The 144,179-nt window shown below is 42.7% G+C and overlaps 1 protein-coding gene across 1 annotated transcript; it reads right to left on the reverse strand.

The window, feature by feature from the left end:
• Positions 1–1,149: 1,149 nt before the first annotated feature.
• On the reverse strand, positions 1,150–105,664 carry UBASH3B (ubiquitin associated and SH3 domain containing B). Its single transcript, XM_050921955.1, has 14 exons — positions 105,178–105,664; positions 44,003–44,056; positions 43,046–43,232; positions 40,069–40,267; positions 35,319–35,488; positions 34,208–34,416; positions 24,874–25,009; positions 21,809–21,929; positions 19,779–19,901; positions 17,720–17,812; positions 15,452–15,596; positions 11,130–11,236; positions 7,979–8,088; positions 1,150–6,799 (listed from the first exon to the last, which is right to left on the reverse strand). The coding sequence occupies exons 1-14, from the start codon at positions 105,339–105,341 to the stop codon at positions 6,662–6,664; spliced, it is 1,956 nt and encodes a 651-aa protein (XP_050777912.1). The 5' UTR covers positions 105,342–105,664; the 3' UTR covers positions 1,150–6,661.
• Positions 105,665–144,179: the final 38,515 nt, after the last annotated feature.

A 144,179-nucleotide genomic window follows, 5' to 3' on the forward strand; every position in this document is an offset into this window, starting at 1 on the left:
GCATTGTTAATGAGGCAGCCAGTTGGATTAGAATAGAGTGCACACATTCGTAGGGAACACATTTGGATGCGCAGGATGAACCAATTAATCGTAAATACATTATGCATTTTTATCGCTCAAACTTCTGGACCAGCTAATTAATGTTACGGCTAAGCATTCCATTTTCTGGTAAAGCAGCTTCTTTTATTAATGCAATTTATCAACCAAGGGTGTGACTGGATGTGGGTGATAAAATTAACATTGTTGGGGGGGAAAAATCATAGAAAGAAAGGAGATGCAGCCTGTGAAGTAAGGGATCTCCTGAGTTTAGAATTGGTAATTCCAATCCTGCACACTCAGATCTCCTCCTGAAGTAACTGTGGGTGCAAAGGGGATCCAAATCCCACTGAAATCAATGGAAGCTGGACTGCGCTCCAAATGATGGAGCCCTCCATACTGATGCAAAGCTCCCACAAAGGTGAGATTAATTTATGTGCAGTGGGCCATCAGAACTGAACTTAAGTAAACCTTGTGCCCGTTCTCTGCACAGGGGTGAATTTCACCCCTACAGAACCCTAGCAATCAATTCCCCGTCCTCCCTGAAGTAAGCACGTAACTGTCATACTCACTGTTTCATCAATGAATGGCAAGGCAACCAAAGAAAGTAAGGTCAAGATGAGATCACAAAAGGCATTCAGATGAGGCATGAGGGGTTGAAAAATTTATTACAATCTAAAGCAAATCAAGCCCTTTCCGTTCAAAGTTCTCTCAGTCCTTTGAAAACAAACTGGGAGTATGTGTCATTGATTTAGGCGTATCACTGTTATCATTGATACATTTTTTACTCTCTCTTTTATAGTAAATGTAAAGGGCTTGGGAATGCTTTTGTCTTAGAAAAAGAGATTGCCAACCTGAAAAGTCAGAGAAATGCTGATCTAAATTATTCATGCAGGGTGAAGTTGGCCTATGGCAGAGGAACAGCAAATCCTACCAAAGCCCTCTGCTCTCCCCACAGGGGTATACTTCACCCATATGCTTTACCTGAATACTGGCTTTCAGACTCACTCCTTGCTGGGTGGACTACGTATGTATTTGAGAGGAAAACTGTAAATAGGAAGGAATTGCTCTGGATGCATTTCATCCTTATTAAATCATCTGTGAGCCGCTTGGTTTAACTTTTGAGAAATCCATTTAATGTAACAAGCAAATTAAAATGGCATGGTTGTTTCAACAGTTGTTAACACTTGAAATAGAAGATTAAAAAAATAAAATAAAACAAATACAGATGTCACAGGTAATTACAGCGATTTTTTTTGGCAATACAATTTTTTTAAAACGTCAAACGTTTTTCTCAAATAAATACAATCTGATCACACTGAAAACATAGTAAATGTAACAATACCACAGCTTAAAAATGAAAAAAAAAAATGCACCCATTGATAACATCAAGTTTTTAAAACTGTCCACAGAGAGAAACTTCAGAAAGTACTTTCTTAGTGGCAACAAAACAAGTTAATAAAAGGATCTGGTCATATATTTTTTATTCTCTTACGTGTATATTTCATAAATATTCAATCAATAAACGTGTTCAGGTATTTGAGGCAGCAGTGACAACTAAGTGGGATATTAGAGTCTATGCAGTCAATTGCATTTACAGTTTGATTATTCACTTTAAATGTGCCTGCTTTTCGCATAATTTCCTATGTATTTAAGAATGAAATGATTTCCTCTACATTTAGGCTCAATTTTTGTTACCACTAGACTTTCCATTATAATCAGTAATTTTCCTACTGACTTATATGTTTTAAATATTGAAGTACTGCAAATCAATTTTCAGTCCTGTGTTTAAATGTGAAAATTATTTGGCAACTGCCTGACTCAAATATCCTACATCTCTCTTGTTAAAATGAATGTTAACTTAAGCAGATGTTAAGTTTTCCCCATACCCCACACATGAGCTACTGAGATTTTCCTCCTATCCTCTTCATCCACAGGACTGCAATTTAAATGCAAATTCTGGGTGCTATCAAAGTTCACAGTAGTGTGTATAGAGTTTGCCACTGCTCTACAGGATGCTGAAATGAACTGCAGTTCATCTATGTTTATGTTCATTATTTAGTGTAAATTCAAAGGAGCAATTCATCACTGTTTTTAAATGATATACGCATGTAGTAATGCAGGTAGGTCTCACAGCAAATGCCTCAATTCACTGCACAAGAGATTTTTTTTTTTCACAATAAAACAGACCTGAACTACTCTGAATTCATCTTCATTTGGTCCCCAATTCAGGGGTGCATCCCTGTTCAGGACTGTTCTTAAGGACCTGCTTAATGTCCATTGAAGTCAATAGGATTTAAACACATGCTTAAATGTTTTCCTGAATCAGGGCCAGAGGGCCAATCCAGATGTGTAAAGTGTCCTCAGCTTCCACTGAACTCAATGGCAGTTGAGAGCACACAGCACTTAGCAGGGGCATGTCTTGTGTCACCTGATCCCAAGCCCTGAAGTCATTAGAAGTCTTTCCAGTGGCTTCAGTGAGTTTTGCATCAGGCCCTTAGCTCCTAACAGTTCTATGCAATTGAAATGAAAAATATCATTATAGTATGCTAACAGCTAGTTTAGTGGAAAGGCTGTTAATAATAATGCTATGCCCAACTAGATCCCCAAAGCTTCTTTAAAAATAGATGCACGCAGTACACAGATTTCAACATCTAAGTCCTTCTGTTATTAAAACCTGTAGGAGTTAGGTCCGTTGATAAAAATGATATACTAGGATACTACCACTGTGGAATCATTTCTCCTTTTTTTGTTTGTTTGTTTTGGTTTTGTTTTGCAAAGTGGTGTTTTTTTTTCTTCTCAGAGCTATTTTAAAATAACTCACTCTTTGGTTATAATAGATTATCACTTTACTATTATTATTATTATTATTATATATATTATAATATAATAATAATAATAAAGAAAGAAAGTAACTCTACAGGAAAAAAGAAAGAAATGCTTTCTAGCCATCAGTTGGCCATTTATTCTAGATTGGCTCAGATTCCATGTAATGGAAAACATCATATTCCAGAAATAATGGGCCACATCTTTCACTGATGTAAATGGACATAGCTCCATTGATTTCAGTGGAGTTAAATCCATTTACACTGGATGAGGACCCAGCCCAATAACTACTTGCAGAACTTAAGCAATCGACTGTAGCTACCAGTGCATTGATAGTGAGGGAAACTCATGAAAATGTGGCACCTGATGTCTGCATCAACACATCCGATGCACAATGGACAAAGTGCTGAAATCACTGGGAACTGTGCACATCCTGTCTGGCAGAGACTAAAGTGTTCTATGCAAGGTTTAATATACTTCAGTGGGCTCTGTATAGGGCAAGGGGCATGCCTGCATATGTGAGCTTGCAGTAGGGTGATCAGCTAGCAAGTGTGACGTTTTTTTCTGAGGGTGGGGAGGTGGTATAGTTGCATATATAAGACAAAGCTAATATCGGGACATCTGGTCACCTTAGCTTGCAAGATCAGGGCCTACGACTGTTGCAACCCAAACAGTTCCACTTAAGGGAGGAAGTATAGGCAAAACATTTAGGTAAAGGCAAAGATATACTGGAGTCAGGGTCCAAGAAATCAGGGAGGCATCCATTGAGCCCTACTGAAACACTTGATCAAATCAAATAGAAAATGAAAAATGATGTAAAAATAGACTACCATTAAATACACATTAATGAGCAGAAACGTAGCAAAATATAGGCAGTGAAGCTTTTTTTTTAACATTCTAATTAAAAACATTAAAAAATATCTAGGGTTTTCCCAGTGTGATGCATTTAAATAAAATACCTAGGGTTTTCCCAGTGCAATGCATTTAAATAATGTAAGATGCATTTTTAACAAAGAACCTTATCAGCACCAGTTTCCTTAATGCAAAACCCTTATTAGACAATGAAATACTGGAAGAAAACAAGATTTTTTTTCTGCGATTCCTGACACCTGAAACTCAAATGTGAGATCAGATAACAATTGCCAAAATACTTTCCCAAACATCCAAAAATATACTTTTTTAAGAAGAGAATGTTTTAACCATTTTTTCCCTTCTCAAACAGAACACTTTTTGTTAAAATACTAACTCTATGCAAAGATCAATTACTACAAAATTCAACAGTCTATGCATACAGGTTTTGTTCCATACCTATTACCAGCTACTGTCTAAACAAATTCCTGAAACGCTGCTTAACAATGGTCAAATCTGGATAGCTTCTCATCATATTGCATATGTTACCCAACCTCTTGAAAGCATGCAGCACAAAACAGTAAGTTATCAATGGAATTTAAATATACAGTGAAACCCAAATTATTTTTGGTTTGATTGTCTGTTTATTCATTCAATTAAATAAATTTCTTTGCAGGTTTGTGGTAAGTAAGCATGGAGGAAAACAAGCAATAAACACTCTTCAGAATGTCTGTACACGCTAAAAATAGTTTAAATTATAATTAAAATAAAAAAGTGACAGCAATATAACTGCACAGATACTGATGCAGTTTAGATACTGAGGCAGTTTCTTTCTGTTATCGCATAAGTTATCTCCCTGACTTTTCAGTATACATCCCTGGTATAATAATGCATTTATTGATGTCCTACTATGTATTACATATATTGTAAATGTACAAATAATAGACTATGGTTATGGTCATATTGCACAAGTTGAGCTGTTTGTTGATTTAAATTCTGTACAGAATCTGCTGTATATTCATTGGCAAGGTCCACATCATAAACTAGTTAAAATTGTTCTAGACCATGCTGAACTTAAAACCCTTAAATTTTACTCTTGCCGTTGCCATATGGGTGAAATTCCCATTGAATTTGGTGGGCCTTTTACCTGCATCACATATGAAAGATTAGGTTCTTATTTTAGGTCACTGTGATATACTGATTGTGTGGTCAAATCCCAATCCCACGGAAGTCAATGGGAATTCTGCTATTGACAGGCCTAACATTTAACAGGATTATTCCTCCCATCCCCCGCCCAAATCTGCACATTTATATGGATCACAAGAATATTTTGTATTATGGCCAGAAAAACAACTCTATTCAGGACAGTGCTTAACTCCCATTTTCTTCAAGATGAGCATGTGCTTTAGTGTTTTCCTGAATTGGGGCCTAAAATAGTAAATATTTTTACAAAATAGTTTTGGAACCTTCATGCTTCAGGGCGTATGCCAACATCCTACTGTTGTGGATCAGGAAGGCACTTTCCTGGAGGCAGGTTATCCTATAACTGCTCATTGCAGGCTTTCTTGCATCTTTCTCTGAAGCAGCTGATACTGGCCACTGTCAAAGAGAGTATGCTGGACTAAAAGGACCATTGGGTCTGATCTACTACAGCAATTCCTCATGACTTTAATGGGATTGAGATTTTAGCTCAATATGAAACAAATCACCTCATAAGTAACAGCTCCTTGGGTTCACTGTGTTGCTTTTTTCATCACAGTGTATTCTTTCTCAGCTCTGGTTTCTGTATGTGATAGATGGCACTTAAAATGTAAAAATAAAAAAAACAAAGGGGAAAAACAAACAAAAACCAAAATCCCCCACAAAAACAACACCTCCACCTTAAATCTAAATGATTAGCATATCCTTTCGACCTCGTCATCATCCTCGATGAAGGCTGATTACTGTAGAACATCACTAGGGCTGTGAGAAATATTCACAAAGGGTGAAATTCACCTCTGTGTAGAGAAATCAGCAAAAGGCCTATGTATCATATAAAACTATGTTGTAAGGTCTTAAATAGTATTTGAGTGATACACAGGGTTTTAAGCTGGTCCTCTGCATAGCTGTGAATTTCAGCCAAGAAAACCAGAAAACCTTCAAATTTGGAGTGCTCTTTTCATTTCCATTTAGCAAAACTGCTCCAGTTCTTCACTGAAAAATAATCCTACTTTTCATGTGAGAACTTCACCTCTGACAGCTTTGAAGTTCAAAATCATGTTCTGATGCAGATCAACGTCATGTGCTTCAGTCTACCTTAGGCATCTGCAACGTACCCACCTGTGTAATATGTAGGTATCTAATATAGTAATGAAAAGGAATAGTTCGATGCTAGTCTATAATTGGAATAGAGAACTCCCTTCCTCCTGGAGATGAGACAGGATATCATATGGAACACATTAACTGTTTCTATTTCGGGGGACCACGAAAGTGATATTTAGCAGAATTTGGGAGTAATGGGGAAGATATCGACATAGTCCAGAACAAAATAGCAAATATTTGTTCTGCAAAAGTTTGCAAATGAAAAAGACCAAAAATTCACAATTTTCACACAATCCTAGTTGTCACTAACATGGTGCAGAAGGCGATATTGTCTGAGTTCAGTTGAAGATGAAAAATATATCCAGGCTATGTAACCTTAGATAACATAGACATTTCCTGCAGTGCAGAAGCCTGGATGTATAGTTATATTCTTCCATCAATTAAGCCCTTTCTTATATTCGCCTAGTTTTACATATAAGAACTTTTTGCACAAATGTGACTCTATTGGTGATATGCTAGAATGTTTTTGTGAATGATTCACCTAAAATGTTATGAATATTTTTTCCACTGTCATTAAACACAAGAAATGAGACACATTCTCCAATGCTTAGAAAGGCCATTTTTTGTTTGTTTGTAAGTTTAGCTTTGCCTATTCTTGTAGTAAGGTCTCTCGCCAGTTAAAGCCTCCAGTTGGTCCATGTGTGAGCGGGAGGATGGGGGGGTCTGTTAGTTGCCAAATACCTGTCTCTCCCAATTCTTCACAGGAACAGAACCCCAAGTATGGAATCTGTCAGGAAATATTAAAATACGGAAAGGCAATGAGAAGGAATAGATCTGGAGCAAAGGTGAAGTTTTCAAAAGAGCCAAGTCAATGGGACTTGTGTTCCTAAATTATTTGAGCTCTTTTGAACTTTTCACCTCAAATTCAGAAGATACTTTTAATCTGAGACACAGCAGGATTCAGGAGTAACACTCAGACTAGAGCTGGGTAAATGTTTTCAGAGGTAATAATTTATTCTCTCAAAAATTCAGCAGTGGATCACCCTAAAAATGCATGGATTTGGGTAAAATGCAGCAAATAGTCAACAAAAAAGGGTAAAAAAAATTTCTCAAAACAAAAACGAAAAGGTATTTTGTTTCAGGCTGAACTAAATATTTTGCTTAATGTGAAAAGAAATAAAAATAAAAATTTTTGGTTTTTCATTTTAGCAACAAAAACTGATAAATTTCCATGTCAAATTGATCTGACTCACCAGACTGAAAAATCAGTTATTTGTTCATCTCTAATTCAGACATGCTTTTTAAAGCATTTCACTGTGAATATAAAATATTTGAGGGCCAGACTCCAACTTTACAATCTCTGCTAAATAACGTACAGCACATAGCTCTGTATGTGTTTATGTCCAGGTCTTGTTGGCTGGCTTAACACTATAAAGAGTCAGTACCACTATGGGAGAATGACCTGAATTCTATTCTGGCTCACTTATCAACACAAGGGTCAGCTTGTGTAATAAAAGGTGATGATACGAGAAAAAGAAAGAGAGCAGATGGATTTCCAGCTGCCTGGTTGTGTTTGCAGGCTTGGCACATAGACAACACTATCTTCTGACATGAAGTCAAGGAAAGGGAATAAATCTGGATGCCCACAGTGACATTTTTCAAATCACTTTCCTGACTATAACAAGGTGCATAAGAAGGGGGACCATAAGGTGCCACCACCCCAAAAGCATAAAAGTGCAGTTGAAAAATGCAGCTCTTTTGTATGCTCACTCCCCTGTTATCTGTTGCGAAACGGACTTGTAAGATAAGCCTCTTAAACCAATCTTCTCTACTCACATGATTTCTGAAGCCTGCAAAGCTCAAACAATGGACTGAATTATCAGACACTAGGAACAAAGTCTCCTCTGGCTTGTAAGAAGATTTTAATTTTTTTTTTATCTGAAGAGCTTTACCCAGAGGTAATTACCTTTCTGACCATCTGTACAAAGTCCTTGGAATTCTGAGGCGAGAGGCCCTGGAGCTGACAAGTACAGGCCTCCAGAGAGGATGCATGAGCCACTATCAAAATGTTATTTCCTGCAATAAAATGAATAAATACTGATTGTTTAGGATTTAGGGAAAAAAGCTCTATACAGTGACAACTGTCCAAGGCAAAACCTATCAGTTTGAGCCTTTTAAAGATGAGGTTAATTTTATACAAAACAACACAGTTGATATATGTGAGAAAATATTGCTTATGAGTAATACTTCTAGCACTTTTTAATCTTCAAAGTGCTTATGGCTAGAACTGGTTGAAAATTCCTTGTGCCATTTGTTGGTTTTTGGGCAACCAATAGGCAACCTGAGTTTGAAAATGTTGGCCAGAAGTAGGGCCAACATTTGAAAAATTTCAAATGAAATGAAACATTTTATTTTAATTGAAAAAAACTTTTGCTGAGATTTTTTCCCCCCCCACAAAGCAAATTGAAACAAATATATTTGTATCATTTGAAAAATCAAAAATTTCAAAGCAGGCAAAATCTTTTCACCAAAATTCTTGTGTTCTTCACAAAGCTTAAAGTTTATTCAATGACCTAAATAAAATCTCCCTGATTAACAGAGGTGCCAACACCCTCATTGATTTCAGTGTGAGCACTTCTGAAAACCATGCCACTTTTATTTACATGGATAGGTATGGATTTGGGAGCTAATGTTAGGCACCCAGGTTTGAATATAATGCCTGTATTCCTAATTCCAACTGGAAATAAGGCACAGGGGTTTTTTGTAAATGAGGATAATTAATCATTGGAACAGTTTACTAAGGGATATGGTTGATTCTCTGTGACTTGAAGTTTTGAAGGTCTGGTCTATATTAGGTCGGCATAACTAAGTTGTGTGAAAAATCCATACCCTTGAGAAGTGTAATTGAATCAACCTAAGTCCCCAGATAGACAAGTGCAAGGTAGATGGAAGAATTCTTCTGTTGACCTAGCTACTGCCTCTTGGGGAGGTGGAGAATCCCTCCCATTGGCATAGGTAGTGTGTACACTGAACTGCTACAGTGGCACAGCTGTGCCAATGTAGCATTTTAAGTGTAGACAAGCCCTCAGATGCAACTGGCTGGCTTTCTAAAAGATATGTGCCAGTTTAATCACAAGTAGTTAGACTTGATGCAGGAATCAGTGAGTGAAATTCTCTCGTTTGTGTTATGTAGGAGGTCAGACAGGATGATCACAATAATGGTCCCTTACGGCTTTAAAATCTACAAATCTGAATATAATCTGGGGCTCAAATCTGCAAATCCTTATCCTGAGCATAGTGCTTGCTACACTAAGTAATAAGATTATTTTAACAGTACTGTGTTTGACTGAAAGCACCTCTAGGATCAGGCCTTTAGCATTAAGTGGGGTTTTATTGTTTCTCCTCCCTAAATTTAAATTTGGCCATGTCAGTGCTGACCATTAGTTTTTCAGTTCTTAAGTGTTAGACAGAGTGTATTTTATTTTAGAGTGATTTTTTTTAACTCAACATATGGCTAGTTGTAAAATTCTCAAAGAAATTCATGAGAATGACTGAAAAAGAACAGAAATTGTTTTGTGTTCACGCATCTTTTCAGGAATTCTATTCAGTAGTAGAGCTGGTAGAAACATTTTCATGCTGCTGTTTTTCCTCACAAAATTCCAGATTTTCAAAAAATGCTCAACCAGCTCTATTTGATAGAATAACTTTGCTGAATCAAACAAGGTGAAAGTAAACAATGCTATAGTAATCCAAGAATCACACCCAATTCTTTCCATCTTCTAAAAGTACTTTATAAACCTTAACTGATTATGCTTCAAATATCCATGTGAGATGTGTATTACCCTCATAATGCAAGAACTAAGGGTCACCAAATGAAATTAATAGGCAGCAGGTTTAAAATAAAAGGAAGCATTTTTTCACACAATGCACAGTCAACCTGTGAAACTGCTTGCCAGAGGATGTTGTGAAGGCCAAGACTATAACAGGGTTCAGAAAAGAACTAGATAAGTTCATAGACTAGAGGATAGGTCCATCAATGTCTATTAGCTGGGATGGGCAGGGATGGTGTCCCTAGCCTCTGTTTGCCAGAAGCTGGGAATGGGTGATGGGATGGATCACTTGATGATTACCTGTTGTATTCATTCCCTCTGAAGTGCTTGGCATTGACCATTGTTGGAAGACAGGATACTGGGCTAGATGGACCTTTGGTCTGACCCAGTATGGCCGTTCTTATATTCTTATTTAACAGATGGAGAAACAGGCAGATAGGTTAAGGCCAAGATTTTCAAACGTGATTAGTGATTCTGAGTGTCTCAGTTTGTGAGTGTCCAACCTGAGGTATCTTAAAGGATCTTGATTTTCAGAAAGATCTTCAATACCTACCCTTTGAAAATCAGGTCCCTTTTAAGGAGACTCAAGTTGGGCATGCACAAATTGTCAGCTTTTTTGGAGGCCAGTGTTTTCACCCTGGATTCTTCTACCTGCTTTTTGGGGGAAATTATTTCTAAAAAAAACTTGCGGAAGTATCAGTAAAAACAAACAAGTAAAACAGCTGGGGTTCTAGAAATATCCCATCTCAACGCTTTTAATGTTCAGTTTCTATTCACCATAATTGATTTGAACATTTTATCTGAAAATATTTTTTTTGGTTTTGTTCAGGTGCAAAACAAGCCTGTGCAGTAGCGATGACCAGCCTAAGGCATCCATACTAGGCCAAACAAAGACTCTCCTTCTGGTCCTGGTAGTGGAGATGGGAGGGAGGAAATGGCCTGGAGTGGAGTTGTTCTGTGGCCAGAGAAGACAGGGGAAATGTGCACAGCTTGCATAGGTTGTAGGGCCCCTAAAAGAATAGGGTCTCATTACCACTGGTTCTGGTTATGGACAAACCTGGTAATAACAGATGACAGAACATTTTACCTAGAAACGAGCCTGAACTACAGTTTCACCCAGGTCTTGAATCCCCAATGTCTGTGGGCTGAGAGGATTCAGACATGGGGTTTTGACAGAGACAGTGACAGCGACTAGCCATTGTTAATCAGTTCTAGAGTGCCTATCTGTGGTTTTGGATCACTATTGAGGCATTAGATCCCTTTGTATCATGGTGCAGAACCACTTACCTTTGCCTTTGCATTCACTTATGATTTCTTTCGTTACTTGATAGCTTCTACTTATGTATGTGTCGTAAGACTCTGAAACCACTAACTTGCTGACTGGTATATGAGGTCTACGGACAGAAAAACGAACACAGTAAGTTTTCAAGAGGAGAGATTTTAAATGCAAGTTACTTAGACCCTGTACACACTGGTTGAAAACATGCACGCCAGTGCCCGTATGTTAAACAAGAAATCTCTGTTGTTTCTCTAATCCTTCTAAATAACTCAACCCCCTAGATCTTGTTGTTTGTGTAAGAAGCACTTCCATAGGTTATCAGTGGGCTTTGAACCTCGGACTTTAGGGACCCAAATACAGATCTCCATCTCTTGAGCTAAAGGAGTAATTCCATTAGCTGGCACCAGTAGTAAACGGTTTCCTTCTATGTACACCAGTCACTAGAGACGGAAAGCAGCATACTTATACAAGCATGTTACACTTTCAGTCACGTGTAATAGTAATAATAACAACACTTCGCACTTCAATAGGTCCTTTGATCAGAGAATCTCAAAGCAATTAATTAAACTCCCCAGCACCCACGTGAAGTTTGTGAGTGATATTGCCCCTGTTTTAGAGGTGGGTAAAATGAAACAGACTATGTCTTCACTGAGTTATTTCTTCAAATTTCCCACTAGTACAGCTCTGCTAGTGGTAGCAATGGTGGGAACTCTAGTATAGATGAGGCACTGGTGTTATTAATCACAGCGTTGTCTAGACCTGCTCAGAGCAGGATCAGATGACGTGGTGGTAAAAACACCAGGGGCTGCTGCTGCCTTAGAAAAGTATGGTACTGCACTGGTGGGAAATGTTTAAGACCAGCTCAGTGCAACAAGGCCAAAGTAGTTAAGTGACTTGCCCAGTGTGATTTTGGCCAATGAATTCAGTGGGAGTGGTATTGGAGGCAAGCCACTGGGGGAGCTTGGGGTGGGGGTAGGGGAACAGATGGCCCTATTCCTGTCCCTGGGACACAAGGAAAAGCCCTGTCTCCTAATTCCATCCCAGGATATGAGGAAACTCCCACTGGTGTCAGAGAGAATTAGTCATCTCCGACAGCAAGAGGCTAGGGCTTCAGGCGTTCACCCAGTCCTCTAGTTTAACCATCAGACCACACAAGAGCAGGTTTCCTTTTTGGCTAGGAGAACATACTTTATAGTCTTCCCAGAAGCTTTGTGGTTCCTGAACTGGCTATTTTCCTGTGGTCCCGCTGCTTTGCTTAGTGCTAACAATGTGATGATACCCTTTCTGGAATAAGTGCAGTGTAAGTATCTCTGTTTAGATGCAATATGCACAATGACTATATATTTCCACAGACCTGAAAAGGTAATTTGTAGGCAGGGAGGACAAAATATAAGCAGCTATATGGTATAATTAGGCATGAAAGGATTGAAAGGCTGTTTTGTTTGTTTGTTTGTTTTTCTTTGGTTGCTTATTTCTATTAGGTCATCCTAAAATAGAGTAACTCTGGTGTAATAAATGGATTCAGAGTTTCTGATGATATCACAAACTACAAAAAGCAGCTGCAAAATAAGTTGTCACGAAACCCCCATATGTTGGAATTTCCTGTGTTACATTATTTATAAGGTGGGAATGATTTTATCTGAGACCTTTTAGTTTGTGTTTAAGATCCTTCCTTTCTCTCTAAAACAGATGGTTTACTATTGATGAGAATTCACAATAATTCTGACATTTCACCAATGTGACTGAGTGCTGACCAGGACCACATGACTTTTCCCTAGAATCTATTGCTGTATGGAATTTTTCAGAAGTTGTTTAGGCTTCACTGGGGTTGGGGGGGGGGGTCGATCTAAGTTACATAACTTCAGCTACATGAAAAACGTAGCTGAAGTAGACGTACTTAGATCGACTTACCGTGGTGTCTTCACTGTGGTGAATTGACTGCTGCCACTCACCCATCAACTCTGCCTGCGCCTCTCATGGTGGTGGAGTACAGGAGTTCACGGGAGAGCGCTCGAGGGTCGATTTATCGCTTCTACACTAGACGCGATAAATTGATCCCTGCTGGATTGATCGCTACCCGCCGATCTGCGGGTAGTGTAGACATACCCATAGCATAAATGAATCATAGATTTGGAAGCAGGGAAAACCCAGGAAGTCATCTTGTCTATTCCTTAAATCCTTGTGCGATATGTGGGATTATTCCTACCAAGCTGTTTTATTTAGCCTCTCTGTATGCCTTCCAGCTGTTTACAACAGAGACAGGCACTGTGTATCAGTCAGAATCCTTACATTTCAAGCAGCAACTCCCTTGGCGTGAGATGGAGCTGTGGTTGGCAATTGCTGAGAACTTGATGCTAAATGCAATAGTATTTGACAGCAGAAGCTGTTGGCACCAAAGAGGTTTTAAAAGACCTGGTTGAGGAGCTCACTGGACCGTCAATTTTTGATTTTTCAATAAGTCTTGGAGCACTGGGGAAGTTCCAGAAGACTGAAAGAAAAACTCATGTTGTGCCAATTTTTAAAAAGGGTGTGTCAGTTTCCTCTGATTAGAAATGATCAGAAACTTTCCATCAAAATGTTTATTTGAGGGGGAAATGGTTTTTCAATTAAATGAAAATTTTAATGAAAACATTTCTGGTTTCATCAAGTAATTTCTGAGTTTTTGCTGAAAACTCCAATACTAAAATATTTTCAGTCTGGCAACTGAAAAATTTGAAACTGAAAATGTTCAGCTTTTGGTTGCTGAAAAGTAGAAATGATGTTTGTTTTCAGGATTTTAGATGAAAACCTCAAAAATTCTGATGAAAACAATTATTTTTTAAAAAACTTGCTGAAATGTTTTCACTAGGTGGGGAGACAAAACCCCTCATTCCACCTCTCATGGAGAATACTTCACTCAGAGGAGCATTTGCGAGGGTTCAGCAGTCAATGTCTGAGATCCTCTGATGGAAGGCGCAACGATCAGTGCTTACTATTAAGCAGTATTAACCACTCAGCGATATTGTGTACACATACAGTTAAAAAAGGGAAACTGGAGTTGGCTTTAAAGCTTTGTCTCCTGCTACTTACAGGAGAGGGTCATGAGAGAAAGGAGCCTTCTCCAATAAGAGTTTCATTTGCAATAATATTGAAAGTTTAAAAAAAAAGTGTGTTCTGCATTTGTTCTAGTGACATTTAATGCTCACTTTAGGGAACATGAGCTTTTCGGAAGGGAAACTGAAGACTTATATGGGCACTTTTTACCTGGCAATGTCAAATGTGAGAATGAATAAAAAGGAGGAGGGCCACAGCAGGAGCTTCTCGTGTTGATTAACCATTAACTTACAATTCTTGTGGACTTTGGCTGCCTTCCCAGCCACAATGAAATAGTAATCCAGGAAGGAAGGACAAACACCAGAGGAAAATTGAACATTAAGGGCCAGACCTTTGGCTAGTGTAAATTGGTTTAGCTCCTGGAGGAGCCTGGCCCTAAAATGGAGGCATCATAGGGGTGGACAAAGGCAGGAGTCTTGAGACCAGAGTCCCGTGGAGAGATGGCTAGGACGAAAGAGTGAGTGATTGATGCTAGCTGGCTGGATAGGGCTGGGCTATCTGAGTCGGGAAGATGATGACAGCACTAGGAGTGGAAAGAGGACAAGGATGCCTTGAAATTACTGGTGGATGCTAACATGTTCCTCAGCATGTTGCCAAGTGTATAATTAAGGGCCCCAACCATGCAATCAGAAACCCAAATCCATATCCAAAATATGCATCAGTAGGGTAGCTGGGTGTGACTGAGGTCACTAGTTAGCCCAGGCTATAAATGTCCACCACAGAGAACTGACTCAGCTCAACTAGCTCTTTTATTACCTTTTGAAGCAGAGATAAGCCTGAACTGCAGAGTTCAGATCCAGAGTCCAGATCCCAAAACTTTGAAACATGGTTAAAAAAAAATGCAAGGTTACACCCTGGCCCATGAAATGCCCCACTTTGCATGGCTCAGCTGCACTAATGGGGCATATAAGGATTCCATGGGAATGGGGGAACCTTAGCTCAGGGGGCACAGTTTATCAAGAACATACCTAGAGTGCAGAAATTCTCTGGTGAGCCATGGCTTCTAGGGCACCATTACTAGCTAATGCAAATTAGAGCAGACCTGAGCCTGCTCTAATTTAGGCTGGGAACTCAATAAGCTCCCAGCAGCCCCAGGGACAGTACAAAGGAAGCCAACAGCTCAGCCAGAGCTTAGGTTTGGGTTCCTGGTGTTTTGTTCCTTTCTCTCATATGCATTAAATTCAAATTATTCATTGCTACGGAAACTCTATGAGAGTGACATGCTAAGTTCTGCTACCTGTAGGTTGTATCAACACACAGATTGGCTGCAGCTAAATCCACTGCAGGTATCCAGGCAGGTAATGTGGTACCAGAGACCCATTTTGTCCACTCAAATAAGCCCGGCTCTACTCGAATCTTTAGGTTATTTTCTTGTTGCAAACCTGAAAGAGAAAAAAAAAAGGTGTGTGTGTGTGGAGGGGATCCCTGGAAGCAAGGGATGGGACTGGGGACAAGGGGATTTAGGATTGGGGTTTTTCTTTTTTTATTGGTGGTATTTTGATTAGAAATCAACAAGTTCTTCTACGGGTTGAAGCTCAGGGCCAGATGTGCACAACTCCAGTATTTGCTTGTTTGCATGTAGCTAGTTTACCATATATATGAATGGCAGGTATGTGCATGTGTCACGTAAGTGAACAGAAGTAAAGAAGTGCCCCTCTTCTAGACATAACTCTGTATTTTGTATGGAGCCCTCTTCAGATTGTACATTCCAAATGGTCGAAGGGTGCAGAGCTGATAAGCATGCTGATGATTCTGAAGAGAAGATGATGGCAGCTCCATGCACACCTTACGCTACCATTGGCCAAGGGAGCTAACATGTTAGCCTTTGCTTCCCAGCCCAGTCTGTGCAGCAGCATCTTTCTTGATGGCATCAGCATGTTGACCCGTGAAAGACATTAGCATTAGTTAATAGCTGCAGAACCAACAGGGGGAGCTCACATTTCCCTGCATCACAGAGTGTTTGCATTGGGATGGTGAAGTTAAAAAGGATGTACTGAACACCACACTTATACATATAGCACACCATACAAAAGATTTAAAAATCATACGTTTGGGCACCTGGAAATGGGTATTAGCCCCTCCACCCCCAGCTCACATATAAACTACAAAGGCAGTGTCAATAGTATGTAGTACCTAGAGACCAGGGCCCTGGCGTGGTAGGCATCTGTTCAAACATATAACAAAGAGACAGAACCTGCCCTGAGGAGTTCACACTCCAAGCAATATGCCCCCAGTCTCAGACTTACCCAGAGCACTCATGCACAATCTATGCCTACTAGGAGTATAATCAAGGGAAGGCAATTATTTGCTCAGGACTTTGCTTAGTTGAAAAGCATATACCCATGAATGTTGCCCATGACCCCTGTCCCTCAGGAATATGCCCTGTAATACTCTATACACTGCTATGTACTCAGTAGCTCACACATGATCTAGGGCAGTGGCTCTCAACCTTTCTCGACTACTGTACCCCCTTTCAAGCATCTGATTTGTCCTGCATACGCCCAAATTTCACCTCACTTAAAAACTACTTGCTTACAAAATCAGAGCTAAAATACAAAAGCGTCACATTGCAGTGTTACTGAAAATTTGCTGACTTTCTCATTTTTACTATATCATTATAAAATGAATCAATTTTAATATAAATATTGTACTTACATTTCAGCGTTCAGTATATAGAACTGTAAAACCAAGTACTGACTTTGCTAGTGCTTTTTATGTAGCCTGTTGTAAAACTAGGCAAATATCTAGATGAGTTGATGTATCCCCGGGAAGGTCTCTGTGTACCCCCGGGGTACATGTACCTCTGGTTGAGAACCACTGCTCTAGGGCATTGGACTCTGTTAGACTGAGAATGTAATGTAAATCAGGGCCAGGGGTGGCTCCAGGCCCCAGCACGCCAAACGCATGCTTGGGGCGGCAAGCCGCAGGGGATGCTCTGCCAGCACTGCAGGGGCGGCAGGCAGGCTGCCTTCGGCGGCTTGCCTGTGGAGGGTCTGCTGGTCCCACGGTTTCGGCGGACCTCCTGCAGGTGTGCCTTTGGAGAGTCTGCTGGTCCCGTGGCTTCGGCGGACCTCCCGCAGGTGTGCCTGAGGAGAGTCCGCTGGTCCTGTGGCTTCCCGAAGGCAGCCTACCTGCCGTGCTTGGGGCGGCAAAATGCCTAGAGCTGCCCCTGATCAGGGTGCACGGAGAGAGGAACTGCTATATGAAAACAGGCCATTGATCCATCTAGCTGGTATCCTGACTTCAGCAGAAACCTCATATTGTGTCTGACTATTGTGCAATGCTATACAATGGAGGAGAGGAAAGAAAACCCATTTCCTGCCTCAGCTGGCAGTGGCTTCATACCCCAAAGCATGACGATCCGTGTTCCTTGTAACTTAACTTGGATAGTGCAGGGAAGAGGATTGCTATTTTTGAGGCCTTCCATTAAACAAATGGGTTTTTCATTGCTGGCTTCCCCGGAAAACAGGAAAAATCCAGACTCTCTCCCTTGTCTGCTTCTTACCTTTGAGAATATTGTGTGCTGTCTGTACGCAGCGCAGCGACGGGGAACAGTAGACATGTTCAATAACAGTGTTACTTTCCAGCAAGGCTTCACCTGCAAGCAAAAGTTCAGCATCACTGATGCAAACATTGTAGTAGACATCACAGTAATTGCAGCATGCATGCTTCAAGGTAGTTGTAACATAGCAGGAAGCTAATGGGGTTCTCCGATTGGATTGGTTATTTTTTTGTAGACCTAGTTATCCATCAGATTTTATTTCAGTAGTATACTATGCTTTGTGGCACAGACAACTGTGAAACTGTGGTACCATTTTCTGTGCACTGTCTTTTTCAGTTTCTAAGAACTCAGTCAGTGTACAGAGAGACGGCAGCCATTTTGTGCTCAGAATGGCTGTAGCCTGTTTCAGGACAGACACACCAATACTGTGCTCTCTCCTGGAGACTTGATTCTTATTTGTTCTAGTAGATTTCTCTATTTTAGATTGCCATCTTACACTGAAAACATAGATTTGCTCTTTGTGCATGGGAAAAATATAACAGGCTTGAGTCTCATTTCATTTATACTCAACTAAATCAGGAATAACTCCACTTAAGTCAGTAGTTGAGAGCCTCATCTGGTGTAAATTACCATGACTCCATGGTCTACTTTAGTTACGCTGGTGTAAAACCAGTGGAAGTAAGAGAATCAGGCCCAACATTATGATTACCTCAGGGACCCAAATGAGATTGGGAATGCATTGTGCAAGGTGCTGTATATGTACATTCACATAGTAAGAGGCGGTCCCTGCCCTATAAAAAGCTTATAATTTAAATAGGGCAGACAAAGGGAGGGAGAATACAAGGGTTATTAATCTTGTTAAATGTTTAATTATAACTGTACATATGTTTAATTGGTTTTTGAACCTGTGAGGAAAGTGGAGTGCACAGCTGAAGGTGATGCACGTATGAAAATCTTTCGCCACTTGATTCAGAGCTGCTGTTTTACTAACCAGGTCAGAGGACTGTTTGAAATGATAGCTCTGGGATTCTTTAAGGTCATGTTAGCATTTGTGCAGAACAGAGCTTTCGCCTGTAGATGGCAGGCATGCTGTAACAGTGCTAACGAGCTCTTTTATGTAGGTTAGTGTTGGTCATGTATACATTTCACACATACTGACCCCAGTGAATGATGCCAGTGAAGTGTTCTCATTGCTTCCGAATTAGCCCTTCTGTTGTGTGTATTATGAGCCCAGGTTTTACTGACCTTCCTGGACAACTGCCCCTGCAGTCTTACCATGCTGCTATTACATCCTGATCCGGTTTTATTTAAAAGGCCTACTTTTTTCAAAGTGTGCAGTAATCTTGGGTTCCCAACATGAGACACTTTAAAGAGGCCTGATGTTCAGAAAATGCTCTGAAAATCAGATCCCTAAAGGTGTCTCAAGTTGGACAAACCAAAATCTGTAACGTTTTCAGGGGTTGTTTCTGAACTCAGCAAATAACTTACTCTCACTCTATAAAGTAGAGTGGTAGAAGGCTACATATTCCCCTTATGAAACAGGCCAAGAACAGAATGAGGGAGATGCCTGATTTGACTTGAACTATACTTGATAGTGTAAATATGAAACTCCACTGGGGAGATAAAACCATGTTTGTGCTGCAAACTACAGATAAAAAATTAAGCTTGTCAAAATCAAGTCAGGAACATATTTTGCATACAGCAACTGTCATGTTAACTGTAATACTTTTACTACCATCATTATCGACAATCTTCCACAGTGTGGCAAATTTACAGGGCACTTTTATGTGCAACACAGCTGCACGCCTAATTGCTTTGATTTTGTGCATTGTTCTTCCTGCCGCAGTGGCAGCTGAATGGGGCCAGGCTGACTTTAAAGGAAGTTCTTTTCTAATTAAATTGAAGAAACTTTCTGAAGGCTCTCGACGTGTCTAAATTCTTTTAGCTTCTGGCACCTGATTGAATTTTTCCATACTGCACTTGCTCTTTCTTTTCTGGTGTGTGTGGGAGGAGATATAAATGCTTCTTGCGTAAACTATTGTCTCAGCCAACGAGAGCTTACCAACAAGTCTTGCTTGTGTGCAACCAAACACGGTGATTGGTGCATCTTTTTCATAATCCCTGAAACCACCACTTCTTTGAGGTAAGCTGTGAGGCATATTCAGGTTTGTTCGCATATACCTTCCTGTTAGGGGAAAGTTTAGAAGCAGGTACTGGCATTAGTGGATGACTGAGAAAAGCATTCAGTATCATGCCCATTACAACCCTTCATCAGGGGCGACTCTATGTATTTTGCTGCCCCAAGCACGGCAGTCAGGCAGCTTTTGGCAGCATGCCTGTGGGAGGTCTGCTGGTAACAGGGAATCGGCGGCATGTCTGCGGGAGGTCTGCTGGTCCCGCGCCTTCAGCGTGCCTGCCGCCGAATTGCCGCCGAAACCACGGGACCGGCGGATCTCCTGCAGGCGTGCCATCAAAGGCAGCCTGACTCACGGCGACCGGCAGGCCGCCCCAGGCACGCGCTTGGTGTGCTGGTGCCTGGAGCCATCCCCGTTCTTCATTCACAACAGCTTGCACACAACAGATGTTAACCAGAACTGAGCAGGAAAGGATTTTCACATTGTGGGAGCACTTTTCAGAATTCAAAATTTTTCTTGTTCCGAATCAGGAGAACTATTTCATGAACATTTTCAGGATTTCCGTGGCAATCTGAGAACAATTTCAGTTTGGGCCAAAATGTTGGATTTTATTTTGGACCTTTTTAAATTTTAATATTTTAAACTATATTTTGTTAAATTTTCTACATGAAAAGTAATTTGAAACCAAAAAATGGAGATGATTTTTTTTTTGTTTCAAAAATGTCAGGAACGGGAGGTTTTGACATGTTCAAGTTTTTTTCCAAACTTTTTTCAAAAGGTAGAGCTGACCCTTTCCCGCAAACAGGATTGGTTTCAATGAATCGACATGTTCTGATGGAAAGAAAAAATTAATTGGAAAAAATCCCAACCACCTCAAGTACTAACTATTCCTGGAATTACTGTGGATAACTAATTACCATCAGGAATACTAAGGCTTTGTCTATATTGAGGAGTTGCCTCAATTTTAGCCATCACTCACCAGCTAATGGCATTGCTGCAAATCCTAGCGTAGACAAGGCAAACCGTTCTAAGCCGTGATGTGCTCTCATGCCATTTACCCTGGTTTCAGTTAGGATTAAGAGCTACCAGTGCAAAGAGTGGCTTTGTCTGTCTGCACTTAGGCCTGGTCTACACTGGTTGTGGCTGGGTGGAGCTAAATCAGTCTAAGTTACACAACTTCAGCTATGAAAATAGCATAACTGAAGTCAACATACTTAGAGCTACTTACCGCGGTGTCTTCACTGTGGTAGATCGACTGCTGACGCTCCCCTGTCGACTTGCCTATGCTTCTTGCTCCGGTGGAGTACCAGAGTTGATGGGAGAGCGCTCAGCGGTCGATTTATCACGCATTCACTAGATGCGATAAATTGACCCCTGCTAGATTGATCGCTCCAGAGGTAAGTGTAGACATGCCCTAAGAGTTTGCACTGGGCCCCCACGGGTGGATTGCCAATGGCTAGAATCAGGGCAAATCCCTGGTGTAGGAATGGCTTTAGCTTACAAATAAGAATGATTATGGAGAGGTTTTATTGTTTCAATGAGGTCTTTTATTCAGATGATTTCCCACCCCACCTGCAGGGCAGACCAATGTGGTCAAGCATGGTATTCATCCACCACATCTCCACCCCAGCTTGGTAGTTTGCAGTGGCTGCAGCCACAGATTAATATGGATGTGGATGGGTTAGCTCCACTGTGTGCCTAACCCCACTATGATACAATGCTACTTAATCAAAGGCCTAATTCAAGACTGCAGAAAAGAAACAGATCTGTTAGTATTTCACACAGTCCCTAACCACTTCAGAGTGCTGTTAAAATAGTATCTCAGTCAGCCTTCCACTATGAGTTATGTTCCAGCGGAGTTTGCCCAGGAGACAATCCACTTAAACTTTTCTTGTGTGGTTACCCCCACTCTACCCCAAAAGCTAGGGATTAATCGATCCTGCAGCAACTGACTCACCTTTGGCATCAAAACACTGGGACAACCAGTACTTTCCAAACACAACATCCATTCTCTCCCCATGCCGGCAGACAAAAAGACATCGTTTTTGAAGCCCTGGCTGGCTGGTTACTCTCAGGGGCTGAAAGCAAAGTGACAGGAAGTTTGGCCATGGTCAGAATCCAAGTGCCTTTTTCTTAGTTCCAATTTATTTAAGAGTAAGGACCTGACTCTTGAATTAATCCTAGTATGAACAAGGGGCATTGGTCACTTCACTGAAGTAAATCATTTATATCAGTTTTCAGAGTAGCAGCCACGTTAGTCTTCGTAGCCGCAAAAAGAACAGAAGTACTTGTGGCACCTTTAGAGACTAACACATTTATTTCCGCATAAGCTTTCGTGGGCTACAGCCCACTTCATCAGATGCATGTAGTGGAAAATACAGTAAGAAGATATATATATATGTTCTCTGTGTGTGTGTATATACATACACAGAGAACATGAAACAATGGGTGTTACCATACACACTTTAACGAGAGTGATCAGTTGAGGTGAGTTATATTAGTGTAAATGTGGTGTACATGAAAGAAGAAGGCCTTATGTATCCTTGTTCCATAGGTATTCTGAGGACAGATGTTATCTTCAGAGCTTGGGATCTGTAATGTCCCCTTAAAGCCAGCAGAGAATTGTAACCTGAGCTCCCCAGCACAGCACAGTCAAATCAGATGTAGAGAATGAGCTGTTGGTGTGAAACTAGCTGCTGGAGATTTGTCATTAAAACCATGCAGAACCTGTTCACCTGGGTTTACTTTAACAGTGCCTGATGTACCCTAAGTGAGACTAGATTCCAGTGCCAAGTATGGGGAGCGAGTTTCACTAGCACAGTGAAAGCTTCTTAAGTTTCATTACTCTGGCAAAAAGAGAGCAGACAGGCAGAATGGGAAGATGGCACAATGTTGTGTGCGGATACTACAAACCAATTGCAAAGCTGGTCAATCTAACGTTTAGGCCCCTCTGGTCTTGACAGGGTGACCCTTTAGCTACTGGGAGGGGTGAGGGATGCTTCTGAATATTTTAAAATAAACATGCTGCTTCATTGACATCTTTGGAGAGAGAGAGACATTTCATCCACAGAACACGTATAGCACAGGCAGTGGTAGTGCAAGATTCCCCCCACATTACCCCAAGTGTCTCCTTCCTGACCATCTCCACAGTTCAGTTTCTGCCTCCCTCTCCCCTGCATTCAGTTCTTTGCATTTCTGTCAACACTGGTGGCAGCTTTGTGCCATGGAAAGCTGTCCACTGGGAGCAGGGCCGAAAGCAACTCATTCAATATATACCAGCAAACAGCCATCTGATTCTAAGGGCTTGTCTTGGAAGCCAGCAAGCTGGGACATATATTTATAGTGCTGCAGCATGCTGCACACTGTCTGTGGGGACCCTTCTGCTGAGCACTAAGGGTATGTCTACACTGCTGTTAGACACTGGCAGCTGGTCTGGGCCAGCTGTCTCGGGCTCAGGTAAGGGGTTGTGTAATTGTGGTGTAGACATTCAGGATTGGGCTCCAGCCTGAACTCTGGGACCCTTCCATCTCAGAGGGTCTGAGAGCCCGGGCTCCAGCCCAGGCCTGAATGTCTATACCAAAGTTAAACAGTCCCTCAGCCTGAGCCCAATATCAGCTGGCACAGGCCAGCCTTGGTTTTTAAATGCAGTGTAGACATACCCATGTGCTAACGGCTTTCCAGCGCTAGGCTGGATTCCAACAGACAGCTTAGTAGCAAATGACTTCCTAGTCTGTTACCAGTCCTTAGGTCACTGAGTCCTTGTGGGCAAGCCCACCTATATTTTGAAATAGGCTGTGACTCCTGCCTTGCCATGTTTTCTATACAATTCACCTCCAGGACCACCCTGCTTTAATTTGATTTCCCAATCTCGGGGTGGCAAAGAAGTCTGAGGGACGTGACCAGCATTCCTGGTGTGTGGCTAGATCAGGGGGAGGGCACCCAGATCTGGCCTGTCAGGGCTTTCAATCTGGCCTGCGGGATTGCTAGCCCCATGGCACAGCGGGCTAAGGCAGGCCCTGCACTGCTCCCAGAAATGGTCAGCACCATGTCCTTGCAGAAGACTCCGTGCGCTGCCTTCGCCAGCTGGCACCACCCCCTGCAGCTCGCATTGGTTGGGAATGGGGAACCGCGGCCAATGGAAGCTTCGAGGGTGGTACCTGCAGGCGAGGGCAGTGTGCGGCGGAGCCACCTGCCCCACTCCACCTCCAGGAGCTGCTGCCGGACATGCTGGCCACTTCTGGGAGTGGTGCAGGGCCAGGGCAGGCAAGGAGCCTGCCTTAGCCCTGCTGCACACTGCTGCCACCCTGGAGCCACTTGAAGTAAGCGGCGCCGGGCCAGAGCCCAAACCTCTCCTGCACCCCAACCCCTGCCCTGAGCCTGCTAGCCCCCTGCCTTGATCCCCATGATGCACCCCTTCTGAACCCCAACCCCCTGCCCTGAGACCCCTGCAGCACTCTGTACCCCAGCCTCCTGCTCTGTGCCCCATCCTGAACCCTACACTCTTCCTGCACCCCAACCCCTTGCCCTGAGACCCTTTCTGCACATTGCACCCCCTCCTACGCACCCCAACCCCCTGCCCCAGCCCTACATTCATGGCCCTGCATACAATTTACCCACCCAGATGTGGCCATTGGGCCAAAAAGTTTGCCCACCCCTGGGCTACATGGAAAGTGGAAAGTCCTGAAACTATTTGCTGCTGTTAAATGGGGTCACAGTATAAAACAGGTTGAGAGAACCACTGCCTTAGTCCTTAATATGCATTGAACCAGAAATTGCTCAGTTGCAAGGGATGTAAAGCTGGTATGATGGGGACATTCCCTATTTATGAATGTTAATTTAAATTTAAATAATATAAAGAGGTCTACCCAAGGCTCTAGGTGCCCTAATTAAAAATCACTAATTAATGTAACTAATTACTAATTAACTAGTAATATTAACTAGTATACTGATTGTATTACTAGTTAATATTACAACAATTTGGTTGTATTTAGCTGTGTTATTCACAGTGTCATGAATCCTTACGTGCATTGTCTGGCAGATGATCGTGAGTGGCCCTGTGTCCCCAGGGCCTTGATCTTCTTGCTGTCTTCTTTCCAGAGCTCCGTCATTGAAGGTTAGAGGGGATGGGGAAGAACTGGTACTCAGAATCGAGTAAGATCTGCCACAAATAAAGAGACGCGTGCTTAGAAAATATTCCTATGACTTCTTGTCCTCAGAGTTGTGCCAGGATGTTCCCAGAGCCTGAGACAGGGCAATAAGTGGTTTTATTATTATTTGTATTCCAGTATGTGCTTGGTGCTGTACATGTGCAGAGTAAGGACAGCCCCAAAGAAATCTACAGTTCATTAGAGACGTGGTTTCTTAACCCATAGGTCGCCGCCCCAAACTGGGTCAACAGAATGTTCCCAAGGGCTGCAAGGGAGGTCCAGTGAGGAAATTGGTTTCTGTCAAAGGGTGGCTGGAGGCCCTGTGGGGGAGCTGTTGCAGAGCCCGTGTCACACTCCCCTAACAGCAGCATCTCCTGTGGCTCCAGTCCCGTGGATCTGGCTGGGCTCAGCTCCCTGCTCTGGGCGTTGAGACCTGGTGCATGGGATTGGGGCTCCACTCAGGTTTGACCCAGCCGACCCTCTCTCATAAAAGGGGGCTGGCCAGGCCAAACTTGAGCGAGTGGCACTGCAACCCTAGAGACCACAATGTCCAGAGTGGGGAGCTATATCCAGCCACCCCATGGGACAGGAGCTGTAGCCACCACCACAGGATCGGCATGCTGTACTTATTTAATGCTTGTGGCATTAATGTGGGTAACATATATCGTGGGTAAGAAATATTTAGTAACTCGCATTTTTTTGTACTAAAGCTGTTTACCAGGTCGCAACAGGTCTTTCAAATGGGTCCTAAGCCCCAAACTTTGGGGCATGAGCTGTCGTTTACTATATGATTACAGAATCCCTAGCACAATGGGGCCCAACCTGGTCATGACCCTTAGGTGCTACTGCAGTGTATCATGTTAACCCATGTGGTCACGTGGGTGTGGCAGTTGGGCCAAGTAATCTACCATGTGTGCAGTCTTCCTTTTACAACCAATGAAATTGTTGCATGCAAATTAGCTGTAGATTAAGATTGGTAATTGGTTGAGTTACTTCTGATATCACAATGATCTAGGCCGTGACATGGCATGGATATGTGTCTTACTGTAGCTGCACGGGTATAATTCGTAAAGTCAAAGTGGCTGAGAACTTTAACTTTGGATGGTAACAGATCACGACTCCTGGTCATGATTAAACATGGTGATATTCTAAGCAGAAAGATCTCCCAGCCACGTTTGTAGCTGTTTCCATCGCTTTACACTGACTCAATGTTCTAGGCTTCAGTGTGGCACGCAGGCAGAGTGACAATTCTGAAATCATATTATATAGACACTAACTTGCCAGTGCATCAGGTTGCTTTTAAGGGGCCATTACAGATGGATATAATGAATATCACTGGAATATCCAATTTTGATACTTGCAAGCAAAAGGATAACATGTAAACAATAACAGTAGCCAAGATCTTAGACATGATTCTCATCTGAATTATACCAGCGTAAATTGTCAGTGACTGCATTTAAGTCAATAGAGTTTACATCAGTTTTACAACTGGCATGAGAGAAAAGGGATGAATTCTGCCCTCTCCTTAAGAGAGTCTATCTCCCTACTTACAAGATATGGTGCAAACTTAGAGACTAGATCACTTCCTTTTTCTTTTTCATTAAATATGCTAATCAAATGAGGCACACTCAGAATAAAGCCATTGCAGAGAGATGTTCAAGGGCTTACGCCAACATCCTCGGGAGTAAATTAAAACAGGCAATTACAAAAATTCAACCAACCCTCTATTGATTGCAGTGAATCTTGCTGCGTTGTGCATTTTCTTAGTCGTTAAGAATAACTCGTAGGCTAATGTGTGCCGTCATTTGCTTTGACACGGAAATATCCACCTTCTCTTTGCACTTGGATTAATTGCTTTAAATATGTCAGGAGAAGACTCTTGACTTGCTCCGAGGGGCTTTTTGCTAGTCTCTATCAATGAAAGAAAACAGGCTGCCTGTGTTTGCCAGTAGGCGATCTGCCAGCAGATCATATCATTGCGGCCAGCAAGCAATAAAAAGTATCATGTCCTTGGTGCTAATGTGCCCTTACCTTATGAGAAAAATAAATATTTGGATGTACCAATGGGGCAAGGTATAGGGTTACAGGCAGGACACTACACTTGGGTGCCCCCGAGAAACCCCTTAACAAGAGGAGCGTGGGCTGCAATGTGGGACTGGAAGGTGCCCAGATATTAAGATGGTGAGCATGGTGAAAGAATCTATAGACAATAGAATCATTCTCTGTCCAGAATCACAGCATCCTCATAGCCCACCGAAAGGCCCCTCTGCACAACCTGAGCAACAGAAGCCAGGGAGCTGTTCTGGGGTGGAGTCTTGAGACTGTCATGAGACTGCCTTCTCCTTCACACACTCTTCATACTTGAAGTAAGAATAGGACTACTTGTGGCACCTTGGAGACAAGTACTCCTATTCTTTTTGCGGATACAGACTAACACAGCTACTTCTCTGATACTTGAAGTAGAAATCCCAGCTCAGAACACTCTGGAACTTGCCAGGAGGAAGGCAAGGATTATTATTATTATTACTATAATTTACAGTAGCTCCCACCAAGTGTTGGGTACTTTCAAAATACACAAGGAATTGTCCCTGCTCTCAGGAGCTCACAGTTGAAGAGAGGAGAGATAATGAGACAGAGATTAGGGAAGATGGAAGAATAATATTCAATTTCTAAGCAGCATAGCAGAAGGCCTTTTCTTATTTTTTTTTTTTTGAGACTTACAGAGATGCAAGGCAGCGGCATACAGATAAGCTCAGGAAGGTCACACCATGCATGAGGTTGAAAGCCAGATCCAATTTTGCAACTGACCCCTATCTTAATGATGATAATCTGAACCAAAAGTTTGGCTCTGAATTGTGACAGATAAGGCAATAATCTTGCAATATCCGTGAGAGACCTTATGAATTAAGTTTAAGTATCTTCAGGGTCAATTGTATTAAATGCAAAGTTTCTGTATTATGGTGGGCTGGGATTGTATGTAAACTCTCTGGACAGGAGAGGGGGATGTGATGTGAGTCTTGGGAAAGTTCAAAGGACTATATTGAAAATGTGCCAGACAAGAATGGACCTTGGGGACAATAAGTATGAATTGGATTTCCTCAGAAATACCTAGGGAAAGGTTAACAAAAATTCCTTATCTCCAGTTGTGCAAAAACGCAGCCTTTTGAAGCTATGCCCTGAGGAGCTGAGTCATTGTCCGCTAATGAGCTGTTTCTGGAGGTTGGAGATCAAAGGCCCCCATCACATAAAGAAATGGCTGAACTGCCCAGTCGAGGTTCTCAGAATCTGAGACTGTTATCAACTAGTAAACAGGGGAAAAATCTAGTTGTGGGTTTTGAAAGACTGACACCTACCAGAGCCCAAGGCTGGGGAAGGCATGACCCCTGGAAAACTTTTTAGCATGTGTGTAGATTCTTATATTGGTTTTTTAAAAGTTTTCCTTGTGATGCTTTCATCTTAAAAATTAATCTGCTTGCCTAGAAAGAATTGTATTGTGACTTATAATTGCTGGCAATTATACTGTTCATAACTTTGAGAGAGAAAGCAAAGCACAGACACTGGCCTGTTTAAGCAGTCTGGCTTGCTGGGAATATCACAATATAGGTAAGGAACTGTGCAGCCTTAACATCCTAGTCAGGAGGGAGAGAGACGCAAGTCTCTGCCTAAGAGAGGTGAAGCCTCGGTGGCATGTGTTGAGTGGACCACAGAGGGGGAATACAAGTGCAGTTGCCCTGAAACTGACATGAATATCCCCTAAACTGTAGGGTACGGGAAATCTCCATACTGGAGCCTACTCTGATCCCCTTCAAAGTGACTGTCAAGCCATAGCTTCTTGCCCTTTGTGCTGAACACCACAGTGGCCGTGCTGACAAAAGGCACAGCCAAGACCCCATGGGAATGGGCAGCAGTGTGCAGCTGGCATATTCCTGGTCCTTTCTCAACCCTTGACAATTGCCAGCAGCAGCATTTATATCCCACTGCCTCAGTCATTTGATAGTGTGGAAAGATGCTGACCCAGGTGGATGGAAAGTGACTTGTCTAGTCTCCTGTTTTCCCTTTATCTCCGAGCAATTGCTCCATCGCTTCTTAGACGCTGTGTCTCCACCTATCCCTCCTTAAAGTTCATGCAACATAGTTGCATCCATTCATGGATGCTAGGAAAGGGGCAGAATTGCGATGAGGCAGAAGCGAACCTCTCTGCAACCTCCAATATCTTGTGGCTGGAGAAGTGCCATAAATCTGACTTTGCCACTGTCTCCCTTGCTCTGCTGGTGACTCGAAAATAGAAACCACTCGAGGCCATTCACGTTAGTCATCTTCCACATATAGCTCATTATTTGGAAGACCCTAGATAAAAATATCCAATGTGTTCTGGGTGAGGCAATTATTCTCCTTGCCTTCCCCACAACGTTGCTGCCAGCAGTGTTGAGTCTTCCATGGAGGCAAAGTGTGCCCTTTCCTATATAGCCATGGAAGGACGGCGCAGGATCTGAGGAAAGGCTGGCCAAAGGGGTGTCTACCAGTTTTGCTGAAAGTAAATCCCCTACAGGCTTTTGGAGGAGGTGGGAGGGGAAAGGGAATGTTCCCTGAATGTCCCCACTCACTGGAGTTTAGAGGAGATGGGAGCAACAGCCAGTTTATCCACCAGCCGCTGCAAGCTGTAGAATGGGACTGCAGGAGTGCAAGGGGCTACTGAAGCCCAAGTGGTGACTGAGTGTGGCTTGGGAATTGAGGATTTCTTCTCTATCCTCCTGGACCTTGTGCCAAATCTGGCTTGTTGAAGGAAGTCAGGAGTGGCTTTGGCCCTATAAGCGAGAGCAGAAATAGGCAGCCGTGTATTATCTAATGCAGCAATTTGCAAGAGCAACTGGTATGAGGCTGGGTGAGGAGAGTACTTCTGCCTCTGCAAACAAGATAAACCTCTCCAGCCAAGCAGCTCAAGCACCTACCAAAGCCTCCAGCTTCAGCAGCCTCCCCTTGAGCTGGTCTGAGTCCACAGATCGACAATGGGCGGGTTTCTACAGTCCTGTCCCTTTAAGTTCACATATGAGAGAGACCCACAGTGCTGAGTGTCTGGTTTTGTGGCTCCTGTGGGAAGCTGCCTATAACTAGCTCTGCTGGGTTTCCCACTTCCCTTCCAGTCTCCAGACGCTGCTGCGGGCAGGGAGTTTCTGCCTCTGAGTTGGCAGTGCAGTAATTCACAGAGACGAACGGGTGCTTAGGGAATAGCCTGCAGACAGCTCTCCTCCAGAAAGGACTTGGGACCAGTTATTCTTTTGGGGTGTGGCTTAAATTGGTTCCAAGTTGTTACAGCACAATAGCACTGTTACAAGGAAAGGACCTAAGTCTTTAAATAAGTCAGGATGGGAAGCACTTTGTTATGGCAGTACTTATGGCCAGACCCTGAGCTGGTGTAAATCAGGGTAGCTTCACTGAGGTCTGTTGAGCTAGACCAATTCACAGCACATGAGGAATGTGGTCCTTATTTCCTATGTTGTCCTCCTCTGTGTGATTCAGACATGCTGTGGTGTGGGTAACAGAACAGCCATTAAGTTACATTTATTGCTAACTCCAAGCTTTCTTCTACATTCCTTACTCTGGGGGGCACACCAGCAAAACATGTTAAAGCAAAACCAAAGGAGCCCGATTCCGTTATTTCTTTGGTTCTTATATGGCTCCTGTTGTATCTGAGCATTGCCACCGCCTAAGTTTGAATGCATTCGCCTCCTGTGAGGTGCGGAAGTGCTATTATCTTCATTGTACAGATAAGGGAAGTGAGACACATAAAGACTAAGTGGTTTGCCCAGGGTCACATGGGATGTCGGCGGAACAAGGCATTGAGCCTGGGTTTTTTGAATCCTGGGTGAGCATCCCCACTACTTCACCATCTCCTTTATGCTAGTGTAAAATTGGCCGTCACTCCCAAAGTCGCTGGTGTGACCTTGGTGTAAAACTCGTGTGGGAGCATCGGCCCTGCCCCAAGTTCCAGGCCACCAGCTGGAGCTCAGCCCCTGTCGGCTTCAGGAGAGAGGGGGAGTGAGGGCGGGGCTCCAGGGAAGAACGTGGGTCGGGCCGCAGCCTGGGTTTAAGGAGGCTTAGCCTCCCCTGACCTTCGATACCCACTGCCCGTGGACATGCCACAATTTTACAGGGCTGTGGGAGGGGGGAAGGGGTCCCCAACCATGGGGCAGAGAGGTCCTCAGGAATTGCTGCCCTGGCAGCTAAGAAGTGATCCCACTGTCATTCTGCAGCCTTTGGGCATGGAGAAGCTTCCATCCACGGAGCCTCCCATTACACAGCCCAGCTGGCCTGCTGTAAGCACATCCTATTGCACTTTATTAGGCAAACTAGCCAGGCCTGCTGTCCTTAGGCAGAAGGGGTGGCCTAGTGTTCTACGGAACTCTGCAGTGGACTCTATAGAAAATTGTGAGCTCTTTGGGGCAGGGGACCATCTTTTTGTTCTGTGCTTGTACAGCACCTAGGACAATGGGGTCCTGGTCTGTGACAAGGGCTCCGATGCACTACCATGATATAAATACATTAATTAATAATAATTAATAAAATGCAAGTCCTGCAGAGCTGAATCAGTCTCTTCCAGCTTTTGTCATTGACTATATTGGCAGAGTAAGGGAGGGGAGGAAAAGAGGGAAGGGTCTTTCAGAGGAGACCTTCAAAAGTCAGGTTATGCCTGGACACTAATGATCCTATTTTGTAGGACATGGGGCTTGCTTCGATGTCCTAGGTTAAAATTTGTCCTCTCCTGATTGCTGTGTGGTGCAGCTGGCTATCTACCAGGATGTTGGCTAACACCCTAGCAATGGCTACTTTTCACTGATGGTGTGTAGAAGGAATTTGTTGAAGGCACTTCGGCATCCATTTGGGATAGTACAGGCTATATGACCACAAAGTATGTTTATTGTGATCAGCAGGAAAATATTCACTGCCATTATCACTTTTATCCAGCTCCAGGACTGCCCAGTATTCTTGCGTGAACCCCAGTTCCATCGACATGCCACCTGTTTCAAACCCCTTGGAACCTGAGCGCCTCTGAATGCCTGACGCATGGATCATAACTCAGTGAACTGGGTTGCCATTTTTTCCCAAGTATTGCCATGAGTATTTCTATCTATGTTCACTTTCATTGGCAATGCTGAAACCCAGGGCCTGTGTGCCTGAAAAGATAATCTGAATGCTTAGAGCCTTTCCAATTATTATGAAAATCCGGTCTGCTGTACATTGCATTAGGCTGCAGTTTGGGAGTTGAGCTTAACTTGTCCTAAGTTTGCTTTCTTCTAAATGGCACTTTATTACCTAATATGCACTGTGGGAATCTGTTATGTAAAATCAGTCTGTTTCTGAGTAAGTAAGAATGTTTTTGATAAATGCTCCATATTGCCTGCTTTGATTCGTTATTTATATTCTTTTATGGTAATCAAGGAAAGGAGCATTTCCTTTCTTCTCTTTCCTGGAGACAAAGAACTGCTGGAATTGCCAATTGTTTGCTTCCCTTTTAGTTACTGTAATATAATAATATTATTTTTTTAATGTATGGTGCCCAGGCTCAAAACTCCTCCAGGAACCTTGAGGAAAAATGTAGATTTCAGAATAAAATAGGCCAGCTTGCTAGAGAATAGTGTCAGTGTGCAAACGCAGATGATAAACCCATTGCAGTCATTAGTGGAGAAAGAATGGTCTTGTTAGGGCACTAGACTGTGTGCGACATTCTCACCTCGGACACCGACTTTCTGATTAACCTTGGTCAAATCACCTCACTGCTCTGTGGCTTGATTACCAGATATGTTTCCTCCACTCATGGGGGTGTTGTGAAGATGACTTCATAACTACTTGGGAGGTATGGTGATATTAGAGGGATGGGGGGATACCATGTAAATACCTGCACAGAGATCTAGAAAGGTTTGCCCCATCTTACTGAAATGTGGAAACCATGTGTCAGCAGCCCTTGTCTCATGGGGAGAACTTGGTAAAGTACGGATTAGAGCAACATGACAGACACCTGCAAAATATGAGCCCTTCTGTTTTGCAGTTGTATGTTGGTGCCCACCTGAGAGAATGTGGCCTTTGGGTTTGGGGGAATTCAGGTCCTGTGTGCAAGGTGTAGTAGTCATTTGCATTGATATGTTGGTTCAAAGCTGCAAAATGAAACTAGCCATTGGGCGTATATCTGTTTCTAACTGCACCGTATGTGACTAAAACTGAAAGGGTGAAAAAACAAACAAAAAGCATCAGGAACCTTTCTGTTGTTTTGATTCTTGCATTTCAATCAACTTGGAGATTTCTTTGGTCAGTTTCCTTTTTTGTTCCTAATCAGTTTCGTGTTACTGGCTCTCTTGTGCTAACACCCTGACCAGCACTGGCTTGTTAACTCTCCCACCCTACCCGTCTTTCCCCAAAAGTCTTGTGTGTCCATTGAAGTTTTAAATAAGGCATGCCTACACTTGGTTTGCAACTTCCTCCCAAAAATGTTGCAACTTCCCCCATCAAAAATTTAAAGGTTGGAGGCCAGATTGTGGCTTGGATTCTGCAGGTGCAATGCCCTGCTAGGGGGATAGTGGCAGGAAGATGCTTTCCTTTTCTCCCCTCCCTCATCTTGTGTTGCCATGCAAGGGCTCGTCACAAAGGGCCAGATTTTCCAGACAGATGCAGACAGGCATTGGTTTCAATGGGAGTTAATCCCACTAAGCAGCTATCTGCCTAAATACCTTGGGAAATCTAACCCAACCCTTGGTCCTTATACTCAGGCATCACACACAATGGCGCTAACCTCCCCAGAGAGATGGAATGCGCGCTCTGTATCATTCCATTACAAAGGGAGCTACAAGGAACACTATGGCTCATTCTCCTGGTCTTGCCACTGAGAACTTCTTTATGGGACAGCACACCTGATAATTCCCCACCCCTCTTATTGCAAGGATGTGCCTTTACGGCTGCCATCTACCTCTGGCCCTGTAATAGTTGGTGGTAACCCTTTGAATAACATTGTTGGAACACCCTGAGTAGTTATGTTGAGTTGCTGGTCCCATGAAGAGGGAATAGAGCCTGCCTTTCCTTTTGTTCAGGTTAGTGTTTCTGTGGCTGTATGTTCCTTCCAACATCAGTGACAAAGAGAGACCTTGTCTACTGTACTATTTGCACTAGCTGAATTCTACTGTCGCTTCCTGTGGCCAGAAACCGACCTGAGCATTGCTTACCCATGAAACACCCAGGTCCCACACTCGTCTGCCTTCGTGATGTAATTCTCAGGCAACAGCCCAGAACAGCCGGTCGCTAGGGAAGTGCCATAAATCCACCCCTCGCTGGTGCTGGTTTGCTCCACCGGGGACATAAAAATGAAATCCCCTGGAACCAGCTCAAGCTCATCGTCATTCTGTGGGATGTAGGGATAGATCACTTGCAGTGTCTGGGGAGATGGAGGAGAAAGAGAAAGCATGTGAGAAGGGCATTAGAGAATCCTGGGGCATGCGAGAAGGCTGAGGGAATGAACTCGCATATGCCTCTCCCCTGCTGCCTACTACCTTCTCCCAACTAGATAATTAACCCTTCTTACACCAGTAAAAGAGAGAGCAAAGGAGAATATAGAAATAAACGATAGGCATTAAAGAGGGAAGAGCCTTGTGAGATCACCCAGTTCCACATTCCAACTGCTGCAGTCTCAGCTTTCTGCATTGTATTACCTAGTCCTAGTGCCTTATCCAGTCTAGTTTTTAACAGGAGGTCAGAAGATTACAATGGTTCCTTCTGGCCTTATAAATCTACAAAAAACATCTTTAGAATCTGCTGTCTGCCACATCCCATCGGAAAGTATTCAATCCTCATTGTTGTGAAGTTTTCAGTATTCAGTTTCCATTTGCCCCTTTCATCCCCTTGCTCCTAGTCATGGTGCTCCTTGTGCCATCCTAAATAATCTCTCCCCTTCCTTGTTCTCCAATTCAGTAAAAAATTTAAGCAGGTGCTTAACTTGAAGCATCCTGTTGACTTGGGCCTACTGAAGTGCTTAAAAGTTAAACATGTGCTTTGGTCTACAGTTGAACTGGGGACTTGGTATTTACACACACAAGGTTTCCAAGGATCATCTTCTATGTGTTTACTTTCTGGTTAAAAAAGCATTTTTCTTCCTCACTCTTTAATGGCTTTGAAAGTGGGGCAATGACCCTTTGTCGCTGGGCTAATACATTTGAACTCATGGTATTCTGCTCTTTATGAGGACATTAAGAAAACAAAATGTAAAGGCAAATCAACAGCAGCCAACTGCAATTATATTTGATTGCTTTTTTTCAAACTATGATGAACTCCAAAAATTACCTCGTGGTTAGCAAATCTTATATCTCGAGAGAAGATTGCAGCGACCCAATCGCATCCTAGTTTGACGTCAATGTTCTGTGCTAATTTCTCCAGCGTGGGCAAGTGGCTGGTTTGGAAGTGGTAGGCCAATGTCACATGCAGCTGTTTCTTATGGGGTTCTACATGTACATCTGAAATGAGAAAGTTGTGATCAACAGCAAGCAACTGTCACACTGAACAGCAGACTTCTGCTCCATTTTCAAAGGCATTCACCCCATTAGTGCAGAAGAATTGAGCAAAACCTTTCAGTTAGCAAAGCAAAGACAAATGGCAGTCTGATCTTTGAAATCAAATCTATAGCGCTGCACACTGGTAATGCACCATTGACCTGAATCTGACCCTTAGGAACTAGATTAAAGGAGCATTTGGTACCAGGGAGGATGGGGTGCTTCATGAAATCTTGTATAACCCACTGCCTGTTGAGTCTGCGTTACGCTTCCCCAGCCTGTGTGCCTGATGTACAGAGGTGACGAATCTGTGACTGCCTGTAGCTCCAGGGTTTAGCAGTCCTTTGGCTCAAACTACAGAGGCTCATGCTTTTAGCTGTGGAGGTCCCAGGTTCACACTTGAAATACTTGCCAAACTTTTAAATCTCAATTTTGAGTTCAGAAAACTTATATTTTTGATTGAGAGGTAGGAATTCCTGATGTTTTAAAACCGTTTGGGTTTGCAAGGCTGTTTTGATTAGCTAGAAAATGACGTTTTTCAAAGGGCAGCCTTTCCCCCTACCTAAGGGGTTGACGATCTCTCCAGAAATAGGCTGGTCAGAGAGGGCTCCTGCATATGGTGCAGGTCTGATGCTCAAAGGTGATGAGCACTCTCAAACTCCTATTTGGCTGCCTCTGACATGGGTGCTCAATACTTCTGAAAAACAGTCAGTGGTTTGTTTTTTCTTTTTTAATTTCCCCACACTAGATATTTTTCTTTCCTGGTCTCTCCACTCTGTATTTTCTATCTGTTCTGTCTTTCATCTTATGCATCCCTTACATTTCCCCCCCACCACACACATAACCACCTGCTCTGTGCCTTTTTTCCTCTCACAAGTGGAGAACACAAACCTGGGGGAATGTTAGTTCACGTTGAAGTTGAAATATTCAGATTAACACAGCTTGACGTCCTGGCTTCACTGAAGTCAATAGGAATTTTGCCATAGACTTCAGTGAGGTCAGGGCTTCACCCACAATGCTGAAGTATTTTAAAATGAGTCAAACAGAGTTTGAGGTGAGTTGACGGGTACTCCCAGGATAAGAGGTGAAGCTACTGAGAGAACCTACATAATGAAGGGATTAAAAGAGGTGAACAAACAGGTGAAGAAATGAGGAAATGCCAGAAACTGGGATTGAGCGACAGAGGATGGGTCACTTGATGATTACCTGGTGGTTCATTCTCTCTGGGGCACCTGGCATTGGCAACTTTTGGCAGACAGGATACTAGGCTAGATGGACCTTTGGTCTGACCCAGTCTGGCCATTCTTATGTTTTATATAAATCATAATAAACAGAACTGTTCAATTGGAATAAATTGTAAAAATAACTTATTTTTCCTGATTAAACCACATCTAAAAAATAGGGACAGACAAAATGGCAGACATTTGGAGACTTGGTTCCAAACCCAAAATATCAGGTGCTTGCCCAACCCATTTGAATCTCTCTTATTCAGCAAAAAAGGACACATTACAGGTGTGATCTCTGAAAAGGGCCTGGGACATCGAATGTGGGTATGCGACATAGCAGTGTGCTAGCAATGCACCCTTAAGAATTAGCTCAGAGGAATATTTGGTCTAAGAGGGAACAAATCTCATGGGAACAGGCTGCCTTGAGATTGTTGGTGCTTGTTCCTTTTTCTGATTGGACTAGAAGCAGTGAGGGCAGCCATTCTTGCTGCGTTAGCATGCTCAAAAAAAAAAGCAGATGTTTAACGCTTACAGCCATTTCCTCCATCTCCTGAAAGTGAGTGTGTCTCTAGGTCACTGTCAGGTGAAACTCCTGGGGACTCAGGACAGCCTGCATTCTAGAAGGCCAAGAATATCTACTTTGTTGTTGTTGTTTTAACTACAGAGCTGCCCAGAAGATTCAGGGGGCCTGGGGCAGGGCTGGGTCTTCGGCAGCAATTCAGTGGCGGGTCCCTCTCGGAGGGAAGGACCCGCCGCCGAACTGCCGCCGAAGAATGAAGCGGAAGCGGCAGTGGCAGAGCATCCTAAGTGCTGCTGATCACGTTTTGTTTTTTTTAATCTTTCTGCTGCTTGCGGCACTTGTACTCATCGGGCGGCACTCCAAGGCTTCGGCAGCACTTCAGCGGCGGGCCCTTTACTCGCTCCAAGTCTTCCGCTGCACTGAAGGACCCGCCACCGAAGACCCGGAGTGAGTGAAGGGCCCGTGGCTGAAGTGCCGCCAAAAACCCGGAGTGGTTCGTGGGGCCCTGGGGCAAATTGCCCCACTTGCCCCCCCTCTGGGCGACCCGGTTTAACTATAGCACCTAAATGGCGGCTGTTCTGATTTCTGGATGGGGGCTTGCAGCTCTGCTACCTGCCACTATGGGGTGCTGGACCAGCAGCAACATACTCCTGAGAGTGAGAAGTTCTAATCCCTCCCCCTCCCCCATATGTACGGAACTGCTGTTCTGATATATTTTAACCCAGGTGATGTAAGCCTATGAAAATCTAGGAGCATCTTTTGCTGTGTCCAGTTTATGCTGGGTGCAGCAGGGGTGGGGAGGGTGGGATGGTAGGGTGCTGGTTACAGCTCTCTAATGCTCTGCTTCAACCTTGTGGCTGTTCCCTCAGAGGCTGTATAGTGGCCTGGGATTGCCAGAGCACATTGAGCTGTGGCCACTCCCACTCCATTCCCCTGTCATGCTCCCTGCACCAGGGCAAGAAGGTCCCAGAGTCAGTTTTGCTGGTTCTGTGCCTGCTGGCCACTCCCATATGCCATGGGACACTCCAGCAGAGGATTAGGGCAGGTTTCCTCTGCCTTTGCATTAGCTAAGTGATGGTAAGCAGGCCAGAGAATCTGGTCCCCAACACGATGTGGTGAATTTCCTCTGGATGTACAAAGGCTGAAAGGGGTTTCCCTTTGGTTGTTGAGGTATTTTACACATCTTCACATAGAGCTGGGCTTGCTTCCGGGAAGCGGAAATGCTGTAAGAAAACTAAACGCACTTTCTGTCCTTGGTGGGGAAAAAGCTTGTGCCAGCGCAGCTTGAGGTAGTGAGCTGAGCAGGAAATTCTAGCCTCATAGACAAAATATCTGTTTGAAAGGTTAAAGAACTGTCAAATGTCAACTTCCCTTCCAGGAGATAACACTTCAGAGCAAATGTGATGTGCTCTTTGAATTGAAAACAATAAGTTCTGTGAGGAGACACTGAAACCCCAGAACACCTGGTGGGGTATTCCTCTCTTGTCCTCCTAGCCCTGGAGCCTTGCTTAAAAATCCAACATTACTTCCCTGAGCTTGAAAGCCCTATTTCTGAATGGCATCAAAACTTTTGCATCTGAAATACTCTCTGGGGCACCTAAGAACATAGGAATCACTAAAGCAAAGCAGAACAATGGGCCATCTAGTGTCCTATCTCCGACAGTGACCAAGGCTGAATACTTCAAAGAAGGCAACATTCCCACCTTCCCAGACCATGCACCAAACTGGGCAATACAATTGCACGGAGGGTGCCAGGAGGGTAGATAACACAGACACTAACTAGGCTCCTGATTCAGCAAGACACTTGGGCGCCTGACTAACTTTAAGCACAAGTAGTCTTACTGATGTCACTGGACTAATTACCTTCCTGTATTGGGGAGGGTATTCCTTACATCTCTCCCCTCAGAGTCGAGAATAGAATTCAGGAGTCCTTACTCCCAACTCATGCTCTAGCTACATATATAGATGTCACTGCTTTTCTATGGACAGCATTAAAAAAAAAACATCTTTCTCAGTGTGCCTCCTGTTAGCCTAGTGTTTTGTCATTGGCTAGTCATTATAAAATGTCAAGCCTACCAAAGACGACGGTTAGTGTGCTGCCATGAAAACGATGCCCTTTGAAACAGCCATTACAGGATAAGTGATAGGCTAAATAAAGCATATATCCTAGTCTCTGGCATCTTGGATTACACTACAGTTATTCACTGGAAAAAATCAGCTATTCGTTTTAATGATCACTTACTTAAAAGGGCATCCTTTATTACCCTGAATGAATGAAATTCCTTGACAGAAGGGGAATGCAATTGTAAGAAGAGCATGTTTTGGGGAGGGTACATTTAGTGTGAGGACCAGTCTTGGGAATCAAATGAATTTATTTAGTGTCAGATCCTCAGCTGGTGACTTGGGTGGAGTTTTACCAGTTTACACCAGCTGAGACTCTGGCCCTTTCTATTTACCACAGAAGGGATACTGTGCAGGGAGTGACACTGCCCCACTAAAAGTGCCTCAACCCTGATTTGGAAAAGACTACTTCTGAGGGAAAACAGTCCAGTCTCTCTTCTCCACCCAGTCTAGACTGCTAACAAGGAGGCCAGTTGTGGTGTGGGCATTTCTCCCTCAAGGATTGGACTCTGATTCCCAAACAGCCCATCTGAAGTTTCTATCAGGACCTTCTGGCAAGACTTTGGTAGCACAGTGGGTGCATTTTACTACGACATACCAGGAATATTTGGCACTAGTCAAGCTACAACACTTGGAGCCCCTATAGCTGCCTTTGACATTTCTTTCCTGGTACTCACCCACTTTAGATGCAGCTTCTGTAGCAAAGTCCGCCGCAAACTTCTTGAGGACCTCAGCGCTGTCCTCCTTGACGAAAAGCCCAATGAAGTTCGAAGACGTGTAGAGTTCTAAAGGCAGGGGAGCAGGGAATTTGCATTTCCATCGCATCACTGTTGCCTGCAGGGCTTCATTGAGGGCATCAATCTTGCTGTCTTCACACTGCCAATGGAAGCAGGACAAATGTTCCTTAGGGGTCAGGAATTCATTCAGCGGGACCATATATACCCTTGGAGTGTACTCAGAGAAGAAAGGAATGGTTCAGGGTGATGGACCTGAATGGTTTTACACCTTGGACTTTCATCAAAGTAGAAGAATGTAAGGAACTAGCATACACCTCAAACAAAATGAAAGAAGCAAGAGTTGGGTGAAAACAACAAAAACTCTTCCATGGATTTGCATTCAAATGTTTTGGCTAACCAACTTCAGAGATATTCAGTCTCCTGTTGCATTTGTTGCGTGGCCTAGTTATTGGGGTTCCCCTGAGACCTTTTCCATTTGGTTCCCCAAGAACTCAGCTCATCTCTCATCTTGTCACTCAGGCTCCTTTATTTGGCATACAGCAAAGCTATGTTGAGTTGATTAGATTCAAAAATAGGGGGTTGGCGTAGGCTTACCAAACACCTAAAATTACAGGGAAAACCTCTTCCTTTACATATGTTTACCATTACATTGCATTTACTATACATTACATTACACGTTTTGGGATTGGCTTGGTCACTTTATAGGAACCAATCCCAGGACGGCATGCACTGTCCATACACAGCTTACTCTTTACCTCAGCTTAGGTTCCAGGCTTATCTTATCCATTGTTACCTTGTCCATTGTAAATGGTTCCCTGGGTGTTCCCCTTTATTTTAGACATTCTGTTTCCAGACTGCTGATCCATTTACCTCTCTAATCTTGTCTCATAAAGCCTCATCCATATCTAATTACTCAGGTCAAGCCAGGCCTGCACCAGTGATTATCTTGTTTCCATCAACTTAGTAGCCTTTCAAAGTTAGCGACTCTCTAGGAGGAAGACCTAATCCCCGATCTCTTTCTTATGATTTCTAGAAGAGATATGTCAGGTGTCTTGCTCTTCTATTTTATTTTTCAGAACTTTTACCATAGCCATTCTTATCTAGTCAAATACAATGACAAAGAAAACACAGCAGGAGTACAGCTTTAACATTAACACAGTATGAAATATTCATAGATAAATACTCCTGAGTGTTTATAAGATAAATAATTCCCTAACGTTCCCTGCACCCTTCCCCAAAAAAAGAACCACCAGAAGCCCAATCTAGCTGGAGTCTCTCTGTAAAGCTCTGAAGAGCTCCATTCATTGTTGGCACTTGTGCCTCTATGGGTTAGTGTTTAGGGTTTTTTTAGGTTAGCTCAGTCAGCCAGTCAGAGAATGCGTGGGTGGGGCAGGGGATAGCAGATTTCCCTTTCCATCAAATGACTCTTTTAGCCACTAAGTGCTGCAGCAATCCATTTCCTGGCATTACTCAAACAAGGTGGATCTCCAAGAATACTCAAAACACAGAGGCTTGAGATGGGGGAAACCTCTATTCTGGTTGCCTTAGAGCCCCAAACACTTTTTTCCAAAACATGGCCATATTTTGACATTCAAAGACTATCCAAGACAGGTTTGCATTGAAACTGTCACAACTCCAATATTTGCTATGTGGGGCGAGTCCAGCTTTAAGCAATCACCCAGGTGTCCAACAATATCTCTTTAGAATTTTGTTCTGAACGAAATGCAAAAACAGAACTGGATGTTCTGCACATAAGATGCCAGATATTGTCCCACCTGTCAGAGCAAAAAGAAATGTTTAGCATCTTCTCCCTTTTTTCTTGCATGGTATAGTCAGTAGGATAAATCAAGGAATTCACCATTTGTATGTGTTACCCACAAAATGTTTTTGGCTAACATATTTTTTAAGGTGCACTTCATGTGGATTGTTTGTTGTCAGCCAACAATTCTCCAACTCCTTTATAATTCTGAGTCCATGCTTATTGTAGATAGGACCTTGCTCTATTGGGTAGCTGGTGTTTATCATGAAGATACATGAAGCAGGCTAAAGATGTTTGTTCGGTAATCTCTTTTATGGTTAATATGTCCATGGTTAGCCAGAAGGATTTGAGTTTTGAGCTATTAGCACATTTAAATAGGGGTTATTCCACACTGGTACCGAAGGAGAGCTGGGGAGATTAGAAGTGGTTATGGTTTTGATTTTCTTTGGGGAAAGACCAGCGAAGCAAAGAATAAGATTGTGATATGGCTGCTCTAAGAATCAAACACTGGACTCCAGGAGGAGCATCTGTGTATATTTTACCTAGTGATGCTGTGGTGATGAGAATGTTAGCGACGCATGTGACAATCATGAAGACCATACTGGCGCTGGTCTGTGACTGATACTGATTTAGTACAAGGGACTCATGAATTCTTTCCTGAGCTCTGCCATTCATTCACTGTGTGACCATGGGAAAGTCACGTCACCCCTCTGTGGTTGTTTCCCCAGCTGTAAAATGTGTAGAGTGACACTTCTCTGCTTCAACAGGGGGAACTGTGAAGCTTAATTATGCTTAAAAAGATATCTGGATAAAACACCGTATAGAAGTGCAATGCATCATTGGTTTCCAGCAGGACACTATCTCCTAGAACCCTAATGAAAAATGAGCAAACATATTTTTCAGAGGATTTCAGTGGCCCAGTCTCCAGTGATATTATTCTTTTAAGACAGTGGTCTTGGAATGGACTTGTTTAACAACCATTTTGCCTCCCAGCCTGGTGTGTGTCAAGCAAACCCAGTAATAATATTCCCTGAATTCCCTCGAGCACAAAGCATTTTACGATGACAGGAGAAATATATAACTCAACCTGCCTGAACCTGGTAATGGTTGCTGCCAAACAAGATGCCCAGGACAATTGAATAAGAAGCACTGGCTCACCATGAAGAACTGGCAAAGAGTAATGTGTGGGAAGATGTTGTGAGCCTTGTTCTTCCCACAGATCTGCTTTGACTGCTGCCAGAAATCAGAGAGCTTCTGAGCCAAGGGACCGGTGGGGCGCAGATAGAGAACATATTCCCGAGGCAGGGGGTCATCAAGGAATGGGTCCCCCACATGAGAGAACAACCTGAGAGAGAGGAGGGAAGAGGTGGCTATTTAAGAAACAGCAGAAACCTTGAGTAAGAGATTAAATAAAAAGACTCATATTTTTGTAGCAGAAAGAAGCAAAATTTGAGTTCTTCCCCACTCCCCATATGTTACTAGCCTGGGAGCCACTGATCTCCCAGGGACCAGCCATGGAAAGGTACAATTCTGCTGTCTATATGTCCAGTGTGGCCCAGTTATTATTACTAAGTAGGGAGGAAATCTGTTCTTTCAGTTAAGACCCTGGACCGGGACTCAGTACATTTGGGTTCACTCTTTGGTTCTGCCATAGGCTCTTTGGGTGACCTTGTGTCAAGTGCTTCATAATTAAAGGGGCCTGATTTCCAGAAGGCAGAAGTTGCAGTACTCTCTGAAAATCATAGCCTTTAACTTGTTCTCAGTGTGGACACTCAAAACCGAGGCACCCAAAAACCTTTGTTACTTTTGAAAATTAAGAGCTCAAACTTGCTCTGTTTCACAACTGTGAAGTGGGGGCGATAAAATTTCCTTTCTCTCACCTAAGTTGACCTTGCCTATTGAGATGGTCAACATTTTGGGGCGCAGACTGTCTCTGACCATGTGTCTTAGGTGCCTAGCACAATGAGACATTGATCTGGCTAGTGTCCCCTACTGCCGTGATATCAACAAACAATAACATGGAGCTTCCATAAATAACATTTCACATTACAATCTGTAAAATATGGTAAATAAATCTTATCCCCTTTTAAAAATTATTTATTACTTCATACCAACCAGTCACATGCTGCTTGGACACTTCTTCCGCCCGTGGATGCCAGTGCTTTTTGTCTGAGGAGGGGAGGAAAAGAATATTCCATTGTTAGTATTAACTGGTAGACAGAAAGTAGATAGTAACATCTGTTGCTTGAACTGGACTCTGCAGCCATCAGAAACCCTGGTAATTGTGGTTCTGGATTTGCAGACAGAGGCAATAACTAAGGGCTGGAGTCTGATATCCTAACTCCCATTGAATAATACATTCCTCTATGAATGCTCCAATTTAACTCAATGAGACTATTTGTGGAGTAAAGCACGGGTAGATTAAGGCAGTCCAGGGCCATAGACATCCGCCCTGAACTGATGCCCCACCCACTGCACCATGCCCCTATTCAAGGTGGTAGTGGCAAGGACCATCCAAACATGGGCAGTCTGCTCAGCTGATGCAGGTCCAGCCAACACTTCCAGGCTGAAGTTTTGCTCCTTCCTACCCACTACTTCCTCTCGTCAGGTGAACTGGATTCCTACAAGAGAGAACTCCATTCCTCTGAGCAGTGGCACCATTGTTCGGCTTGAATGAGGGCTTGAGTGAGACTCTGGCCTTTAGCTAACCTGAGCAGTGCAGTTAATGTCAGCTGTGGCACCAAGAACAGTCAGTGGAGCAAAGAGCAGTGGAGTAGCTTTTTCTGCAAGTCAACAAGGTTAGAGCATGGGCAGAGATATGCCCTGCTGAGACCATCTAAAGCCAGTCACAATGCTGAATGCCAGATCTTCCAATTTTATCGTCAGCTTTGTGATATTTAATGTCGTACTTGATGCCCTGGCTTCTGGAGACGCATGATTATGTGAGAATCTCAGTTTTCATTTTAAGAAACCCGTCTCTAGTGCTCATGGTTGCACAGAAAAGTTTGAAAAAGTGACCTGAGCACACCCCAAAGGCTTAAAAACTAGGAGTCACACAAAAAGAACTCCAAACTTATTTTTTAAAAAAACCCTCATCATTGTTTTTAACCAATCTTGTGACTTTTTAGGATCTGACCCATGATTTTGGAAGGTGAAGGGTTGGCAACATGGCATTCACATATTGCCTCATTGCAGGCATACCCCGCTTAGAAGATATATTCTCTCTTCAGGCTTTCATTGTGAAAGGGCTGCAGTATTTTATTTACAAACACAGGGAATATGGTTTCTCACTGCTTACAAAAATGTCTTCCTGCTCCCTGCTCAACCTCTTAGCTGGCCCATGGCACTTTACATGTCATATCAGCACCATTTGTAAGCAGGACTTATCTAAATGTGAACGTATGTGGAATCTGGATCTATTCTAAATGCACCTTATTACAGACTAAATAAAATAAAATGTTACTTGATCAGTTTGCACAAGACAGCATGCAGTGTCCGTTTTCTTTCTCTTTCACTTGGTGTGCTTCATGATAGATAAGCCCCTTTGTTTCATATCTATTGCTAACAAGATTTTAAAATGACCTACTTATTGGCCTTTTGATCAGCATGAAAATCAAAGTGGATGGATATGAAAATACAGCCATCTCATTCATCTTAAAGAGGAGCAGAGAAAAGCAACCACCACCAGGGGGCACAAAGCAAATATTTTCAGCCTGGAATAACCTACGGAAAAACTGCTAAATGTGTGCAGCCCCTGTTAAATTGATCACGTTCCTGTCCTGATTTTTCCCTTTTAAGTATATAAATATTCCCTGTTATTCTAACAAAGAATAAATAAAAATGTACCAAAGTGTTCTGTTGCTGAGCAGTGAGGAAATACAGGAGGAAATCAACACACTGCAATTTAATGTTGGGTAGCACCTGTTTATCCAAAAAATGTTTCCCCAGATATCGATATAATGCACTGAAAAGCAGCTATACCTGGGGTGGTCAATTAGTCTAAAGAATTCATTGCTACAGTACGTTGATGAGGCCAAGAACTCATTAGGATTCAAAAAAGGATTAGCTGTTTATATAGATATAATTGTGTATATTAAAACATGAAGAACAACTTTGGAAAGGATAGAAACCTCATGTTTTAGGGCATAATATGACCTTTCATAATTGGTGGTCAGGAGGAAACTTCCCTGGGGAGTAGGTTATCCCATAACTCCTACTGCAGGGTGTCTTTCTCTGAAGTAACTGGTTCCACCCCACAGTTGGAGACAGGATACTAGACCTAGATACGCCATTCGTCTGATCCAGTCTGGCATGTGTTGCACAGCACACTGCCTGCTTTACAACATCATGGGGAAGGAGAAAGTTTGATGCAGGGCACTGGGACAAAACCACGGCTCTTACGAAAAGTGCCGTGTGCAGCAGAGACTGCCTCAATTTCTAAGGGCGCCTCCAAAATGCCATATCATAGGACCCTATGTAACTGTCTTATCAGGACAAAGGGGACTGAGACGTGAACCCCAGTGGTTCCAGCAGAGAGTCTACATACTTGAAATTCAGGGCTTTGAAGCCTTGAACAATCAATCATATATATAGAGTGGCATCTTTCCCAGGATCAAGCAGCAGAAGCATTCAGCTACATGTACAGCTTCTGTGAAGGTAACAATTCTGCTTGCTGCCCTCCCCTCTTCAACAGGTCCAGGAACAGGGGGCTGGGACCAACACAGGAAGTGGCTGGTTTATTTGCCAGCTGTTAAACTGGTCTAACGAGCTGCCTTTGTACTCTTCTATGGAGGGTATAATCTGTCTCGGAACTCTACGCAGTAAAATTTTGCCTCTTGACAGGAAAAGCTCTATTCAGCTGCTAGCTGATAGCCTCAAACTTGTTAAATATTATGTTATGGCTTATTGTAAAGTGAAGACTTCCTGACATATTTAAGCTGACCGCTGACAGTACATGTAGGCGGAGCTGATAGAATCAATAAGATTATCCCGCATTATTATCTTCTGAGAGAATGTACAGTTGGGTTGGAGGACATACTGGTTTGAAATGAGAGCAAAGGGCCTGGAGTCAGCACTTCTGGGTTCATGGCTCTGGGAGGGAATTAGTCTAGTGTTTAGAGTAGGGAAGTGGAGTCTGTGCTCTCCAGCATTGTACTCTTAGTTCTGCCAATGGCTCCCTGTGAAGATTTGCTATGCCTCAGTTTCCCTATCTATCCTTAGTTAAAATTTTTGAAAGCACTCTGATATCTCTGCAGGAATAGTGCTGCACAAGTGCCAAGTCTTCCTAATACACTAGCATAGACATGCATGAATGAGAGAGACTCAAACCACCGGGTCGGCTACATTCCATCTATTCAGTTGCTTCACCCCACAAATACGTGCCTCATTTTGAGAAATTAAGAGGAAGGCAAAAGACACTGACGCAGAAAGGGCAGTGTTGCAAATGTGTGATTATGAAAACACTTCCTACTCAATGTTTGTGCTGCCCTTATCTGCCAGCATTCCATTGCAATCAGTGGAACACTGGGACATTCCCAGCTCACGCCTCCTATTAGGACATAACGTTGCACAGCATCATCATGTTCTTGGTGTGTTCTGCCTAGATGCACTTTGTCTAGCGTAGCTCTAAATGACTCAGTGAAGCTTCCATTGCTTTCTTTGGAAGACTGTTCCACAGTTCTCTAAGCCCTGGGGATGCAGAGCCTGGGGGGTGCCAGTCCTCAGCTGGTGTAAACTGCTATATTCCCATTAACTTCAATGACGCTTTGCCCATTTATACCAGCTAAATTTCTGGCCCTAGAGTTTCCTTAGCTCTGTTTCTTCCACTCACTTCCAGTCAAACTGCCTCAGACCAACCAAACTCCTCTCCCCTTTCTCCTTGCTTGTTTACATTAGTGGTTCTTGACTAGGAGTACAAGTACCCCTGGGGGGACACAGACGTCTTCAGGGGTACATCAACTCATCTAGATATTGGCCTAGTTTTACAACAGGCTACATCAAAAGCTCTAGCGAAGTCAGTACAGACTAAAATTTCATACAGACAATGACTTGTTTGTACTGCTCTTTATACCACACACTGAAATGTAAGTACAATATTTATATTCCAGATGATTTATTTTATAATTCTATGGTATGAATGAGAAGGTCAGCCATTGTACAGTAACACTGTGGTGTGATGCTTTTGTATTTTTGTTTGATTTTGTAAGCAAGTCATTTTTAAGTGAGGTGAAACTTGAAGTACGCAAGACAAATCAGACTCCTGAGAGGGGTACAGTTGTCTGAAAAGGTTAAGAACCACTGGTTTACACTCTTTAAAATGCTGTTGAAACTTCACTCTCCACACCATAGACCTGGTGCATCTAAAGCATTTAAGTTCTGTTATATCCATAGCAGCAAATCTCCATTTACATTAAAAATGTACTTCCTGCAAAGCCCCACTTGCTTTGAAATGAGAAATTTCTCCAGTGCATAGTGTGGGCTGACAAGCTGGCTCACATCTCTGATCTACTCTCTCCAGACCCCAGAGCAGATAGTTCCAGGCATCATGCATTTTGTAGCAGGACATAGGGTGCTGCCACCCACCCCCCTTGCCTCATTCTCTTCATGAACCTATGAATGTTTTCTTGGAACGAGTGGTACAATAAAGCTCTGTTAGAATAGACAGCAGCTCTCTCTCTTTCTGCTGCCTTTTGTACTCAAGAGACCCAGAAGGACCTTAGAAAAATGTTAGTCTGGGCTAAATGCGCCCTTGTGGATGAGCAACTTCAGAAGGTAAATGCCTTTTCTCCCTCCCACCTCTCCAGTTCTGTCAGGGAGCATCCCTCCGCCCCCACTTTCACCCCCACAGACCAGTTTAATTTTCAGTACAAGGAAGGAAATAACGCGTAAGGTAAATTTTTGTCATGGCATTTGAGACAGAGAAACTGTTTCTTTTCATGTTATTTAGTGCAAGAGAAAGGTAACTGTGATTCAGACTGATGCCCTCTGTGTCACCACAAAACAGGGACAGTAAAGAATTCCCCCCAAATGCCCTGTTCGTTAGCCATCAACTCAGACATGGAAAGAACATTCCTCAGGGTGCTTAGTCTCTGCAGCCCCGTTAGCACTCAGGCCGACATCTTCAAAGCTGAGTGCTGACAGTCAGATATGTACATTTATATGCAGTCACCTAAATAAATCACCTGATTTTTACATCTGCTGACCACCTGCAGTGGGAGCCAGTGGACTGTGTTCATCCCCTCTGAAAATCACTGAAATCCATAGTCAAGTCACCTTATTAGGGGCTGAAATTTCTTGTCTGATGTGGAGGCCTGTTTCAATTGAGTGGTTTTGTGAAATGGCTACTTCAGGATAGGACCTAGACTGAGCCCACCTCAATTCTGACGGGTCACCAAGCAGCCATCAGATGATAATTTCAGATCGTTACTAACTGGAGCTGGACTCAGCCTGGAGATCTACAGGTGAAAAGGCTTCACAGAGCATTACCAATCCTTTGAGCCTTGTGGCTTTTAACAGACTTAACACCAGGAGTCACTTCATCCACCACCACATGCAGCCACCTCTGAGGTGAGATAGGAGCATGTGTTTAATAAGGACACAGTACAACTGTTCGGAGCAGGACGTGAGGAGGATACTGCATCCAAAGGAAATTACAGTGGGGACTGAAAGTGGGAAAGCTGGAATTTGTTAACCTCTAACATCTCGTTTGAGAGTGCCATAAGATCATCAACCATCATAAATCTTTAGACTCTCAATCTGCGTGCCCATTAAAACCTTGCTAAGGCAGCAATTTGGTATCAAATCAAAAGGAAGAGCACCCACTTCTAAATCACCAGTAAAACAGCACCCAAATCTTCCTAGGAAGTCTCCCAGCCAAACTCTCCACCCTGAGCTTGTGAGATGTGACAGGGCTACAGCATAAATGGTATTGCTGCACAGGGACAGCTGAATAACACCTTCACAGTTAATAATAAACAGCACAGAATACCCATTTCAGCCCACAACTGTTTAATGGAAAAGCATATAGCCCTGTGTACTATGCAACTTAACTCATTACTGTAAAAGGATTTTGGCTTCCTGTAATTTTCATGGTGGAGAAAACAGTAACAGGGGGGATGTCAATTCAGCTTGGAGATACATGTCAATAAATATAAAGCATAATGGCCAAAACCCATTTACTTCAAGGGAAATGACTTTAAGGGAATGATGCATTAACCATAAAGAGAAACTTCAGTCTCAGTAACAGCATATTGAAATCTTTTCTCCTCTCGCTAATTGCTCTGCTTTCTTACTGGAGCCCCGTTTAAAAGAGAGTATGCATTTGCTATCAATGGGGCGGTAACTTGCAGGGTAACAAATTAGGAGCTAACATGTACTTGTGGAAATGGTCTTTTCATCTTCAGAATGAAACTGCACAATGGAAAAGGAAAAAGGAGAAACTGCTATTTTTGGAACAGCAATGTGTCTTTCTCGATGGAGAACAAATTCTGCCTGCTTTGCGTTTTATAGAACAATAAAAGCGCCTGTATTTCCTGAGCCAGAAAAGGACAAATATCCAAAACTGGGGGTGGGGACGGGATGTTCAAATCCAGAGGAAGGACGGTGTTGTGGTTAAGGCACTAAACTGGGGTGCAGATCTGTGCTCAATTTCTTGCTCTGCCACAGATTCCCTTTTGTGACGTTGGCATAGTCATTTTAATCTGTGTCTCAGTTCCCCATCTGTGAAATGTGGATAATAATCATCCCTATCTCCCACCTTTTGTGTCTCTTGTCTATTTAGGGGTCAGTCCTGCAAGGTGCCGGCCCTGCTCCAGCAAAGGACTTAAACACATGCTCAAACCTATTGACTTCGTTATCATTTCTCAGTTCACTTATTTAAATAAACACCCCTGTCTCCTCCACTCCACTCTAGCCCTTTAGGTACTGCAGAACAGTGAAGACTTCCTGTCTTAACCTCTCCTCCTGAACACCACCCCCCACCCCTATTAAAATACACAGAGCTCAGAAAGATGAAGGGCTGGGTAAACCCCAGTGGGATTTGAACCTACAGTTCCAGAGAGTTTATTGCTTATCCAAAATTGATGTTTAGGATATAATTAAACTGTCCCCACTGGATGCTATATAGAGCTTCATGAATTTCCCCATAACTATCCACTTTTCTTCTAAAATTGTGAGAAGAGGGTCACATTTTGTCCTCGGAGATACTGCGAGCTGCATTTTTGTTAAAAAAGAGCTTGGTTCACTGTGTGTGCCTGTGGACACAAGCACAAATATGCTACCAATATTCTCTACTTCTGAGCCAGCTACAATGAAGCCATCAGCCCACGCAAGCACTGAGGGATTTGTGAATGAGCATAAGCATCAGTACAGGGGAAAAACTAAATCTCCTATTTTATGATGGTGTCTCATGCCTGTGCAAACTTCTTATCTGTGAACAAAGCTCCTCAGGGGGAAGAATTCATCATTTTAAGTAGCCCCTAAATCTGTGGTCCATAAAATATTTAGCTGCCTAAATTTGTTGGAAACTGCATTAAACATGATGGAAAAATCTGGCTCTTTTCAACATGAGATTTGGTTTGAAGCTGCCTGACATGGCAGGGTAAGAATTATGGAGTCATAATTTATGCCAAATGGGGCTGTTTAAAAGAAGAGTGCTATGAAGTGGACTGTTTTTGTTGTGATTATAAAATATTTTTATTTTTGCTTTTAAATATATATCCATATTTAAAGTTTAACTTTCCAGCCTGCTGTGGTTTATGGTCAAAGAATAGAAAATACAACGTTGCTGGCTCAGGGGACTTATAACAGGATACAGACCTTTTCAAGATTAAGCTCAGCAGTAGAACAGATTGGAACGTGCTTGTAAACTGTATGCTGTGTCCTCCCTAGTGGTTTCTCCACCTACAGCCATAACCACCTACTACTGCTGACAGATAATACCAGTATTCCTTTACTTTAAGTGGCAGAGGTCTTAGCTTTGGTTCAGAAGTCCCTGAGTTCAAACCTGGTGATGACCAGTGAGTAAAGGAGAATCATTGTGTATCCTTTGCAAACAATTAATTTGCTGGATTTGGGCCTTTTTTTCTGTTTTCAAATTGTCCTTCAAGGTTTTTTTGATTGTTTGTTTTTTAATTAATATTCATTTTTTATAATTGTTCACCAAATAGTTTTTATTAGCGAAGGTGGGAAAATGGGCACATTTGTCTGACTAAATGGTGCATTCAGTAAATAGTTGTGCATTCAAGAGCAAGTCTGAAGTGAAATATCTGTCCCTGATTCTTTCAGGCAGTCTAATTTCTTAATTATTTGATGGGGGAAAATGCTAAAATTCCTGAATAATTTTTCAAACACCTCCTAGTTTTTCCCCAGACATATATGGGCATGATGGGTTTTTGCAAACAGTTTGAAGAGATTGATCCTTTGACTAGTCAATATTCAGAATTCGCTGTATGTGATTGGTCACATGATGTTGTTTCTGTTGCCTGTTTGGATGATCTAACCACTTGTAAATAGGCTGAGTGCACACAGAAATCACTAAGGATTCAGTTCCTATTCGGTGCTCGGGGTAGGAGAGGAACAAGTTCCTGCTAGATTTTCCTCTTCTGCATGCATTTTAAGAACTAAACTACATAGGTGTTACTGCAGGCAAGTAACTGCCATGCCGTAACATACTGTTTTGATCAGACAAGTAAATTTCACTCCCTTCAGTGGGCTTTGTGTCAGTCCCTTAAATATTATCCTAGCTTATTTTGCTGCTACTTTTAACACAAAATGTGGGACCCACACTCCTCCCTTGTGTTTGGCAAAATGACTCTAGTTGCCGCTACAGCAGTCACAAGGCTGGGGTATATTTTCTGCTGCTAAATCATGAGACCCATTAAAAATACACATACAATTTGGGAAAATCTCCCAAATTTAGGTCAGCAAATACCATAAACAGGCCACAGCTCTGCAGAGATCCCCCTCTATCTGAAATACAGGAACTTTCAAATGAACATTATTGCAGAGTGGCTGCACAGGCTGCAGATAGACTGGAAGATTTTATCCCCTAGGTCAAATAAATATTTATAGAACGTACATGACAACACAGTAAGATTGCGTTTTTTTCTCTTCCTTTTCCCTGAGCAGTGGCTGCCATATCTCAGTACTCATTAATACCAAAGGCAATTAATAGAAAAGAGAGGAAAGTGGGAAACCCAACCAGACACAGGATTGGTAAGCATGCTGTTCACGTTGTGAATTTATAGTTGCCATAATTGATGTTTTCTTGAGGGGGTGATCCAGCTGCCCAGAATGCAATCCTGCCATGTGACTATTTTTGTTTTAAGTGCAGAAGAGTTGGGGACTCTGTGTGTGTGTGTGTGTGTGTGTGTGTGTGTGTGTGCGCGCGCGCGCGTGCGCGCTCTATTTTTTTATTAGTATTTAAAAAAATTTTTTTAGTTACATAACATCTTGAAGGCAGAAGACATATGTGCTGCAGGATGTTTTTCTTCTTTAACACATGTGCACCAAGACATCCCCTTAATTCTTTGCTTTGCCAGCTTGTTAAATCAAACCCCAAAGAGGGAAGTACAGCTTAAAAAAAAAAAGCATTCTGCAAAATTAGAGTAATCTAGCAGCCATTTTATGTTTGTAAAGAGATAGACGTTCATTAAAAAAATTATCTTGTTTAAAACAAAACGACAGTGTGGGCCTCTGGATGAGTAGGGGCCTGGACCTTAGAAGATCTGGATTCAGTTCCCAGCTCTACCACACACTCCTTGTGTGCTCTTGGACAAGTTATTTAGAGAAAATTTCTCAACTGTTGTACAATGGCATAGCTCCATCAAAATCTCCATGTACCTCTGTTCCTCTTAATGCCTCTAAAATGGAGGAAACAACCCTTCCATTCTCCCAGTCTATCTAGATTGTGCAGCAGCTAGCACACCAGGGTTCTGAGCTAGGCTAGGGCTGTGAAGGACACTGTAATGCTAACACCACAACAAGGGGCCTTTACAATGCAGTATTGTTGACCTCAAGTGTTTTGTTTTATTAAATAAGTTTTGGATTCTTTTTGTTTTCTGGGTTTTTGGTTTTTTGAGTTGACATTTTTTCCCAAGCTTTTCTTTGCAACCATGAGGCCAGCAGTAACTACCACTATTTTTTTAATGAAAGTTGAAATTCTCTGGAAATAATGTGACATCAGGTGTTGGGCTTTAAGAAACACCTTACATATCAAGACTCATGAAAAAATCGTGCAAGTTGACAATACTTAGGCTAGTTGTGGCTGAACTGCCAAAGGTTCTCAGGCAGGCACCGAGAAAAGGAATGCTAGATATATCAATAGTTTAACATTCATAAGTGACATTAAATGTGTACTATAAGATAAATTTGGTAATGCCTACCTCTGTTAACCCATTTACAGGAATCTGAATTTTAGTAAGACTCATCATGAGGTTATATTTGACGGTACAAGTGCTTTCAGATGTACAGGTTGTAATAATGGAGTGAATCCAATGTTATTCCTCTCTGGGCAGGGGGGTAGTCAGTAGAACTAGAACTCTTACTATACATATCGTATTTGATGGAATAGTGGCTTTAAACACCATCTAATATTTAGCACTGCAGCTGAGACTTTAGCAAACTTTTGCTATTCAATTTTTTTCTCCACAGTGTGAGAGATCGAATTTTTTCCCCACAAATACTAATACAGTTTTAGCTAACCAGGAAGACAATGTCTTTACAAGGAGACAAATTAGAGGTTTAAATGTGCTCAAATGTACCATCTGTAGTGACAGCGATAGCCAGAAAAGGAAGTGGTTGTCATATTGATTGGAAATAAAGTTCCTTCACAGGGTTTGAAGACAAATGTGATGCTTTCTCTCTTACTCCTGTGTTCCCCGTACAGAAATGAGCTGGAATGGAACAGAGATTTGCACCATCTCTGTCCCTTATAGCAAGGGCCTTTTGTTGCTAGAGCAGGATCCCATCATAGGTAGCTTTCTGACAGATCATGGATCTATTATGAAGCTTCTCAGAGTGAGGAGATGGGTGGGTTTGCTGGCTATGGCAGCTGCTACTGAACGTGCTAACCATAATTGCGTCTCTGTTACTTTGTGCTCTTGTCTCTCTTTCTCTGCGTTCATCTGCAGTTTCCCATCTGATACGCAGACTGTAGGCTCTTTGGGCCAGAGATTGTCTTTTTGTTAGAGTGAAATAGGACCCCACTCTCTGATCGGGGTCATGAGACACTACAAGAACACAAATAGAACTATGATGCAGCATGCCCCACTTGTATTGCCTGATGCAGTTATCTCCATTTTACAGATGGAGGGAGTAAGACTCAGAGAGGTAGTGACTTGTCCAGAATCGCACAGTGAGTCCTGGAAGAGTGAAAGAGAGAGATCTCCTGACATCTGGTCCTAGGCTCAACCTAAAACCTAGAGAGAAGCAGATTTTGCTAAATACAGTGACTGAGACTGCAATCTTGCCCAGAGTGTTCCGGGAGAAAGAGACATTCTCCCCGCGCCCCCCCCCTCCGGCACCGGCACCCCCATGGCCACTTCCTAGTGTAGCCTCAAGTTTCTCTTTCTGAATGGAGTTTTTGTATATCAGAGGTCTTGAAGAGAAAAAAATAAATGCAACAAGTAGCATTTTCAAGTGTTGCTGTTAACATTTTCCAGCATCTCAGGGTTTCAAAACAGGAAACTTGGGGGCGGTACAGTTGCTCAATTTGTCAGACAGATGCTGTTCTATGAAGTCGGTTGCACAGAGTTACACCAGGAAATGCAAGTTTAAAAGCTGCTGCCTTAGTAACTTCCTGGGGTGAATTCTCGATGTGATGCATCGAGGTATTGGTGTGTTACTTCCACCAGCAGCAGTGGGAGACACTGTGGGCTAATTCCTCCTAACCTCACCCCACCATGTGTCATGCTGAGAGTTCACCTCCATTCCACAGAGACTAACAAACCAGTTATGGGGAGGGTCTTCCCAGCTCAGCTAAGAAGAAATCAATGGAGAGAAGAGATCAACATCAATGTGAATAGTTAGAGGTTGAAAACAACAGGGCAGTCTGAAGTTAGAAATGAGCCCTGTGACACAAAATTCTGATCCAGATCCAAACTTCCCCACAGATTGGAGTCATGGGGTTTGAATCGAGGACTTTGGCTCAAGCCATCTCAAGTGAAAGTACGAGCACCAAAATATAATATTAAAGTTCCCCACTCTTTGGGATGGGCATGTTTGTTAATAATGTAGATTGAACCCAACAAGATACAAAGTAATTGGAGACTAGGGATCCCGTTTACAAACAGGCCATCCTAATGTATTTGTAGATGTTTAGATGTTGTATGTGCTGTTGGACAGAAATAATGTAATGGGTGAAACATAATAGACAGATTAGTACCTTGAAAGGGAGCATAACTGAGGATCTAAATGCAGGACATTGGTAAATTAAGATGCGTACGTTTGAAAAATGGACTGTAGGCCTGATCGTAAGAACACAAGCGCCGCCTTACTGGGTCAGACCATGGTCCAGCTTGCCCAGTTTTCTGTCTCCAACAGTGGCCCATACCAGAGCTCCAGGGGGAATGTACAGAACAGGGTAATTATGGATTGATCAACTCCTGTCTTCTGGCAGTCAGACATTTAGGGTTGCCCTGAACCTGGAGTTGCGTTCCTGACTATCTTGGCTAGTAGCTATAGATGGATCTAACCTCCATGAACTAATCCAGTTCTTTTTTGAACCTACTTATACTGTACTCCTTGTGCATGTGAGACTCTCCTCTGCCTTCCCCACAGACTTGTGTAAGAGTGCAAAGAACCTAGGTACATGCAGATCAAGTCCTTATTTTGGTCCAAAGGGTTCCATCCCACTTCTTGTGGAAGCATCTGTTTATTATGAGGGATATGTAGGAAAGCACTTGCAACATTGCTGAAAAGGCAAACCCACAAGATGGAAATAGGGAAGTAGATGCCCCAAAAGGAGGCTAACCACAATCTCACAGCTAAAATGACACACACAATGCAACGGGAAGGAAGTCTGAGAAATTAAGGAAGGTGGAAGGAAGAACGATGGGATGCTAATACAGTTGGTTTAGATGCCAAAGCAGAAACTCTGCTCTGGAGAACTTTGTTCAGGAACTTTTTTACTTTGTTTTTTAAGAAATACCTCCTGGGGCTGTGATCTTGTTGGGATCCTGCAAACTAAGGAGGTTCAGACCAGCCCAATACTTGAAAGGGAGACCTCTGAGAAAACCCACCGTGCTTTAGTGACTCAAAGTGTGAGGCACACTTCCCTCTGAGTCAGTACTGAATCAATGCCATGGCATAATGCTGGGGGCTGGGAGCATTTTTGTGTTAGAATGCGCATCCTTTGGCTGAGACATCAAACTGTAGTGTTGGCCTCTTGTTTTTTTTATATATGCACTTCAATAAAAAAAAGTTAAAGATCACATGGAAATTTCCATAAGAGTACGGCACTTTGCTAGCAGGATTTGGGCCAAAGTTCATGTTAGGTAACTATATCCTGTCTCCCTAAATTCCATCTGCAGATTTAAATGGATATAGTATTGATGCTCTCCTGTCTTCAGATGTTATTACCTTTGCTTGACCCAAGATGTTAGGGAGGCACCAGTAAAACATAGACGTACCAAAACTTTTTGGCTGGTGCTCCCCATTGACTTAACTCCACTCCCTTTGAATACCAGCAGAAGTAGATTTATGCAATGCTGAATCCTTTTTAAAAACTTACCCTTTGACTTTGATAATGTAGAAGACCCAGTTTTGAGCAAAACATTACTATAGCAATGTTTGTCTCTTTTTCCCACCACACCACCAGCCTTACAGTCATTTGATGGTAATGTCTATAGAACAGTCGAATTATTTGACTGTTCTAAAAATGAATTCAATTGTATATGTCTGCAAACTGGAAGTTTTAAATTGTGGGCCAGATTCTAATTTCAGTTTCATCAGTGTAAATCTGGAGGGCATCTGCTGAGTTCAATGATGTTATTTCAGATTTACATCTTTGAAGGCATATCTTGGTTCTAAGTTTCCTAAATGTCTGAGAGTTAACTGTGGGAGGGATTCAGACAAGGCCAATGGGGGAGGGGAGATGTATAATACATATGAAGTCTAAAAGGGAACAGGAAATAAGGAATGGTGATAAGGAGCAATACTAAGAAACACTGAGATAAAGAAGAATCCCAAAACATAGTGAGAAACTCTTGACAAATGCAGGGAACGTTTTTCTCCAAATATTTTTCTGGTTTTATCAAAGCCAGAGATGAAGTAGGATGAGATCTTGATAAGTCTTACTGGTAGCGTGAGTTGTCTTTAGTCATTGATGTGATCTCATTGACCTGAATGGGATGATTCAGAAGAGGAGAGGCTACATATGGAAGCAAGGGTTTGTAGGATGGAGCCCATAAATGGCAAACTAGGAGGCAGAAACAGGCCTCATTTTGAAAGCCCTTAATCAGGCCTGGATTCAGAAAGCACTTTTGTTCAAGGAGAGTGCATACGTGTGCCTTTTGGGCATGATCTTAAATCCCATTGATTTTGCTGAAATTTAAGCATGATCTCAAAATTAAGCACAATGCTTAAGTGCTTTTTTTGAAAAGAGAGCCATAAGAACATGTTTCAGTGTTTTCTCAGATTCTGGCTTGAGGCCTTATTAATTCTTCACTCAGGCAAAACTTCTAGGGATTTTAAAATGAACACTTGCCAGGGTAAAAACCATGTATAAACTGGATAAAGTACCATATCAATGTGTATTTGCTAGATTGGAATTGCTCCCATTTCTTTACTGTTAATTTAAAAATTGTAGTATTACTTTTAAATAACCAACACAAGCTCTTTACTACCCCCTTCTCCTCTTAAACAGTATACAGGGGCATCTTGGATGCAGTTTTTTCCTGTATGCATCTATTTTCCCATGACCCACTTCCCACCCCTAGACAAGGGCTTTACTGTGAAAGGCTGTGTGGTGCAGTCACTGGGGGGTGGACTGGTCACATGGATGCTAATCCCAGTTCTGTCACTGACCTTCTGTGTGACTTTGAGTGGGTCATTTCACCTTTCCATATTTCTATTTCTCCCTCCTTTGTTTAGACTGTAAACTCCTGAGGACAGAGGCTGTTTCTTGTATGTCTGTATAGCACAGTGAGATTCTGATCTCCGTTGGGTGCTACCATCATACTACGAATTACCAGACCATCTCACTCTCTCGTGAACCCTTTCAGTCTCTTCTCCATTTTTCTATGAATAAACCCAACCAAGGCCAGATTTTAACGGGCTCATCTTCAACATAGCGTAAATTCAAACTGTAAGGCGAGTTTTGCCCCAAGCCAAATTCCTGTCAACACACAGCGATCTCTAAACTCTAGTGAAATGATGCTGTAAGCTCGAGCTAGCTGGCCTGTCTGGGAGTGGATGGAAGCTGACGTGCTCCTGATGCCCAGGCAAGCAATGCAGTGGGCATGCATTAGCCTGAGCTACAATAACTCCTCAGATGCTAATCCAGTCACTGAGCTAATCCAGCCACTCTGTGCTGCTCTCAGGCTGCTGTGCGTGTCAGGTGCCATTCAGCAGCGTGGTGGCTCTCCCTACAGCAAGGCTAGCTCGAGGGCAATAATTTGAGGTAACTGTAGCGGGTTAGAGAGGCCCTGTAAATGCCCAATACCCAGCACCTCTGACTTAGAGCGATAGGAGCTACTGAGCACTATTGAAAATCTGGTCACTTCACTGAGGTGCCTAAACGGGAGCAGAGCTCTTGTGAAAATCTGGCTATGAAGGCGCTCGGACATAGGCAGTCACATGTTACATTTGGGATTGTCCTTCAAAGTGGGAACCGCTTGAGCTCAGATTGTGAAAGTCCCAGAAGCCAGCTCTGTTCTTTATTCTTCCGATCCCCCGGCTAATATCACTAGTGTACCCTGAACTTCTGGGAGGCCACAAGGCTGGTCGAGCAAAGGATGAAGAAGAGTCAGGAGATCTGCGTTCGATTTCCAGCTCAGACTCCCTGTCCAAGTCACTCATGCTCAAACTGACCTATTCATAAAAGTGTAACAACATCTATGGGCCACATCCTGCTGTCTTGATAGAAGCTGCTTGGTTGATGTCTTCGCCAGCAAGTAAAGATTGTGAGATTGAGGCATCACTTTTGTAAAGATCTTTGCCTATAGAGAGGCTCAGATGACAGGTGTTATCTAAGTGTGAAGCATTATTGTCATTTTATTCTGTACAACTGCCCAAGATGAATAGAAAGCACCCCACTTTAGCATCTCTCTGGAAGAATATCACCTTCCAGGCTGCTTAGCACCTCACCCCACTACCAGAGTTGGCTCTGACGCCAAGTTTGGGGTGCGAGGGTCAAAGGCCTTGCCAACTTAATCTCTTCAGTCACGCTAGCATAATCTGGTTGCCATAGCATAGTTCTCCCCCACTCTAGAGTAGAAGTAACAGATGTGGGAGAGTATTTCTAAAATTATTCATCATACAGAAGTTTCACAACTGATCCAGATCTTGCTATTTTGCATGAGTGTTCAATAGCCCGACAGCTTTCTAAGAAGTGCAAATTATTCCTTGCAAGAAAATGAAATGCTAACGGTGTAACTGCATCACAGTTCAGCCTGGGGGCACAGCTCTTTGCATCACGCTGACTAGGCAATCTAGGATTTGCAATGCCCATTCCTTGCAGGCCAGCTTGCCATCTATCATGGTTGCACTTAAATGGCTTGCTATCCAGATGGTGGCTGATGGCATGTAAGCCAGTTCAGAGTGTGTCACTAACTGCAGCATTCGCAAGAAAAGCACAATGCAGCATCACAAAACACCACCTGTGCTGCATCTAGGCCCTACCATTTTGTACCCTGATGGCTCTTGCATATAACAGGGAGCCTAAAACTCCCCTGGTTTTGAGAGACTGCTTTACTATGCATGCTGCTATGGCTACTGTACAGTGTCTAGACTGATGCTGACTTCCTTTGCAATAAATATTCAGGAGGTGTTTTTAAAAGGCATAGGGAAGAGGAGAGAATATCAATTAAAAATAAAAGCCATTGCTATAGCATTCTAAGGAGTAGATGCTAAAGAAATTTGCAATACATCATGAATACCAAGTGTGCCTATAAAGGAAGGACAGTCCCATGTGATTTTTTTTAAATTTTTTTTTAAGCAAGATCTGTGTCAACCCCATATGTCCGAGAAGCTCTATCCAGTGCATTTTTTTGGAATTGAAAGTTGCATGCCTATTTTTACCCCTGAACAGCCCTATTTATTGAGTTCAGACACTGGCATGGTGTGCACTGCATGTTGGAGCTGCTGCTGACCGTCTGGAGACCAGCATAGCTGCACTATTGCCAATCCTAAGCATTCAAAAATCATGAGTCAGCCTCCACCAAAATCATCAGATTAGCTTTTAAAGAGCGTGAGATTTAAAAAATAAAATCAAATGAAGGTTGGTAATTTTTATTTGTTGTCTGGTTTTTCAGCTGGTAGGGTCACTTCTGTCCCATTTTCAAGCTTTTTCCGCAATAAGGAGAGTTAAAAACCTACTTCTACTTCATGGTCTATTCTTAAAAGTTTTATTTGCTACAGGTATGTCAATTAGGGATCTGATTTTTAGAAGACATATTTATACCGCTAAAAGCCATAGTTAGTGTAATCGCAGGTGTATCAGTATAGAAGTGCATAAGCTACACTGAAGCACTTCACATCAGCAATAGTAGCAGATTCCCAGGCAGTCCCATGACTCCAGGATCTAGGGTTTTAAGAAAATCACCAAATATTGTAAGAGTTGTGATAAAATCATGAGTGTTGGCAACACTGCACTTGATGGCCTCCCCAGATCTGCAGACGTCAATGCACCCCAGTACAGGAAAATGAGATCATGTCACCTCAGCCTCAATCCTCCCTATTCTCTTAGAAATTCAGGTCACATCCATGAATTTCCTACTGCCTCTGGGCTTCTCTCTCTCTGAGAGCCTCAGATGACAGTGCTATATAATAAGTTAAATCATTATAAACTAACAAGAACCTTCAACTCTGCAGCTCCTGCCATCTAAAAGAGTTGTCATGTACCCCTCGGCATCCTTAGCATGCTCTCATTTCAAATCACAGCTGAAAAGAACCCCCTTTTCCCTCTTTCCTAAGCCACTTTGTTTCTTCCTCTGTCACTGTTTAGAATTTAACTCTCTCATTGCATCGTTTAACTCTGCAAAGCTCGGGGCGGGGGGAGGGAAGGGAAGGGACAGATGGACCTGGTTTCAATGCCAGATGCAATTAAAATGGTGTGAAGTGATGCTGAAATGCATGGCGTAAGCAGGACGCATGCTGTTTGCAAGAGACACAACAGAATGCTGCAATAGCTCTCCCTTCTTATGCCAGGTTTTGGGGTATTTGTAAACAATGGGCCTGATCCTGTACTGACTTCTGTGCAGACAGATTGAGGTGCACACACATAGCCACACCCCACAAGAAAAATTAGGAAATATAGCAAGATTGTTCACACAGGTAGGATGGGATTTTCAGAATGGTTCCACATGAGCCTGACTTTGCACCCATTGGCTTTGATGTGGGCAGACTGAGGCTAACGCTGAGTGCTGGAAAATCCCATGCTGTAGTCCTCTTGCTGCATTCACGTAAAAATACAAAAGTGCAATTAAATCAAGTGACAGTATCTGGGATGTGTATCATTAATTAGTGACTCAAAGGCTGCCTTATATCTTGGATCAACATTTAGCAATCCTGCCACTGACTCTCATTATTATCAATGAGTATTGTGTATCCCCTGATGCAATCTGATCTGATCTGGATGAGCAGACCCTTTCAATGTAAGAGTTAGGGTTCATCCACATGGATAAGATTGCAGGATGAAAGCCTTAACTTCCAAACACACTTAGCCAGGCAAGAGGTTAAAGCTTGAGAGCAAATAGCTTAGGGGTCCAAGGCTATCTACAGCAGGAGGGTGGAGGGAGCATGTTAGCTGAGTCATCGCTTTCCAGCAGGAGCCCTAGCACCGGAAGAAGCAATGTTCCTGGCCCAACCTATCAAATGTGTTTAAGGTATTTAGGTCACTGAGTAGGGGTAGAAACAAGCACACGGTGGTATCTTACTTTGTCACCTATTAGGGTTTTATTTTTTTTTCCAGTTAAAGTGACATTAAAACAGCACAGTGTGCAGAGCAGCTGGAGAAGAAGGGCCAGATTCTGCTTTCGGTTACACCACTGTAAATCCCTAGTAACTCCATCTGTGTCATGGGAAATAGAATCTGTCCCAGAGGCCAAATATTTTCTGTACTTGCAATTAGCATGAAGCAGCAGGACAACAGGGAAGGAGAAAAGGCAAACCAATTCTGGATGGCCCTTTATTGCTTTATGACAGGCTTTCCTCCTTCCCACTGTCAGATATTTCAATAACATTTCAAGCAGAGTTGGTTCCTTAGTAGCAGTCAACCTGGATGCAGTTAAGAATTGTGCATGTAACGTTCAGGCTAGACTAGTTAATGCCTTATGCCCCAAGGGGAGATGGAGGGAACTTTATCAGTTCATATCACATAAACAGACGCGACTGGGCAGTGTCAGTGATTGGGCCAGATAGGTGCTTTCTTGAGGTGCTTGACAGGTGGTATGAGGCAATCTTGCCCAGGCAGTTCCTATTCTGGAGATGAACTGAGAGCTTCCATCTCGAGAGCTGCAATGCCACACCTTTCACCAGCACTAAATTATCGCAGAAAGGTTTATATATTTTTTTTTAAATGCCTAAAATTATCTGTCCGTTTTAGGTACTTGCATAGTTCCCATTACTGTCATATCTGAGCACGTCACAGTCTTTATTGTATTTATCCTCGCAGAGTCCCTGAATGGTAGGGAAGTGTTGTTATTGCCATTTTACAGAGGGGGAACTGAGGGCACAGGGAGACTAAGTGACACAGAGTAAATCTGTGCTGGAACAGGGAACAGAACCTAGGTCTCCCAAGTAGTCAGGGCTTAGGGGGAAGGAAGAATGGTGTTATGGCTAAGGAACTGGGTTGGGACTCAGAGATCAGTATTTATGGCCTGCTTCTGCTCCCATGGGAGTCTTTGCACTGGCTTCAAAGGCAGCTGGATCAGGCCCTTAATGCGTAGCTCTGCCACAGGCTTCATATGTGACCATGGATAAGTCACTTAATGTCTCTGTGACTCACTTCCCAATCTTTTGCTGGTATGTTCTCTCCCTTTCTCCCATCCTTTGTCCTGTATGTTTAGAGGATAAAATCTTCATGGCAGAGCTGCTTTTACAGTGTGTTTGTACAGTGCTTGGCACATGAGGGCCTTTTGGCATGGCTGTAATTATGATGATGATAATAATACTTGTGCATTAATAAATACAGAAAGGAAAAAAGCAATCAGAGAGAGGTGAGTTGTACACAATGTGCTCTCCAAACTATCTACTGAGCTAAAGAGGCCAAAGTTCTGCTAGTTCAAGCCATGCAACCATCTTTTACATCTGACTCCATGATTTCTTTATACTCTTCTAAAATGTCCCCAGTAGAAAAGCTTTGTTTCTTTTCTGTTTTGAAATATGACCTGCATTTCTGGATCATTAACTTGCCAAGTCCCCTTAGATACACGATCCAATATCAATGAAAGGCACAATGTTGTAAAGCTAGCTGACCTGTGGGCAATAATCATTCCTTCTATGGTGTGCTGGAGCATTTTTTTTGAAGAATGACACCTTCAGATAGCTCCTTGAAATACATTTACTGTACCATGTGGCTCAGAACTGCATGAGACATGTTATATCCACATTGCTCAAAGCTGGGAGAAGTTGCATGCTATTGCTATGTGAGTGTGCCTTATAGTAAAAACCGTAAACCTAGTAATGTTTAATGTGACACTATTAATAGGCACCTCCCTGACCCAAAGTGGTTTTATTTCTCTTAATGTGTTTCTGAAATATTCAATGACGATCCACTTTTCATGTTTATATAACTAACCCAGAGTACAGTGACATTTTCTATTTTATGTGTATCCTATTCATATCAGTGACTCTGGGGACACTGCGAGATGGAATTTAGTAGTTTAAAACTCATCTTAAAATGGTTACAATTCATTGGAAATATCTGTTCATTCTCTCTCTCTCTCTCTCTCTATCACACAAATTCTCTATATACACATATATACATTCTGTTTAGGTAGATATACACACACAATACTTTTGATGATAAACTTAAAAATAAAGATTTATAACTTCTGTTTATGTAGGACCTACAAAAAGAATACGTTGTACTCTTGTGCTGCCTTTGCTGAATGTGCAATAGCAATTAAAACTATTCCCACTCAGAGGCTGTTATAAAATACATGAATTTTAAGTTATTTTGAAGTGCATTATAATCCTTAAGTTATATTGCTCTTTTAATGCATTATTTAGATTTTAGGCTCTTTCCTTACAAATGACATGCTTAAAGAGGGGCTGATGCTTTATGGAAAACTGTAGAGACTATTCTGATTATAAACCATATTCCTTCTCCTCTTTTATTGTTTATTGCCAGCAACGTTTGCATGACTGCAGGATCTTTGTTCAGGAATTCATTTACACATGAAATCCCCTGAATTCCCATGGCACATCCTTCCCTCTGCCTATGATATCATAGTCTCCTGTCTGTGAGATCTGAGGAAGAGAAGCAGTAGCAGGAGATAGTTGATAGTTATTCAGTGGCTGAGCTCCTCAGCTGCAATCCAAGAAAGCTAAGCACAATTCAGGGAGAGAGAGGTGCAAAGATGATTCTGGGGAGGCAGTGTGGCTTATTAGATAGTGCTCTGGAAGGGGACTTGAGACCTGGGTTCTATTCCCAGCTCTTCTGCTGGGGGACTTTGGGCTACTCATGTCCCATCTTTGTTCCTCAGTTTCCCTATCTGTAAAATGGGGATAATGATATTGACCTCCTTTGTTAAAGTGCTTTGTGATCTAGGGATGAAAAGTGCTATATAAGAGAGAGGTGGATTACTATATGTCACTGAAGGCTTCTTCTGAAGACCGTTGAAGCCAGTAGAAAGACACTCATTAGCTTGAAAGGCCTTTAAATCAGCTGCTTAAACTGAGGTGATCCTTCCAGGGCCAGCTCTGCCAGCTTTTTAGGGTGGCTTTTTCATGAGTGGCACAGTTGCAAGTGGCCACAGTGTGGGGTCTGAGCCTTTGTGTCCACATGTATGTGGGATGATATTTTTATATCCCACCGGGCCTCCCAGAGACGCTGCCAGATTTAATTCATTAGGCTGAAATTTTCATACTTGGGTCTCTAAAGCCAGGCACCCATGTTCATTAGCAGAGCCTAATTAAAAGTGTCTTTTTTTCCCCCAAAGGTACTGATAAGAACCCCTAACTCTCTGATGGGAGCAGCAGGTGCCCTATCTCTTTGAAAACCAGGCTACTTTTATTAAGGTACCTTTATTTGGATTTAGCTGCTTTACCTTACATATCCAAGTGTGAAAGTGTTGGGGGCCTTGAGGTTTCCAGTTGAAGATGAAATGGATCACTTGATGATTACCTGGTCTGTTCATTCCCTCTGGGGCACCTGGCACTGGCCACAATTGGAAGACAGGATACTGGGCTAGATTGGTCTGATCCAGTAGGGCCATTCTGATGTTCTTAAATCCTCTGACATCCAGAGTGCCTTTAGCCCCCATGGAGCGTGCTCAGCACTTTGCAAAATCAAGCCCCAAATGAATTCAAAGTCATAGAAAATTGTCATCTGGAATGGATGGAATCCTAGGGCCTGTCTATGCTACAAAAAACACCATGGCAAGGGAGCTGGCTGCAATATAGCAGTTCCTTGACACAATTGAAATCATGGTTAGGTTATGTCTACATTACAAGATGGAACAGTGCTGGGTCAACAGCCATGTTGTAATTAAGTTACTCCACACAAGCCCTAAGGAAACAAACAAACAAAACCCATTTGCTTGCAAATATTCTTTGATCTGAAGACTAGCAGGTGGGTAGGAATAATTCAAAATTGCTTCTGAAATGGGATGTTTTAGTTTTGCAGGTGACAAGAACAACTTTTTAAGCATATAATTTATAGGAGGATGAAATTATGGATTAAAAAAAATACCCAGCAATGTGTCAAGGATGTGAAATCCTTTATAAAAGCTCTTTTATGTGCTATTTGCCATGTTGCCAGTTTTTGTGATTTTCATCACAAATGAGATATTGGCTGTGTTTTCTTAAAGCCCCAGCTTCTGGAGTCAAGTGATTATATAAGAATCTTGGTGTTTATTGTTCAGAAAAAGTAAGTTCTCAGTCTTCATGACTGGACAGAAAATCTTAAAAACATGACCTGAGTGTACCCTGTAGGCTCAGAACCCAGAAGGGAAATTGGAAACCCCTCATTTTTTTAATCTCATGATCTTTAAGCCAGTCTCATGAGTTTCTGTCTCCTGATTCATGATATCTGAACACTTAGGCTTGGCAATACTGTCCTGGGAAGTGGATGGTCCAACTCTTCAATCCCCCCAGAATTCTATAGCAATTCTACATAGGAATGTGGGAAATATGGTAGGATTAGTGGTTGGGATGTGGTTAGCCAGCATGTCCCAATATCCTGCAAATCTGTTGCTAGTTAAGCAGAAGGGGAAACATCTGAGAGAGTCTAATAATTTTTTAAAACAGGCTTGGTGCATTACAGATACCATCACTGTTCTACCTCTATTCCTGCAAATCAAGGCCACATGAATTCATATGTACATGGTGCATGTAAAGGGGTAAGGTAGGCTTGTATTTGCTGAAGATAAACATTGTTTTATGTGGATGAGATTCAGTCCATCGTTGAATTTTATTATAATATAAAATATTCAACACTCCTTATCTGTAATACAGTAGGGACTAGAGGCCCCCATCTGAGATCAGGGCTCATTGTGCTGGGGCTGCACATATGCCAATTACAAGGCAGACCCTGCGCCAAAGAATTCACCATCTAAATAGACAAGTCTGGGAGAATGGAAGTATTTTTCTCTCCATTTCACAGATAGGGAACTGAGGCACAGACAGACGAAGTGACTTGCCCAGGATCACACAGGGAGTCTGCAGCAGAGCTAGAAATCATACCCAGGTCTTTTGAGTCTCAGCTCAGGCCCTTTGGGCTGCTCTACATGACAAAGTTAGGTCAACCTAGCTACCATGACTTAAGGGCATGGAAATTTTGCTCCCCTGAGAGATGTAGTTAAGCAGATCTGAGTCTCGGTGTAGATACTGCTAGGTTGTTGGAAGAATTCTTCTGTTGACCCAGCTACTGTATCTCGGAGTGGTGGATTTACTACAGGGAAAGAAGAACTGTCATCACTCTAGAAAGTGTCTGCACTACGGCTGTGATGCTAACTCGCCTAGTGCAGACAAACCCTTAATCACAAGATCATCCTTCCTCTAAAGCCTCTTGTTTAAGCATTTAAAAGTGCAAATATGAAGAGCAGCCCGCCTTCAATTCATCACTTCTTATTTAGCCAAACTCCCCTCGCTATTTGGAAGTCATTCTCAGGGCAGGAACCTCTGAGGTGCAGCTCACCCATAGCTTGCATAGTTGCATTCACCTAGGTCAGGGGTCGGCAACCTTTCAGAAGTGATGTGTCGAGTCTTCATTTATTCACTCTGATTTAAGGTGTCATGTGCTAGTCATACATTTTAACATTTTTAGAAGGTCTCTTTCTATGTCTATAATATATAACTTAATAATGTTTTTTAAATGGTGGGAGGATATAGACAGAATCCAGAAGCCAGTAGGAATATTATATTTTTCTCTTCTCTGCTAAGGGCTTTTTAGCAGAGAGAAACAGTTGGTTTTAAAAGGGAACCAGAGAGAATTTTTTTTTTCTGCTCTCTCTGGCAGTTTGTGGCTTGCATGTTAAGCAAGAAGCCATTACCAGACTGTTAAGGGTCTTTTGTCATGCAATAGCCCTCCCATTAGGAGGCAAGTTCCAGCACTATATGAATGCAAATAAAGTGGTTTTTCAGGTTTACTTAACAGTGAAAATTAGCTAAAGGCACTGTTGCTAGGCAGACTTCAGGAGGCAACAGAGAACCTGCAGTTCAGAAGATAAACACCGGAGGGCACCCCAACACAAGAAAGCAGGAACCATGACTTCTAAGGCAAAAATTGAGGCCGAAGAACAAATCAAAGAAGCTGAACACAGGCGAGAGATGGAGATGAAAGAAAAGGAAGAAAGCATGAAACTGGCAGCCTTCCAAAGAGAACAGGCAGCCCAAGAGGCAGCACACAAAAGAAAACTAGAAGAAGAAGAGGTAGCCTACCGAAGGAAACAAGCAGAAGAAGAATTGGCCCACAGAAGGAAGCAAGAAGAAGAGGAGGCGGCCCACCACCGAGAAATGGAAAAACACCAAAAAGAAATGGAAAAACACCAAAAAGAAATGGAAAAACAACAAAAAGAGAATGAAGAGAAGGAAAAACAGAGAAAACATGAACTGGAGTTGGCAAAAGCTGGGCTGCATGTGCCAGCCAACCCTAACAACCCGGCGCCCATTATTGCTCCACAGCACAGGAAATTTCCCACCTACAAGGCAGGTGATGACGCTTGGACCTGGTACTTGCTGCCACCATATCATAACCTTAGTCCCAGATTTGGACCTTAGCGTCCAAAATATGGGGGTTAGCATGAAAACCTCCAAGCTTAGTTACCAGCTTGGACCTGGTACCTGCTGCCACCACCCAAAAAATTAGAGTGTTTTGGGGCACTCTGGTCCCCCTGAAAAACCTTCCCTGGGACCCCAAGACCCAAATCCCTTGAGTCTCACAACAAAGGGAAATAATCCTTTTTCCCTTCCCCCCTCCAGGTGCTCCTGGAGAGATACACAGACACAAGCTCTGTGAAACTACACAGAGAGACTCCCCCTCTCTGTTCCCAATCCTGGAAACAAAAAGTACTTTCCTATTCCCCCAGAGGGAATGCAAAATCAGGCTAGCAATCCAACACACAGATCTCCCCTTGATTTCTTCCTCCCACCAATTCCCTGGTGAGTACAGACTCAATTTCCCTGAAGTAAAGAAAAACTCCAACAGGTCTTAAAAGAAAGCTTTATATAAAAAGAAAGAAAAATACATACAAATGTTCTCTCTGTATTAAGATGATACAACACAGGGTCAATTGCTTAAAAGAATATTGAATAAACAGCCTTATTCAAAAAGAATACAAATCAAAGCACTCCAGCACTTATATTCATGCAAATACCAAAGAAAAGAAACCATATAACTTACTATCTGATCTCTTTGTCCTTACACTTAGAAACAGAAGACTAGAAAGTAGAACTACTTCTCCAAAGCTCAGAGAAAGCAGGCAGGCAGACAAAAGACTCAGACACACAATTCCCTCCACCCAAAGTTGAAAAAATCCGGTTTCCTGATTGGTCCTCTGGTCAGGTGCTTCAGGTGAAAGAGACATTAACCCTTAGCTATCTGTTTATGACAGTGCTAGTCATACATTTTAACATTTTTAGAAGGTCTCTTTCTATGTCTATAATATATAACTTAATAATGTTTTTTAAATGTTTAAGAAGCTTCATTTCAAATTAAATTAAAATGCAGGTGGCCAGGACCTGGGCAGTGTGAGTGCCACTGAAAATCAGCTCGCATGCCACCTTCGGCATGCGTGCCATAGGTTGCCTACCCCTGGCCTGGGTCTCCTGACTCCCAGTCCCTCTCTACAGAACCCTGCTGTCTCCCACAAACTGACCAATAGACACAAAAACTGAGCAAATACTAGCTAAACACAGAAAGCCCTCAGAGGCTTAGTGAGTTAATGGCTGTAAAACTCTTTGAAGCTGAAAACTGCTATTTAAGTGTTCGTTTTAGTACCCCTTATAATATGAAGCATTTATAGCCCTGTGCATCTTCAAAGTGCTGTGCAAACAATTAATTAATTACATCTTGTGGTGTTTGGGGTTTGATGTAGCTCTGAATGTCAGGAGCTCAGAAGGAGGAAGAATTGCTCTGGTCTCTGTGATCTAGACTGTGGTGATTACTACTTGTATTTCAGTAGTGCCTATCACTGCCATGATCAGAGCCCAACAAGTGTGTGTGTGTGACAGGTCCCACATCTGTGCAGATCCACAGAGCAAACGGGTCTGGTGCAGGCCCAAGGGATCCTTGGCAAGCTGTAACAGCTCCTGCTTTAAGCTCTAGAAGTCCCTGGTATGTCAGCTGAGATGGCAGCTGTCATAGTAAACACAGTACCAAGGGCACAAGCTGACATAATGCCTCCCATGAAAAGCGTACCAAGCTACCTTAAAACAAGATGTAACAAATAGATGGGGGAGGATAAGGTAACAGTCATTCAACTGAGATTTGCAAAGGGGCCTATAGGGACCCAACTCCCATTGATCTTTGTTAGAAGGTGGGTGCCAAATTCTCTAGGCTCCTTTGATAACGCCTGCCTCAAGTCCTCATCCAGAGCCTACTAAAATCAAGAGGGCTCTTTTCATTGACTTCACTGGGCTTTTGATCAGACCCATATATAGTCCAGCAGTGTGCACTGCTTGACTGTCCAAAACATATGGCAATTTCTCTCTTTAAAACTTCCTCCTATTCCTCTCCCGCAACACACACACACACACACACACACACACACACACACACACACACACACACACACACCATCTGTGCATTTTATTAAGCCTCTAAAGAAAGTTACGCATGTCCCTCAAGGGGACACAGACCCTCTACACATACAGATGGGCAGCCAGACCCTGAAATGACTCCTTACACCTTTCTCTTTCCCAATTCAACTGCCACTCTCAGCCCAGTGAGGTCAGTATCTGCTCATTTGGATCTCTGTCCACAAGTGGTAGGGTTGCAGAGTATCTCGCCTACCACTTCCAGAAAAACTTTGCCCTCTGAGGAGAGGCTAGAGTGTCAGTTATCAGTCTTTGCAATAAGGCTGGGCATAACTTCCCGTCAGCAGCCTGGCTCCACCCATGAGGGATGGAATTATACTGGGCAATGGAGCTGTACAGATGCAGCATCATGCTGTGATCATCATGAGGTGACGTTTGTGGCTCTTGGAGACTCCATCAGATAGCTAAATGGCTCTCCCAGCCATTAAAGGTTATGTACAACATTGCTATAGAGCAGGACTGATTGAACACTTTCTTTTGAATTTTTTTTGTTTAATGGAAATTTGGGTTTTCCGCAAAACAAAAATAGGCATGGAGAGCATCCTCAAGCACATCCTTGCTGGACAAAAGCTAGTGACATGGAATAATTTCTGCCCTTCCTCTTACGCAAAGATTGCAACCCCCACCATCTACAAAGAAGATAGGGTTTGCTTCTAAAGTCAAACAATAACCTTTCAGTGGATTTCATCACTTCCGTAATAAACAAAACATGATTCCCTTTCAAGCTTATCTATGTGCCAAGTTCTGTGGTTATAATACAATAGCTGCATTGTTCTTTTGCTCGGCGGTCTAATATGTATTTTGGTCTGATGACAATTATTTTAGTAAACTGTTAACTCTTTCAGGGCAGAGAATGCATCCCCTAAGCGGGGATCACATGACAGTGGTACAATAAACTAATTCTTATCAGATGCTTACTTGACTATAATAGAAAGTAACAAACTTGGAACTTCTCAGTATTAGATTACATGTAAATTACTGTGACTCATAGTGGAAACTTGTAGGTAATTACACAAGCTTTATTTAACCACCATCTTGTGATTCCCCCCCCGCCCTTTATGTGTGTGAGATAGATATTCATATGTACTACAAAAGGATAAACACCCACAGGTGTCTTGGCAGAAATGTATGAGCTTAAAAGTGTATTCTTATCCACCATACTTACTCCTCTTGGGGTGGAGTGAACATCAAACACTGGTTCAGTTTGGATAATAATATGCTAATTTCCATGTGCATAATGCTGCCAAGAAACTCAAAAGCACTTTATAAAGGTGGTGAAATATTTTTAATTAGTTATTCCCATTTTACAGATGGAGGAATGGAGGCATAGGGAAGGGATGGATCCACAAAAGGACTTAGGCATCTGAAGTTAGGTGCCTAAGTCCACATCTAGGTGTCACAAAATTCCTGCTTATCTGCCACCTAATCCTGGAGGTGCCTGAAATCCCTTGGCACCTGACTTTCCCCCATTAACGTTCCTGATGTGTCTCACTATCTGTCAGTGAATATGTGCACAGCTGCCTAGTCTAGGTGCCCAGGCACCGAGCTCATGCCTAAACCCACTGGGATCCTCAAACTAGACCTCCCCATACAGGGCGTGATCCAGTAGGCATGCTCTGAGCATGCCTAACCCTACACAAAACAGTCAGGCTGAGAGAGGCCTTCCCATATAAACTTTAGCCTTATTATTATGGCACTCAGCTAGGAGAGTTCAGTTCAATTCTCAGGGGAGTGTTATAACCACTGGGCTACAGAGTCATTCTCCCTCTCTCTGGCCAAATGCATATTTAATTATTTAGTTATTTATACACAGTGGAATAGTTTCAATAGTGGAGGTTGAGAGAGAGCCCCCCACCAGAATATCCCATGGCCCAGTGGCTGGAGCATTCTCCTGAGAGGTGGGAAAGTCAAGTCCAAATCCTTTCTCCACATCAGCCAGAGGGGGGAACAGAATCTGGGCCTCCCACATCCCAGATGAGAGCTCTAACCACTGGGTGAAACATTTTAAAGAAGGCCTCTTCCTCCCTCCCGCCCCTTCCCACCTCTGGTTTCTTGCGAGAAATGGCTTAGGCCCCTAACTCCAAGTAAGGGACCACGGCTGTGAATCCCAAGTGGAGATAGGCACCTTCCTCTGGCTTGGATTTAGGCACTTAACTTGCTTTGAGGGGCCAGGTTTATGCCATACTCATCTCCACGGCATTTCCTATTAGCTAGCTTAGGTGGCTCCTTGCTGGCTTTTGTGCATCCCAACCCAGTCTTAGATGCCTAACTCTCCCTATGCATCTTATGGGCAGCCTCAGCGTCTAACCCAAGGCTGTGGATTTTACTAGGTGGCAAGTTAGGTACTGAAATGTCTAAATCCCGTTGTGAATATAGCCTGAAGTGACTTGTTCACAGTGAATCAGCGAAAAAACTGCAAATAGAACCAAGGGGACTGCCTCCCAGTCCTGTGATTTAATCCCTACCTTCCTTAACTAAACTATGTGAAACTCTTGAATCTGCAAGAGCGTGGTGGAAATCAAGCAAGAACAGGCAAGATTTCTAGCTCTTCTTGGCTGGAAATAGTGAGAACAGCTTTTTTTTTTCCCCTTTGGTACGTTGTACTTTGGCAATTCCAGCTCTGCTCCCCGCCAAAATCGAACATGAACAAAAAATAAGAGCCCAAAATGTTAAGTTTGTTTGAAATTGGTTCCAGAAATGGCTGAAAGTTTGGGGATGGGGGAAGAGATGTTTATTTTTTCCTGAATCAATTCAACCTACCCTAACCTAATCTATACTGTAAAAACATTCCGAGGAAGAAAGGGAAAATAACTTTGCAACAAAGATTTCATTTCTCATAGACACAAGATTATAAAACAAATAGAGCCAGATAATGTGGCTGGATTTTTGGAAAATGACTGAAAAAAAGTGTATTATCTTGAGAAAAGTCTTTTCCCTATTACTCATCCTATCCCACTCCCATACCACACAGAATTCTTCCCAACAGTATATTCTCAGTTGCTTTGTCCAGTCTAGTTTTAAAAGGTTCAAGGAATGGAGCCTTCAGCAGTTCCCACGGGAAAGTATGCCTTTGTCCAACAAACCTTCAAACATAATTTGCCTTTGTTCATTTTCACCCGATTGCTCCTAAATAAACCTTAAATAATTGCATTTCCCTCCTTGGTGCTCATAAAGACCACCCTGCATGGAATATCAGTAGGGCCTCAGCATGGATCTTTAGAACCATAGTACAGACCTCTTAAGCTAAAGGAGCATCTCCATTCACTGGTAGCAGTAATAGGTTGTTACTGTCTATGTGGACCAGCCACTGTGCAGTGTGTGTCACTGGCATCTTACAGCTAGTTGAGGATGGTTTTCATATCCCATTTAGCCAAGCTAAACTCATTCAGTTCTTTTCATTCAATCATTTTAGTTGCTCTTCTCTGAATTTTCTTGAATTTGTCAGCATCTTTCCGCTGCTTATCTTTCTGTGTTCAAAATCTTTGTCTTTCTCATCAGTGCTGAATGAAGGAGGATTTTCGCTCTCCATGAGATGCCCATGCATCCCCAAGTACCATGAATTGGGATTTACAAAGGAGACCCTGGGAGCTTTTGATGCCAAAATCCCACTGAAATTTTAAGAATCCCATTGAAATTTGACTGTCTTACTACTTCAGGCTCCTTTGAAAATCCCAGCTGCCAGTGATGTTTTGCAATCACATTGCACTGATTGCTCATTAAAAATGGCTGTGCAAGTTAAAAGATACATACACCTGTTATCATTCATCATTTACTTAGACTGTAATCTCTTTGGGGCCAGGACCATCTTTTCCTTACATGGATGTACAGTACACAATTAGGACTTGAGCTGTGATTGGAAACTCTAAGTTCTATCACAATATAAATAAATACAATAATAATTAGTGATGTGGTATTTGCTTGTCCAGTGCTACACAGTGTTAACATCTCTGGAGAAAGATAGATACAAAAGAAAAAATGGTTGCACTTATTTTATATTTGTTGGGCCTAATGCAGAGCTGGGTAAAAAGGTTAGCATTTTCAAAATTTTGCTGAATTTTTTTTGTGAAAACACTTGGAAACATTTTCTCAATTTTTTCCTGCATTTTTGGGCCTCTTCTAGTCTAAAGTACAAAGACATTTTGTCTATGATCATGCTATATTGGGGCGCAGTAACATATTTCTAAATGGACCTCAACAAGAAGAGCAACATATGATGGGTAAATACAAGCGCAGGTTGGTGGAGCTCCATAAGCAAATACAGATGAAAGCAAATTAATACTAATTTAAAGAAACTATGTTCAGATTTCTGGAGAGAGAGAGAGAGAGAGAGTGTGTGTGTGTGTGTGTGTGTGTGTGCAGTATATAAACCAGTTGCAACAGTGTTTAAGGTTGCCTTGTGGTCCTCTCTGATCACATCATGTCAGAAAACCATTTTCCTGGTAGTCCCAAAAGGTTAAATCTGGAATGCACTGGACTCAGTGGCAAAACTCCTAACGACTACAGTGGGACCAGAATTTGGCCTTTATTCTCTTGAAAAATAATGGGCTGAATTCTGTGTTAGAATTTGCTCTAGCAGACAATATGGCTCCTTGTATTTAAAAGGGAGACATAAACATGATACAAGGGAAAAGTCAATAATTACGTTTTGGGAATTCACCATGGCTCCTGGAGCTGGAATTTTGTTTAGCTGCGTGATTAGCTGTGTGGTAGACGGAGAGGCAGATCAGTCATGAATCTTGGATTCATTAAGGAACCTTCACGTGACTCTGGTTAAGGCATGGAAAACCATCTTTGTGCTGTGGTTACAGGTGGGGCAAATGTTATGAAATAGCTCCAGAATCCCATGATAATTGATATTTTAATCCTTGCCCTGAAACCTGCACAAAGCAATTAACCCAGAAGTCATCTCCAGAGAAATTAGCCTTTCTCAGCCTTTTCTTCATTTTTCTGATGGAAAAGAATGAAACTGCTTTTGTGTTGTTGCAAACTGACATTTTCAAGGTGTGTGAACCAGTCCAACAATTTTCTAAATATAGAACAAGCTCTAATAAGCTGAAAAAGGCTCAGTCAAAGCTGGCTGATTAGTCTGTATCAGACAGAAGAGTTAAAAGCTAGAAAAACACGTATGTGAAAAACAGAGAAATGTAAAGGCTAAGGCTGCTCTAACCACTAAGTAACAACTTCATCTCCCACTTACCTCCCACGCACAACTGGAAATAACTTTAAATAATTAATTTAAATGTGTCTATATTGCACTTACGTGTTTAATGACTTAAAGGGGCAGTGCTCCAAATAGGAACACATTTTAATTTTCCTTAGTTTTAAATTACCCATTATAGTTTGCTTTTACGTTGTACCTCTCATCTAAGAATTTCAGAATGCTTCCAAGGTATTATCCAATGATGCCTCATAGTGCCCTTCTCAGATATTTATTGTCCCTGGGGGAATGGAGGCGATGACAGGTTTAGTGACTCACCTAAGGTCACACAGTAAGTCAGTGTCAGAGCCAAAAAAATGACACACTGATTCTCAGCCCTGCATTATAACCATTAGAAAATGTTCCTCCTGCTATTACTGTTATTCTTTCCACTCTCTTCTACTTCTGCCCATGTGTTTCATTCACCTGCCATGCCCTGTCTTAAACTAATATTATGAACTGTTGGGTGGAGGAAGTTGTCTTTTAATACATGTCTGCACAATGTATAATGACACTGGTCTAGTTAGGGCCTCTAGGATTTACCACAATATAATAAAGAATGTATCTGGGATATGATCAACATTGTTAAACAGCAGGGTTGGTGGCACAAGGGCGGTTTGGAGGAAGAGGAAGGTAACCATGGGAGCTAGTGTGTCATCTTTGGAATTATATTACAGATGGAAAAACCCTACTGGGTCATATTATCCATTCTACTGGCAATGGAGCATTGTTCTCTTCTCTCCAGTGTACTGTTTTTATGACACCTATCATCTCGTTAATAAGCAGCACTTTGTCCAGCCTAGTTCCTGCAAACTTGGATTTGAATCTGTTTTAGATCATAAGTGAATTGAATCCAGTGACATTATTTTAATCCCCACTTGAAATTCTTCCTAACACAAAACTACCATGCAGTTGAGTAACTGACGGTTTCTGCTCTGGATAGGGTAAACAGAAGTCTCTATCCATTGTATCTGGTTATCCAGACCACATTAATGAGTAGGGAAATGATTTACAACTGTTTCCATCCAGGGACCCCTATGTTACAACAGAACCCCCCTCCCATCTATCCATAAAGGGCACTGACCCTCTGAAACCTGTTCACACCTCCCGGGATGAGATCCCATATGCTGTAGAACCCATGTACAAAGCATCTGAGTAACCACATTAATATAAATTAAGCCTGTGGTGCACTGAGACACCAAAGGACATTTGCATAGCACCTGGCTGACCTTTTATGCTTTGTTCTGGTCTTTCGCTTATGTGAGTTTCACTCCATTTGAGAGATTAGGTGAGACCGCTACCTCGGTCTTCTGGATGCTCAACTGGAGACAGCTTAAAGGAGGACTGATTTTCAGAACTCTTGATGTAGAGTTAAGTATCAGAGGGGTAGCTGTGTTAGTCTGGATCTGTAAAAGCAGCAAAGAGTCCTGAGCATGAGCTTTTGTGGGTGAATACCCACTTCATCGGATGCATGGCGACGAAGTGGGTATTCACCTATGAAAGCTCATTCTCCAATACGTCTGTTAGTCTATAAGGTGCCACAGGACTCTTTGCTGCTTCATCTAGAGTTGTGAGTGTTCAGCATTTCTGCAAATCAGGCCCAAGCAGTGTCCCAAGCTGGGCACTCAAAATCAGTAGCCACTTGGGAAAAATTGGACTAGGTGAATTTGTGCTCACTTGGTTTGGTGCAGGAAAGTGCTCAGAAGCCTGGATGCTTTTCTGAATCATCTGATCCTTTTCACTCTTGGGCTGGAAAGCTCATGAAACCAAGTGCTGACTTAGTCTCTGTTTCTTCCTATCCTCTCGCTCACTTCCCAGCTGTAAAATGGAAGTGAAAGAACTTGTTTGATCAGTGCAGAACCTGAAAGCTTTTTGGTGAGAGTTCATCTCCAGGAATGGGAAAAGGTTCAAAATATAGTTGTTATATTTTTGGAACTATTTTCCCTATCCCTATCATAGATCTCCTCTCAGAATAGCATGGGCTGGTGCAAAGCCATCATGTTACCATCTTGCATTCCAATGCCATCAGGCATCACCAAGATGCTGCAGCAAGGATGTGCAGTGCAATACCATGGTGATGCCTTTTAATCTCCTCCTGTTGCTGCTCCTTAGTGGGACAGTCCTTCAGGGAACACTGGGCAAACCCCACAGCTCTCTTTAGATCCATCCAAGAGTCCCTTGGATTATGTTCCTGTCTTTACCTGCCTGTTTGCCAACTTCTCATACATTCACCTCTGTGTCTTCTTCCACCATGCCCCCAATGCTTTGTACAACTTCCTGAGCTCACCACAAGCAAGTCCCTCTTAAAGACTCTCTTCTGCTCTGCTGCCTACAACAAATCCAGTTGACTTGTACAAAATTCCTTATTTGTTGCTGCTTTTCCCCTGACCTCAGTCTACGTGTCTGCCCTGTCCTTAGATGGTGAGCATCTTGGAGCAGGGATCATTCCTTCTTGATTGTCCACTTAGCACGTCACGAGTACAACCACAACCACATAATTTTTCCAAGCCCATTTCATTTGGAAGTTCCGGCTTGACATCTGGTGAGAATCACCTCTGTCAAAAGATGATAGGTACTTCCTTGTTCTGGTTGGCTAGGAAATACTAACAGAACAACTTCCTGTGTGGTGTCTGGATTCATATGAACCATGCAGCCTGTTTCATCTTAGTCAGAACCAATATTACAGGTCGCCAAAGGGAGCCAACCAAAAGCAGACAGAATCTGTGGTAATCATTTTGTTAACAAGGAGAAAAGCATGACCTTTTAAACACTGTTTTCCCCCTTTATAAATACATGGTACAGAGAGAGTAATTATAGGCCCCAAAGCCGACAGTTTCCAATGATACAAATAAACACCCAAACAGACCCAACTTCTGCTCAGTCTCCGGAAGTTTTGTAGAGGATCTTGCATTGTCAAAATACCTAAGATATGCTTTGAACTTTGCTTCTTTCTCCTAGTGTTTCACCAGAACAAATCTCTGCTTAGTGGGAAGGCATAACCTAAGAAGCAGTCACACGCAGGAGCTTTCTGGATCTCAAGTGTTGCTTTAATTTCCAGTCGTAAGTGGCAGATGGTAGCTTAGTATGGGTTTTAAATCTGATCACATCTAATAGGATGCGATTTTTTTTTTGCTTAGAACATTTGTCTATTTCTATATGAACAAACCATAAATTCTCGCTAACACTCTGTGCAGAACAACCCTATAGTCGAGAAACCATGATCTGATTCATTATTATATAGAAATAAGGATCATGCCATCTGCAGCCTATAAAACCTATGATCCACAGCATAATTATTTATTGGTACTATGGTAGTACCCAACTGATATCAGGGCTCCAAAGTGTTGGATGCTTCACATTCACACAATAGGAGAGAGCCCTGTCTCAAAAAGCGTACAGTGAAGACAGAGTATGGGAGTATTATTATCTCCAGTTTACAGATGGGGAACTGAGGCACAGAGACTTGTCCTGATCGACATCATACAAGGAGCATGTGGTGAAACCAGGAACTGAACCCAGATCTCCTGATTCCCAGTCCAGTGTACTAACCATAAGATTGAACAACCTTCCTCTCTAGAGCTGCTGATAGGGCTCAAGATGTAAAATTTTGGTGTGACGTCTGAACATCAAAATTTGGGCCTGAGATTTTTGCTTCAGCCCATTATAATGTTAGTGAGCTATATCAAAATTAAGATGCAGATGCAAGTCCAGGTTTCTGAGCTCCCCAAAATGCAGATCTGTGGTTTCATGTTGGGCCTATCTCAGCCTGAGAACAAACATGGTCTGGTAGATTGCCCCATGTGGCTGTGATGGGCTGGTCAGATTTGCCAAGTGAAAAGCCAATTACCAAGGGGGAAAGAGGGGAGTGGCGAGGCACAGGTCTGAGTGCGTGGAAGAAAGGAAGAGAAAGGGGACTTGCTTCTCTCACTATGTCCCTGCTCTGCATGTGTGTATATGTGTATGGAGGTATGGAGTTGGCAAGAGGACTTGTGCAACTCAGGCAGGCTCCTTGGGTGGGGTGGGGCATGGGTGGGGTGAGGTGTCAGTGTGTGATGGGTCTCATAGGAGTTGGTCCCTGACGTGCACAAGTGCTTCGCTAACCGGCTGTCATTTTCCCCAGCTGGCTTATGGCTCCTTCCAAGAGCCAGTCAAAATACTTCACGAGATAAAACACTTTAAAACTGATGCGGAGATCAGGACAAGCCCTTAAAATGGGGGACACACTTGGTTTTCAGGAACATGTGATCACCCAGGTACTCCTGGCTCAGGAGCCTGAAGGGTTGAACGGGTGACTATTAGGTCAGGATGGAGGCCCAAATATTTCTGAAAGAGATTTTCTTTCATGAATCAATGTTGTACCTGCAGTGCGATTCAGGTTCAACTTCTTCTCCCCTCCTGTCTCCCCTCCTACGTGCACTGCTTGCACAGACCTTGGCTACCTACTGGAGTTTTCAACTGCCTGCCAAGTCCGCCAGTATATAAATAATGATTTGGCATCATTTACACAGGAGATGCACAATCCGTAACTGATTGCTGCAAATAACAAGCAAGCTGAAAAGGGAGCTCAAGGCCCTAACTGATTGGGCTCTGAGTATTAGGGTGGCCAACTTTTTGGTCTGGAAGGTAACTCTTGTCCAACTTCTTTCAACCAAGGATTTCAAAGCATTTTGCAAATATTCAGCCAGGCCATTAAGTCCCATGGAATGCAATGAGAGGGCTGCTCTGCTGTCTTGCGGTAGTGTTGCTTGCTCGGTTGGACAGTATGCTACATGGGGTTCGGCTGCAATTGTAAGCACTCACCCTGCTCCGGAGCAGAGGGAAGGTTTGGTAACAAATCTTGCTAAGAATTAGGAAAGTCCTGCCTAGATTAAATCATACAGAGCTGACTGTGTGCCTTTACCCCATGCAACCTGCTAAGGGCTAAATTACATCTCCCCGGTGCAGGTGCAGCAGAAGTAAGGAACCATTTCCCCCATCTACACAGAGTGTCTACATTCTGCGACATTCGTCCCGGAGGCCACCTGTGAGGTGGGGGAAGGCCAGGTGGAGCTCTGACTGCAGCACTCCTGACCTCAAGAGGGGGCATGTCATGGCAGATGCAGGTATGGCCTCGGCCCCTATCCCTTATGCAAAGCCTCACATGCTGCTTTGCATTTTTATAGTCATGCCCTCTTCTATTGCTGTGAGCTCTGAGCAGCATTCTTAGCCATGTCCTCCATGGAATCAGTGCTGACTGGCTGAGCTGCATCCTATGAGAAAGGGCACGCGCTAGAAATGAGTTTTTCTCCAGGTTAGAAGCTGTGGGTTCCATGTTTAGAGCAGGACTTAGACTTCCAATTGGGTCTGGGAGAGGGTGAGTTCTGGGAAGCTGCATTTTCCCCGGACCTGTCTGCACAAGCTGCCCCTCTAGTAAATGAGGAAAATACTAGGTACGTTCCTCACAAACGTGCCGTAGTTTTTCTTAATGCCTCTTTGTATGAAATGCTCTGAACATCCTCAATGAAGGATGCTATGTAAATGCAAAACATTCCTATTAACAATTCATAGTTGTCTTTCTTACGGAGAGTATTGAGATTTCTCTCTCAACGTGAACATTCAACAGGGTGGAATATTTGTCTTTGATCTATCATTCTAGCAATTCAGTTCAACAGAAGCCAACAGACTACTTAATATCTTCCTTCAGTATTTTCCCAAGTTGTATTTGTAGTCTTTAAAAAACAAAAAACAACAACACCACAAAAAAAAAAACTATTCTAAGATGTATGCACAGGATGTGTGATTGCAGAAGGTAGAGAGAGGAGGTTGTAAAATGCCGTTATTACACCCTTGGTAGTTCACAGGATTTCCAGTTTAGCCCCGGAACTGAAAAGTGACCCATTTTTGTGAGGCTATTCAAATACCATCAGGCCTTGTCTCCTGTAGAATGTAACAGCTGCACCTGCTAAGAGAAGATTGACCCAAGATCACTTAAAAGTAGCCTTCAGGCACTGAACAGCTTTGAAGTGGCCCATGTTTAGATTCCATTCAGCCTTCCAAAGACACTTGGGGAAGGTTTTAATTTTAATCCCAGCATCTGGTGCACATTTGGTGGTAGAATAAAGATTCATTCATACTACACGCACAGATTTGCCTCTGCACTGTTATGGGGCTTGTGCCAAACCTATAAAGGGTGGTGTTTTCTCCATATTTGACCTGAAAATCCCACTCCAAACCTTTGAAGAAGTTTAAACCAATAACTCCCTTTGTCCAGGGGTGGGTCAAAGAGGTGGTGTCTGGATCTAGATTAGAGGGGAGAATCAGGTTCCAGGTTGAATCATGTTTGGGGTTCCTGTTTGGTTATGGATTAAGACAGTACTGAAATCTTGCATGATTTCTAAAATATCAAATGGTAGAAATATTGTGAGAGCACCTGGATTTTGCCCATATCCAGAAAATATCACTCTTGTAATTTTGGAACCAAAACTGTAGAGACAGAATTGCTCCTTGGGAATCCAAATCTGAATTTTCCTCCGCTAATGCAAAACAGTTTGGATTCAAGTTCTGATTTTGCCATCTCTAGCTGAGACCAACCTTCAACAAAATCTTGGAAGCAGCCTTGTGCTAGTGCTAGGCAAAAAAAATCAGGTGTTAATCCATTATCAAATCTGCAGGAGACTGTGTATTTAATCCAACAGTCTGTAAAGATTGCATGCACTCTAACCACTGGTATTAGTTTATCAGGCAAATTATGTCTCACCTCAGGCTGTGCACAGTAAGCATGCAATATGCGAATGCAAAAGGTGGGACTGGGACTCAGACATGGGGTACATTGTCAAAAGTGCTTTCATGATTTAGAAGCCTAAATCCAATTTTCAAAAGTGTCTTAGGTACTCTGCAGTATCTCATTGACTTTTTCATGGCACTTAGGTTCTTAAGTCACTTAGGAGTGAGATGTCACTTTAGTACTTAGCAGTCACTTGCATGGTACATAAAAACAGCATTTTCATATGCCTGCTAGGACTGAAAATAGCTCTGAACATAAAGGGCCAGATCCCCAGCCAGTATAAACAGAAGTAGCTCAGTTGAAATCATGGGTGTGGTTCCATTGACTTCAATGCAGTGACACCTATCAGTGCCAGCTGAGGATATGTTCAGAAGCCAAGTTGCAGCTTTTGGAACAGAAACTATTATAAAATGTCAGAGGCATGCCGAGTGCCATCTCGTGAGTTGTACAAACAGACAAGAGAACCATCCAGTGGAAGTGAATAGTTTTGCCACCCACGCTGCTGATACGATACCCTTTGTGCTTTTAAAGACCTGCATATTCATTTATGGGGCATCTGTCCATTTTATTTTTGTAGAGATCATGGTCTTTCCATTTGGGACTGAATCATGGTCTAAAGGAAAGTAAATGGCCAAACTCTCACTGATTGCAAGATCTGGCTCTCAAACTGTAGATGAGATCAGATTAACTCCAGGACAAACTATGAGGTCCTTCATAATTTTTACTCGTGCCCACTCCTGTTCACTGCACTGGCATTTTTCCTGACTAAGCAGTGTACAAAACTGAGGGCCAGATTCTGCACTCATTGACATATGTGTGAATCCAAGGTAACGCCAATGACCACATTTTGCATTTACACTGTTGTAACTGGGAGTACTGTAGTATAAAAAAGATGTCTGGATTTTGCCCCTTGATTTTAAAAAGCTTGGCTCAGGGACCTTGTTTTATATACCTGTAAAGAACCATGTATTATGTTACCTATTAGGTTCTAACGAGCTGACGCTGGTATTTTCAGAGGAGCCCAAGGGAATTAGGTGCCTGGGATTTAATACCATCAAGTGTCCAAACTACTGAATGATTCTATAAACTGATTTATAATCCAGTCCTTCCCTGTTGATATTGGCCACAGGAAACCGCTCTAGCAGCCTGCTGATAAGGGACCATGTTTAGACAGTTCTTGCTAACCCTGACCGGTTGTAATGTACACTGGGCCTAAGTGACATAAAAATGCTTCAGAACTGTAGGGCATTCTGGATGCAGATCATAGGTGCAGGAACTAAGGGTGCTGCCGCACCCCCTGACTTGAAGTAGTTTCCATTATATACAAGATTCACAGTTCAGTGGCTCTCAGCACCGCCGCTATACAAACTGTTCCAGCAGCTCTGATGCACATTGTCTAGTGAGGAAAGATCCCCAATCAGCACCTATCTGGCAACTTAATCTCTACATGTTGAAATCTCATGCTGAGCATTTCAGTTGTTTATCATACACATGCACATAGCATTCTAGAACATAAGGATAATTTTCTTCTACTGGTTGTTCTGTTGTTCACACAAATCAATATTTCTCCAGACTCCTGCAGTAACTTCCATCCTTAAATTCCCTCTACTTCCTTTTTAGATCAATAAGATCAGACTCCTCTAAATTATGTTGGTTATGATGTGATTACAGTCCATAACTACATGCTCATTGATTTTGATGTGGCTTTTCATATTGTCTTTGTCACGTCTCTATGAACTGCCATGGGCCAGATCCATCCCTGGTGTAACACTTTTAATGGAGTTATAGCAGGAAAGCATGTGGCCCTAATGGATTAGACACATTGGTCAATGTATTTTGTGCTGGCAAAATATAGACTTAGAATAATATACAACAGTTGCTAAACACATCTAAAAGGATCAAGCCTATGCCACATACAGCAGCTTTTTTCTAATATCCATTGATTTGTAATATACATCAGCAGCACACACAGTAATGGATCAGAAGGAGACTTGGGTAGATTTGGCAAGTGGTGGGGTGTGTTAACCTTTTTATTTCAGGGCCACTCAGTGTACTTTCTTAACCCCCCAGAGGACTGTAGAAGGAAATAACTATAGTACTCTGATAACAGCACTTGGAGTTCAGTATGGGTGTGTGTGTTGGAGGGGTGGTTTAGTAACACAGGGTTTGAAACATAGAAGGACTAACTGCTCTCTCTCACATTGCTGTAGATCAGGAGAGACATCACTGAATTCAAGGGAATTACAATGGTGTAAACGTGCAACCCCACTGAGTTCAGTGGAATCACTCTTGACTTACGCTGGTGTAAACGTGCGATCAGAATCAAGCCATTTCACTTCCTGAAATCGCTGGTTTGTATCCTGCCAGGGTCAGCTCAGCCCTTTGCCCTTCCAATTGTGTGCAACCATGCAGTGGTGCGACTCTTTCAGAGAAAACCACAATATCACAGGTCCTGTGGGCAATACACAGACACTAAATGTAAAGCACTTGGCATAAGATTAGGGGCGTGCGAGTGCTCTGGTGTCCAAACCATTTCCCTCCCCCCTCTGTGCAGTGCCCTTTGCACTGATTGCTTGATAACCTTCTTCCCAGAAGTGGCTGTTGCATGCACAGTCTATAATTTGCACAGCCCTGTAAACTACAAGGCACTATATAAATGTAAAATATTATTGGGCATGCACCCGTACCTTGTAGTCTGTGATCAGGAAGACAGATTAAGGCCTAAGCAGACCTACTATGTGGTAAAGCAGGTTGTGTTTGTACAATTATAATGCCCCCACATGTTCACCCTGTGGGCTGAACGAGTTTCTCTCAACAGGCCTGCTGATAGTCAGCTAGACTGATGCAAAAAGGCTGGAGGCTAGACATTACAGCCCTGGCAGAGGGGCCTATCGGAGTGTCCCAGCGCAGCTAGCAGCCCAGAGGAGGGGGTTGGCCAGGGTGTCAAAGATATGGATGGTGTGTCCTTTATGCCCTGTGTCCGTTGTGCCCCCTGTAATAGCCCACAGAGGTTACTGAAGAAAGGTACAAGTTAGGGCTTTTTCCAGGACTGGCCTAGGTTTGTCTGGGGGCTGACCCAAATAACCAGAAAATCACTTTAAAAAAAAAACAAAAAAACCACCACCCAACTTTCAGGAGGGGTTTAATCCATGATGAAGGGGGAAAGAGTAAGAAAGCCCACCTTTTAACACTCCCTGTGCAGGTAACCTTTCACTATGGTGCGTATGTAAATACACCCTCAGTGCATCTGGGTCCATTGTCCATCGCTAATTCCACTGTTAGAAGGCTAAAAATACAGCTGATGGGTTATGTAGATTTACAGCTATTCATCTGAGGGTTTGTGACCTTTGTTCAGTTCTTAGCCACTGCTCTGTGACACATTTCCTGCGCTGGGCAGACATGTTCTGAGCTCAAGGTCAGTAGCGTTGCTGTCTATCAGCCTCTTGTGATCAGATACACATGTCTGGGAGAGGGACCGGAGGAAAAGGAAGGAAGACTGCACTTCTGAACAGGATTCAACTGTTTAATTGTCTTAAGCTACCTTAGGAATACAGGGTTCAGCGAGAGGATTAAAAATACACACAGCAACACAGGCAAATCTACAGTATGTTTGTGCAACGTGCTTGGAAATTGTTAGCACTGATGAGATATGAAGTCTCCCGGTACTATTACATTTATACTGAATGGTTTCTAATGGTGGGGCAGAGGGGAGAGAATTATTTCATTGAAGAGGAAGGGCACTGATGGAACTATACTGCAGGTTTGGGGAGTCAGGTGAAATTTTCAGAAGTGCTTCGGTGACTTAGGCATCACTGGAAAGTCAATGGGATTTAGGTGCCTAAGTCATTTAGGCACTTTCTGAACATTTTACACAGCTTCTTCACAGATTTTAAGGCACACAGCTTTGTAAAATACGTGGTCTGCTTCTTCCTGCTTAATCACTTACACCTGTGCAGAGTGGGTGGCAAACATTGCTATTCTGACTTATGGTGATCAGATGTCCCAATTTTATAGGGCCAGTCCTGATTTTAGGGGCTTTTTCTTATATAGGCACCTATTACCCCCCACCTCCTGTCCCGAGTTTTTACACTTGCTATCTGGTCACCCTGTTCTGACTTTGTAAGGCAAAGCAAAGGTCTTAAGTCCTATCCCCCTATTCTCTGCAATCAATGGGACCTAAACACATGCCTTCAGTTAGACATATGCTTAAAGACTTTGCTGAATGGGAAGCTGTGGGTATGTCTCCATTGCAATCAGGAAGCACGTGTAGGGATACCCGGCGTGGCTCCAGGCCTCAGCACGCCAAGCGCGTGCTTGTGGCAGCATGCCACGGGGGGCGCTCTGCCGGTCGCCGGGAGGGCAGCAGGCAGGGTGCCTTCGGCGGCATGCCTGCGGAGGGTCCTCTGGTTCTGCGGCTTTGGTGGACCTCCCGCAGGCGTGCCTGTGGATGGTCCGCTGGTCCCGCAGCTCCACCAAAGCCGCAGGACCAGCGGACCCTCAGCAGGCATGCCTGCAGGTGGTCCACCGGAGCCACGGGACCGGCGAGCGGCAGAGCGCCTCCCGCGGCATGACGCCGTGCTTGGGGCGGCGAAATGTCTGGAGCTGCCCCTGGGGATACCCCAGCTAAAACCCCACGGATACCCTTGCTAAAAATTATGTAGGAGGAGCAGCATGCACTAGCTGGCTGTAACCTGGGGTATCTACTCAGGTAGCTAGTCCAGGCCACAGCTGTGCTGCTTCTATTGGTGAGCTAGTTCAGTCAAAGCTGGGTTTGTCTACACATGCTGCAGTCATCTCCTGATTGCTAAACGCTCTTCTCTACACTCAGGACTAACCCCAAATGGCCCAGATGCTTCAGTGCCGAACTCTAAGCAATTGGTGTAAATCCCTGCATGTTCTTGTCTATTGTTAGGGCTCAGTTACACCACTAACGGAAGTGGAGCTATTCAGCTTTACTGCACTGGCTGAAGCTAGTTTACAGATGACCTGGATAGGACTAGCGTGCAAGTGGGGGAGAAAGATCTCTGCTTAGATTCTCATTCACTTCAGTGAGCTCTGAATCAGGCCCTTAAATGAGAAGCAATAATGATGCATTACAGTAACAGCAGCTGCCAAAGCCATCATTCTGGGGCATTCCATACTTCCCTGCACATGAAAGAATGATCTGATTAAAATTAAAGACAAAAATCTGTTGGAAATTTGTGTTGCTACAGAAAACTATGGGCTGGGGAAGCCTACACTGATATATGAGAGAGAGAGAGAGAACCACCCGACCTTTTCTAACATAGTCTGAGAGTTACAATGATGGATTTAAAAAGTGCCATATTGCAAGAGATCAGAGTTAGAGCTGATAACAAGAAAGAACAGCTTCCTCTGGCTATCGCTTCTCATTTACTATAATACAATCTACTTCTTAAAAAAAAAAAAAGCTTTTTAAAATAGATTTTAGACCTCCTCTCCTCCATGAAATATGGTTAGAAAGTTGTAGGCACTAATAATACAAAAGCAAGTCTTGTTGTGGTCATTTTGTGCCACATAGAATAGAGGACGAGGCTAAATTCTGCTCTTGGTTAAAGCTGTGTGAATCTAGAGTGGCTCCAAGGCTTTCAGTGGAGTGACTCCAAGACTACAGCAGAATTTGCCCCACGATAATCTACAGTTCTGTGTGAGGGAAACTGACAAGATTTTAGGAGAATTACCAAGACCATATTAAACACAGTGGTCCTGAAGAAGCCAGGAGCTTCAAGGATCCCGGCTCTAGTGAGGATTCACTGTGTGACTTTGGGCAAGGTTGGAGTCTTTCCTTAGGCACCTCAGCCATGTGACTCCAGGGGGCAGGTTCCCATTTGTGGATCGCTGAGCAGAGCTAGGCAGCTCTTTGCAGTCTGGACTTAGGCATGAAACTGGTGTGTGCTGCCATCTCCCCCTCTCCCCCTTGTCAATACACTTTATTTTGTAGATCACATTATTTGGGGCCCTTTCTCTCCCCATTCATTGTGTATGGAGCCTGGCACCTAATTCAGCTTTGTGGATCATAGGGCCGTTTCTGTGATTTGTTAATAGGTGCCATGACGCTCAGGTTTGTAACGCTTAAGTCCACTCACGGTGTTTTTGAAAACTTGACTCCTGGGCTTTATACCTAACTCTGCCACTTACTTGCTGCCTGGCTCTGGACAGGTTACTTTGAGTCAGCTTTTCAAAAGTAGACTTTAATTTTAGGTGCCTTAATTTTAGATACCTAAGGGGCCTGATTTTCACAGGTGATGAGCACTCACCCTCCCCAGTGCCCAGAATAGAGATTCTAGACGCTCAGCACCTCTAAAAATCAGTGTTTAAAATGGGGCACACAAACCCTCTCTCCTCCATGCAAAAAAGTCACTTTTGAAAATTTAGGGTTTGTCTTTCTGTACTGCAGTTTCCTCATTTGTGAAATGGGGATAATAATAATTCCATGCCTCACAGTGGTGTGAAGATTGACATTTGAGGTACTCAAATTCCAGTTGACTATAGGGGTGCATACAATTATTATAGCATAATATGTATGTTTGAAATTAAAACTCCGAGAAGAGTGAATCCTTGCATGTGTACGTCCATTGGGTCAGAGGCTCCAGCAACAGAATGGTCTGTGGGTAGAGTGATAGTTACAAATGCAACCAAATAACTGAATCATGCAAAATATCATCATAAACAGGACGCATAGTACATATTTTAAAAAAACAACTAGCTGATGAAAACCAGGAGGAAATGTAATTAGAGACACTAATCCAGATAACCAAATGTAGCTATTCTAATGCTGGATCAGAGTTGGCTAACTGGAACACTGACAATGATGTGGAATCAGCAGAAATTCTGACTGTGCTACGGAATTTAAAAAATAAAGGTTTTTGAAAGACCCCCATCCAGAAAGCACCTAAGCATGCGAGTAGTCCCAGTTGAAGCCAGCGGGACTACTCATGTGTTTAAGCAATGTATTTAAGTGCCTTTGCCAGACTAGCTCCTAAATTCATAGCAATTTCCTCCTCTGAGTTGGATCGCAGTGGTGGATTCTGTGGAGTCCTGAGCAGTTTTTGAGAGCACTTTGCTTGTAGAAGGAAACTCACACTCTATTGAAAATCCACACCAGGCTCTAAATGTTCCACCCTTGTCACTCTTTAATCTTCAAAGCGCCAGTGAAATTTATGTGGTGCATTTGCCATGCACCAGCCCTCTGAACACAGATGACCTTCATGCAGACCTGTATAGATTTTGGAATGGGCATGGCCAGTGTTTCCTAGATGTTTTCAGAGGGCAGCCTGGTCTTAATATTCATCTCATTTGATAAAAGAAAAATAGGGTACAATAGCAAGAATTTCCAGTGAATTTTATATTGTGATTGAAAAATTGTCTCCTGCTTTGACATTTATTTTGCAGCAAAGGGATCATTATCTAGTCACAACATTCAATCCCACTTTCATGATCTCAGATTAATTGTTCAGTTGTTTCAAATATTCATATGATTGGAAAAATGTTCAATAGAAGAGCCAGCTGCATACAACACAAATTCAAAACTAACTTGTTATATCTAAGATCAAGAGAACTGGCTTGGAAGATATGAGATTCCTTTCTCACCACAGTTACACCCAACCTGTGAAACCATAAAAACCCTTTGTCCGTTCCTAAAATGACACTCAAACCAAACATACTTTAAAGTTCTGAAATATTCAGTTAATAAAACTTCTTTCGATTTATGCTACTGCTTCTGCACATCTGAGTTCAAAGGTTGGATTAGAATCTAAAATGTCATGTGAGAGGCCATTTTTGTGGTGTTTGCAGCGTAACAGTGATTTCAGACTCCTGAGATATAGACCCAGCTCTACAGCTGACTTGCTGCATGGCTTTGGGCAAGTCACTTAGGCTAGAATCTTTTTACCTCAGATGCCTGAAGTAAACGCCCTGATTTCCAGAGGAGCTGAGCATCCATGGGCCAAGATTTTTACAAGTGATTAGTTGGTTTGGGTGCCCAACTTGGGACAACTGAAAAGGGCCTGGTTTTCAGAAAGTGCTGAGCAGCTGCTCTCTGGATATCAGGCCCCCGTAAGAAACCTCACATTGGTCATCCCAAATCATTAGTAATTTCTATGGGCCATATCAATTATCACTTCAAAGGTTTTTTTCCTCCTGCTGATGATAGCTCATCTCAATTGATTGGACTCTTCCAGTCGGTATGCATACTTCCACCTTTTCATGTTCTCTGTATGTATAAATATTTCCTGTCTGTGTGTTCCGTTCTATGCATCCAATGAAGTGGTCTGTAGCCCACAAAAGCTTATGCTGAGATAAATTTGTTAGTCTCTAAGGTGCCACAAGTACTCCTGTTCTTTTAAGTAACTTCTGAAAATCCTGTCCTGGCTTTAATCAATTCTGACTCAAAAAACAAAACAAGCAAACAAAAAAAAACACCCAAGGGGGAAATTCACCCTTGTGCTGGAACCCACTCAAGTAATGCAGGGGCCTTTGCTGGTCCTCTGTGAATTTCACCTTGGGCATGTTGATATTATGGGTGCTACAGCTGCACCGGTAGATGCTTCCTGTATTGACAGCAGGGATTTTTCCATTGATATAGGCAATCCACATCCCTGAGTGACAGTTGCTAGGTCAACAGAACAATTCTTCCATCAACCTTGCTGCATCTATGCCAGGGATTAGGTTTGTCTTAATTATAGTGCTCAGGGTATGTGAATTTGTCATCTTCCTCAGCAACGTAGCTAGGTTGATATAAATTTTAAGTGTAGGATAGTGCCTTATCTATGGTACTTTTATGACTGCCCATTACCACAGTATCTGAACACCTCACAAGCTTTAGTATATTTATCCTCATCACTTCCCTGTGAGGTTGGGCACTGCTATTACCCCCATTTTACAGATGGTCAGCTGAGCCACAGAGAGATGAAGTGACTTGCTCAGGGTCATAAAACAAGTCTGTGGTGGAGCAGGGAATTGCCCCCAGGTCTTTTGAGGCCCAAGCTAGCACTCCAGCCACGGGACTATTCTGCCCCTAAGTCTGCTCAGAAGTCTCAGTCCGCAGGGAGGATAATTTCCTTTAGTCAGTGGAGTAAAAGTTAGTCATGGTCATGAAAAACAGTAAAAGATAATTTGGGGGAGATATTTCAACTGGTGATTTCCAGCTTCAGGTGCTATTTGGTCTTAGTGTGTGTGAAAGCTTGGTGCTCAGAGACAAGGGCTTGTGGCTGTCTTTGCTGATTTTCATCCCGTGCTCAAATGCTTACATGTCAGAGTAACTTCCTGTTTTATTTGACAAGCTTTTCCACTGACCTTCTAAATGTCAGAAAGAATTAAAAACAGAAACCCCTGCTCTGACTGCATCTTCTCCACTCTCTCTGGGTTTCATGCAAGTAATGAAGGGGACTGTGCGGCAAATAGCCATTGCGGCTTCATCCAACACCTCCTGAGGTTCATGGAAGTCTTTCCACTCACTTCAGTGGGCACTGGGTCGGGCCTTGTACAAGAGGGCGAGACTGTAACGTTTAAGCCACAGTCTGTATTGGGCTAGCCAGTGAAGGGAGTGCACGGCAATCCTGGAAGGAATCCCATTTGATTCAGCCTGGATCCCTCTGCAGGGCGCAGGGAAGAGCCCTCCAGGGCAGCAACCATGTGCTTCTGCTGGAGAGTCTATTCCCCTCATGTTCTCCACACTGGCTCAGCCCCCCTGACCACAATGGAGGGGGTGAAGCTCTGGTCCTACCATCATCCCGGGCCCTTGGGACAGCCTAGAGCTGCCAGTTGTGTTAGAACTACAAGCTGGGCCTTTTTCTCATTAAAAACCCTAGCAGCTCATCTACACTTTTGCTCCCACTGTTGCAATCACTGGTGGAGCAGTAGCAGTGGTGGGAACGTTCAACCACCATGTCTTCTAGGCCTCCTCTTAATACAGGGGGAGACCACAAGATCGTCAACACAACAACGATGGGTCTGCACTAGTGTTCCTGTTGGAGCTGGGAAATATTTAAAGATGAATCATCGACAGGGCCCTACTGAAGTCACAATCCATTCTGGTCAATTTCACGATCAGAGGGTTTTTAAAATAGCAAATTTCATTATTTCAGTGATTTAAAATTGAAATACTATGGTGTTGTAATTGTAGGGGTCCTGTCCTCAAAAGCACTTGTGGTGGGGAGGTTGCAATACTACTACCTGTGTTTCTGTGCTGCTGCAGGCGGCGGTGCTGCCTTGAGAACTGGGGAGCTGGAGAGCGGCGGCTGCTGGCCGGGAGCCCAAATCTGAAGGCAGAGCTGCTGCCAGCAGCAGTGCTGAAGGAAGGATGGCCTGGTACGGTATTGCCACCCTTACTTCTGTGCTGTCTGCAGAGCTGGGCCCTCAGTCAGCAGCCGCCACTCTCCAGCCACCCAGCTCTGAAGGCAGCACTGCAGAAGTAAGGATGGCATGGAATGGTATTGCATTTTTCATGGCTATGAATGTGGTAGGGGCCTAATCATCTGGTATAGACACAGTCACACGATCCTTGTGGTAAGAGAGCTCCAGCACTCTCTCCCACCATGTGCACACAGACAGCTACGACATGGCTGCACAGTTCCGTGCAGCAAATTTCATAAACCGGTTCTTACACGTCTCTTAAAGAACTATTTATTCATCCAGTCTATTTTCCCATTTAGTTTGGCACTCTTAACTCACTTCTTTTAAAACCCAGTTAGCACCAGCAAGGCCCATCCAAGAACCAAACACAAGGCAGAGAAATCAACAGCCAGTTACAGGAGTTTGCTGAGAGAACAAGAAAAGAGTCCCAGCAGGAGTCCAACGCGGATTGACAAAGGAACTCCGATGACCCTGTTTTAAGGCTGACTTGACAAAGGAAGCCTCAGCAAGATGCAATGGTCAGGTACCCTAGCATCTATGACTAAATCACTGAAGTACTGTCCCTGCAAAAGCTCCCCCACTGTCTTGCATTTTAAATGGAGTTACAAGCCACGTCTCTATACCACAGCTTTTACGCGAAAACAACTTGCAGTGCTCTGAGACATCACTGTTCTTTTCAGATTGTTGGGAAGGATTTCAAATACATTGATCCTGGTTTCCATGCATCAGCTTTTGAGCAGGAGTCTTCAATGAAATCAACCAGGCACATTGATGCCAAGAGCTTTCATGAAGTTAATTCATATTTCTCTTGGGAGAAGATATCTAGTAAGCCTCATTGCAAAGGATCAGTGCAACCCAGTTTGATTTTGAAACTGAAAATTTCAATAAGGATTGTGTTTTCATGAGAGCAGGACATTAGGGAGAAAACAGCAAATACTGCAGATTTTTTTACTTTTTTTTCTTCATAATTGGACCAATTTTGTAAAATCAAAATGAAGCACAAAAAACCCTGGAACGGCAGGTCCCACCATGGTGTGATAGGCCCTGATCCTGCAGCTGGCTCCAGATAAGAAGAATCTTGTGCCTGAATGAGATGGGTGCTGGAACAATGCGTGTAGAGGATGTGCTGTGAGCCATTGAACCAAACTGTAAACCTTGTATATGACGGAAACAACTTCAAGCCAGGGGGTACTGCTGCACCCCTAGTTCCAGCACCTCTGGAACCACCTATCAACCATCCACGGGTGGTTCACACTGGCATGGGAGTCTGCCATTGCACATGATACAGTTGGAGCATCGTGGCTATAGGTTGCATAGGTCTATAGGTGCCATCCCAATGAGAAGAAAATGTAGGTACGGTGACCAGACAGCAACTGTGAAAAATCAGGACAGGGGGTGGGGGGTAATAGGCATCTATATAAGAAAAAGTCCCCAAAAATGGAACTGTCCCTTTAAAAATAGGACCTCTGGCCACTTCTAAGTGTAGGTGAACAGGATGGAAGGTGAGCGGACATGGATCTGTGGGACATTAGGATGCCAGTTGCAACCCAACTTCACTGTTGCAATGGAATAGTGTACCATTGCACCGTGACACCATAACAGGGGCTCTCTGCTGCAGGCCTCCGATTTGTGGAGCCATCTTGAGTCACTCTCTGCTCACAGCCCTCTGCACTTGGCTAAATTTACACTGACACATTTCAGACCAGAATGATCACACCGTGCAGGAGACCAGCTGCACAGCCACTGTCTGGGAAACAGCCCTGCATTCTCCATTACCTGCTGTGAGTCTTTAAAGTGTGCTCAAGCTCCCAAGTGCTCTAATTGAAGGCAGTAATGGGCATCTTGTAGGTGTGTGGATAATGGCCTGGGAGGCACAGAAGCAGTGAGTCACCATTTACAAAGATGCTGCATAGCTAGTGTAAAAATATATTGTGGGGGGAAGAGGAGGGGAATACTGAAGACATACCTTTTCCTCCCAAAGACTTGGGGACAGAGTCTTATGTACTCTAAAACCTCTTTGCCTTGATAGACTGGTGCAAAGGAACCCACTGGCAGAGTGGCATAAAGGGGCCTTGGTGCAAATGAGAACCAGGCTAGTTCTGAGCAAACTCCTCAGCTCATATATATTAGCATTTCTCCAACGAAGTCAATGGCCCTATGCCCGTGTACACCAGCTGAGGACTTGACCCTTTGGATAGATACTCATAGTCAGGAAGGCCACTTTACACCCTTCCAGCAGCATAAAGGAGCGTTAAAGGGAGTGTGAAGGTAACACACTGGGTGTATATGTAATTGACATTTAGGCTCATTGTAAGGCTCCATATACACTGCCAACCTATATGAGAATCGCTCCCCCCCACACTCCACCCCCACCCTATGTTTCAGAACAGTCTGAATTCTGACTCAGAGAAATGATTGCAGTTTATCCACTGGTAACATACAGTGATCTGATGTTTACTATTAATTACCAACCACACTCATTTCAAGCATGTGATGAAGGGAAATTTTTTTTTATGGAGAATAAGCTAAAAACATCATTTGTGGAGAGGAATGTGGTTCTTGCTAGAGAAATCAGAATAATACTGTGTAATTCTATAGTACCCTTTATTCAAAAAACTTGACAAACATTAATTAATTACGTCTATCTCTGTGGCTTCAACAAGTCAATGCACCTCTCTGATTTAATTTCTCCATTTGTAAAATGGAGAAAACACTCACTCAGCTCACTCACTACATGGGGTCTGGGAAGCTCACTTCATTTATTTTTGACCTCCTATGAAGATGAAAAGTGCTAACTATTAGCTAGTATTACACTTACATAGGATGGAATTCACCGCTGTTCAGAGGGCCGTATGCACTACTTGAAAGTTCCACTTTATCCTCAAAACAGTGGTGCCTAAAACTTTGCACCCTGCACATATTTCACCAAAATATTATTAATGAGAAGAATCAGGAATAAAAGCTTGTATTGGAGAGAATGCTGAGATCAATACCTATCGTGTTGACCAACACTATCTCCTGCGCTCTCCCTGTGTCTGACTGTTTGCATCCAACTTGTCTCTTGTCATCTGTTTAGACTGCAAGCTCTTTGAGGCAGGCAACCTCTTTTTGTTTGGTGTTTGTATAGCACTTAGCAGTGTGTGTGTGTGTGTGTATAATATACGTCCTGGTCCATGATCAGGGCTCCTAAGTTACTACTGCAATATAAATAAAACAATATTTTATATTAGTGCAAAACAGAAGAAATAGAATTTGGCAGCAAAAATCCTGTCCTTCCCCAAAAGATAAGGTATAGTTTAGGAAAATAAATGTACTGCTGCTTTATGCATCACAGGTGTCCCCAATGTTACTGAAAACATCCCTTCCATAATCATGAGGAAAATACAGAGCACTTTGCTATCAACTACTCATGTTCAAAGTTAAGGATGGGTTTAAGTGCTTTGCTGAATCAGGGTGTTAATGGGAACTGGATCAGATCCTAGTGGAGTAAGAATTGTTTATATTTCGTTGGGATGGGGGTGGAAAAGATAATAAGTCTGGTGCTTTTAAGAATCGAGAGAGGAAAAATATGGTTAATGCACTCCCTCCTCTCCAGCAGAAATTTAGCAGTCACTATCCGCAAATGATTAATTCTGAACTATCATGAACCGCAATGCCTATTTAATAATATGTAAAAGAAAGAAATGACACTTGCTTTAAACTGCCTGTAATAAGGGTGACGGGAAGAGTGTAAGTGAAATACGGTTAAAACCTCTTTCAGTGTCAAGCTATTAAAGGTCTCGCTGTTTATCACAGTTACATATCTTCAACTTTGCCTCTAAGCTCCTAGGTTTGCTCAGCAGCAGAGTTAACCTTTTGTCAGTACTTCCATAATGATCCCCCCATTGACAAGCCTTGACTTGCATGACATTGGCCTGGCATGAAAGAGTGCAGTAGACACCCCCAGTCCCATTGACATTTGACAAAGTCAGGGGGAGGGCGGGGAACACAAATAAACAAACAAAATCTATTTGACCAAACAAAATTGCTCTTTTTAAAAAGTTTTGTCCTATTGGCTGGTGTGTTTGAGATAGAGCCATGGCACTTCTCCCTGACCCCCATCTACTTATCTTTTGAAGCTGCTCCAGTTTCTGGTGAAAGTCATTGGCAACAAGATCAGCCCTTTGCCCACACAACAAATCCCCAGTGAGAAGGACAAAAACAAGCAAATGTTATGTTGCTTGCATTTATTTTGCTATCAAAGTGGGCTAAGGTCCACAGGTCCCTGGTAAGTTTCTAATGTCTCCTGGGATACTGTAAAGGTTTGACAGCCCTGCAACATAAAGTTCTGAGATGCAGGATCACGGGGATCAGTGTACTCCCACTGACTTGTCTCTAGACCGGGAACTCATCACATAATGCTATTATTTGTATGTTTTAATGCAGGATCCCAGTAAGGGGAGCTAACCGCACAAAGGTGCAATGCAGCTCTTTCCCTGCCTCCCAAATTAGGCGTGTGTATAAGAAAAACGTCCACCGGGAAGCTTTCATTCTGCACGGCTGGCACTTACACAGCAAATATCCCAATGACTCCTTGACCTTGGCATGGTTGTTATACGCAATCTTTGCATAAGGATGCACCATTCTTAAACAGTTCTCCCAGGCTCCCAGGCACAAGTGTCCTGGTTGTCAATATTGCAGAAATGTCTTTTTATTTCACCTCCCCCGGCTCCCCTCCCAACGCCTCAAGAAACAGGATTACTGGGAAGACAGGTCAAGCTGTGATTTATGTATAAAATACCTCCAAGCAAAGATGCAGTATTGCTCCAGCCACAGCACTTTAGGTTGTGATCTTATCACAGGGACAGGCTTGGTCAGCACTTGAGTCAGATGGTCTCTTTTGCAAGCACTGCAAGAACTTGTGATGGCAATTCAATGGGTGTCTCTTCTCTCTAAGGCCTGGATACAGCAATGAGCTCTGTGCCAGAGATGTCTGTGTCTGCCCACTCAGAGCCCCAGAGTACAGGGGTGTACATTCAAGGAGCTCAATGCAGGTCTGGTGTCTAACCCAGTATAGAAATAATGTCCCAGCATGGTCTGTGGTAACACTGGGGTGTCACTGCCTTTTGAATGAGACATAGAAACAGTGATCACTTGTAATTAATAAAGGTCCTCTTCAGAAATGATTAGTGATGTCACATCTAATGTCATGGCTAGAATGCAACTCAGATGACTGCAGTCATGTGTCTTCCCAAATTTCCTTGCAGTTTCAACTTCCTAAAGTCTCCTGAATTTCTTTTCCTAAAAACTGGTGTAACATTAGGGTGCACTGTTAAACAGCTGCCATGTTTGAACCCAGAGGTGGCTGCCTTTCACGGTCGTCAGAGTGGGATGAAAAGTGCTATAGAGAGTGTAAAATCACATTTTTCTTGAATGCCTCTACAATATTATGTGACTTTCTGCACTAATAGCTGTATCATTTTAGTTTTCTTTGATATGTAAAGGTTATCATGTTATCTGGCTTGGGTGACCAGATTGCAAATGTGAAAAATCGAGACAGAGAGCGGGAGGTAATAGGAGCCTATATAAGAAAAAGACCCAAAAATTGGGACTGTCCCTATAAAATTGGGACATGGGGTCATCCTAGTCAGGGCTATATGCAGACTGTGTTGAGGTAGTTCTGGAAAACAAGATTTGCTTTGCTTGTCCATCCTTATAGCATACATTCTCTTAGCCTCCCTCAATATTCCTTGATTATCAAAATAAGACTACCTCATCAGCCCCTATCCTCAAACAACTCCCTTGGCTCCCTATTCATTTCAGGACAAACTGTCCTCCCTGGTTTCTAAAAACCCTCTCTGAATTTGACCTTGCAGACCCAGGGCAAAATTTTCAAAAATGTTTAGCTCCTAAGTCCCATTTTCAAAAATCACTTAAGGCCAGATTTTCAAGGACTAAAATCCATGGGAGTTAGACACCTGACCTGCGTTGGTGCTTTTGAAAATTCCACTAAGTGCCCATTTGCATCTTTAGACATGTAAATTCCTTTGAAAATCTGGCCCTTATGATCTTAAGTTCCTAAGGCATGTTTGCAAATGGGACTTAGGCACTTTTGAAATTTTTTACTCTGTCTTTTAATATTTCTTCTGTCTACAAACTTCTAATTTGTCCCATCATACACTTTTGTCATTCTTGGTGCAAATGCCTTCTCTGAGATGCATGGAACAATCTCCCTATAACTCTCTGCCCAGTTAACCATCCAGATTTCCAGCTCTCCTCTGAACATTTTTCTTTCCTCCCTTCTCTGATTGTTTAGTTCCTTCTGTTTATTATTTCTTGTTGTAACTACATGATTTAAATCTGTAATGCATTTCACAATACAGATTGCATTAAAAGCACTATACAAAATAAAGATGGTGTATTACAGCCAGTCTATCTGAATGATTGCTCCATTTCTCTTTTTACTCACCTTTCTCATTTCCTCCAATCGGTTTCATTCTGTTTTTTTTTTTTACAAAAAAAAAAAGAAAAACGACAGTAAGATATGTGAGAGACAAGGTGGGTGAGGTTGTATCAGATATGAAGAAGAGCTCTTTGTAGCTCAAAAGCTTCTCTCTCTCACCAACAGAAGACCACTAAAAATATATTGCGCCACCCTTATCCCTCATACCCTGAGACCAACACAGCTGCAACAATACTGCAAACGGTAGGAAATGCATTCAGAGACAGGGGTCATTTCCTAAAGGGACAGGTTCTCTTTTTCTTAAGAATGGTTTTGTGATTAAGATACTGGACTGAGCCTCGGGTACGTGAGTTCAATTCCTCGTTCTGCCACGGCAAGTCACTTAATTTCTCTGTGCTTCAGTTCCTCATCTGTAAAATGAGGATAACAATACTTCTCATTTTTGTAGTCTGTAAAGATCTTTGAGACATGGTCTGTCTTTGGCTATGTGTATATTCTATGCCTAACACAATGGGGCTTTTAGGCACTACTGTAATACAAATAAAATAATAATAATCCCTCAGTCCTGGAGCAGAATTTGCAGTAAAGTCAATGAAAATTCCACATGTGGAATGATAGTGGGATATGGTCCCAAATGTATGTTTGCTGAAGCCTTTTTCCAGTGTTCCTTCCCTACAGCTGCTAACTCAATTGCAGTATCTGTGTTCAATTGCACAGCCCAGCCCCATGCTTCCCTCTTGGATCCATTCCAGCACAGATGTACACAATTGTTCAGAGGCCCCAATGCTGAACCTAGGAACTTCAGCATGTGAACCAGACCATTTAATTACTCAAGATATTCCTCAAGCCAGGATGCAGAATTTCATCTGTTAAAAGCCAGAGTATGCAAAAAGCCTTCTGTCTCATTACTCCCAAAAACAGTTAAATAAGTACTCAAAAGGGAAAAAATAAGCACTGCAGAGAGAAAAGCAGATCTGGATGAGTAATATGTAAGGGATTGCTTATTCAATCAGTTATGCCTTTTTCTTTAAAACTGTTCACCGAGTGAACAGATTGGGATCTTCAACAAATTTGGTATTTAAAATTGTTGACTAAATAATCCCTTGGTCTGCAGCTTACTTCTGAGTGTCCAGAATTGAAATGGAAGGGGTTTTGATTAGACATGTGGTACTATGTATATTTGTATTACAGGAGCATGCAGAGGCTCGAGCCAGGATCGAGATGCCATTGTCTTGAGTGCTGTACAAATGAAGTCCCTGCCCCAAGTAGCTTATGGGCATGGTACCAGTATATTTTGTTCCATGGCTGGATGCAATTGGTTCTAGCGTGATTACATACTTGAAATCCACTCTCTTCCAGTATGCCCTTAAAAATTGCTCTGTCAAGGATATTCCCATCAGTAAACATGTTCATTAGGGGTGGAATTTATTCCTGCACAGAAGGTCAACCCAAGGCTCAAAGCACTACTTGAATCCTTCTTAAGTCCCACTAAAGCCCAAAGAGCTTAAGTGATGCACAGACCTTGGGCTGTTCCTGTGGACAAGGCTGAATTTCAGCCTAGAATATTTGCAAAAAGCTAGCGCGATAGGGGCACACACATGGGGGAAATGAATTTATTTCAGGCTCCAATTATTTTTTTTTTTTTTCAGTATTCTCCCAGCGTTAGCACAAACCCTGGAGGGATAGGAGCCTCTTTACTGAAATGCTGCGATGTTGCTCTGTCTGTTACTAGGCAAACATGTTTTAACAGCACAGAAAACACATTTGGAACACAGGAGAGAATTTTACTATGTAGAAATTGGACTGAGTCCCTCTAATTTGAGGCTCATCATAAAGTAATAAATACTCATAGTCTAACTCCTGCTGGTACTCCATAGCTACCAAGGACCAAAACAAAACATCATCATCTTGGTTCTGCTGAGGTGGGGGACAGGAAGTGGTGTAGCTTTGTGTGTGGACTCCTCTTTGGCCCCCTGCATGGTTCCCTACTGAGCTCAACCCAGTGTTCTCCATGGGAATGTGGGGTCGTGTACAGGAGGGGAAGTGGCAGAGTTACCTAGTGGGATGGAAACCTCGTGGATCCACTGTGAACCTCCTGAATACACCAGTCGCCCATGGGACTTATTCCCACGCAGTGTCCCGCTCTGTTCTCCTACAGTGATAGCTGAGCCACATATAGAGAACGTCTACACTATCAAGCTGAGTGCCCCCAGCGTGGGCCTATTGTCTCCAATGGGCACATATTCACGGTGGCTAATCCTACCTGCCACTTGCACCACCTCAGCTGCACTCAGTAGGGTGTTAGCTCAACCAGGGTTAGCTAGTGAGGATATGCCTCCTCGAGCTGGGAATTGCAGCTCTAGCTCGAAGTGCAGACGTACCTATACAAGTTGATAAGCCTGCTGCAGCTTTGATTAAGAGCTGGGCTTTGGCAGCAGTAGCTCACGCTTTTAGAACCAGCGGTCCCAGGTACAATCGGTTGACTGACCTACCCTGAGCCACGGCAATTACATTAAGCCTTCTATATTTTTACTGAGTTTGTCATTTATAATGTGGTATAGAATCATAGACTTCAAGGTCAGAAGGGACCATTACGATTGTCTAGTCTGACCTCCTGCACAACGCAGGCCACAGAATCTCACCCACCCACTCCTGTATCAAACCCCTAACCTATGTCTGAGCTATTGAAGTCCTAGAAACTTGAATATGTAAATCTCAGCCTTAGTCTCCTCCCTTTGCACAGAAATGTGCATTTGGATAAAAGGTTTCTTCTGGGAAGCAGCAATCTTGTGGGAATCACCCCGACACCCTGCTCTGTACTGCTTAGAAACCCTGCACTTTTGGGATCTTGACCACTGACCTGTGGATTATTCCATAATAGCCCACCATGGGCAGCAGCAACTACCAGTCTGCTTTTATTTTTATTTTGCTTCTTACTTACATTTTAATAACCAGTTAATTGCAACATTATCAGCATACTGGGATACAGTGCCAAGAGCTATGTTACACACTGAGTCATCTAATTCCAGCGCAAAGTTTATCAGTTAAATATACTATTATGGTATCCAGTTGTATGTAAAGAACTAGCTGGTTTCCCCCCTGAGTCCAAATACTTTACGATAATTAGCCTTTAAGTTTGGGGGTATTTTTGCTACCTGTTCTTTGTAACTGTTGTTTGGTTAACTCTCCCAGCTGGTCTGTCTAGGCTTTGGTTTTATTTTTATGTACTGCAACTATGCAGCAAGCTTTCATTACGCAAGGATGTGAATTGCATGGCAACCAGGTACTCAGCCAAAGGTAAAATAGTTGGCTGACAAACTAGACCTCTGTCATAGAGATAATAATTGTTTTTATCTTTCATATCAAGCATTTCTTTCCCCCATCTAGGCTGAGTAATATGGTAGTGCATTTCCATCCAGTCTGGGTACATTAAGTCATTGCTTCCTCAGTATGCCAATCTGCAAGCATCCTGTTTAAATGCTACATCTCACTTTCTATATATGGCTATAGATCATTGACACACATATAGAGCATAAGTAGGACAACTGGAAAACACACATTGGATTGTGAGTGTGTGTATGTTCTAGTGAAAGTCATGGTGGTCATATGAATCCATAGATGTCTGTCCTTAAAATCATGTGCATCTGTGTAGCTATACAAAATTGTACACAAAATAGTCGGAAACCAGCTGAGTTCTGATATCTCAACTACAAAAGGCAAATCTAGGCAGATCAAGCAATCATCCAAATTCCCCTAGTTTGTTATACAGCCTGAAGTATCCCACTCAGTAGCCATCATTTTAATAAGGGGGTCGGGGAGGGTCAGTATTACATTATATTTAGGTTGCTGCCTAATGACTTCTAAGCACATCAAAGAAATGTTACAACAGATTACGGCTAAATTGTGCAAGAAAAACACAGGAGGTTGGATTCCAAAGGTTTGGCGTTTTGAACACTGCTTCCACTGGCAGGTAGATTACAGAAATGAGCTCAGGTGATTGAATGAGCTAAAATAACTGCTGAGGAATAACCATTGTCAAAATAATGGCTAAGGAATGTGGCTTCTAATTGCACATTGCTGAAGTCCAGTCTCCTGTCTAGCTGGACACCCAAAACTTCTGAAGCAATTTCTCACCACGATAGGGATACAGGCCCGTGTAGCTTGGCGCATCCATTCAGCAGCCAGGCCTGGCACTGTTTTCACAGTCCTGTTAATAAGCTTATTTTTTTCGTTGCACCACAGCCCCTGAATTTGTGCACTGCTACCTTGACAGGGCTGTACATCGTGACATCAAAACCATGAGCCTGGCTGAATAACAGTCGCTGTAAAATAACAACCCCTCCAGCCAGGGCTGCTGCAAAGAATGCTAATTTCTTCACCTGCCTTTAAAGCCCTGGCACATACCAGCCTTCCCGAGCCCCAGCTCACTTCTCTGGCCACGCATATGCAATACACGCGCGCCACTCCCACCTCGCTGCAAACTGACACCCCAGCCTGCAAACCACTGCAGTGGATGGGCTCTGCCTCTGCAGTTCAGCAGCTCGGAGCGGAGCCTCTCCTCGAAAGCCCCCCGCGCCCCCGCCCGGTTCCCAAACAAACCCATCCTCCAAAAAATGAAATGGGCCAAGGCCATTTGGAGCGAGGCGCACCTGCATTACCTAGCAATAGGCACCCAGCCCAGGCAGCTGCGCAGCGCATCACGTTCTCCTGCACAGCCCCCGGAACGCACCAGATAGACACACGCCTTCCATCCTGGAGTACCATGCAAACCAGAAATTGCAACCCCCCCCCCCGCCTTTTAACCAGCTGGCCTTTATAACAGAAAAGGGGGGGGGGCTTGGACGGGGGAGAGGGGAAGTAAAGATGTCCCAACTTACGCCCTGGCTTTGGGAAATCCCATTGATAAAAGGATATCCAGAGACGACCCGTGTTTGATTGTCCCCGTTCGGTGCTGTCTGTTTCTTCTGGGGGTGACTTTGCTGTAGAGCTCGTCTTTGGCAGCCATGGTGTGTGGTGTGGAGTTGTTGTACTGGGCCATCATTCAGCCATCGCAAGACACACAAAACAACACACCGGAAAGAAAAAAAAAAAGAGAGAGAGAGAGAGACAGCTGATCCACACACCGAGAAAGGCAAGCGGCTGCTGTTGTATTGCTGTGTGTCTCTGTCTCAGCAGCTGAGCGTGGAAACATACAGCACAGCTTCCTGGTGTAAAGCAACCCCCCCCTCACCCCCAGCGCTCACAAAGTCATCGCTGGTGCTGGACTAGCGCCCCAGTTTAAAAGTCTCTTTCCCACTCTGTGCCACACATGTGCAGCAAATGAAAGCCATGCAATCGCACTTCCTCCTCTTGAAAAGTCAGGAATTTGCAATGAGTAATTTCTGAATGGACCAGAAAGGCAAAAAGAAGCCCTTGTGGGCAGGCTTTGCCTTTTCCTCTCCTGGAAACCCTCCCCTCTCTTAAAGCTGCAGTGGATTTTATAGCAAGCAGCAGACATTTAACCGGTGTGCGTTGCTGAATGCTTCAACAAGCACTGCTGTTTTTGAGCCAAACGCAGTACGCCAGTTTTTGGGGCTGCTTTTGGGAACCTAAAAGGCCAGTTCCTCAAAATATCCCTCCATGGTTGGTTGGTTGCACTGGACAGCCACATTCAAACGTGTCAACTCCTAGTACTGGTTCCTGCTTTTTGATCTAAGCATGAAATTGCAAAAACAAAGTTTTGTCATGGGATATTTGTTTGGAAAAACTGAACATCTTAATTACAACACTGGCTTCTTGTTATTGTAGCAAATCCGTGGCCATTTTAGGGCTTGCTGTTGTCATTTTAAGGCTGCATATTAGGAGATTCCCAGCATCAGGGGACAGGCTTCAGCTCCTCCTGCTCCTGACGCACAATCCCTACAGCCTGAACATCTCAGTCTGCTCCTAACACTGTAAGGTATATGACCCACAGTTGTGCAGTTCTGATTCCAGCCAAGAGGGGGCAGTGATCCACATGCAAACTAGCTTGTTCATCACCATACTAAACCCAGAGATTGCTGAACCTAATCAAAATGAAGATTTTAATAATTATTATATTTTGAAAAGCATGGAAAGATATCACATATGTTGCATGGCTTGGACTTGAATTATGCAGAAATGCCCATCACGTTCCACATAAATAAGTGGAATGGGCCAGGCTGGACAGGAATGTGCACTTTGTCGCCCATAAGCCTCTTTGGGGCTCTGCCTAAGACTATCAGATGAGCAAGGCTTTGCTGTGGTAGCCATGACAGTAGACAACTTGTAGGCAGTGGTTAAAGCAGATTGAAACAAGAGTGGGAAGCTCTCATCACACCGGTCAATGAGCAGAGGGAGCTATTGGGGGAAGTGGGATGCTTACTCAAGCCAGACCGAGCAGAGGAAACTCCCCCTTGGCTTTAGAATGGGAATGGGGGAGCTGTACTCTTCTTCTAAGTTTATCCCTGTAGGGGAGAAACATAAGAACGGCCAATGGTCCATCTAGCCTAGTATCTTGTCTTCTGTCAGTGGACAGTGCCAGATGCTTCAGGGGGAATGAACAGGACAGGGCAATTGTCAAGTGATCCATCTCCATACTTTAACTCCTGTTTGTAGCCCCTGGATCATCCTGCACAGCCCACTGTTCTTTGCTTGTCAAATATTGCCCAATGGCACGCCTGTTCTGCGTGGGTTTGCCTCTTTCCTTTAATGCCTGCTCCTGTGTAGGACTCTTTCCTTCTCTTCCAGCCCCCTCCCCCCCGCACCTTTTCTTGTCTGTAGCAAGATGGGTGTTTTTCTCTTTAGTGCAGAAGTATTTTTGAAGTTTGTATGCTATTGTATTTGAGTTCAGGGTATCACACTTAGGGTGCGTGGGAGGTGGACCAGTGAGATTATGCTCGAGATATCCTATCTATGCAAATCCTCCTTCCTCTCATCTCTCCTTTGTCTCCTTTCCCTCTTATTTTTCTTTATTCCCCCCCCTCAAACTTCTCTGACCCTTTCTTTTCAAACATTTGCAACCCCTTCTTTCCCACCCATAGACAAAAAAGGGGCCAGTATTACCAACTCTTGTGATATATAGTGTTTTTCTTAAAGTCCTAGCTCCTGGAGGGAATCATGTTGTTATGTAAGACTCTCAGCTTTCATTTAAAAATACAAGTAAGATTTTAGCTCTCCTGGTTGCAAAGAAAAAACCTGAAAGGTTGGCCCCTTAAAGGAGAAGGCAAATAAAAAGAACCCCATACTTAGTATTTTTATATATTTTGTGGTTTTTTTTAAGCCAATGTCATGGGGGATTTTGAGAAGGGGAATGACTCATGATTTTTAAATGTTTGGGGTTGGCAGGATTGTTCTGAGCATCATTAATGACATTTTCAAAAAGGAATAGAAAAGAAATGTTTTTGCTAATATTGTGTTACATGTGCAGCTCTTCAAAGACACAGAATTAGTGAAGTGAGAGATGGAAAATGACCCTTTAGATCCCCCTCCATCTCCTTGCCAAAGCAGAAGAGTTCCTAGCAGTGTGTTTCCCTTAGTGCTTTAGCCAAAGTCAGGGTGAGAGAAAGCAGCATTTTGTGATCAGCCCATCAGTGTTAAACTGGGGTCTATGTTCTCACAGTGACAGCTGGGCTAACGTCCCATCAAAATTAAAGCACAAGTAGGCAATATACAAAACACCACTTGCTCAACTCAGTATTTGTTCTGAAGTCACTTTGAACCTCTGTGATGTTCCCAAAACAAGGAGGCTGGGCTGGTGTAAATCAGGAGGAACTCCATTCATGCCAATGAATGAAATCCTGGTCCTGTTGAAATCAATGGGACCTTGGCCATTGACTTCAATGGGATCAGGATTTCACCCAGTGGTGTTACTCTGCTCTAAGTGAGACAAGGATCAGGCTGCTAGTTTCAGCCTCAGTTTTAATGGCAGAATCACAGTTTAAGGATTATCATCTGTTTTACCGTAGCTCCTAGGATCTCTCCTATGGACCTGGTTCCCATTGTGCAAGGTTTTGCACAAAGGTTCCATTTGTACTGGATCTGTGGCTGCAACAGATGAGATGTAAAAGCCCAAGTTAGCATCAATCCTTTCTATTACCCAAACTCCCTGACTCCCACAGCGAAATAAATACTGCAAACAGCTGTCTAGAAAAGTCTGATAAGCAAATATAACAAGCGCAAGAGTTGGCGTTAGCCAGCAGAGATCTGCACAGATTATTGTATTTCTTAACTGGATCTGGATATGCTCCAGGTACTGCTTGATTTTCTTTGCTCCAGATGTATTACTTGACCTTGAAATAATAATAATTTGTTATTGCAGTAGCTCCCAGAGGCTTTAACCGGATCAGGGCCCCATTGTGCTAAACACAGCACAAACGTATAGTCAATGACAGACCCTGTACTACAGCATTTATAGTCTAAGGCCTGATCCTGCATTCACTTCCTGTGGATGGATTGCTGCACCCGCACGCATCCCCACTGAAGTCAGTAAGGGTGGTGCCAATTCAGATATTTCTTGGGGTGGGGGAAGAGAATTCTGGTACCCATCTCCCCTTGGTACTCCCCTTGAACTGCAATCATACCCCATGATTGTAGGATAGGCATACTCTGTGGGCTGGTTGAAATTTTTCAAAAACACATTGTTTCATGTTTTCCCCAGCCACCCCCAAAATGAAAATATTTTCGATTTTCTAAATTTTTCAGATACTTTTTTTAATGAAACTTGAAAACAAAAATATTTCCAGTGGTTTGATTTTTCATGTTTTTGGTTTTTCCTTCCTTCTCCCTTCCCCTTTCTTCAGTGACAAAACAGAAGAAGGGAAAAGGTAGAAACAACAACTGAAAAGCTGAACATTTTTTGATGCTGACACTTTTCAATATATTTTTCTTTTTTTGTTGGTGGTGAAAAATTCCTAACCCATGAGAAATCGCACCATTCCAAAACCTGTGAAATTAAAACAATTTCAAAATGTTTGAAAATTTTCACACACACACCCCCTATTTCATTTCTCCGCTGGCTCTTTTCTCTATAAGACTTATGCAAGTGCTAACGTTATGCACTGAGAGTAATTCTATTGATTTATCACTTACAATGACATGTGTATGCCTGTGCAGAATAGGAGCCGATGTGTGTCTCATGCTAAAATGCTTTTCTACTGCCATGTTATAGCAGTGGTCCTAAGTGAATCACAAATATTATCCGTTCACCTCCTACAGGAAAAGTGCATTAAAGGGGTCTCTATATCACTTCCTTCAACAGTGGAAGAAATGCTACAGAACCATTTATATTTTATTTATTTTGAGTGGAAGTCCTCTGAAATAGCCACATGAAGTCAGTGGGAGTTTTGCTGTAAACTTAAGTAGGAGCAAGATCATGCTCTTAAAGAATTTAGGTCAAGACTACCCACCTTTCTGCTCTAGTGGAGTGGTTTACTGACTAACAATAGAAATATGGTGAAATAAACACCACAGGAGCAGGAGACATAAAGGGAGCGGCGGGGGGGGGGGAGCCGGGAGGCTTTCTCTTTCACAACTTCCTCCTCCTAAAAAGGTCCCAGTACTTTCAGAAAAAGCTCATACAAGAGTCTGTTTTTGAATAATAATAATAATAATAATAATTAGACAGACCAGCTGGGGGAGGTAATATCTTTTATTGGGTCAACTTCTGTGGGTGAGAGAGACAAGCTTTTGCGCTTCTTGGAAGCTTGTCTCTCTCACCCACAGAAGTTGGTCCAATAAAAGATATTACCTCCCCCCATCTTGTCTCTCTAATATCCCGGGACCAACATGGCTAAAACTATCGCAGCCAATAATTATTATTATTTATTTGCATTGCTGCAGCACCTCAGAGCTCCAGTCTTGGACTAGGATCCTGTTGTGCTAAGCACTGCACGAAAACAGAACAAAAAGATGGTCCCCACCCCAAAGCTCCTGCAGTCTAAACCTGATCCAAAAAATAGTAAATAAAACAGTAAGGTGTAATAAGACGTGTGCTTTTAGGCCTTTTGGGTCCTAATCCTGTAACCACTTGCACACTGGAGTAATTTTACTGACACAAATATTCTAAGGGATAACTCTATGTGTGTGTGTGTTATGTTAACAATTTGTTAAAGTTTTTGCAAGATCAAGCTTTTGAACACACATGCACACACAAACTGGAGCTGGTTGAAAAAATGCAAACAAAAAATAATCGTTGAAAACAACTTTTGCATTTTTTCCGTCAAAATTACGTGTCAATAGAAAATTTAGTCAACATTAAAAAAATTGATTAGCTGGTTAAAAAGCATCAAAATAATTGTGAAAAATTAGTCAAAAATTGCCTTTTTTTGGTTGTGTATTGTTGGGGGGGAATTGAAATTCAGCAAATTTCAGCCAGCTCTCTCTGTAATTCTGACTTTTTCTTTGCGGGTGCCATCGTATGGCTGCTCACATTGCTAGCATCTTACAGGCTCACCTAGACAAGTTCAGAGCGAGTACTGCTGTTTGGGGAATGCTGTTGAACGACATTCCAGAAGTCCATTAGTCTTAAAGCCTAAAACAACTTTGTCCAGATCTTATACCTCTCTGTGTTCCGATAACTGGGCTGAAATGATAATTGAATAGGGTTCTGCTTAGTGGGGAGACTTTTCTTCCTTTTCCTGGCATCCAGCTGTCTAACTATTAATATGCCCATCTCCCCAGTCATCATAATATTTGAATCCAGAGTATTAAAAAAAAAAAACTTCTAGTTTGCTATCGGAGAACAGGAATCCATATTTTGTCCAGAGGTATTAGGATTGTATCTGCTTAACCTCAGGATTTTGTCCTGAGTCTCAGGCTTCATTAGGTCCTCAGGACTCATCTTTAAAGATCAAACCATTTGGTGCCACAGAGCCCATGGCCCCAGGCACTGCAACAGAAATACATGGCAAAGGGCCAGTTCTCTGCTAGTGTAAATTGTCATAGTTCCATTGGCTTCAATAGACACCAGCTGAAAATCTGGCCTAGATTGTCCACACAGGCCACAAAGAAGGAAGAGCTTGATTGTACTTGCCTAGGTTTACTTCAAGTTGGGGAGATATTTTCCAGTTTAAAAATAAAATCCCACAAATCCCTCCATTTGCCCCTGAAGAGAAACAGACAGACAGATCCTGGTTAGGGTTGGGGTCCAGAGCAGGCCAGTCAAAATGCAAATCATCGCTTTAACTACTTAAGTCAGTTATGAGTCAACTGCTAATATTCCCTTCAGACACGTTGACATGAGAGAAGAAAGATCAGTGAAGAGGCGTATGCAGAATATTCAGGGTAGGAGATGACCAGGATCATTTTGAACTTCCCTGACATCTAGTCCAGCTCTGAGCTTGCATAACTTTCAACTCCACCCCCTTCCCGGTTAATAAATAATCATAATCATTAATAAAATATTTTAAAAGGCTTTGGCAGGCAGGTTGAACTATTTTTGGCTTGAAGGCAATGGCGAGTTCTGTGTGAGTCAGGGCAGCTGGAGTCTTTCGTTTCTGGTGCGTCTGTGTATGAAATGATTTGCTGATATGAGTCTTGTTCCTCTTAAACCGAATTCTCCTCAAGGTTACATGACCGCAGTTCCATTAGAATGAGTGGAATTATACCAGCATAAGTGAGAGCAGAATTAAGGCATTTAGTGACAGCTGGCAACCGTGTCTAGCAGACAGGCCCAGGCCTGAAAGGGTCATAAAGAATGAACAAACTTCTGGGTCAGGGTGAGAGGTCGGGTAGTGTGGGTGGGAAGCTCATACTGTGTCTGTTGAGTAAATAAACACAGCTCTGATTTTCAAAGGGGAATAAAGGAGATCAATGCCCAGATGTAATGGGAGTTGCGCGCCCAAATCCCATAGGCTCCTATGGAAGTCCCAAACCAAATGATTTTGGTCTTCAGTACTGTAACTTACTCCACGGAAGCCCTAAAGACAAGCTGTAGAAATAGCATGACAAAAAAGTTTGCACTATTTCTGGCCCATTCTGTAGCATTCATATGGAACTGAATGTTCTCCATCCATCCTCTGCAGAGTGTAATATTTTTGCTAGGAGATATACTCTTTAGCTTTCTGTGGGCCTAATATTGTTCCTATTGAAATTTTATGGCAAAACTCCTACTGAAAGCAGGATCAGGCCCTCTAAATCTTTTCCTTGAAGCCACCAGTTAGAATGTCAGGATCAAATCCATTTATGCTGGCTTGTAGGGTGACCATACAGCAAGTGTAAAGAATCGGGACGGGGGTGGGGTGTAATAGGAGCCTATATAAGAAAAATACCCTAAAATCGGGACATCTGGTCACCCTTCTAGGTTGAGATGCATGGTTAACTAGTTCCTGTACCAAAATGACAGTCTGGCAATTGATTAAATAATTTGCACCAGAGTTCTAAAAAGAACATCTGAACTAAAAAGCATCTTGTACATGAGCTACCCCATGAGCTGTATTTTTATGTCTGTCTCTCTTACAGGTGTATGTATCTGGTTCATTATTATTACTATGTTATTATTTGCTTGGGTGTGCGCCAAGAAATAACTAGATACAATACAAAGCTGTTGGGATTTCCTCCCTCCCACACACACAGCTAAATATGCTGATATGCAGAAGGTAATACAAAGTTTGCAGAATTTTTGCAAAGGCTTTTATTTTTACGGTAGCTTTCTATTTTATTATTTTTGTTTTGATGTGTTTGGCCGCATTCATATATGCTTGAAGGGATTCTTTTCAAATTGTTTAGGGGAATAATAGATTTTGCAGATTTAAAACAACAATGGTAGAGAAGATAAACAAAAAACTAAAGGTTTCAAAGTAGCAGCCGTGTTAGTCTGTATCTGCAAAAAGAACAGGAGTACTTGTGACACCTTAGAGACTAACAAATTTATTTCAGAATAAGCTTTCGTGGGCTAAAGTTCACTTCTTCGGATGCATAGAATGGAACACACAGACAGCAAATCAACAACTAACAACAACTAACTCTTACAGGATCAGAATTATTAGACATTATATGTCCCTGGTATTGACACTGTTGAAATCAGTAGGGTTGTACTAGCATCAGTGCGATTAGTAATAAACGAGTCAGTGGAGTGACACCAGGGATAACTTTGGCCCATTTTCATGAGTGTCCTAAAATTTTCCTCTGCAGTTTTGAATATGATAACACTGTGTAAATGCAGGAGAAATAGACTGTGAAAGTCTGACTAGAAATGATAGCAAAAAATGACTCATCTAGTTTCACTGGACAACCTAAGTGAAATGGGAAAAAAGTAAAATAAAACAGCAATAATGGAGAAAAGTCCATGCAAATTCTATTTTTCATTTCGTTTCGTTTCAGTTTTAGTATTGGAAGTGGTTAGTAACACAGGTCAGCCATTTTTAAAGATACAGTGTGATTTTTAGCTTTAAACTGCCCTATAATAGCACGTATCTTGTAACACAGAAGAGGGGTTATTTAATAATGTGTATGTCTGTTGTGCATGTGTGTGCATACTTATGTGTACACAGAGACCCTTCCCTTAGTACAGAAACATAAAATTATAATTAAGGTTATTGGGGAAGAAAATATAGATATAGCTTTAAACTATTTAAATATGATCTGAATTATGTGATATAAAGAATAGTTTCACTTGAGCCGCGAAATATTGAGGATCAGATCATCTAAATCTACATTGTATTATAGGCTAAACATGATTTGATGGCTCTGTTATCCTGTCAGGGAATGACATTCTCCCATGTGAAGACAGTCACCACCAGACCCACACAGCATTTTGGTCCCAGTTCTAATGAAATTTTGTGTTCACAGTGCACAGAACCTAAATCCGCAAGATACGCAGATTTCAATTGCTACTGCTTTAATCTGACTAAGCAACACACTGGATAAAACACATTCTCTCTCTCTGGCCAGGGCATTAATCTTTAAAAATAGTAGTCAGCACAAACATAGCACTTTTCAGTGGCAAAAAGCTTTATTCAGATTCACAAACTAAGGCCCAGATTCTAGAAAAACTTACGCATGTGGGAATAAGCAGGAAGAACTCGAAATGCTAGTAAATAAACATAACTATGACATAGCTGACATCACAGAGACCTGGTGGGATAATACACATGACTGGAATATTGGTATAGAAGGTACAGCTTGCTCAGGAAGGACTGGCAGGGAAGAAAGGGAGGAGGTGTTGCCTTATATATTAAAAATGTATACACTTGGACTGAGGTTGAGATGGAAATAGGAGACAGACTTGTTGAAAGTCTCTGGGTAAGGATAAAAGGGATAAAAAACAAGGGTGATGTCATGGTCGGGATACACTACAGACCACCTAACCAGGTAGAAGAGGTGGCTGAGGCTTTTTTTAAACAGCTAACAAAATCATCCAAAGCACAGAACTTGGTGTTGATGGGGGACTTCAACAGACATCTGTTGGGAAAATAACACAGCAGGGCACAGATTATCCAATACATTCAATTTTTTATTTCGGAAGGTGGAGACAGCTACCAGGGGAGAGGCTGTTCTAGATTTGATTTTGACAAATAGGGAGGAACTGGTTGAGAATTTGAAAGTGGAAGGTAGCTTGGGTGAAAGTGATCATGAAATGATAGAGTTCATAATTCTAAGGAATGGTACCCAGCTGGGAGGGGCTGTAAGTGCTTTGGAGAATAGGATTAAAATTCAAAATGATCTAGACAAACTGGAGAAATGATCTGAAGTAAATAAGATGAAATTCAGTAAGGACAAATGCAAAGTACTCCACTTAGGAAGGAACAGTCAGTTGCACACATACAAAATGGGAAGTGACTACCTAGGAAGGAGTACTGTGGAAAGGGATCTGGGGGTCATAGTGGATCACAAGCTAAATGTGAGTCAACAGTGTAACGTTGTTGCAAAATGTACATCATTTTGGGATATATTAGCAGGAGTGTTGTAAACAAGGCACAAGAAGTAATTCTTCTGCTCTACTCCATGTTGATTAGTCCTCAGCTGGAGTATTGTGTTCAGTTCTGGGTGTCACATTTCAGGAAAGATGTGGACAAATTGGAGAGAGTCCAGAGAAGAGCAACAAAAATGATTAAAGGTCTAGAAAACATGACCTGTGAGGGAAGATTGAAACAATTGGGTTTGTTTAGTCTGGAGAAGAGAAGACTGAGAGGGGACATGATAACAGTTTTCAAGAATGTAAAAGGTTGTTATGGGGTGACTAGATGTCCCAATTTTATAGGGACAGTCCTGATTTTTGGGTCTTTTCCTTATATAGGATCCTATTACCTCCCACCTCCTGTCCTGATTTTAACACTTGCTGTCTGGTCACCCTAAGTTGTTACAAGAAGGAGGAAGAAAATTTGTTTTCCTTGACCTCTGAGGATAGGACAAGAAGCAATAGGCTTAAATTGCAGCAAAGTTGGTTTAGGTTGGACATCAGGAAAAACTTCCTAACTGTCAGGGTGGTTAAACACTGGAATAGATTACCTAGGGAGGTTGTGGAATCTCCACCATTGGAGATTTTTAAGAGCAGGTTAGACAAACACCTGTCAGGAATGGTCTAGATAATTAGTCCTGCCACGAGTGCAGGGGACTGGACTAGATGACTTCTTGAGGTCCCTTCCAATTCTATGATGCGACGTGTTTTTCAGATCTAGGCTTAATGTAAGACTTGATGCCATGTTCCACACATAATGTAGAAATAAATGTGTGACTTTGTTAGTGCTTTGTACCTTCATTTGCACAGTGCACTTCAGTGTAAAGTGACTTGCAGTTGTATTATTCTCCATCTGTTTCTCATTCTTTCTGACTCCAGAGAACTTTTCTGCCCTGTATACTCCTCATTTTAGAGAATACAGAGTTTGGCTTTGAGATTAATGCTTTTATTTAGTTGTCTTTGAACTGGGATCCAATCTCACTTATTCCACTGTAATTTAACCTTAATACCACTAAAGTCAACAGGGTGATGCTGATTTCATAGCAGTGGCAGGGAAATCAAAATAAGACCCCAAACATCTGTTTAATAATGAAGATGATCTTTGGAGCATAGCGTGTCAATTACTATACATTTGTACAGTGCCTGCCATAATGGGGCTCAGCCCCAGCTGAAGCCTCTAGCCACTACTTTCAGTGTATATCTAGTAATAATGAAGCATGAGAGACTTGAACCTCAAAGAAAAGCAACAAAGAACTTCTCCCAAGAGTTGCGTAAGTGCCCGTCAGTCCATGTTCTTATGGAAAAGTCCGTTGTAGTTCTTGGAACAGAGAGGCAAACACGAGGGTTCTATAGAAACACAATAGGATTCTATAGAAATTACAGTAAACCCCAAAGAATTGAATAGGGAAGGATAAACTTGGAATCAGAATTTTGAATCATCCTATAGCAGTTCACAGGAGGAATAAAATTTCTTATTAAATGTAAAGGGCAGTCCAACCCCTCTGTTTTTCGCCATGCAATCCTATAGAGCTTTCCCATATAAGCCACAAAACAAAACACAGGACCGATCCAGAGAGTGCTATAGACATCAAAATAAGAGGCCAGATTCTGATTCCAGTTATACTGGTGCATTAACACTGCCTTTTAAAAGCCGGTTTCTCAATAAATAGGATAAATAATATCTTCATTTAAACAAAAAAAATTGGATGACTTTTTTTAACATTACATATAGATTCCTGATTCAGGTCCCATGGAACTTAAATACATGCTTAAAGTTAAACATGTGGTGAAGTACTTTCCTGAATCGGGTCCATACCTGGCAGGACTTCGCGCACACAGGCTGATTCTGATATGTAACCTATTAGGATGGACCCCATCATCCATGTGGAGTCTCATTGAAGTTAATGGAACTTCTTATGGAGGCGGGGTCTGTGCAAAGGAACTGAGGCAAAAGGACTACAGTGGAAGGAACAGTTTATTTTATACCATTCTATCTAGGTAAGGATTACAAATTATTTGAAAAGTCTGGTTATTAATCAGATGGTTTTCAAAAAGGCTTTCAATGTCTTGTATGCTTTTTCACCGACACCATATTCTGGTGCTCTAGTTCCCTCTTGTGTTGGATGTTAATATTGTATTTCATCTTTGCTTTTGGAATTATGCATTCACTGTGTACCGATGAGCCTCAAGCAGCTAGAGCCAAACACTCAATTTTCTGATTGATTAAAGTATGACATGTACGAAAATGATTTCCTTAGTTTTTTTTTTCTTGGCTGAGAGAAGTTTGCTCAATGCAGCGTGTACAGTTTCAGGTTGGGCTGTGTGTTCATTGCACCGTGCAAATGAAGAATATCCCAACAGCAAAAGCTGAACACATGCATTTGTGGAACTACGGGAGAGAATCATAAGAAAGGTGTTGGTGTAGGGAGGGGTGTGTGTGTGTGTGCTAGGGCAGCTGAACAAATCGGATATCTGAGGCACCTTTGAACATGCTTGAATAGCTATGGGATGCTGAGATTATGAATCAGAACAGCTTGAAAGAGGAATCATTGCTTTGTACTAGAGGTTGGGAATCATGGAGTTTCCACTGAATGGCCCCATCAGGAGTAGGGGTGTCTTCCTGGGGAAATGATGGGGATTTGTCTCCGCTGCCAACCCATGGTCTGTCTACACTGGGATGCTGGTGTTCTCCATCCCTTTTCTGCAAATTAAAATAAATCCATCCTGAATTCCTGTATCTTACTTGGGTCAAGCTGGTGTTCCTTGTTCTCCTGTACTTGAAATAGACTCCTCCAGCTTGCCTGTTCTCTTCAGGATTTTGCATGTCTCTAAAACTATCCCCTCTCAGGCCTGACTTACACTTATATTAGAATGATCTAGCTGTGTCACTCAGGGCTGTGAAAAATGTCATGGCTGGAGTGCTGTCATTAGTGTGACCTAAGCCCCAGTGTAGACACAGCTAGATCAGTGGAAGAATTGTGCTGCTGTAGTGCTTGTAGTGTAGACATAGCCTTAGTTTTCTCTTGTTTAGAGAACACAGAGCTGATTTTTCCAGCCTCTTTCAGTGACTATGATGCTTGAGTCACTCTATCCTTCTAATTTCTCCCAGCTCTACCATCCTTTAAATATGTCATATCTTTATTATGACAGTGACAAAACTGGATGTCGCATTTCAAACAGGGCTTTATCGGTTATCCAGGGCTAGAATGTAATTGACACCGACTGTACCTCTGGAAATCTCAATCTCTTTCTTTCATTATTTTACTGCTTCTAAACTCTCTGCCAAAGGCTGAAGAATTGTATCCACTGGTTTCTGCACAGTGGGATTTTGAGGGTACGATCTAGGGGTGGGAGACCATGGCTCATTTTGGGGCTCAAAGATTTCAGTACATTGTCGCAAAGGATTTGGAAACTTTTTAGAAAACATTTAATAACACAAAATTGCTCAGAAAGCAGGTGTCCCCCAACCAGGTATCCCTAAAATAATTAGAATGATTCACTCTTATTGACTATTCCTAGAATCAGAAACATATTATTAGCGCTATTAATGACCATTGGAATTAAAACTAAAAGTAAACAAAAAGGTGCTAAAGATAATGTTGTGAATTTGCCTTTTCAGTGAAAATATTTTATAGCAAAAATAAACCAGCTGTGCATGTAATAGTAGAGATGAGTGGGGAGGGGGTGTCTAGTCAAAAAGCCTGGGTCTGAATTTCAACAACCCTAAAATTGTGGTGGGTCTTTGGATCCAGGAGTTTAGATCCTGCCCATGTTTATATTGCTTTTCTTTCTTCTGGGCTTTATGGGAAAACATTCCCAACTCTTTTTGTGCTGTACCATGGGACAGGAAAGGTTGCAATACCCTTTGTCTGCCAGCTTGGCTCTAAACTTCATCACCATTACTGAAAAACAGCCTCCTCTGGGGTGAAATGTAGTAGCTGTTTAACAGAGGTTAACCCCATGGCTTTAAAAATGGGCTTTCTTAAATTCTTCCTTACCTGACGTTCTGCCTATAGAATACCAGGGATATTTGGTGCCATTTATCCAGTATTTTAGCACTCTTGCCTATTGATTTTGAACTGCGCTGAAGGAAATGTTTACAGGTCAGGTGAAGAGGGAAGAGGTGATCTGAATTCCAGACTGAAATGGCTTGTTTTCACTGACTTTCTCCTAGCTGGAAACCTGCCAATTATTTATTACAGAACAGAGCGAAGAAAAGATGAAACAAGATACAGGACTCTCAGGCCAAGTATGAGATTGAAGATGAGGTTTTCAGCCATGCCGTTGGACCTATAATGAGACTGCATTAGTCCATTTAGCTGGAATAGGAGTGTGAGCCAAAAACCTGCTCTTTGAATACTATAAGGTGCTTTGTTAGTGGTGGATAATGGATCGCTGCTTATTAGCAGTGAATTTCAGTCCTTTGAGATTAAATACAACTTTCAGCATAGAAAAAATAACCTCCAAGCCAGTCTGATCCACAAACAAAACAAGCCAAATGAATTAGTTTTATTTATTCATCTAAATTCCCATGCAGTTCAGCATAGGATTTAACTTTCAGCCTGTGAGTTAGTCCCATTGAAGTCAAGCACAAGAGTTCTTTAATTCCCTGCCCTAAACCTAACGACTGTTAAACAGCTACCACATTTTTGCCTAGGGCTGGCAGCATTTTAGGGTTGACAAAGTGAGATGTGCAAGTGTGATTTCAGTGGGTGTACCCCTAAGCTTAAAGTCTTGTACCTAGAATCAGGATCTTATCTGTGAAATGGCCGTTTTCAAATAGTTCCTGGGAAGCAATGCATAATTGCAACAGGGTGCTTGACCTGGATTCCGGTAGCAAAGAGTTAACTTCCTGATCAGATCTCACACAGGTGTTTAGGTGGTGTAACTAGAAAGGTCCAATGAGATGTACAGAGGCAGTAAAGGAAATTCTGTAATAGTAGCTAAAAGGGTTTGACTGAAGCAGAGCTTCACATTTGGAGACTAGAAGACTGGGGTAGATTCTAACTTAAGGTGGGTTTTTTTTGTTTGCTTCTGTTTTTAAGTACCAATTATTTGTTTCTTTATAACTGGATCTTAAGGCTGAAAAGAAAGAAGCTTTGGGGTTTATGGGGAATTTCTCTCAGTGAAATGGCATTGCTGTGCATTGAGCGGTGGTATTTCTTTAGGCAATGACTAATGTTGGTCAAAACAGAATTTCTGTTCCATAGGAAACTCCAATTTCCAGATTTTTGTTTCTTTTGAATTGCAACAAAACTAAAAGAAATTAAAATTTCCTTTGAAACAAAATTTTCAGAAATATCTTGTTTTGTGTCTGTTGGCACATTTTGTGGTGATTTTTAATTGTCCTAAAATTGTATGATCATTCATAATATACTAAAATTTTGAGATGGAAAAATTTGTGTAGAAACAAATATTCAGAATGTTCTGAGAAGGTCATAATGGAATGTTTTGAACTTACTGAAATGCTGCTTTTTCTTTTTTTTAGTCAAAATGAAATTTTGTTAAGATCCACACACTCATTCAAAAAGTTGTGATTTTGACAAAACTGCACTTTTCAATGGAACATTTTTTCCATCAGAATTTTTTTGACCAGCTCCAATGAGGACAATATAGCAGTAGTAGGGAACTGATAAAATAGTGGGAGCAGTAACAAGCAACAAGATTGTTAAATATTATCTGAGTCAGTTTCTCTCATGTGCAACAGAGGCAAAAGGTATTTCCTGTTGTAGCATGAATTTATGGAAGGGAAGGGATAGGGTGAGTGTATCTGGAGACTGCAGGGACATTGATCTCTTGACTCCAAACTGAACTAATAGTCCATGCCTGTAAAATTTGGAATTTTGATAATGGGTAGTTGCATTTTATTATGCAAAACTTTTGCCTAGCTTCCATTTAGTCCTTTACTTCGCATTTTTGCAATTTAGCTCAAAGTAGTGTGACAAAGTTCCTTCTCTACCTTGGTGGGTCCTGCGCTTATTGGCAGATTTGCTCACCTCAGTGATCTTCCCCACAGTCTGGATCAACTTGTCCTGTGTCTGATCAGGAGTTGGGAGGTTTGGGGGGAACCCAAGCCTGCCTTCTACTCCGGGTTCCAGCCCAGGGCCCTGTGGATTGCAGTTGTCTATCGTGCCTCTTGTAACAGCTGCATGACAGCTACAACTCCCTGGGCTACTTCCCCATGGCCTCCTCCAAACACCATCTTTATCCTCACCACAGGACCTTCCTCCTGGTGTCTGATAACGCTTGTACTCCTTAGTCCTCCAGCAGCACACCCTCTCACTCTCAGCTCCTCACACACCCTTCCTCTCCTCTGGCTCCCCCATCCCTGGCTGGAGTGAGCTCCTTTTTAAACCCAGGTGCCCTGAGTAGCCTGCCTTGATTGGCTGCAGGTGTTCTAATCAGCCTGTCTGCCTTAATTGGTTCTAGCAGGTTCCTGATTACTCTAGTGCAGCCCCTGCTCTGATCACTCAGGGAACACAAAACTACTCACCTAGTGACCAGTATATGTGCCCTCTACCAGACTCCTGTACCCCACTGGCCTGGGTCTGTCACAGTAGCCTTTCTGGTAAGTGGCTGTCCCATTATGTCCACAGCTAGTAGCCACATGGGGCCAGTGTAGTTAGGGGAAAGATTCCCATTCACTTCAAATGGGCGTTGGATCAGGTCCATAGTGAAGCCACATGTACTCATAGCCATGGCTTGAAAATGCGTCATTTGTCACCATCACCATTTGCTTCTCTATCCCAGTACAATCTGAGCATAAAAGGCCAAGAAATCCTGCTGGCTCAGGCAGAGTATTAACAAAATAATGTTGCATGCAAGTAATTCTCAGAGCTGGGTCTTTTGCTTCTCAGCCTGGCATCATTAAAACACCCTGTCTAGTTGTAATCATGCGGATGCTGCCAATATTGTGCTTGCCTTGGATCAATCTTTCAAAGCAGTGAACCTGATCTTGGCTAAATGTAGAGTATCAGTGTCAGGCAGTGCATCTGTGACGCCTGCAGTGGGTAAGTGTCTCCCCATGAACAATCAGGATAGTAGACTATTTTGACATGGAGCTGTGCTTGCAATGTGTCTGACCATGATTCCATCGCCTTGAGGTATAGGTTTAGGTGCATGTGTCTGCTATTTAGGCTGTCCGAGAGGGAGCAGTAGACAGCCAGGGCCTGACACATTATTGCTCTGTGCCCCTTTGCATGATAGATCAGGTGTAAGACCCTGCCATAGAATACCTTCAGTGCACGGGGCTTCTATGCCCAGGTGTGGGGTCAGCTCTGCCAGCTCTGCAATAGCCTTGTGAACTAAGGAAGCCTGTCCCTGGATGTGGGTGGAGGGGAATTAGTTCAGGCTAAGAAGGCTAATGTTTTTGGATCCAGCTGCAATTCATGCTGCCACCAGGGGCACTGTATTACACTGCCGTGAGTCTGTTCCCAATAGCGCCCAGAAAGGGCTTTTGTAATTTGCCTGATATGAGTGTCCTGTTGTATTTAGGCTACAGGTGTATCTCCCTCCCTACTCTGCTTGTTTATACAACAAAGAGCCTGATGCCCCACTCCATCACATCAGTTTCGGGCTGGTGCAATTTTGTGGAGGTGTATGGACTTACCTTGGTATAAGAGAGGAGAACACAGCCTAATATCGACATTCGTCTGGACAAAGGGCTCTCACATGACCAAAGGAACAGGGGCTTAAAATCAGGGGCAACTGTCCAACCCTAGCATATGGTTTGGGAAGGGCTAGTCTGCCAAATGTTCATGCCTAAGGGAGAGTGTGGGCAGACAAAGGGTTAAAATTCCCACCTCTCTTTATGCCCACCATTTGCGTAGCTAACTGTTCATGACATCTGCTTGGGGTTCACGTGGTGCCTAACTCCACACTGAGCTGTCAATCATGTGAATTCTGTATCATGAATACATGTTTGTTCCCCTCCTTCCTCTTTAATGCTGGGGTTTGCAGAAAAGGTGATGCCCACTCATCCCTCTAGACAGATGACGTTTGCCTAAGGAGGGGCTTTAAGTAATAGTCTAGCTTAGGTTTGGTTGGTTTTTAACTCTTGATTGCAGATGTTAATTTAATTGTGACAACTAATTGCAATGCAGCTTCGTGCTTCTTGGGGCCTTTTCAACTTTTGAGTTCTGTGCAAATGTCTTTCCTTAGAGAAACAGCATCCAGGGGCTAATTCTCCCACTGAGAGATAAGAATTAACTTCCAAACAAACAACTCCCATTGGCATCAAGGGAGGTTAGTCATAACTCGCAATGGGCATTGGTATTCCAAAGTGCTAGCTGGACACTCAGGTCTTCCACTTACCCATGGAGTAGGCATGCTGGGGAAAGTGGCAATGCAAGTCATCGTCCCACCAATTTACCTCCACTCTGGTGACTTTTAAGGGTAAGAAAGCCTTTCTGCCTTCATAACCCATTCCATCCTGGGCCTCTTTGCTGAGACAGCCAACAATGAGGGGATGGTTTTCATAATATGGAGTTCAGAACACAGAAAACTGCTGAGACCACCAACCCACCATCAGCCTTGTAACATCTGGCCATGTAGTACATGGGTTGGATTTCAAGTAGAAACTTTTTGAGACAGATCCTCATCTCTTTTTGAAATCTATGCTTTTATGTTGATTTACACCTACTGAGGACCTGGCCTATAGAGGTGACAAGTTGTATATAACTAAACTCCCCTCTTGCCCCTAATGAGGTTGTCTCATCCAAGTCAGGTCTGGGTCAAATAAAGAGATGGATTTGAAGCTTGTGCTGTCTGCATTGCACCTGTTTTCTGTATTAACATGGGCTTCCGTCTCCATGGCTGTCATGTTGGCACTTTTCCCCTGGCACTAAATTGATTGCATAGAATCAAACCATTGTTCCCTGTGTGACTGTGTGTGGCCTAAGGTTTAGGCTGTTCTGTGATTCTTGAGTCTGTGCTTGCTGGGAAAAATCAAAAGAATGGAGAGAAACACGTTGGCAAATGACTCCCTCTCCAGACCTTGTTTCATGATGAAAGGTACACGCAGACTGATTTTTCACTTGCTGCAGTAATTGACTAGGCCGTTTTTGGGGTCTCTCACAGGACTGCCTGTGCCAAATGAATGCTGAGACTCTACAGCCAAAATCACTCTACTCTTCAGAGAAGCCCAGTGCAAATAGGATAGGGAAGCAGAAGTCCAGGTATTTTCTTTATAGTCGGTTGAGATTAATGATGCTTATTTTTTTTGCTGTTGCTGCTTCAAGTTATTCTTTGTCAGCAGAGGCTTATTCAACGTGAGGAGGAAAGCAGATCGCTCTGAGCAAAAGGCTTCTGATAGAAAACCACTTGATTTGCCTTGATCCTTAGCTCTGGCAAAGGAGAACTCTGTGCTCTCAGGAAGGAGGTTGCAAAGGTGTTTTAAAGCCACTTTTACGCTGCCATGATCCTGGGGTTGCTCAGTCTACAGGCTGCACTAACTTATGCCAGCAGCCACTGACCTCAGCGGGGCATTGTGATCATTGGGTATCACCAGGGTACAGCAAAACCCTGGCCACCTCTCCCCCTGCCTCCAGTCACACCCCTCTTTTGGTTGCAGGGAGGGAGATGGCACGGGAGCTGTTATGTCAGCTCTATTTTATGCTCCGGTGATCCTCCGATAGCCAGCATCAGAGCAGCTTTGCACCCTATTGCTGGGTAGCTATAACTGGAGCTTGGATCTCACTGAACCTCATCAGCATCTAATTTTGCTCTTTAAGAAAGTGCATGCACAGCCATTTCTATTACGGTGATTACAATGCAACTGTGAGTAATTTGCAGTGGTGTAGCAGCTGTGTTGGTCCTAGGATGAGACACCCAAGGTGGGTGAGCGAATATCTTTTATTGGACCAACATCTGTTGGTGAAAGAGGCAAGCTTTCAAGCTCCATAGAGCTCTTCAGGTCTCGTCTTTCTCCAATAAAAGATATTCACTCACCCACCTTGTCTCTGTGAGTAATTTAGCATTCAGCACTTTTAAATGCAGTTTCAAGCCATTCACTTAGGAAATTCATTTTTCACATAGGCTATTTATGACTAATACGTGTGCATACTAAAAACATACAGAGAGAATTAGTTCTCACAGAGAAATAAGTATTTCAAGCATTAGTTATTATAAAGGAAGTAATGACTGTTTGTGTGTATTAACCTCTTTTTCTTGATTTACCCTAGCTCAGGGGTTGGCAACCTTTCAGAAGTGGTGTGCCGAGTCTTCATTTATTCACTCTAATTTAAGGTTTCGTGTGCCAGTTATACGTTTTAACGTTTTTAGAAGGTCTCCTTCTATATGTCTATAATATATAACTAAACTATTGTTGTATGTGAAGTAAAAAAGTTTTTTTTAATTGTTTAAGCAGCTTCATTTAAAATTTAATTAAAATGCAGAGCCCCCCAGACCAGTGGCCAGGACCCAGGCAATGTGAGTGCCACTGAAAATCAGCTCACGTGCTGCATTCGGCACGCATGCCATAGATTGCCTACCCGTGACCTAGCTTGTAAATAGCTGGCTGGAAGAAGTCGAATATTTTGCTGCATATTTTTGAAAGAAATACTAATTCTTTTTGTGCAATTTTTTGGTAGAAATGTTCTTCTTTTAAATGAAAAACTGATTTTTAATAAAAAAGGTTTACTGTGAAAACCAGAAAATTTCAAAAGAAACAAATTTTCCACACAAGTATTTGTTTTGAGAAAAGTTAATTATTGTTGTTTAAAGTGTACTGATTTACTCTTTTGTTGATAAGATTTTTCAGATTTTACATGTGCCAGGACAGAGACTACATTTTATTTTGTATTGTGCCTAACACCTTTATATGTATCCTACATGTTGTCTGGCACCAGGAGTAGCACCAGAAGTCATCATGTCTCACAGACACCTCTGTTTTTCCCCTGATCCCCAAGAGAAGGATGATATTGCAGCCCTTAAAAGGGGACAGCTGAGGCAGTGTTTCCTATTGGGTAGAGCACTGGACTGGGATTCAGGAGACCTGGATTCTATTCCCGAATCTGCTCCTGGCCTGCTGGGTAACCTTGGGCAAGTCATTTCACTGCCCATGCCTCAGTTTCCCCATCTGTCAAGTGGAGATTATACTCAATTCCTTTTTAAAGTGCTTAGAGATCTATGGGCAAAAAGCATCATATAAGATCTCAGTATTATTATTGACTATTGTATTCAAGGGGCAGAATCAAAGCCCCATTCCCTCTCTGCCTCTTCGCTTGCAGAGGGGGCATAGCCAGAGAAGAAAGACTGTTCCAGTCTGGATTCAGATCCATGTAGGTTTTACTTTGCTGAGCAGAGAGTTGGAGGCCTTTCTCTACTCAGCTTGATTAAGTCAAGGGTACAGTCTAGCCCGCTTCTAACAGAGTAATGCTCCAACATATATATGTCCTCCTACTGTTTGTCAAGGTTTTGCCTGATATGATGATATTGTTTTTCTTACTGCCATCAGAAAGGGATGCCAGCCCTTGAAGGAGCACTAGTTAAATTCTAGGACACAATGTGACCTGACAGAAGGGGGTGAGAGACCAGCCTGTCTGCTGGCAATAGATGAATTCTGTCAGGGGAAAAATCAGAAGAGTTAGGGCTTCCCTATCTGCTAATTAGTGGGAAGCAAATCTATTGTGGTCCAAAAGGAGTTTTGCCAGTGGACCTGTCTCAGAAGCTGAGGGTCACTAGAGATGCCTGTCAATCAATAAGGGAAAAACAGCCGTTAACTTTATTTCCAAGCCATCATGGAGGAGACTCAAGGATCATGCTTATAGTGACTCTCTGGTTAGAATATTGGCCTCTAACGGGTCATTTGGTCAAATCCGAACTAGTCAATACCTGGTAAAGTCATCTCCCTAAACCACGTAGCCTAAGATGGAATCCTAGTGGTGAGGAAGCAGGGCAACCACTCCTGAGAGTAACAGCTCACTGATGAGGTTAAGGGGGCTGCCATCCAGGCCACAATTTAAAATCTGAGATGGCAATACTGAAATCAAGGGATCTGGTCAAGAAATCAGTTGAAAATGGATTTTTGTTTTCTCAGCACGTTGAAGCCTTCCTTGGCATTTCTTCACCTCCAATATTTTATTTTTAATCATTTGCTTTTGAGAAAACACCACTACAGCTTGAGCTTTTCAGTTACCTGGTCTGCTATAAGTGGGTGTCACAGGGCACTTCTTCAGCGACTCCATAAATTGTGCTTCCTCGCCTGTTTTTTTGTGGTCTCTCAGTGACAAAAACACCCAGGCTGGATCCCTTTCACCATGTGTGTATTTAACCTTCAGTTTCAACACCTAGCAGAACATACTACAAGTATACAGACAGAGACTTCCACATAGCTTCTCTCTGCTCACACCCACTTACTTCCTGTTTCTGCCAAATCTGTATCTTTCCTTATTCAACAGATTACCTTATTAGTCCAATCATTGCCCCAAGTGTCAACAATCTCCATAATAGGTTAATTGCCTCCAATTAAGCCTGGCATCTTCTCTGTAACACAATTATCTAAGTGACCAGGGTGCTGCCCTAACACTGTGTGACAGTGGGCTGTACTGAATTTCTGTTCATTATTGTTTATTATTTGTGTTACTGTAATGCCTAGGAATAATGGACCAGGATGCCACTGTGCTAGGTGCTGTACAAACACAGAACCAAATGACAAGTTTCCTGCCCCACAGAATTTATAATCTAATGTCAAGAGATTATTTAGGATGTGTCTTTAAAATAATATCAAGAGTGACTCAAGCATTTGATTAGGATCTGTCTTTTTGTTATTTGTATAAATTCAAATGCCCCCCACCCCCTAATTCTTGTAGTGTGTAAAATAGCAAGAAACCAGATCATCAAAATACTAAAACATCAGCACAAAATGAACCTGGCTTTCCTGGAGAAATGTGACACATACTTAAGGTGTTTGCAGGAGCTATTACTGGCTGACTGTCTTGTCCTATCTAATGTATCTAGGTACTTATATGGACCCCATCTCCGTACTATCTCCTGCTAGAACAATTTATTGTATCATCACTTTAATAGATTGATAGACTTTTAAGGCCAGAAGGGACCATTATGATAATCTAGTCTGACTTCCTGCATAACACAGGCCAAAGAAACCCACCCAATAATTTCTGCATTGAGACCATAATTTCTGTTTGGGTTATAGTGTATCTTAATGTAAAGACTGCAAGTGATGAATAAAACTAATATGTTTCAGGATGTCAATTATAGAGCAGCTTTGGAATCTGGCGGGGAGAGAGAGAAAGAGAAAGCAGCATACTCAAACAATAGCATGAAAGAAAGAATAGGAGAGAAATATTTCTTGCCAGAACTTCTTTTGATACGATGAACCATAGGAATAAAGCTTGTGTCACTTCTGCTTATGGGCTTCATCCTGAAGTTTTTCCTCAAACAAAAAAGTCCCTTTGGCATCTGTGTAAGTTTTGCTAGAGTGAAAGACTTCAGTGTGCCATCTCATTTTCCCTAAACAAAAAAGTACATGAAGCTGCATATGAGTGTGGTCTAATGGTTAAAACAGGAGATAGAACTTTGGAATTCAGGGTAAAATTTTCCAATCACTTAAGTTCCATTTTTAAAAAGTGAGTTAGGAACCTAGGTTTAATTGACTTTCAATGAGACTCAGACTCCCAAGTCTAATGAAAATTGGACTTATACGCTTTTAAATTCCCCCCCCCCCCCAATCTTAGCTCTCCCAGTGACTCCATGTGAGACATTGAGGAAGTCACTTAATCATTCTGTGCCTCATTTTGCCCACATGTAAAGTGGGAATATTTCCCTATCTTGCATGGGTGTTGAGGCTGAATTAACATATGTAAAGTGCTTTGAAATCCTTCCATGAAAAAAGCTGAGGGTGAAGAATTAGTATAATTTTTCCTTTACTGTAATAAGGAAGCTAAAAGGAGGTAGCACTGTTCCAGTCATGACCTTACTCCACTTGGTTATTTAACGTGATGCATCACAAGGGGAACTGAAATAGGTATATCAAGGGGGAAATGGCTAGGAAATAATGCTATGGAGTTTTAAGTGACTTGTTACTGTTAAATTCGGTAACTGTGAATTTGTTCTGATGATGGTAATTTTTCCTTGCTAATTAAGTGATTGCCTCTCTGCTTTTAGAAAGAGTAATTCAGTGTCAATTAAGGACACTGAGGGTCTATATTTTAAAAAATAAATTATTAAAGGGGAATGAAATGACAATGACGGATCTTGGGGAAAATGCAAAGACTCGTGAGTATTTCAGGACACTGTACTTAGAAACGTCCAGGATTTCCCTTCACACAGGAGTTCTTAGGTTTGATTCTCAGTTACATTAAGGCCACTTTAAACAGATGTTGCTGTGTAAAGATGATGGGAAGGACCACCTGAGTAGGGGCCTCTCAAGCCCACATAAAAGTGACAGCATTTTACCTTCCAGATGCCAGTGCTGGAAGGCAAGATAGGCATGAAACTGGGAGATCAGTGGTGCAGAAGGGTATGGCTGGAATGCACTGCACTGTGGCTATTTCTGCTTATCAGAGCCCTGCGAAGCAGAGCATAAGTTAGAAAAGCCCTGAGGCTGCTCTAATTTATACCATGGGCTGAACAGCTCCAGATTACAAGAAGTGCAAAATTCCCTCATTCATGCCCCAAACACTGGAATGGAGTTTCTAAGAGTCAGGCCCCTTCCATTTGATAAACTGGGGTTTTAGTTTTTGGAGCAAGGACTTCTAAGCTAGGACTCTAGCATGCTTATCTGTGGCTGTACCAGTAACCTTCTGTGTGACTTTGGGCATGTCACTTACTTTGCACCTCAGGTAACTACCTCACATGGGACAGAGAGCAATAATTAAAGTGCTTTGAGATCCTTGGGTGAAACGAGCTAGAAAATGCAATCTATTATTTTTTTCTAGGTCAGGGGAAGAAAGCAATTACTTGTAGATAGGCCAGTAATTTTCTCTTTCTTTTTGTTTCATCTTTGCAAATAAATGTGAATAGAGGACACAAGCAACTGCATTGAAGGGATTAACAAAGGCCTTTAAACTTTTCCTCCTCTTCTGGTTTTTTGTTTTTAATTTCCACTTCGAATTTCCTTTGAGCTAGCATGGATGTTTAGCCTTTTGATCCTGCCAGGCAAATCACCCCAGTAATAACATAAGCCTGATCGAAAGGCAGGGGATGGACTAGTGGCCTAATGGTTTTTTAACATCCGAAGTTCATCATTACAGAACCTCCTGGCATATGCTTAGAGTCCTCCTCCAAAAGAAAAGAGCCCCCTGTTTCTTCACCAAGGAAAGCGGAATATGTTTGGGTTGTGATGCTGCTGAGGGGAGCTGTTGTTATCTAATGCACAGGTTCTCAACCAGGGGTCTGGGGGCCCCTGGGAGGCCATGAGCAGGTTTCAGGGGGGTCCTCCAAAATAAACCAGAAAGCAAGAGTGGCGTTAGACTCACTGGGGCCCAAGACAGAAAGCCGAAGCTCAAGCTCCGCCGTGTGGGGCTGAAGCCAAAGCCTGAGCAACTTAGCTGCATGGGGCCCCAGGCAACTGCCCTGCTTGCTACCCCTAACACCAGCCCTGGCCTTTAATCTACTGAATATTCAGAAAAACAGTTCCTGTGGCACAGGTGGGCCATGGAGTTTTTATAGCATGTGGGGCAGGGGAGCAGCGCGGGGGTAGGGCTCAGAAGAGGCTTAGAAAGAAAAAGATTGAGAACCCCTGATCTAGTGGAATGTTTGCATTGCAAAGGCCCTGTAAATCCCAATCAATTTTTCCCCATCCTTTCAGTGCTATCACTACTATAAGGTTACACAGAATAGACCAAGACTGCAGGCTGCGGAACTTGTAAGCTCAGCAAGTCAAAGAGCTGCAGCTTCTTGCAGTGGTTAAAAGGCTCTAAAAGCCCTGGGAATTCCCTCAGTGCAGGAGCAGGGTAGGGCTTCAGTGTGCCTGGGTTGGGCTGAAGGTGGGTTGGTGCTAGGGAGGGGAATGGATTGAGTACTTGGTGCTCTGGTTATTCTTGGCCGCATAGCAAAGCTGTACAATTGGGGCTATTCTAGCTTGTGTTGAGGGCATATCAGCCCCTGGAGAATCCCAGACTCTGGTAGGCACGAAGGTGGCTTAAAGTTACCTTCACCTTCTGTGTTGCATCTTGCAAGAGTCGGCATGGAATCCGGCCCCTGGTGCTTGCATTGAAATGTCCTCGATTCTGGAATTTGCTTCCTACAGTATGAGAGCCGAAATGCATGTGTGTAAACCCCATCTACTTCCCCTGGCTTTCCCTGTTCTGGAAACGAGTAGAGGCAGGAAGGAGAATTTTCTGTTGGTAAATCAAGATAGTTTAAAACTGTATGGTAGGCCGCGTTCATTGTTTCATATTTAGAAAATTAAGTAAGCATAGCTCCTGCACTGAGGGAACAGGCCTGTTGCAATAGTGATTCTGGTAATGGGGATATGGCTATTAGCAGCAGATCTCCTATACATGCAGAATGCGTCTCATATGCTCTCCATACTTAAGAAATAATCAGACCCTTATGGAAAAATCTTATAGACTTCAATGGAAAATTCCATCCTTCCTAAAGGGAGGCTCTACCTCTCCCCCACCCGAAACTATAGAAATAATACCATTCTCTCTCAGATTATACACTAGTTTCTATGGAACCATATTACATTTTCATAGATTAAGGCCAGATGGGACCATTATGATCATCTAGTCTGACCTCTTGCATAGCACAGGTCAAAGATCCTGACCCACTGGTTCCTGCATTTCTGTAGATGCTTTCATTGGTTTCATCCCTATTAAATCTTATAGAGCTTGTTCCATAAAGGTAGCGTCCTCGCTTTCTCATATATAAATGGCCGAGAGTCCTGCAATCTGATGCATGCATCTGACGAAGTGGGTATAAACCCACGAAAGCTCATGCTCCAAAACGTCTGTTAGTCTATAAGGTGCCACACGACCTTTGCTGCTTTTACAGATCCAGACTAACACGGCTACCTCTCTGATACTTGACAAAAAACTGAAGCTTAATAACCATTTAGACACAAACTGTCAATATTATATGTTAACATTTTAGCCTGAAATCAAACTTAGATAAGTTTGCAAGCAGCACTCCTCTGACTTTGCCTTCTGTACATTTTGAATATTATCAGTGGAAATATTTTTTACGTCAGTTGATGTGTTGTACGATGAAATCAATATATACATTGATATTACCTGATTAAAATATAATCCTTCCAAGCCTATGTGTATATTCTCCAGAGTCAGAGAATAATACGAGGCTAACCTCCTGGCAGCCAGCTTTACTGCAGAACGGCCGGCCATCTTATCTGAATAAACAGAAACATGAGGATGCTAGGAAGGCAAATGGATTCTAGCTAATAAACTTTCTTCAGACCGGGAGGTGGCAATGGAGCAAGCAGTGATCTCCCAACCCCAGTTGCTTGTGCCTGCATTAATTACATGTATCCATGGTGCTCTGAATCCTAGGAGCCCACGCCTGACACAGAAAACATAAGGCCAGTCTGATAAAGGGCCCATTGTAAGTGCTGAGCCCTTCTGCCCCAATGAAAAGAAACAAGATGTTTCTGACACCCCCTGAGGAGTGTGACAGTGTGATGGAATGATGGCCATACAGTCACCTCCCAGAGGGGTGGTGGAAAGGTGTTGTCTGTATATGTTAGGCCAGTAAATCTTTCCGTCTGCCAAGTTCATTTCCGCGTGCTTGTTCTGAACTGATATGTTATTGGTTTTATAAAACTTTGTTTGTTTTAATTTGTCCAGATAAATTTATGGTGCCTGAAAGTGGAGAACTGATAGCACTGGCTGGAGTCATGTACAAGGTACAGTAGGTGAGAGCTGTGCAGAAATGGTCTCCTGGCTTAAGACGTATGGCATCTGGGTTCTAGTCCCTTCTCTGCCACTGACTCACTCTGTGGTCTTTGGTAAGTTTCATCCCCTGTTTGTGCCTCAGTTTCCTCATCTGAAAAACTGGGAAATGATACTTTATAGAAATGCTAAATCCATTCACATTGGTGAAGGGCTTTGAGAGCCTTGTATGAAACATGCATGAGGTTGGGTTCTATTGTTATCATCCCTATATTGCACATGGAGTACTGAAGCACAGAAAGCAGGCTGTGACTTGCCCAAGGCCATCCAGAGAATCTGTGGCAGAGCTTGGCATCGAACCAGATCCCCTGAGTTCTAGTGCAATGCATTAACAAGCCTATCCTTTGTCCCTCTGTCCAACCGCTATTAACCTCCCCCAAAATTCCAACTTAACCTAAACTCAGTCCTTCTGTGGGTTTGTTAATGTTTGTACAACTTAATTCATTCCTGAGTTTTTAAGAGATGAGCCTTTTATCCTTTTTGTCACAATTTTGAAAAAATATAAACATCCTCTATAGTTGGTAGAAAAGCCAGCTGGAAAATAAAATTAGTGAAAGTTCTGCCGATGTTTCCCTCAACATTTTACATCCAAAAGCAAATTTGTGATGAAAATTTTTGTCGGAAATGGAAAAGTTTCAACCAGCTCTAGCTTAAACTAAAGAGGGATCTGAACCCAAACACATGACCCAGTTACCACTGAACCATGGAGATGTTTGGACCTGGACCACAACTTTGCCTCTGCTCCCTCTCTATAATAGGCTGAACCAAAACCTCAGAGCTGAAGGTTTCAGTGGGGTTTGTGGGTGCTCAGCACTTCTCGGCATCTGGTTTTTAATTACCTAGTGGCTGTAACAGAAGGACATTCCTTTCTCTGTGCACACAGATTCCAAGGACAGAAGGGACCATTGTGGTCATCTAGTCTGACCTCCTATATAACAAATATAGCCTTGAAGCTGAGAGAGGAAGGGTAGTCTTGTAATGGAGAGACTGGGGTAGGAGATTTCTTCTGTGACCTTGAGCAAATCATGTCATCTCTCTCTGACTTGTTTTCTGAAGTAGATAATGGGAAATATGTGTGAATTTAACCCAAATCCCAATATTTGAAATGCCTTCCATGAGCCAACTATTCTTTACTCCTTCAAATCCCTCCTCCAGACCCACTTTCTGCTGACTGCATGTATGGTATCAGCCAAACAACGATGGGTAGGTTGAGAAGCAGCTGAATTTGTAGACATGGGGAGAGGATAGATGTGCTTGTGGCTAAGGCACTGCAGTGAGACTCAGTACAAGGTTCATTAGCTGCCTCTGCCCCATATTTCCTCTGTGATCTTGTGCAGTTCATTTAGACTGGCATTTTCAAAGGGACTAAAATGGTTAGGTGCCCAAATCCCATAGAACATCAAGAAGAGTTGGGTGTTTAATTGCCTTGGGGTCTTGGGGAAAATCCCAGCCTTATCAATCTTTCCCCTCTGTAAAATGGGTACAATAAAATTCCTTTCTCTGTCTTTCCTACTTAGATTCTAAGCTTCTCAAACACGGACTCTGTCTTAAAGTGTGCCTGCACTACAAGCTGTGCTGCTGTAGCACCATAGTGTAGATACCTCCTACACTGACAGAAGGGGTTTTCCTGTCAATGTAGTTAATCCACTTGTGAGAGGCAGTGGCTAGAATTCTTCCATCGACCTATCTGTGTCCACAGTGGGGGTTAGATCGATCTAACTACTTCACACAGGGCATTCAATTAATTCACATCCCTAATCAACGTAGCTTTGTCAACCTAGGTTTTAGGTGGAAACCGGGCCTTGCTATTGATGTGTGTGCACGTACAGCACCAAGCACAGTGGGGCTCTGATCTCAGTCAGAATCTCTAGGCACTACCCTAATAGTAGTAATCATTACTTAGCCCCATATATCAGGATCGTGCAGCTCTGAAGATCTTTATCAAGTCGACTTATAGCAAAGGATATGGGTGTTGTATGGGGAGGTTGAATTCATTCAAGCCATCAAAATACTCTTCCTTCTGTTCACCTAGTTAACGTGCCCTCCTTTCCTTTTTGTCTGAGAAGGTGTTTGACATGGTGTTTTAGAACATGGCCTGTCTTCAAGACACTAGTGACAGCTGTTGTGGGAATATAGGAAGGAAATTATGATTCCTTAATGATAGTGTGTCACGGCATGTCTCTTCACTTTTATGTGTCTTTAGACATACGTTCCTGTTGCTAATGTCTCTGTCACAGCACATGTGCAATTAATCATTTATTGATGATGACATGTATACAGTGCATAAAAATATTTTTTTCTTTGAAAAAGGCATAGTCTACCTTTTGTTTTTTTTTAAAGTCTGGAATTAGCAGAGGAGGTGCCCAGGTGGTAACCCTATCTCCTGTACTCTGTGAGAGCTTGAATCCAAATCTGGCTGTTGACATTGGGATCTTCCACTATCAGCGATGACTGACCCGCAAAATGTTCAGTTACACATCAGGCATTTTGGAGATGGTGGCTTCTTGCCTAAGATCAGGTGCAGTTCCAGTTTAATATCTGATCTGACCTCTGGTGCTTTGTTCCTACAAATCCAGGAATGAGAGCAAGACTGTTAACCAGACAAACTAACAAAAGCACATCACCACTGTGAGTCATAGTTGTTCTCATACCCCCAGCCATCGCAGAATAGCTTGTCAAAAGACTCATCTGAAAAGTGACCACAAAGTCTGGCATCTGCTTTAAGGGACATAGTGGAATGATAAGGCTGTTTAAATGAATATATTTCTTAATTGCCCCTACTGCGTATGGGTAAAATTCACCCCATGCTGATGGCCAACACAAGGTTTATGCACCACTTACCTCTCACTTAATCCCTGTTTAGAGGGGTTAAATGATACATAGCCCGCTCCCCACGGGTGAATTTCACACTATGTGAATTGCTGTATATGGACAGAAGATTTGTATCCCTCCAGTAGAGTTACACTTACTCATGCAGTCTCCACAAATCCCCAACTATTTGAAACAAAGCAAGAATAACAATAACAAAAAAGCACATTGGATTATGTATGGTGTGATGCACTGGAGCTCCACCAACCACAAACAAGACTCACCAGAATAAAACCTACAGATGAAACCAGACAATATTATATAGAATGTGTCCCGAGGGTTTCTAAGTGTAGCTGGCATTTAGGAAACCACCACTGTGGTGACTAACTAAAAGTTCTTGCATTTGCCTTGGAATTCTTTGCTGCAAGGAATGATGAGTTGCAGTGCAGATTGGCTTGATGGAAAATCATGGAGAATTTGCAAATGTCTCCCCGAAGGAAACTTCTCCTCTTGGTGCTCACCTCTGGTGGAAGGGAGTTGCTTGTAGGAAGAGAAGAAACAAGGAGGCGGAAGCTGTTTAACTGTTTTAATACTTGATACCTATTACCACAGAAATACCCAGCAAGCTGACTTTCCACTCTTCTGCTCAGAGCACCATACCAGGGAGGATTGTCTCCAGAGGGCAGCATCCATGGGAATGACTCAATAGTCCCAGTTTCTTCCAGAGTACCTTCTTCTGAAGAAACCTCCATAATCTCAATCCCTTAGAGTGACACATCTCCAGTACCCCATCAGGTGAAAGTCACTCCTTTGCAGGTGATCTGCATAAGACCCATGTACCTTTAAACCCTATTTTGTAGATATGAGTGATGCTTAGAGGTTAATTTAATCTTGTAAGGGTAGGTTTTCTTTTATGAATGATATAGGATGGGGAGACAGGAGAAGGAAAGGTTTGACTTTGATGAAATATACATGGGAGACAAGGTGGAGAGGATCTATCTATAGGTATTTCTGCAGCACCTTTTGCCATATCTCTTAAACAGTGCTCTACTTTTGAAATAAGAAACAAGACTCATGTTCTTTCCTGTAGGTCACATGTATGGAACAGCAGCCACAGGAGGTCACTATTGCACCATGTATATGGCTGCAAAGAACCAGGTTGGCCTGGTAATACAACTTGACTGAAAAGAAGGTTAATCCCTCCAGGATAGTTCTGGACAGTTTACCGCACCATTTTACCTGAAGGACATGGGTTGCTAAACATGCTACAAATGATACATATTTGCCCAGTGGAACCCAGAGCTCATGAGGTGGAGCAAATTCCCGGAGGCAACTCAGATTCTAGCAGGAGTGCTGTAAATCCTGGAAAATCAGTGCCGTCTGGCTTTCATTAATATGCTGGTGTTTTTTTTCTGGGGACACTGGCTGACTCAGATATGAATTGATAATGGGATATGAATCCTTTTGTGTCTAGATCCCTGGGTTTGTAATTGGCCCAAGTTCACACTTAGAGCATCTGACAGCTGTTTGGTTTCATAGTTGAAATGGTCTGGCAGACTCAGTCCAGTTCTAGTGGATACCTGTGTCCACACCCTCAAATGCACTGTTGCAGCTCACGTGGCCCACTTACTGGCAACCTCACTGGAGAGACCACAGACTGAACTGGCCACTCTTACCAAACCCTCCTCTCAGCCCCAAAAGGGGATTCCTCCTGGGTAGTGTTGAGACCCATTGGGTATGTCTGCTCTACAGTGAGAGCTGCCACTCAAGTACAGACCCAGGGCCCTGAGTGGGCTTGTACAACCCATGCTGTCATCTGTGCTTCATTGCTATTGTTACTCAGGCTAGAGAGATCAAAGTTAGCTCAGGTGTGTCACACCTCAGACTGCACCATAGACTTACCCATTGGTAGGGAGGTGCAGTGAAACTGGCCTGGCTGCTGTTAGGGCTATAACTGGACACAGAGAAACTGTGATTCTCCAGCCTTTCCCCAGCACTCAATGCACTGAAATATATCTGAAGTCCTACCCTATCACAAGGAAGATAAGGATGTTTATTTTATGCAATCAGAGAATGTATAGGTATTGGTGGGACCCTGGCAGAAGAGAATCCAGTTAATCACCAGTAAGGCTTGAGGGCTATTGGATGAAAGAAAGTTCACCAGGTTATGGGCAGAATAATCTTGTTTTTCTGCACCTCTCCAAACATATGCTCTACCCTCTTCTAACCAAATATGTAAGGCCACACCCCTCCTGAACCTTTTCCACAAAAGTGTTGGGTTTAGTCTTTCTAGTCAATCTGTGCCATTCTTCATAATGGTATCAGGTGAACTTTTCATTAGATTGTTCCTCCTGACCTTTGTAATGCCAAGTCCCTGCTCTCATTGTACCCTAATCACCATCTTTGATGTTAGGCCATGAACAGTCTACCCTTCCTCCTAAATTCTCTGCTGAACCTTAAAAATATAGGACTCACTTACTTGGCTTATGCATAAGGTTGGGAGGATGGGAAAGCTCAGACAATTCATTCTCTCCTCCCACACGTGTGCAAAGGGTTCCGATACCACGGTAATGGGCAAGTATAAGAATCTGAAAGAACGGAATGGCGGCTGGGCATAATTGTCCTTGCATTCCCCTGATCTGCAAGTCTCTCGACTCCCCAGAAGAGGTATGGCTAAGTGTGGGACATGACCGCAGCCCCTTTGGACTATCTAGTGAAGCTCAGCCCACCCAGGGTGGGAGCACATTCTGTCCTTTCTTTAAGAGTGGGTCAGTGGCTAAGCTCCTTCGGAGCTGTGCCTCTACATTGCCACCAATTGTGGACTTTGTGGTAACCCCTGGATCTTAGAAGTGCTGAGCACCCACAACTCCCAAATTAAGTCAATGTGAGCTGGCTGGTGGTAAGCGCCTGTGAGAATCTGGCCCTAAATAGCCTCCTTCAGAAGTAGATTAATACCCCTACTGCAACTCACATTTGGCATGTAATGACTTTGCTGAAGTCGAGGCCTTAATGTCTGATCCCTACCCATGTTGTGCATGTAGTTCTAATTGCTCAGTCTTCTAACGCCTCCAGCATTTGCACTCAGACACCTTAGTTGCTTGCAATGCATAGCTTTCTGATTCGTGAGGGAGGGGAGAAAGGGGATGTCTTCATCAGAGATTACAGCAGGACACTGGGAGTCTGAACTTTTGAGTTTTATTCCCAGCACTGTCTACTGAAGTTTTGATCTTGAGCTGAACTTCCTCTAAAGTTTGTTTGGATCAGGCATGTTGGTTCAGGCCCTTGTCTGTACTTAGAACTAAGAGCAGGTGCCATCAGTGTGGTATGCAAAGCCCCCAGCTTGATCAAAAGGCTTTGTTAGAAGTGTGGTTTTGGAGGGAAGAAACCTATGCACTGACCCCTTTCAGTATCATCTGATGCATGCACCATGATTAGAAAGAGCATGGGAGTTAAAAATAACCCGTGGAGGAGGCACTTTAATGAGCAATTATCATTCCATTCCATTGACTTCTGCAGCAAGAATCTCCATGTGTTTAGTCTTCTCGAAAGAATATGCCAGATGTTAGAGTGAGTGACTTGTTAAGTCCCTGAATACTGTTCTCATTGGTGTGCTGAACCATTGTTAGTTCTTTTTTTATGACTATTAATATAATTGGACTCTGAACATTGTGACCTGATAATGCACAAGAATCTTGGCTGGCTTTCTGACGGGGGCCCAGTTTGTGAATAAAAGGTGTGGACAGCATGTGACAGAACAAAGAAATGTTTCTGCATGCAAAAGATCTCCTGTAACTTAGTCTTAGATGGAATCATTTGCCTTCAGAAATTATGCCTCCTAGCAAAATCTGACTCTTGCATTTCAACATCCTGAACTGTAGTCTTCAAGGAAGATTTTGTGCTCACAGGCACTGTTATGCTCCCAAAAGAGAATGTTCTTCAGAAATGATTGACTACAAGGCCAATTCTACCTTCACCGCATTTTAATATGGAGAAAACAACAAGTGAAGAAGGCTTCCTGTTGCAAAATGATTGAGGCACATTGCCGTTCAGGCCTACACAGAGGAGCTGTAACTGGATTAAAATATAAATCTGTGTATTGGGATTTTACATGCTATGGAACCCACCCTCTGTTTTTTTTAGCCAGATTGACCAAAGTCAATGAAGTGCATCATCGCTGGTTTAGCCGTGCCTTTGGTGTCCATCAGAAGATGCACATTAAAATCAGGGAGCAGCATGTTTGGAGAATAATAATTCTTGGACTTGAATCTTTGATCTGAAGAATCTGGGAAGAAAAGGACAGAAATTGCAGCAGCCTGTGTGGAGCAGCCTGATTAGCTACCCCAGGTTGATCAACTTTTCTGCCAGATGTAGACAGAGCCTGAAAAACAATGGAGAGTGCCGTCTTTGCAGTCTTGTCTCTATACTACTGTCATGTTTCATTGCTGCCTCTGCTGCAGGCTTGAACCACTTCATATAAGCCTAAAGCTGAGCTGAATCTTTGCCCAAAACCTTGGCAGAATGTACTTTGGGGTTAAAATTAACATTTATTTGCTAATATTTCAAATTTTCACAAGTCTTTGAGCCATATTGTTTATTCCAGGACTAGAAGCATCAAAACACCACTAGGGAGACACTTGTGGCTCAGCCAAACAGTGGAGAGAGACGTAATCTTGTAAGTGACCCTGATCTTGCAGGATTTCCAGAGTAACAAGTTTTGATTAAAGATGTATGAATTTTGGATAGACCTTTTGGGCCAGATTTTTATACTTGCCTTGAGTAGTACCTTATTCCATCAGGAGGAACTTTAAAGCTGTGGAGTAAAGTGTTGATGACCACAGTGATGCAGTGTTGGTCATACATTTCAGATTTTTGGAAGTATAATGGAAAGGTTAATCAAAGCCCAGCATACGTTGTGGCAACTTGGGAGCTAAATTCTGTGATAAGATCCCTTGGTGTCTTTAGAACATCTGTGTGGCAGATTGGAAATTCTGTGACTAAATAAATTCAAAATTGGATGGTTTTGCTGAATGAAATATGAAATAAGGTTGGGACTTTCAAAGCCACGTACGGGATTTAGATACATATATTCCATTCAAATTGATGAAAGATGTATCTAAAGGAGGGTAAATATCCACAGGCAGCTGCTGCATCGTGATACCATATTTTTCATAGGCTCACCAGGTGCCTCAAGAAGAAAAGAATGTGGAACCTTCCCACTAAAGCTGGTCAGAATTATCCCGCAGGGAAAATGTAAACTCCAAAATATTTATTTTCCAAAATGCTGCTGTAGTGCCTCATGAGAGTTGTACTGTAGGTGTCTCATGCACCCATTCTCATGTATAGACTGTGCTTCCTGGTCAAATACATCCCTCAGGATGCACCATGGTCTTCCCTCTTGGTGAGGGGAGATGGTGCATCAATGGAGTCACATGATTGCAGTGCATAATAGGAGATGTAGTTCAGGTGTGGGGGGCATAGAGGAGAATGGGGACGTGAAGAAACTGAACATCCAGGAGGCACTGCAGTGGTATATCTGAACTGAAATATTTCAGGCTTAGGGCATTCAGATTTTTTACAAAAAAATAAATTGTTTTCTACAGTATGCACACACTTCTAACAAAAAATCTTTTCGTTAAGTCAAAAACCCTAATTTTCCTCTGAAAAAACAATTTTGACAGAAAAATTTCATCCATCCCTACATTCAACATACTCTAGGTTGTTTGTTTGTATGACCCAGAATGATGGTAATCAGGAACATTGCCATCTGTTTTCCCATGTACTGTGTCAAATGAGTCTCTAGTCTATGGCTGTCTGCACAGAGAGGTGTCTGTCTTCGCAGAAACATCCAAGGTTGTATCAGACCAGAGAATACAACTACCTTCTCTACTTCAGAGCCTGTTCTTTCAGGATGAGGCATGAGGCACGCTGATGGGGAAGCTGACAGTGTCACTACACATTGTACCTATTCTGAAGTCTTTCATTCTTCAGATGCTGCCGATGTGACCCCTTTTAAACAAATGCATTAGCCGTGGTGTGAAATATATTGAACATGAAGGATCAAATAATCAATTACACTTGGGATTTTTGTCAGAGGTGCTGCATTAGGTGCTTTCAACTTTGTCCTTGTTTTTTATTCTTTTATTGGCAAATCTGTTCCTAGAATATCCGCTATTGTTGCTAGAAAAAGTGGCTTCCTGTGATATGAAGTAATTTTTGAAATAGGAAACATATGGCTGGTCCCTAAAACAAAGCAATATTCAGGTGCTGATGGGTTACGTCTCCAGTCACGTTACAGGAAGCTGTGTGTGTGTGTGTGTGTGTGTGTACATGCACTGGAAACATTGCTGCAGAGGCTATAGCACTAATGTTTGGGGAAGAACTGAATATTATTTAAGCATAGAAATATATTTACACTTTTAACTATAATAAAATCCTCTGCTGTTACTACTTTAAACAAATGCCACTCAGCATTACTTATATAACACTTTACATTACTTATAATTAATTAGTAATATTAAGCTACATCCACTGCTAGCGTAAATCAGTGTAGCTCCATTGACTTTAATATGCATCCAAGTTAAAATGATCTAAGAACACAGTGATTTTGTGTTGGGATGGGACATCAGGAGAACTGGGTTCTGTTCCTGTTGTTGACACTGGCTTACTATGGGGTTGTATGCAAGTGATGTCACCTTTTGGTCCCAAATTTTCCCTCTTCTGTAAAATGGGGATGTGATCGCCATCATCATCATGGAAAATCCCAAAGGGACGTAGCCTCCTTGCAGATCAGATGCCATGCAGATCAGTCTCTAGCTAGGTCCTTAACACAGTCTGGCTGGTTGTTCAGTCTTTGTCCATCTCTGGCTTATTGCGACACCAAAGGCTTTGGCGTCCAGGTGGTTGCCAATTGGGTAATGGCTGGTATTGCTTGGTAGATGCTTTTTGAAATACATTGGTTTTCCATCCTGGAACTAGAAAACCACCAAAGCTCCTTAAATCCCTAAGTTTCCTACCTATCACATAGGTGTTCTTGGGTGGGGCTAAAAAACAAAGGAAAAGCTGCTGTAGTGGTGGCTAATGGGATTGATGGGGTGTTCTCTCCTCTCCCAAACTTGCTGGAAGGTAGAAAAGTCTCCAGTGGTTGTTGTCGTCAGATGTTCAGCTGTGTGTGGTCTCAGCTCTGCACAGGTAGCTGGCACAGCAGACCTCTAGCGAACTGCCCAATAAATTCAAGGCCCCCAGACAGGTTTATTGTCAATGAAGCACATTCCTAGCTCCCCAGATTGATGTCTACAGTTACACTAGCAAATATAGGCCCGTGACAATGGATGCAGTTCAGTGAATGGCAGGACTTTCCATTCCCTCCTAGGCTGGCCAAAGACACTCCCTCTGAGACTCCATTTTATACACCAATACAAACAAGCTACACGTTGTTCCTCTGACATAGCTATTGCCCCCTGACGTGGGTTGTTATCACCCATTACCTTGTACATGTTGGTTTGATCAAAACATCTCTATCCATTATACCAGTGTTTCCCAAACTTGGGATGCCACTTGTGTAGGGAAAGCCCCTGGCGGGCCGGCACTGGTTTGTTTACCTGCCATGTCCACAAGTCTGGCCTATGGCGGCTCACAGTGGCCATGGTTCGCTGCTCCAGGCCTGTGTGTTGGTTAAACAGTTTAGCAATGTTATGCACATTGTAAATGTTGTACAGCAAAAATACAGCAGTTGTAATCAAATGTTCTGAGTTACTCTGCGTGTGTTTTTGATCTCTGTGCTAATGAAGCCGAAACCCAGCCCTTGGCACAGGAACTTGGATGGATCTAAAGCTTGGGGCTTTATATTTTTTCTTCCTCAGTTGCTGTCCCTGCCCACTTGCTTATAGGGGGTGATCATACATATCTTCCTTTCCTCAGTGAAAAGATTCTGTGTAGCGGTGGTATGATCCCTGAAACAAACCTGCATGCCAATGTTTTTTTTCTGGGCTTTGGCTGCAAAGGTCAGATGCTGAACTCCCTCCTGCTCTGCAAAGTTTCCTTTCGCTTAGACCTGAAGGCTTGATTCAGGCTCGTCTCCAGTATTAATATTGCTCCATGTAACCTCATCAGATTTGGAAGTTTTGCAAACCGTGTATGAAGTCTGTGAAGAACTGGGTGGCAAACAAATTAAGGGCTATATAAAACTGAGGTCAAATTGCCACAGAGCTCTCACTGATGTCAATGGGAGTTCTGCATGCTGGATGGAGGGCAATATTAGGCCTTAAGAGTTCATCTTGTCTTTATTTCCATTCACAGAGCCCCAGCACTT

This window comes from Gopherus flavomarginatus, chromosome 13 (assembly GCF_025201925.1).
Source record: "Gopherus flavomarginatus isolate rGopFla2 chromosome 13, rGopFla2.mat.asm, whole genome shotgun sequence".
Classification (NCBI taxonomy): domain Eukaryota; kingdom Metazoa; phylum Chordata; order Testudines; family Testudinidae; genus Gopherus; species Gopherus flavomarginatus.

What these genes read in the sequence shown, in the direction of transcription:
- UBASH3B (XM_050921955.1), bottom strand. Translation starts at nt 105,341, where the DNA reads ATGATGGCCCAGTACAACAACTCCACACCACACACCATGGCTGCCAAA. An exon ending in GGATTTCCCAAAGCCAGGGC is followed by an intron (nt 44,057 to 105,177) that starts GTAAGTTGGGAC and finishes TCCCCTCCTCAG; the next exon opens with ACAAAAAGCACTGGCATCCA. An exon ending in GTCCAAGCAGCATGTGACTG is followed by an intron (nt 43,233 to 44,002) that starts GTTGGTATGAAG and finishes CCTCTCTCTCAG; the next exon opens with GTTGTTCTCTCATGTGGGGG.